The sequence below is a fragment of the Mustela nivalis genome (assembly GCF_964662115.1).
Source record: "Mustela nivalis genome assembly, chromosome: 1".
In the NCBI taxonomy this organism is placed as follows: domain Eukaryota; kingdom Metazoa; phylum Chordata; class Mammalia; order Carnivora; family Mustelidae; genus Mustela; species Mustela nivalis.
The window spans coordinates 203,747,521-203,887,244 of NC_139020.1; the positions used below are offsets into that span (position 1 = coordinate 203,747,521).

The 139,724-nt window shown below is 49.2% G+C and overlaps 8 protein-coding genes and 2 long non-coding RNA genes across 19 annotated transcripts in view; 5 read left to right on the forward strand and 5 right to left on the reverse strand.

Moving 5' to 3' along the window:
- The first annotated feature begins 1,488 nt into the window (after positions 1-1,488).
- On the forward strand, positions 1,489-7,227 carry CIB3 (calcium and integrin binding family member 3). Its single transcript, XM_082711202.1, has 6 exons — positions 1,489-1,669; positions 1,880-1,914; positions 3,590-3,701; positions 4,656-4,803; positions 5,687-5,882; positions 7,073-7,227. The coding sequence occupies exons 1-6, from the start codon at positions 1,619-1,621 to the stop codon at positions 7,092-7,094; spliced, it is 564 nt and encodes a 187-aa protein (XP_082567328.1). The 5' UTR covers positions 1,489-1,618; the 3' UTR covers positions 7,095-7,227.
- A 1,424-nt stretch (positions 7,228-8,651) lies between these two features.
- HSH2D (hematopoietic SH2 domain containing) lies at positions 8,652-18,352 on the reverse strand. Of its 4 annotated transcripts, none has more exons than XM_082710156.1 (7): positions 17,745-18,352; positions 16,001-16,074; positions 14,624-14,769; positions 13,409-13,460; positions 12,124-12,309; positions 11,512-11,649; positions 8,652-9,325 (listed from the first exon to the last, which is right to left on the reverse strand). In XM_082710156.1, the coding sequence occupies exons 3-7, from the start codon at positions 14,746-14,748 to the stop codon at positions 8,759-8,761; spliced, it is 1,068 nt and encodes a 355-aa protein (XP_082566282.1). In that variant the 5' UTR covers positions 14,749-14,769; positions 16,001-16,074; positions 17,745-18,352; the 3' UTR covers positions 8,652-8,758. The 4 variants fall into 4 exon arrangements, with proteins under 4 accessions (XP_082566282.1, XP_082566280.1, XP_082566283.1 ...); XM_082710154.1 differs by having other exon boundaries at positions 12,124-12,289; positions 13,371-13,460; XM_082710157.1 differs by lacking the exon at positions 16,001-16,074.
- A 3,060-nt stretch (positions 18,353-21,412) lies between these two features.
- On the reverse strand, positions 21,413-40,385 carry RAB8A (RAB8A, member RAS oncogene family). Of its 2 annotated transcripts, XM_082711032.1 has the most exons (9): positions 39,850-40,102; positions 37,616-37,685; positions 35,350-35,410; positions 33,435-33,495; positions 29,895-29,972; positions 28,288-28,377; positions 27,607-27,672; positions 26,275-26,325; positions 21,413-22,853 (listed from the first exon to the last, which is right to left on the reverse strand). In XM_082711032.1, exons 2-9 carry the CDS (start codon positions 37,623-37,625, stop codon positions 22,761-22,763), a joined length of 510 nt encoding a protein of 169 aa, XP_082567158.1. In that variant the 5' UTR covers positions 37,626-37,685; positions 39,850-40,102; the 3' UTR covers positions 21,413-22,760. The 2 variants fall into 2 exon arrangements, with proteins under 2 accessions (XP_082567158.1, XP_082567157.1); XM_082711031.1 differs by lacking the exon at positions 37,616-37,685 and having other exon boundaries at positions 39,850-40,385.
- LOC309853361 lies at positions 33,505-36,523 on the forward strand. The gene is made up of 2 exons (XR_014305623.1): positions 33,505-35,294; positions 36,101-36,523. It is a non-coding gene; the product is annotated as an uncharacterized lncRNA (long non-coding RNA).
- A 2,468-nt stretch (positions 40,386-42,853) lies between the features above and the next one.
- TPM4 (tropomyosin 4) lies at positions 42,854-64,984 on the reverse strand. 3 transcript variants are annotated; one of them, XM_082710790.1, is made up of 9 exons: positions 64,579-64,984; positions 58,751-58,876; positions 54,250-54,383; positions 52,148-52,265; positions 51,597-51,667; positions 50,526-50,601; positions 48,574-48,636; positions 48,419-48,488; positions 42,854-44,308 (listed from the first exon to the last, which is right to left on the reverse strand). In XM_082710790.1, the coding sequence occupies exons 1-9, from the start codon at positions 64,690-64,692 to the stop codon at positions 44,226-44,228; spliced, it is 855 nt and encodes a 284-aa protein (XP_082566916.1). In that variant the 5' UTR covers positions 64,693-64,984; the 3' UTR covers positions 42,854-44,225. The 3 variants fall into 3 exon arrangements, with proteins under 3 accessions (XP_082566916.1, XP_082566917.1, XP_082566918.1); XM_082710792.1 differs by lacking the exon at positions 42,854-44,308 and adding an exon at positions 44,403-47,382 and having other exon boundaries at positions 64,579-64,758; XM_082710791.1 differs by lacking the exons at positions 58,751-58,876; positions 64,579-64,984 and adding an exon at positions 58,213-58,492.
- Positions 64,985-76,941: 11,957 nt separating this feature from the next.
- Positions 76,942-77,889, reverse strand: LOC309852987 (olfactory receptor 1f45-like; the record flags this gene model as incomplete). Its single annotated transcript, XM_082710591.1, has 1 exon — positions 76,942-77,889. One exon carries the CDS (start codon positions 77,887-77,889, stop codon positions 76,942-76,944), a length of 948 nt encoding a protein of 315 aa, XP_082566717.1.
- Positions 77,890-88,817: 10,928 nt separating this feature from the next.
- Positions 88,818-97,158, forward strand: LOC309863573. The gene is made up of 2 exons (XR_014311113.1): positions 88,818-89,005; positions 96,825-97,158. It is a non-coding gene; the product is annotated as an uncharacterized lncRNA (long non-coding RNA).
- Positions 91,088-92,035, forward strand: LOC309863571 (olfactory receptor 1f45-like; the record flags this gene model as incomplete). The annotated part of the gene is made up of 1 exon (XM_082728524.1): positions 91,088-92,035. The coding sequence occupies one exon, from the start codon at positions 91,088-91,090 to the stop codon at positions 92,033-92,035; it is 948 nt and encodes a 315-aa protein (XP_082584650.1).
- A 12,497-nt stretch (positions 97,159-109,655) lies between the features above and the next one.
- On the reverse strand, positions 109,656-110,606 carry LOC309842398 (olfactory receptor 2Z1-like; the record flags this gene model as incomplete). Its single annotated transcript, XM_082686532.1, has 1 exon — positions 109,656-110,606. One exon carries the CDS (start codon positions 110,604-110,606, stop codon positions 109,656-109,658), a length of 951 nt encoding a protein of 316 aa, XP_082542658.1.
- Positions 110,607-123,511: 12,905 nt separating this feature from the next.
- Positions 123,512-139,724, forward strand: part of LOC309847552 (olfactory receptor 10H2-like) — a 19,988-nt gene continuing 3,775 nt past the window's right edge. The window contains exons 1-7 of one of the 4 annotated variants that reach the window (XM_082698071.1): positions 123,512-123,656; positions 123,994-124,101; positions 124,625-124,678; positions 124,775-124,864; positions 127,160-127,311; positions 128,179-128,282; positions 129,645-131,774. In XM_082698071.1, coding sequence (XP_082554197.1) covers positions 123,575-123,656; positions 123,994-124,101; positions 124,625-124,678; positions 124,775-124,864; positions 127,160-127,311; positions 128,179-128,282; positions 129,645-129,783 — 729 coding nt within the window. In that variant the 5' untranslated portion in view covers positions 123,512-123,574 and the 3' untranslated portion in view covers positions 129,784-131,774. The other 3 variants (XM_082698072.1, XM_082698070.1, XM_082698069.1) reach the window with 3 other exon arrangements.

A 139,724-nucleotide genomic window follows, 5' to 3' on the forward strand; every position in this document is an offset into this window, starting at 1 on the left:
TTATGGGCACATACATTTTCAATACTCTCCACCTCGGAGTGAACATTTTGGGGTCATATGTTAACTCTATGTTTAACTTCTTTAAGAACTGCCACACTGTTTTCCAAAGCAGCCGCACCATTTTGCATTCCCACCAGCAGTGTATGAGCATTCCAGTACCTCCACATCCTGGCCAACAACTTGCTATTTTATGTCTTTTTTGTTGTGATCCTGGGGTCCAGGGATTGAGCACCGCATTGGGCTCCCTGCTCAGTGGGGAGTCTGCGTCTCCCTCTCTCTGCCCTTCCTCCAACTCGTGCTCTCCCTCTCTCTCAAATAAGTAAGTAAAAAAATAAGATCTTCAGAGGGAGAAAGAATCTCAAGCAGACTCCGTGCTGAGCATGTAGCTGGACATGGGGCTCAATCTCATGACCCTGAGATCATGACCTGAGCTGAAACCAAGAGTCAGAGGCTTAACTAACTGTGCCACCCAGGCACCCCTATAGGAAAGTTCTAATCCATTTTCCAGAATGGCTGGACTTTTTGCAACACCACCAGCAATTAATAAGAGCTCCAGTTGCCTCACATCCTCTCCAATACTTGATATTGTCAGGGTTTTTTTTTTTCCCTTTCAAATCATCCCAAGGGGGTCTTTAAAGCCGAATCATAGTCACATTCTACAAGATGGCCTCACACACTGGGGTGGATGAGAATTGATGATGTGATCGTCCAGGCCAGAGAGACTGGGAATGAGGGAAGGGGAAGAAGATCCCAGAGCAGTTCAGGGAGGGTGAGGGGTGGCGGTGGAAAAGGCTGAGCAGGAGAAGAAAGTGGAGGGACAGGAGAGACCCAAAGGCAGAAGAGCGTGGAGCACCAGGTTGAGGACTTTTGACCCCCAGGTGTTCTGCCCAAAAGGATTCTGGGTCTTAATAAGGTTGGTAGCTGTTACCTTGTATGTACCCATTGAGGATTCATGGTGAACATTAGCATGCTAACGGCTCTGAAAAAGTCCTGCAATAAGGAATTCTGTTTAATATTATTTAACCGACTGTTCTCTAACTTACACCTTGGATCACTTTTCTTAAGCTATAACATCATCAATCATCATCATCACCTTCAGTGTACATCTGGGGACCTCTTTAGCTTGTTTACCCAGTGCCTAAAATTGACTTAAACCAAACGGTTAAAAAAAATTTTAATGGTCTCGTTAGATCTTCAATGAGTTAGGTACTAATATAACTTCCAGCTTACAAACGAGGCTTACAGGTGATGTGTCTAAGGCACAAAGCTGGTGGGTGGAGAGGTGGTATTTGAGCTGGGATCTGCTTGCTGTCTCCCCATCACCCTGCCTGTCTCTGGAAGGGGCCCCATACACCCAGCTCACCCAGTCATGGCAGATGTGGTCTGCTCTTCAGTCCATCTTGTCCTGATGGCCATGAACGTACTCGGGCTGTTGCCCAGAGAGCTCAGCTGTAACTTTATCTCACCAGGCTGGGGGTGATGGGGCGGGTGGGCAGGTGACGCCAGGGCAGGGAGATTTGCCCAGACACTGGTGTGCAGCTGCCTGGAAGCCTGTGTGGTCCTGAGGAGACTGGGGTCTTTGGGAGCTTGTCTCAGAGTCCTGGCAGTGGTCATCACCATGGGCAACAAGCAGACAGTCTTCACTCATGAGCAGCTGGAAGTGTATCAGGTAGGGGTGATGGGCTGGGCCCTCAGGAGGTTTGGCAGCCTTGGCTTCCTGGCCTGAGAAGTGGGGACAGCATCATTTGTCCTGGGTGTGCAGCCAACAAGCATTCCCAGCTCTGTGTGCAACAACAGGCAGAAATGGCCGCGCAGTGGGAGGGAGAGGAAGGTGGCCTCTGAAGCAGGCTCTGGGCCAAGCCAACATCTCTCTCTGCAGGATTGCACCTTCTTCACAAGAAAGGAAATCATGAGGTCAGTCTGGGGAGAAAGGGAGGAAGATCTGGAAACAACTTTCTCTCCTTCGCTGGAGGATGTTTGCAATTGACCAGGACTGAGTGCCCCATGGTGGTTAAAACAAAAAGGGAGGGATTGCGGGCATGGTCAGTGGATGGAGGCCGAGATGGGGATGCTGAGAAGCCACGTCTTGTCACATCGTCACTGTCTCTAGGTTGATTAGCTTGGGCTTTCTCCCAAGGGTTGTGGGGAGTCATGGAGAGTATGTGAGCAGGGGTGTGGGGGGGTGTGAATCAGCATGTTAGAAAGACCCCCCCCCCCGTGGCCAGTGTGAGGAGGCTGGCACTGAAGCCTGGGTACCTGGGGGCAGAGGCTAGAATCAGCTCTGGGTTGTGGGGGTAGCATCCAGGTAAGGGTGCGGGTAGGCAGTCTGTGGCCGCTGCAGGTTGCTGGCATGCACTAGAGAGGCATAGATGGGTATCCCACGTTACTGCTCAGTGCCCACGCAGCCATTGTCCAGAAGCCCCGACCCATGAACTCGGAGCTATGAAACCCAAGCCGGCCGGGGTTCAGATACAGAGTGATAGGGGCCAAGGCCCGAATTGTGTGGGCATGGAATATCCATTATTGATGGGCACACCTTTCACCAGTGAGCCCCATTGTCTGGGTGAGGACAGCTCATAGGGTCACCCTGGCCATCATGATCAGATTACTGATGGGGAAACTGAGGCTTGGACAAGGGAGGCTGACCCCAGCTTTGCAGATGGGCAGAGCTCCAAGGAGTTAGAGGGCTGACATTTCGTCCGCCCAAGCTTCTTGTTTATCAGCAGAATAACTCAAGCTCAGAGGGGAAGAGGAAAATGCTCATGGCCATGCAGAAGCCCAGACCCAGACTGTTCCCTGAGGGGGCCCAGACAGGGACCTGGGTGGTTAGGACTGAAATTCCAGATACCTCCTCCTCGAGTTCCTAGCCATCATATGACCCAGGGGTTTCCATCTCCCTTGGAATCAACCCTTAGCAGCTTGGGGACCTCTGACTCACCAAAGATAGTCTCACCAAGGCTGCTGCTTTTCATGCCCCCAGTGAAGACAGGGTGACAGCAGGGGAGCACACTGGAGTGGAGAGCTGGCCTCACCATCTAGCTGGTGTCAGTGGTATTTGGTATTTTGCAAAATGTCTTGCATGCATTAAAAAATCCCGAATATTGGCCTTTTGTCTCTGCTCTGGCCCAGTTAAGGAATGCTTGCATTATGGGGAGAGAGAAGGAAAATGTGAGAATGGGGGGGTCTCTAGAGCCAGCGGCCAACAATGTGATGATACTCAGAGATTCAGAGATTCACTCGGACTCTCTGAATTTTGATGTGAAACGATCTCACCTTAAGCACACTCCCTTTCGCCATCCCCACCTGCCTGGTCAGCTCCTACTCATTCTTCAAAGCCCAGTGTCAATGTCTCCACTGAGTTTCCCCTGGCTCTGGGGCCCTCTCTACTATGGTCCTGTCCCCAGGGGGTAGACGTGCCTGTGTTTGGCTCTGTGTGCTTAAGGATTGGGCCCAGAGCAGATGACTCTTGGAGACCCATGATCCTTCAATCCTCCTGTGTGGAGTGAGCAGTGGCAAGAATGAGAGAAAGGGGACAAGTCCTCCCCATGCCATCTCCCAGCCCTGCCCGGTGTTTCCCTCCCCGCACCAGGCTCTTCTATCGCTACCAGGACCTGGCTCCCCAGCTTGTTCCCCTCGACTATACCAGCAGCCCTGATGTGAAGGTGCCCTACGAGCTCATCGGCAGCATGCCCGAGCTGAAGGTATCTGCGGGCCATTGGGCAGGCAGAGAAAAAATAGTAAGGATACCTGCTGTGGCATTCCTATGAAGTGGATGCATTTTAGAGATGTAAGAAGTGAGGTTCAGAGAGGTTAAGAAACTTGGTCATGGTCACACAGCTAGGATGTGACAGAGACAGGATTCAGACTGGGGGGTCGTTGGAACGATGGGATGAGATAATGCTGGTGAAGGGCTTGGCATGGGGTCTATGGCATGGCAAGTAGTCAGGGAACCTGAGTTCTGCTTTTCATAGCAAGAGCCTCTAAAAAGGCAGGTCCTTCTCAGCTGGATGTTTGTCACATAGTTTGTGTTGCCAAAGGGGATTTGTGGGGTGAGGGACTGAGCAGAGATGATTTTATCACAAGGGACAGAGACCTCATTGGAGAGGGACAAAATGTATTGGAACACAGGAGGAGAAACCCCAGGCGGCAGAGCTATCACCGGGTCTGGCTGGAACCCGGGTTTCTGAGGGTGTGCTCAGGAGTCTCTCTCCATCTCTCAGCTTCCCCCAGGAAGGGGCTTTAGTCTCAGGCAGCCTGTCTGCCCCAGGTGGTGAAGGGAAGCCCCGGTGGTCCCAGATCCCTCCTGCCAGCTCTCCAACCACCGGAAACCAGGTCCCCCCAGCTGCATCTTCCAGGGAAGCCTCTGATTGGCCAGTTTGAGTCACGCTACCTACCCCAGAACCAATCATGGTTGCCAATGGTAGCGCTGTCTGATTGGCCTCAACCAGGTCACGTGGTTCCATCTGGAGCCACAAGTGAGGTCAAGGCCACCCAGACCACAGGTCCAGGGCAAGGAGTTGCCTGAAGGCCACGGGCAGGAGGAAGTTTGAAGGTGGGGGGTACTTGAAGGTTTCAGGAAGGCGGGTGCTGAGAGCGTTTCCATAGGGAGCCCGGGGTCCCGGGTCAGGGATGGCCTCTCTGCTTCCTGCCTCCAGGACAACCCGTTCCGCCAGAGGATTGCCCAGGTGTTCTCTGAGGACGGGGACGGGCACATGACCTTGGACAACTTCCTGGACATGTTTTCCGTGATGAGCGAAATGGCTCCCCGCGACCTCAAAGCCTATTATGCTTTTAAAATTTATGGTGCGTGCAGGGCATGGGGGTGGGGGAGCGTGGGAGTGGAGTGGGGAGTGGGAACGAGACCCTGCCTGGGACCAGGGGCTGCGCTGCCATCACTGATGTCTCCCCAGGGGTTTCGAGGCCCTGCGTGGCCCTGTCCTGCACACTTGGTACTTGCTCCCCTCACCCCCTTACTCCTTTCCAGCCACACTGGCCTTCCTCTTCCTCCAGCACTCCAAACTCTTCCTCCCTCCCGGCCTCTGCATCTGCTGTTCCCTCTGCCTGCCAACACCTTTTCCTGGACTCCTGCTCATCTTGAAGTCTAGGTCAAAAGCAGTTCCACCCTCAATCACTCTCCACCCCAGATCCTAGTTCCCTCCACGGAGCAGTGCTGCTTAATTTCTGTTCATAATCTGTTCATTTCTTATGGATTTCTCTCTGATGAGACCCAAGGGCAGCAACAGTGTCTGTTTTCTTCCCCATCGGTCTCTCATGCCTGGCAAAAAGTAGGTGCTCAATAAATACTTGTTGACTGACCGAATGAATGGACATTTATCACAGCGCCTAGGACATAGTAGGTGCTCACTAAAAACCTGTCGAATTAACGGAACTTTGTCACAGTGCTTAGAACATAATAGGCACTCTCTAAATCCTTATTGAGTGAGTAGATGAAAAACAGTCACATATGCCTGGCACATAGTAGGGGCTCAATAAATACTTGGAGAGTGAATGAATGACCTCCCACCAGGACTCTGATCAATTCCAAAGTAAGACCCAGCTATTATCGCAGGGTCTTGGTTTCTCTCCAGTGCCTCACTTTGCTCCTCTGTAACATGGGGTCAAGAGGCCCAACCTGCCTGTGCCCAGCTGTGCCCCCACTCCATATCCCCTCCATCCCACTGCACAGACTTTAACAATGATGGCTACATCTGTGCGTGGGACCTGGAGCAGACAGTGACCAAGCTGACGCGGGGGGAGCTGAGTGCTGAGGAGGTGAGCCTGGTGTGTGAGAAGGTGCTGGATGAGGCCGATGGTGACCACGATGGGCGGCTGTCCTTGGAAGACTTCCAGAACATGATCCTGCGGGCACCCGACTTTCTCAGGTGTGACACTCCTTGCCACTTTGCATGTCTGAGAGGGGCTCCTACAGAACTAGTTCACAGACTCCATTTGTGAAAGTTCCTCTGTTCATTCATTTGTGACCTTGGAGAACTTTCCCAGCCTTCCTGGCCTCAGTCCCTGCATCTTTAAAATGGGGATAATTGGGGACCCTGTGGGTAATGCCCTGTGGGTGGATGCAGCTCTTTGGGTGAATGCAACATGGCTGGTCTTCAGTGCTCACTTGCCTGAACATTTGGCAGTGAACAGAGTGTACAACTGTACTGGGCAGTCCTGGAGAGAATCAGAGCCCCCATCGTAGGGCAGATAGCCAGTTAATACAGGGGGTGGCCCAGCCACCTGTTTTTGTACCTCTCGTGAGCAGAGAATGATTTTTATGTTTCTTAAATGGCAGGGGAAAGATTAAAGACTAATAGTGCTCTGTGACTCGTGAAATGGTTATGAAATTCAAATTTCCGTGTCCAGCAGTGGTTTATTGGCACACGGCCAGGCCTGCCTGTACTTGGATTGGCCATGGTTGCTTTCGAGCTACAAGGCCCAGCTGACTCCTTGCACGAAGCTGGAAATACCAACCGATTGGCTCTTTATGGGACAAGTTGGTCGATCCCTGAGTTAGTACATGGAAAGACTTTATGGCAGGGTTGGCACACAGTAGATGCTCTATATCTGTGTGCTGGGATTGCAGTCGTGGCTATTACTATGTGTCCTGACATGCACAGAGGGCACCCCCACCACCTGGAGAAGCGCGGCTGGTCTCTTAGCAGACAGAGACAGGAATAATGACAACTGAATGAGCCCTACAGAAGACAGCATCTCTGTGTGGCAGTGCCTTGTGCATTTGCCCCCTTGGCCCTCATTATAGCCCCAAGCAGAGGGATGGCTATTATCCCCATTTTACAGAGAAGTAAACTGAAGCCCAGGGGTAGCCACTCACTCAGAGTCCCACAGCAAGTCTGCGGCGGAGTCAGGATGTCAACTCCCGTCCACAGAGGTGTGCTTTCCACCCCTGTGGGGGTCGAGGGGGGCCGCAGCCTGGGGTTCTTAAGGGGATCCATCTCCTGCTGTGGTTCCTGGCCTCAGGGAGTCCCTACGGGAGAGTTCGGGGATGGGAGGGGTGACAAAGGAGGGCCACCTTCTCTGCCTGATGACTCACTCTCCATCTTTTTGCACCCAGCACCTTCCACATCCGCATCTGAGCGCACCATGGAGGAGAAGCCGGGTCAGAGGAGGACGGGGTGACCCCTCAATCCATGGTGGAATCCGATCTCCCTGGGTTCCAGGAATAAACACACATCATTGAGTCACATCTGCTTGGAGGACACGTGTTTCACCTTAAACCTGCCGGATGGGAGAGAGGAAGCCTGGGCTCTCACCTCTGCCCTCACTGCGTGACCCTGGGTGTGGCTGTGCCCTCTGAACCCTGATCTCCCCATTTATACTAGGGAGTGGCTGACTTCTAGATCTCTGGCCACCGTGAGAGCTGGAGGTGCACTGGTGGCTGTGAGTTTTGGGGGGCAGAGACCAGATGTGGAGATCACGCCCATGGGATCTCACCCCCAGGCCTCCCAAGGCTGAACCCTGCCTCCAACCTCTTAAGTCTCCTCTTTCCTCCCAATCCTTGAGCTTCTCAAAGGGACCAAAGCTTTAACTCCATGCTCATTCATTAGAACAGCCAAAGGAGGTCTCTGGGGGAGGTGGCAGCAATGTCATTCACTGAGGCTGGCACTGTACTTTACAGTTTACAAAGCACGCGTCTCTCTGCCATTGCATTGGCTGCCTGTGGCATCCCGGCAGGGTTGACTAAGAAGCAATCACACTTCATTCAGAGCTAACGGACTCATTAGCCCAAGGCCACACCTCACATGTCATCTGCAAAGGCAGCCTTGAGCCCAGGCCCACCTCTTTCCAGATCCCAGAATATCTACACTTTGAGGATTTGAGAAGCCCCACACCCACTCCACCACATCTGGGGGCTCACTTAGAGCCCCAGTAATTCCAGGGAGGGATGGTCATTCCTGGAATCAAAACGAGCTGCCAGGCCCCTTCCCAGACCCTTCCACTGTGTGTCATTGCTCACTGCCCCCACAGCTTCCACTTACTAAGCACCTACTGTGAGCCAAAGCCTCAGTTTTTATGTGCATCCTTTTGGTTCATCCTGAGGTAGAGGGATTGATTCTCTCCCCATTTTCCAGATGAGAAAACAAGCCCAGAGAGGTGTAGAACTCACTAGAGGGCACACAGTCTTGTGACCTGGGATTTCCTCCAGAACCCACTGCTAACCATGACCCGGGGCTGGCTGTCTTCTTCTTTAAAGGGGCTCATATGCTTCTCCTAAAGCTGATTTTGATGTTGGAAGTGTGTACCGTGTGCCAAGCCCGCTCCAAATCTCACCTCCTTCATTTGCACGAGAACCCCAGGAGGAAGATGTGAAGAGCTCTGTTTATGGGTGAGGATGTACTTAGGGGTGAGCCAGGGGCAGAGGATGTAGGGAAAGGACTCCAACTGACTGGGTTTCAAATCCTGGCACTGACCTCCTATAACCGGGTGACCTTGGCTGTGCCTCTCCTCCTCTCTGACCCCTAGTTTTTCTTTAAAATATGAAGCATGATCCTACCTGCTGGGCCTGCTCAGAGGCAGGACAGAAATAATGAAGGTAGAGGCTTTGGCGTGAGGCCTGGCACGCAGTAGGTGCCCTAGACCCTTCCTGTAACTGGTTATTATTACTCAAATCACCACGTCACCCCACCGGCAGCTGCAGGACCAGACCCAAGCAATGTCTTTATTACATTTCTCGGTTCCTGAGGACTAATAACAAGGGGTCCAGTGTGAGCAACCCCCAGAGCCAGGACAAAGCTCTTCTTTAACAGTACCCAGGGGCAAAGGGTGGTGGTGGGTGGTACTCCTCAGGGAGCCAGTCCTTCTGGGATTCTGCCAAGTCCTTTGTCTCTGGTCTGGACACTTTGGAGGACAGAGCCCTCACTACCGCTTGGTGCCAACCCTTGACCCTCGGGGTCGCCTCGCTCCAGCTGGCCAATCTTGAGGCTTTCCTGGATGGGTCGACTCTGTCTCTCCGATCCTGGGGCCATGAGGGGCTTGCAGGGGACATGGCCACTGAGCTGTCTGTGTCGACGTTATCGTCCCAGTGTGTGTCCCCTGGCGTGGTCCTTGAGCTGTGTGTCGCTGTTGGTGGCCCAGCACTCCAGAGCGAAGACAAGTTCACAGATGGCAGGTGGAGTGTCAGCTGCTGCTGGACCCTCTTGCCTGTCTCAGGGAGTGTCTTGAGGTTCCTCCAGAGTTTCCGGCAGGCCTTCTCAAGAGGAGCGTTTGGGGGGCAGGAGGAAGTGGCTTCCTCCGTGGAGACTCTGTCCATCTGTGCTCGTGGCTCCCTTCCCTTTGGCCAGTGAAGCAGGACCGGGCTTGCTGAGGTCTGAAACCAAGAGCAGGTGAGACCTGGGACATCCCACCCACCAGAGCTCTGAATCTGCCCTGGAGGTTGGGGCATGGGTCCCACTCAGACATCTGGAGGGGTGAGAAGGACCCCAAGTGAACCCCCAAACCTGATCCCATGCCCCCTCCCCATCCGCATGAACACCTTCATTATCTCCCCCAGAGACTGGCAAACTCTTTCCATAAAGGGCCAGAGAGTAAACATTTTTAAGTTTGTTGGCCACACAGTCTCTGTTCTGAGGCAACTGAGATGGTTCGTCAACGAGTGAGTGTGCCTGCATTCCAGCAAAACTTGATGGATGTGCAAATTCCACTTTCATCTGATTTTCACAGCTCATGACATATTACTTTCATTTTTATGCTTTTCGACTGCTCAAAAACATGAAAGCCATGCTTAGCTCATGGGCCAGACAGAAACAGGCCAGATGGGGTCCTCAGGCCCTGATCTACTTGGTCATTCAGGTGACCTTGGTGGCAGATGCCGACAATGCCCCATCCATCTCCCTTTGCCCTGAGCACTCAGTGCCCCCAGCTCCACTCCCAAAGGCCAGCAGAGGGGACTCTGGCCGGGGTCCTTCTATGAACCCATGGCAGGCCAGAAGTGCAGAGAATTAAAATCTCCCAGGAGTGGCACTTGACCAAGGACTAATGGGAGATGGAGTATCAATACCCCAACTCCTTACCCCTAAGGTGGGATAACCGGAATGCATGTCCCCATGCAGAGTTCCAGCCTTCCCGGGGGGAGACTAAACCCTGGCTTCCCACAGGGGAACCTGCTCCCTAACATGCCCTTCCTGCGCCGCCCTCTTCTGTCCCACTTCCCCACTCCCCTCCTGGCACATCTTGGGATCACCTCCCAAATAATGGAGGCCCCAGGGACTCAAACCATGACAGCACCTCGCTTCCCCTCACCCCCCACCTCCAGATTCCCTTCTAAAATGCCTAAAATATCCTCTTCTTGCTCTACCCCCAGGGATCCTTTTCTGGTCCCTCCCAGTCTCTGCCTTGGACAGTCCCTGCCTCCTTCCTGCCACCTCCTTACTGCCACCAGGCAGCCCCTCCTGCAGCTGGCAGCCACAGGCTCTCTCATTGCAACTCCCCCTGCACAACTAGACTAGAATGCCAGCTCCTCACCCAGGCCCCAAGGCCCTGCATGACTGGCTCCTGCTGTTCCTGGCCCCTCACCTCCCAGGGACCTCCCTTTCATTCACCCCACTCCATACACATACTGGCTATTGTTGTTCTTTTGATCTGCAAATACACTGAGCCTCCGGACCTTTGCATGTGCTCTTTTCTCTACCTGAAACACCCTCCCTGCATCACTGTGTGTGACTGACTCCTCCTTATCCTATGCATCCCAGGTCTACACCGCCTCCCCCAGGAGGTCTTCCCTGATTGTTCCCTTCACCACTTAGCTCCACACCCACTGATGTTCATCCTACCAGCCTGTTTCATTGCCACTATTATCAGAACTTCCTTGCCATGTGGGGGCATGGAGGACACCACTCACTATCACAGTCTGATAGGGGATGCAGACAGGAAACATGAAAACCTACAAATAAACTTTAACCCAGGAAAAGACCAGTTAAATTATGAATACCTCCCAGAGTTCACAGTCTGATAGGGGAGGCAGGCAGGAAACATGAAAATGCACAAATTTTTAACCCACAAAAAGACTTTTTAAATTGTGAGGAGAGCTCTGCAGTGAATGAACAGAGTGAGGTGATGGAGAATGCAGAGGGGACTACTTCCAGTCTGGAGTCTGGAGAGGGAGACACTTGAAGAATTGAAGAAAGAAGCCAGGCATAGGAAATCTGGGAGCAGAGCACACACAGCATGTGCAAAGGCCCTGAGGTTGGTGGCACAAACATGTGCAAAGTTCCTGAGGTGGGACCAGCACATGCAAAGATCCTGAGGCTAGTTTGATGCATCAGAACAACAGAAAGGATAACAGAGAGGCTGGAGCTGGGCTGGTGCTGGACACAAGGAGTAGCTGAGGTCACTGTTTGGATTTTCATTGCAGTGTCTTGAAAAATCACCGGAAGGTTTTATATTTAGAGCTATAGGGTCTAATTTTTCACTCTAGAAAGTCTCCTCTGTCAGCTGTTGGCCACTTCTGCCCCTGCCCCACCCCTGTGTTGGAGATGCAAGCTTTCTGTCACATACCTTCTCAGGTGCAGCCCTGGGATAGGAGGAGGAAGGATTCTGATGCTCCCTGGGGACATGGGCGGGGCTGGTGACTTCCTCAGTCAGTGCATTGGAGTAAAGGAAGAGATCCTCATAATCCAAGTTCTCTGGATCCTTCTGTAGGGCAGAGGGCGTGTACTGCTCATCTCCCTCCCAAGGAGGGAGATGGGGGTGGTCCCAGGGTCCCAGACAAACCCTAGAAGGTGGTGTTCAGGAGCTGCCTTGCCCATGAACCTTGTATGGAAGCCTGCCCCTCCCACAGTAGCTTCGGAGGGTAAGAGCAACCCCCCCACCCCCTCACCCCCCCACCCCGCCATCCCCTTCCACTTTCATGAGCCTTCTAAGGAGATATATTATTCCTATAGATCAGCCAAGGTTATACCCCCACAAACGAACCCTTGTAACGAATTAGCCTGGGGGGCTGGGGTGAGGCAAGGAAGGGGGACCAGAAGGGGTGGGGCTGTGGGAGGGCAGGGACCACAAGCAAGACAGAATCACAAGAGGCTGAATGGGGAGCATGGGAACAAAATGAGTCTGGGGGCTTGGCCCCTGCGAGGGCGGCTACAGTCCCCCAGGGGTTCCAACCCTTACCTGCCCACAGGGCCGGGTCAGCAGGTCCCTGTGTGGCCGCACAGGCTGCTGCTGGTGGAATGTGACTAGGGCGTCCAGCGAGGCATGGGCCTTCTCTTCCCCAGGGATCATGAAGCTCCCATCATCCAGAAGCTTCACCATGAAGTGGCGGCAGCAGCTCTGGGCTCTGCGGTGACACTGCTGGGACTAGAAATCTTATTCCTCCTCCTTCCGACCCCATCTCCCACCACCCCCTCCCCCAGCTGTTGGCACTGAGGCTGCAGCTCTAATGTTTAGGTTCCTAGAAGCCTTCTGCATTTTGTTTAGGTTCCTAGAAGCCTTCTGCATTTTTTTAGCCATGTGACACTGGTACTAACTACACTGTGCCTCGGTTTCCCCATCTATAATGTGGGGCTACTAAGGCTGACCTCGGGATTTCTCATGAAAATGGAATAAGCTACCGCAGATAAAAGCTTAGCTCAGTGTCTAGCTGGAGTCAAAGGATCGGTAGAAGTGATGGTAGTGAAAACCAGAGTCAGGCCTCCACGCTAAGTCTATGCACTGAAACACAGCAGGTCCTCAATAAATGGTCTATTAATGGATGGATGCACTTATTAATGGCCCACTATGTGCTTAGTATATCTCATTTAATTTTCACAACAGTCTGAATGACTTTAGCATTCTTATATTAGAGATGAGGACTTTGGGGGAGGCACAGATAGGTTGAGTAACTTGTCCAAGGTCACACAGCATGTAAGTGGCAGAGTCAAGCCTTAGACTGTGTGACTCAGGACCTAAACTTTTCCCATGGTGGGTAACTCTCCAGTGAAGCCATTGGATTTTTTTTTTTTTTTTTTAATTCCTTTGGCCTGGAGTCCTTTTTGAAAAGTGGTTTGTGTTGTTGAATCCTGTGGGACGCCCGGTCAGGTTTTGAGGCCTTAAGGAGCTGGACTGCCCTAAGTTTCCTTAACATGTTCCTGTGGGTGGAGTCACAGAGCTGCCAAGCAGATGGCTGAATGGGGAGGGGTGGTTAGGGGAGGGCAGCAGCCACTCTTGGGCTCCCAGCAGCCCCTGTTCTCGGACACATAGGCTGTTACCACCAAGCCCCCATCTGCTGGTTATAGCCGGACCTGCAGCTGCAGCCAGATTTGGCTAGAACTTGACACCAGCTGCTCTCTGAGCAGTTGTGGCATGATACACCCCTTGCCTCCTCCCAGGAAACCCTGGAGCCTTCCCACCCCTTCCCTGGCCCCTAGCCCGGGCCTTACTTGTAGGACAGCGTGTAGCCAACGTGGCTGTGACTCACTCTAATGAGAAAGGATCCCAGTGGCTCTAACTCCAGCAAATTCTCGGCGTCCCTGGAAGGACAGACACAGGAGGGAGATGTGCACCCGTCATCCCAGGACTGAACAAACCTAAACCCCTTTGTTGTGGTTTCACACCTTGGGATTCTCAGGCACAGGGATGTTCCAATCAGGGGCAGAGGCCTCTGATGACTTTGACCCCAGGACAGAATTTCTTCTATATCCCACCACCCTTGCCTGCCTTCCTGATGCCTGAAATGCCCTCATACCCAGTAACTTCTCACCAAATTACTACTAGTATTCACCATCATCGTGACTATGATTATCCTGGGGTCACAGAGAGGAAGAAGGTGGCCTTCTATAGGACAAGATGGGGAGACTTGGGACCCAAGCTGTCTACTCCAAAAGCTGCTGACCATGTGTAGCTACTGCACACTCAAAATGTGGTTTTTAAGATGCGCTTTTGGTATAGGATACCAGAGGTTCAAGACTTACTATAGGATAAAGGAATGGATACTATCTCATGAGTGAGCCTTTAGTGCTCATGTTGAAATGGTAATATCCTGGATATACTGGGTTGAAGAAAAGATAAGATTAAAATTAATTCTGCCTGTTTCTTTTTCCTTCTTTTACTATAGCTACTAAAAGCTAAAATTGCAACACGTGGCTCACATTATATTCTTAGGGGTGTCCCCACCCCGAAACTCAGAGATGGTGGCCAATCTGCCCTCTTTGTGGCTTTTGTGACATTCTCTCAATGTCTCTAGGCTAACGCTGGCCATAGATGTTCTCTTCATTTGTTTGAGAACTGAGGGGGTGAACTCATGAGATGTATTTGTTCATGTCCTCAGAACTCAGACCAGTGTAGAAAGTGCATGTAGGTCATGTCCCTGATGGATGGAGAACAGCTGTTTGGGACACTGTGTTAAGGAGGATTCAGAGGCTGCACCCTGCCATGATTGATGGTGGATGCCTGGCTTCGGGGAATGGGTCCCTGGCAGTGCTGATCTGGTGGCCACTAGTATAGAGAAAGCTGAGGTTCAGGGATGGGAAGTAGCTGGCCCACGTCCCACACCGAGTCCCCACCTGCCCAGGACTTTAGAGCTCTTTTCACCAAGCCAAGCTGAGTCCAGAATTCTGTAGAAAATCTGCCCAGGGTGGGGGCAGACAAGGAAAGAGGGTGAAGGGCATGGTGGAAGGTGTGTGTGTGTCCTTACTCTCTCGAGATGGCACCGTGGAACCACGCAGGGATCCCTTCTTGGGAGAGCTGAACCACCTGCGTCTGCACAAACCAGTCCAGTCGAGGGGGCAGTGGTGGGGGAAGTTTTCCTGCCTCTGTCATGGCTTTCTGGGGAGCGGTTACCTGGCAGTAGGAGGGAGGAGAGAGAGTCAAGCCTGGTCCACCTCCTGTACTTTGCTCTGTTCTTACAGCTCATGGTGCCTCCTTCTGGGGTAAGTCCTCCAAGCGGGTGAGAGCAACAGGCTTGAAACTGGCTTGTGTTTCTTGAGCACCTACTATGCATTCCTTCATTGGCTTCTTCCAAAAATCCTCCCAGAATTTTTCCTTGTCCTTCTATTCTTATTACACTATTATGAGTTAGAAAGCTCCCTTTATAAATAGATGCATTTAAGCTTAAAAACTGACTTTATTGAGGGGCACCTGGGTGGCACAGTCGGGTAAGCACCCAGCTCTTGGTTTTGGCTCAGGGTGCAATTTCAGGGTCCTGAGATCAAGCTCTGCATTGGGCTCCACATTCAGCATGGGGTCTGCTAGAGATTCTCTCCCCCTCTCCCTCTGTCCCTCCTGCTAGTGCACACACTCTCTCTCTTTCTCTCTCAAATACTTTTTTAAAAGATGAACTGACTTTATTTAAATAAATATCAACATTCCAGGAGCTATGGGGACATGGCAAAATGGTAAGTGAAGGGGCACCTGGGTGGCTCAATGGGTTGAGCTTCTGCCTTCACTCAAGTCATGATCAGGTCATGATCTAGACCTGGGATCGAGCCCCGCATCGGGCTGTCTGCTCAGCAGGGAGCCTGCTTCCCCCTCTCTCTCTTCCTGCCTCTCTGCCCACTTGTGATCTCTGCCTGTCAAATAAATAAACAAAATCTTAAAAAGAAAATGGTAAGTGAAGAAACACTAGAGAGATGTGGCCCTGAGTAACTTCCTTTGCTCCCAACATCATCATGTCTGGTGGCACCAAAGCCACACCTGTAATGTGTCAGGGACAACAACATTAATTCACATGAGTTTCGACAGTTTTAAGCTCAAGGTAACACTGGAACTGTGAGCCAATGACAGGGAGCTGAAGAAAAAGAATAGTCCTGATTTTTTAAAAATTATTTTAAAAAGATTTTATTTATTGGACGCCTGGGTGGCTCAGTTGGTTAAGCAACTGCCTTCAGCTCAGGTCATGATCCTGGAGTCCCAGGATCGAGTCCCGCATCGGGATCCCAGCTCCATGGGGAATCTGCATCTCCCTCTGATCTTCTCCCGTCTCATGCTCTCTCTCACTCTCTCTCTTTCTCTCTCTCCAATAAATAAATAAAATTACTGGGCTGTTTCCAGAGGTGGGGACATATTGACTAACCTGGTCAATATTGACTTTCTTCTGCCAGAAGACAGATGCTGAGCACGCCCACCCGGGAGAGGCCCAAAGGCATTCTGGGAGGAGTAAAATTAAAGAGATCTATTAAGAAATATTTAATAAAGTAGGGTGACAAAGCAAAGAGCCTGGAATCAGAGCCAGATAGCCTGGATTCCAGCCCCAGCTCCCCCACTCAGCTGCTGTGTGACTTGAGTAAGTCACTTAATATCTCTGTGCCTTTAGTTTCATCTGTAGTTTGGGGATATGACGATATTTGCCTGGGAAAATACAGTTTATTGTATTCAGAACTATGCGCTCTGTGTATATGATAAATATTCATGAATCCAGTAGTGTCCAGGTTTGTTATTTTTTCTACCTGGGAGAACTCCTAGTTATCCTTCAAGACCCAGCAAAAATATCCCCTCCTCCAGGCAGCTTTCCTGTCTCTTCCCCTAGACAAAGCCTTGGCCTCCTTCTCTGTCTCCCATCTTCCCCTCTGCTCCTGCCCAAGTTTTGCCTAGCCTTGCCTCGTGGAGGTCAAGTGTCTGCCGTGCGTGTGAGTCCTGATGGCTGGTTTTTCTTTCTGTTAATTCAAGTGCCTGACTTAAGCTTTGACTGCCAAGTCATCTGCTTGAACTCACTGAAGTCTATCACGAATAAACACATTGAGAGCCGCACAACTAGATAAAGAGCCAGTATATTCCCCCGCCCCCTGGTTTTCTTCCCCCACCCCCACAGCCCCACCACGAGGTTCCTTTATTTTAGACATCCTAGTTGATTTCGATAACTGGCCATTTGGATCATTCCCCCCCCTTCTTTCTTTTCTTTTTTCCTTCTTCCCATGCTTCAAATTCCTGCTCTTGTTATACATTCACTAATAAGGAGCCCCCCAAACCCTAGCCACCCCCCCACCAAGCCCAATAAAAGCAGAACCCCAGGGCCATGTGCGCTGGCTTGGTCCCTCTCTACAACCTGGTTGTGTGCCCCCTGGACAGACCAGGGCTAGTAAGTAATAGATTTTTTTCTTCAAAGTTTCCAGGTGGTTATGGCTGAGGGTCAGCTTGCGATCCTAATAACCACAGGGGTCAGTCCTGTTGTCACACTGGTTTGGCAAGGGGAGACGTGAGTGGGAAGCTCAGGGGCCTGGGCGAGCGCCCGAGTCATTTACTATCAATCGACCGAGATGCACAAAGCACTGTGTCTGTTTCTGTCTCCCCCATATGAAGGGCGCCCAGAGACCTGGCCCAGGGCTAGGTCATTTTGGATTTTTCTGGGTCCCCAGTACTACCTGGTGCTGGGCAGGCACAGACGAGTGTGCAGGGCTGTCTGGTGATGAACATCCAGGGATGAATGAATCCGTACTAAGTTTTGACCTCCTGACCCAGATACTGGGGCTTCCCCATCTCCTTGTCCCCCACACTCCAGCCCTAAGGGACATCCTTGTTCTACCCCAAACTGACCAAGCTCTCTTACCCTCCACACCTTGGTCCATGCTGTTTCCCTGCCAGGTATGCCCTGCCCCCTGCCCCAGCTCCGGTTTTCAATGGTCAGCTCCCACTGGAAATTCCTTCTGCTTTCCTGGTCTCTACCACCTCGTCCCTCCTTCTGGCCCAGCCTGGCTCTCACGCTCTGTCTTCTAGAAATCTGGGATGACGCTGAGGCCCTCGGGGGCCAGGGCCTCACCCAGCATGGGGCAGGCCCAGAAGTGGGCGTGTGGCTGGCTAAGGGACTCCCACCCTGCACTTACCTGGGAGACCCCTGGTCGGCCAACGCCCTCACTCTTGCTGTGCTCAGAGCCTGCAGGAGCCTTGGTTTCGATTCAGGGTCTGCACGTCAGTGGGGTGGGGCTACTGCCCCCGGGCTGTTCCTGTTTCCTTAAGCAGGTGAGCCCTAGGGGCGGGACTGGGACTCTGCTGGTTGCCCTGGGTATGCTATGTGGCAGTCCAGCAAAGCCTCTGAGCTGTGTAGAGGGACACCCTAGCTTCACCCACGACAAGCCTTTATTGAGCACTGTTTATCTGTGTGCCAGATCCTTAGGGGACAGAGAGGGACCCCAAGAGGTGCAAGCCCCACCCCTCCTGGCATCTATAATCTAGCAAGCAATGAAGAAGAGTAAGAAATGATTAATGTTTTAAAGGAGACAGCTTCTCAGGAAGGAGGGTCTGGAGTTGCAAGAACCCCAGAGGGGGTTTAAACTGATCTGGAGGAAGCGGAGCTTTGGGAGTTAACTTGATTGTGAGGTGCAGAAAGAGAGGGGCTATAGGTGGAGGGAAGAGCACAGGCAAAGGCCTGAGGCAGGGTCAAACCTGGACAGGCTGGGGCCTCCTTATGCACATGGAGCCACATTATGACTTCCTCTGTAACAAAACACACCACTAAAACCACATTTAAAATGATATTTTATGGCATTGGCATCTAGTCCAAGCTGGATTATTATATATTCATTATTGTATTCATTTCTTTTCTTCTGATTTTAGAAAACTAAGATATGCTAGGGAGCCCTACTCGCCCCCCGCCTCCCCCCTGACCCCCCGTAGGCCGTGAGTGTAGGAGCTTGTGTCTAACGGACCAGGCAGGCCCGGATGTGAGCCAGCTGCACCTCCTTCCCCAGCACAGGGGCCAAACCACTTCCTTCTCCCCTTTCAGGCAGAAATAGTCCAGATCCTCTTGGCTGAGCTGGGGGCCTCCCCCGGGGGCTTATCACCCTGGGCCAGCCAGTCTAGATAGCTCCCGCTGCAGGCTCAAGGTCGGTAGGGGGTGGCCTTGTCTGGAGTCTATGGGTCCACAAGTCCCAAGCGGGAGACACATGGGATGTGGCCTCTTACTCACCCGACTGGGTAGACTTGGGTGACTTGCTCAACCTCCCTGGGGCTCGGTTGCCTCAACTGTGAAGTGGGCATGATTACGGCCCCCCTTAATCATGGGATGATGGCAGGAGTGACAGTCATCAAGCCTGCGGCGTGGGGCTCAGTTGAGGGTAAAATCAGGACTCTTCACTGTGATTTAATCTGATGCCTTTGGGCCTGGCTGGGGACACAGAAGCCCGGGCTTGGGACTGCACAGCCTGGCCACCTTGTGCCACTTGCGTCACCTCTGTGCCCTCCACAGCCCGGTGAGTTAGTTCCCAGCCCTGATGGTAAGGAGCAATGCTGTTGGGGAGGGGCTCGCACCAGCCCAAGAGAACCTTGCCTCTTCCAAATCCTGGTCTCATTCGCATATGGTGCAGTCTCCAGAAACATGAAGGGTCTCAGGCCACTTCTGGCCCTGCCCCCTGAGGCTCTACCACAGAGGGCTCCCCCCAGTAAGCTTGACCCACTTGGGGGACATGGTCTTACACAAACCGAAGTCCTCCCCTGAGAATGTCACAACAGAATAATCCCCAGCCCTTGGTGACCATAGTCCTCAAAACTGTGAGCAGACGGGTGGCCCCAGAGAAACTTCTGGAAGAGGACCAGCAGGGGGATATGGATCTGGGACTGCAAGGCCCCTCCCGCTCTGGTGTAGCTCTGGGCTTTTCACTGGAGGCCTCAACTAGCAAGTAGGACTTTCCTGGCCCCACGTGGGGTGGCTCCTGGGGCAGGGACCACAGTGCCCTCTCAACCCTGCAGACAGGCAGGGGTGGGGCAGTGAGTCTCTGCCATTGCTGATCTTGATGTGTTTTCAACCATCCCACCGTCCTATGAGGCTTTCATTCTATTCACGAATTCATTCACTCCACAAACATTGGCTGAGTCCCAACTGGAGGCACCATGCTAGATGCTGGCGACGGAGCAGATAGGACCAGCGCTGTCCCTGCCCAGCCGGAGCCTGCAGTCCACCGGGAGATGGTTACTGCACGAGCCCCCACGCGGGAAAGGCTTGCACAAGAGGGAACAGCCAGGGCAAAGGCTTGGGTTAGGAATACACCAGGCACGCTGGAGAAACAGGCAGCTCGGGGGCCCAAAAGGTGGAAATAAGCGAACGCCCACTGGTAGATGAACAGATTAAGAGAACATGGTCCGTGCACACGACGAACATCACTCAGCCATAAAAAGGAATGCAGCCCCGATATGCACCACAACAGGATGGATCTAGAGAACCACGTGGAGCAAAAGAGGCCTGATCCAAAAGGCCATACGGTGTTAAGATTTCATTTACACAGTGTCCAGAACAGACAAATACAGACAGAAAGACTAATGGCTGTGGGGGGCTGCAGGATGGGGAGTGACTCCCCATCTTGGGGATGAGGTGACGAAAACATTCCAAAATGGACTGTGGCGACAGTCGTGCAACTCTGGGAACACACTGAAGACTGCTTACTTGCACCTTGGTTTGTGGGCGGATGGTTCCGTGTGTGAATTACATCTCAATTAAGATGTTATGGAAAAAACTAAGAAGTCATGTCATCTCTGCTGGTTCAAGGGGACAAGACCCGAGGAGCCACTTCTCTGCGTGCCACCGCATCGAAGCCCTAGTGACTGCAGAAAAGCGCGGGTCTAACGCAGGTCTGAGTTCAAGGACACCAGGCCTGACCTGGTTGGGAGCAACGGGGACAAAACTGGGGCCTCATGGGGCAAATGCTTTGAGCTCAGAGCCAGAGCTATTTCTCTGACTTGTGCCCTGTAGAGAGACAAGATGTGAAGGGAGGTGGGAGTTTTCCTCCGGGGGTGCAAGACGGATAGTGAGGCTACAACGAGGACGATGAGGACGACGTGGCCAGCGGCTCTCCTCCCAGTGCTTACCGGGCACCCATCCCAGTCTGAGATGCACTAGCTTGCTGGCTCGTGCCTATTTGACTGGCAAGGGGACTGGGGCTCAGCCCGCCGCTGTGCTGCGGGGGGGGGGGGGGGGGGACAGGGGCTCAGAACCCAGCACTCGACGTGGCAAAATGGGTGCCAGCAAGGATCCAGACAAGAGGACGGACGGGGTGGGGGCACGGTGGGGTCCGAGGTTGACCAGGCTGGCTTAACAGGGGACATGGTGTCCCCTAGTGGTGCTGTGGGTGCGTACACCTCTCCGTTCCCCTTGCGGGGGGCGGGGGGGTGCAGTGATGAGGGCAGAGCCAGGGGTCGGGAAGCTTCTTCTCCCAAGTCAGGCTTTTGGTCACAGTTTCGTCTCCTCAGAGCTCAGGGTAACCGACCTCCTGCGCTTTGATCCTGTCTAAACCTGGGGTAAGAGCAAACCCGGCACACCTAGAGGAGCGGATGAGAGCCAAGACACGCGAGAGTGGAACAGGTGTGCAGGCCCTGCCAGCCGAGCCTGTGCTTTAAGTAAGAGGCCTCCCAGGGACCCCTGACCCAACACCTGGCCATACCCGTGTACCTCCAGGAACATGTGGACATAAAAATCCATGAACTTGAATCTGGTCCAATCTCTGATTTTACAGATGAAATTAAAACCAAGAAATAAGATAAGCTGTAAAAAAAAAAAACCCCGTTAACTTTAAAATGAGCTTTAATTTGTCTTCCGTAAGTGCATTTATCCTTGTAAACAGAGCATGTTAAGAGATTTCAGGGGAGAGCAGACTATTGCTGGTATGTTGGTTTTAATTCACAAAAGAAACTACAACGCCAATGGCTTGGACTGACAGCAGCTTGGGGGTGGGGGTAGCGAAGATGTGGGGGCAGAAAGAGAAAGAAAGGCTCCCGGGTGACGCCCCTCCGACCTGGTTACCTGGTCCCAGTTGCACAGTCTCCACAGGAGGGCAGAGCTGTCACAACAGAACCAGGTGACGGCAGTTAAAACCAACTCAACTGCTCTGCGCTCAGTCTGGCACCTGTGCTCCGGCCCAGGCCAAGCGCGGCTTCATGCTCCCAGCCCGCCCGGCCAGGGTCTGCCACTGGAAATCAAAGTCGGAATCACTTCATGACACTACAGATCTGGAAAAATAAAAATCTCAGCTAGAAAGGATGTCCGATTTGGAGACAAAGGGAGGGAAGAGGCGTGGGGGGGCGCTGGGGTGGGGGGCAAGAGGCAGATGCCCCAAGCACAGGTGGACCATGTGTGGTTGCGCGTTCGGGGTCACCTGTGGCCCATGTGGTGTCCCCTCGGTGCTCAGACAGGGAATGCCAAGAGGCCCAGTGACCACGCCCGAGGCCTCGCTGGACTACAGACCAGCACCTGGCTGTGAACAGGAAGGGCCGCCCCATGCTTCTTTCCTCAGGATTTCCGTAATTTGTGCTTCCCTTTGGTTTGGTTTGACAGTTGCGAAGAAGGCGGGGGGGAGAAAGGGAATGGTTTTTGTCACTTGTCCAAAACTGACAGAAGAGGAGAAAGTAGGCGTCCGATGTGCTAGGTGGACGCTTCGTGGGCCCGGCATGCGTCGCCTCGCTCAGGGTGTGGGGCCTGGAACTCCCGGAACCCTCGCTGGCCTCTGGGGGCCTGGCTTCTGTGGTGGGGCTGGGAACCGGCTTTCCGGGGGGGCTTTAGTTGTGCTGCCGTGAGATGAGGATCAAAGGCCTGGAGGTGGAGGCCCGCCGTGGTGGCTGACGCTCACGGTCGTACCTCAACTCCGTCTTCCTCTCTGATTACGCGACGAGAGGGCCCGTTCAGCAGACATCGAGGGAAAAATAGCAAATTCTTAACTTATTCTGTCTCCAAAGTTGAAAAAGATCAGACAGTTACTAAAATAAACAATTTCTCAATTGTGTCTGGTGGCCATGGGCCCAGGGGCCGCGGCACGGCAGGGAGTGTTGGAGGGGGAGGGCCCCGGCTGAGTGAGGGCCTCACTCAGGACAGGCACAGTCAGCTCGGCTGAGCGAGGCTCAGAGTAAGGCAGTGCTCCTCACAGAAGAACACATCGGAAAAAGCTGCTCCTCTTCTGCTGGTCTGGTGTGATTTTGACTCCCTGGTTGCTCCCTTGGGGACTGTTGCCTTCCTGAAATGGCAAAAGGTTTTCTGAGGTCATGGCTGAGCATCAGCTCTCCGGCTCTTAACCAGCCAGCCAACCAGCCAACCAGCCAACCAGCCACCCATCTGCCAGTCCATCCACCCCTCCGTCCCCTCCCATTTGTCAAACTCTGTCACTTTCCAACCAGCCAATCATCTAACTGTCCCTTCCCACTGACCACTGGCTTTTCTCAGAGCCACACATCTGCTACCTACCTCTCCTTTCCAAGCAACCGTTCTTCCAGTCCCTTACTGGCCTGCCCATCCCCTGCTCCCATTCATCCCTTCAACATATTTCCCATTTGCTCACTACCCCCCGCCCCAATGTCCTTCCTTTCAATCCATCTACCCACTATGCTGAGTCCCTCACAGTGAGGCAGCCCGGAGGTGGCAGAAAGACTGCCCTCTGGGATTGGGGGGCAGGGAGAGGGGAGATGAGTTCAAGGTCACTCCTGGCTGGTCTCCATGTCCCTGTGCCAAGGCTCTGACTTGTCCACCTTCTTGTCCCACAGCTGGTATCACAGGCCCTACGCTCTAATCTTGTCCACTCGATCCATACTGAAACCCACCCATACACCCCCATTCTCAGGGGGTGCTCACCCAGCATCTGCCTGTGATCCAGAAGAACGTATTTTCTCCCATTCCACCCTGTTTGCATGGCTTGGTCCCCTTTTCTTTGACTAATTCCTTCTCATCTTTCTGCTCTTAAGTAAAACCTGAATTTATTCAAGTAGCCATCGAGGCCTATGCTGTGCTAGATTCTTGTGTGGGCACCGGGCATGCAGCGGGGGGCAAATGGTCCAGGCTTGGGGAGCTCGCATTGTATAGGGCAGACAAATCTTAAGGGTCAACAAAAAAGCCATGATTTCCCACAGCAGTGAGTAATGAGCGATAGGACAGGTAGAGGGTGGAGAAGCGTTTTGATGGTGGTGTCTGAACAGAGGCCTCGTGAAGTGAGGCCAGGGACAGTCCAGGGGCACAATTGTGGTCAGCGGAGTAACTACCCCCAGTATGTCCATGCCCTCGTCCCTGGAACTTGTGCAGAAGGAAATCTGACAAGGCAGGAGGGATTCTGCACATGTGACTGAGCTGAGAGCACAGCCGGGATCCCCTGGAGGCAGGGGGCATCCAACCCTGAGAGCAGAGCAAATTCCCAGCTGCGGTGGACAGAATGGGGACGGAGGAAGCAGGGTCAGAGAGATGCTGAGTGGCTCGCTCGGAAGATGCAGGAAGGGCTCACAAGACAAGGAATGGCCTCCAGGAGTCGGACGAGGCGAGTTCTCCCCTGGGGCCTCCAGGGATGAGGGCACCCCTGCCGACACCTTGGTCTCAGTCTGAGATCTGTTTCCGACTTGTGACCTCCAGAACTTTTACACATGTGCGTTTTGGATGCTGCTGAGTGTTACGGGAATTTGCTACGGGGGTCCCAGGATGCTGGCGCAGGAGGGGAGCGCCCCAGGTGGAGGGCAAAGTCCAAAGGAACGTGAGGGGTTCAAGGAAACAGGAAAGGGCCTGTGTGGCTGCAGCAGACGACAGGGAAGCGGCAGGGTGAGAAGGCGGAGGGCGGCAGTGGCCTGGGCAGTGCGGAGTTTGCTCTCAGTGCAGCGAAGAGTGCTGGGCTGCGCAGAGCAGGAAAGGCCCAGAGGTCTGCCAGCAGGGTGGTTGGGGAAGAGCCTGGCTTTCTATGCTGCTCTCAAGAGAGAAGACAGGGATGGGCAGAGCTGGCTGCATCACTGATGTGACAAAAAGGAACTTGCAGCTTAGAGATAAACAGGTTCTGGAGAGCTAACGCACTGCACAGTGATTACAGTCAACAGTACTCTGTTGACTCTATTGCACCGTGTTATAAAGTTCAGAGTTGCTAAGAGACTCGATCTTAATTGTTCTCAACACAAAGAAGGAATGATAATTATGGGAACCCAAACTTGCCCGCTGTTAAATGTCAATTACATTTCAATTAAAAAGAAAAGGCAGAGCGGAAGTGGTCTGGGGCTGTGACTCTGAGTATAAACAAACGTGCTGGGAAATGAGTAGGAATTTAACCGTCTGTGATTTGCAATCCAGTTCAGAAAGAGGAAACGCAAGGACAACGGCTGCACACCATCTTCATACAGCACGTCCGGAGGCCACCTACAGGCCGCGGAAAGCAGAGCATCACCACACGCTTAGTGTAACTGCCAGGGCGGAAGCGTCAAGAGAGATCATCAAGAATCACAATTTTACGTCACACTGAAGAGGAAAGAAAGGATAGGAAAATGACAAGCTGTTGCTGGTCAGTGGATCTGTGCACACGGATGGCTTCTTATTTCGGCCAAGGGGCTGCTCCTCATCAATCCTGTTCTTTATGATTCCATTCATGGCTGCTGAGAATTACGGAGGCACATCTTAAATCAGATGTGAACTACCTGAGCGGTGTTTTGTGTCATGTGACCTCATCTGTGACCAGATGTGACTCAAGTGACAGACGGCTTTATGCTCTCGTATCCGACGATGAAAGGTGGGAAAGGGCCAGGGAAGAGGGGCCAAAGAGGAGCTGGAGACTCTGGGGCAACACTCTCAGCAGCCTTTAGGTGCTCAACACGCCCGAAGTACAGCCAACTGTGTAGACACGACCAAAGGCGGCACTAAAAATACTAGTGCCTGGGACTATGAAGCAAGAAAGCCAGAAAACAAACAAAAGCGTGGATGTGGAGGGATCCAGGCAGGACCCCTCCGAGGCCCCAGGGCCCTGGGACACATTGAAGCTCACAGAGCTGTCCCAAACTACAGCATTGGAGATGGACTCGAGATGGAGAGCCGGTGGCTGTCAGACACAGCCCTGCTGGCAGACTCATCCCGGGGAGGGCTGTGGTTTGGGCCTGCATGCGGCTTTTCGGCAGGAGGCTCTCTCCTTATGCATGCGATCTCCCAGGCAGCATGGAAGGGGCTGTGTATTTCCTGCCAGCTTGTGTGCTCAGCGGGCAGCACTGGGCATGGAGCAGCTCCGAGCCATATAGGAAGGATGGAACAAAGCAGTGCCTCTGGGTGCGAGAGCCCAAACCTCTCCCGCTACCCCTCGCCCCTTTTCCAAAGATGCCCTGCTGGGTCCGGCCGGGCCCCGACAAGCAGGATCTGCCCTGGGGATGCATCACAGCAGTGAAGCCAAGGATGGCTGGTTCCAACAGGGACCAGAGCAAAGATTCAAAAAAGGACATACACTTGGGGTGCCTGCATGGCTCAGTGGGTTATGCCTCTGCCTTCGGCTCAGGTCATGATCTCAGGGTCCTGGGATCGAGCCCCACATCAGGCTCTCTGCTCAGCAGGGAGCCTGCTTCTTCCTCTCTCTCTGCCTGCCTCTCTGCCCCCTTGTGATCTCTGTCAAATAAATAAATAAAATCTTCAAAAAAAAGAAAAAAAGAATATACACTCACCAATTTTTTGTCCATTTTTGCTTTGATGTCTCTGGCGAGAGTGAAAAACGCCTGTGGAATAAGCATGTCATTAGTGCCCCTGGAGCAGGGGACAGAGAGGGGCTTGTCGGTTCTGGGCCGTACCCCCACCCCCGTGTAGGAGAAGTGGTGGGACCGTGGGGTGGGCAGGGGGCAGCATTAGGGCAGCTCCCCGGGTGTAGGTGTCCCCTGCCCAGCCCTATCTCCTGCTGCTACTGGGCTACTCCTGCCAACCTGGACCACTACCTCCCCTGGGCCAATGACCCGGGATGGGGGACAGCATGACTGGGCAGAAAGGACACTCAGGTTCAAAGGGGTGAGTGACTTGTCTGAAGGCACACAGTGCCTAACTGACAGAGCTAGAAGGATCCATGAGGATGACCTAGCTTTCCATCCCCAACTCCTGTGTTCTGTCCGGTTTCGCCCCTGCTTCTGATGGTCAGGGGCAGAGAGAAAGACAAACCATTCTCAGCCCAATAAGCTTCATTTCCCTGCCAGCAGGGAGGCCTGGAAAGGCCGGTACTGGGTGAAAGGTTTCTCCCCCCATGCTTGACAAAGGCTCAACCCAGGCTCTCTTGGGGGCCACATGATGTGGGAAGTTCTATTATAGAGGGTGACCTGGGGTGCTGAGGAAAGGGGGAGGGGCCTATAGGCCCGAGGGACAAGAGGCTTCCCCGGGGAAGGCTCACTTGGGCAGGGCTCTGAGGGAGAAGGGGGTACAAAGAGGGTGCCACACAGGCGGCGTGGCAAGGAGGGTGCTGGGGCTGGTCAGGGAGGGCCTCTGTGCCAGGTGTATGGGGCTGAGCTCAGCAGTGACAGGGGAGACCCACTGTAGGAAGATCACTGGGGCGGTGGGACAGAGGTGGGCAGGTTAGCTTCGAGGCCTGCATGCCCATGGAGAAGAAAGGGTGGTGTGGGCCAAAGCTTAGCCAGGGCTCCCTGCTCCATCTGGGCTGTGACCAGGGCCTGTCTGAGGGTGGCATGGCCAAGAGCACAAACTTGGAGCCAGGCCTGGGCACCAGTCAGCTAGGTCTATCTGAGGCTCAGTTTCTCCATCTGCAAAACCATGCCTGCTGCCCAGGGCTGCCCAAGAGCCACTGAGGTAATGTCCTGGGTGGCCAGCTGGGGCCCACACCTGCTGATGTCCAACACAGCAGCGGTTCCCCCAAAGGTCCTGGCACATGGCACTGTCTGAAAAGTGCCTCCAGGCCAGCCGTCTGATAAAGCAGCCCAGAGCCTGAGGTCAGAGCCTCCCCAAAGGGTGCAGCCTGTTCCTCAGCCTGGAGGGGTTTGTGCCGTGGGCCTGGGACTCACATTCTCCACATTGATGTTGGCCTTCGCACTGGTCTCCATGAACTTGATTCCGTAGTCCAGGGCCAGCTGTGAGGAAGGGAGACACACATGTCCACCTCAGCCACCAGGCACCCCTGAACCCCACAAACCACCAAGTGGGGAGCAAGGAAGCTGCGGGGGGGGGGCTCTCAGGCCATGGACGTGACCTCCTGGGCTGCTCCCTCAAGCCCCCCGTGGACAGTAGGTGGTGAATGGGGGAATGTCTCTGGCAGGAAGATGGAGGGGCCCGGCTCAAACCACAGCTCTGTCCTCTGCTCCCTGTGGTCTCGGCAGGTTCCCACCAGATGCCTTCTGGGGGCACACAGTGCACACCCCAGGAGCCCTGGCCCTTGCAGTCTTTAGACAGAACCCCAGCCAGGGGAGTATGCTTTCCCCCCTCTCTTCCCAAGGAAAGCACCCCACCAGCACAACCAACGTGTCCCGCTTTGCCTGGCGAAGACCTGAGTCCTAGACACTGAGTCTTACACAAGCCAGGATGGCGGGTCAGTGTATGCTCAGAAAGACTGTGAAGGAGTCGCCCCCACTCCATCAGCGAGCAACTGGGGACCGTTTGGGCCAGAACAGGTCTCCATGCAGAGAACCCTAAAACCCCGAGGTCCCTCTGCCGGGAGGCACCAGGTCCAAGCTGGCTGCCGTGCTCACCTTTTCTCCCCGTTCCTTGGAAACTTGTCTCTTGTCGTTCACATCACACTTGTTCCCGAGTATCATCTTTTCGACATCTGCAGAAGCATGCTAGGGTGGAGGGGCAGACAGGGAGGGTGAGAGGTCAGAGGGGACCACAGGCCGACAAGCAGTCTGTCCTGAAATCAGGGTGGTGGGCCAAGACTACTAGCCACCTTTGTACCGGCAACAAGCTGAAGCTCAGAAAGCCTGAGTGGCCTGTCCCATGTCACACAGCCAATACAAGGGCAGAGTCCAGGTTCGACTAGTACTCTGACCAAGCACACGCCTACTGGCTCCTGAGGACAGCTTCTCTATGGACCATGTCGACATCCAGGTTCCGAGGCCACTCCTGGCAGGGCCCGGCCTACGGGAGGCCAGCGAGGCTGGCCATTTCCCTCTGCTTGCCTCCCTCCCTCCCTCTGGCTCCTCCGCCGGAGGCCCCAGCTGCTGTCCTGGGACCTTCTGCCCCACTCCAGCTCTCTCTGTTTAGGCTCTGAAGTGGGCAACACCTGTTTGGGGTGCCCCCCCCCCAACCTCAGCCAGCCGTGGGTGCTTCCCTATCCCCTGGTGCTCTGACAACTGCCCTCTCTACCCCCCATGCCGTGTCTGAACAGGACTCTTCCTCCAATTTTCCCGAGGCCCCAGTGGAGGAGTCAGTGCTTCCTGAGGGACTAGGGTATGGAAAAGGGCCTTCTTTGTGTAGTTCAGGTCTGGTCTTGGTGAGACATGCTGCCCCGCTCCCTGCCCAACTTCCTGTTAACTGCAAGCCCCCTCTTGGCTGGAACAGTGAATTTCCACAAAGACCAGTGGGAGCTGTTCCTTGTCCTCCGCCAGGGCCCAGCCTCCAGCCAGCCAGTGCGGGGCTGTCAAGAAGGCCACTGCTCCCGGACGCCAGTGGTGACGGGACCTTTGGTTGTGGCTTTATGGATGGGTGAAGTCCTCTGGCTGCACCTTTGACCCAAAGCCCCACCTGATGAGTCATCAAGAGCCATAAGTGCCATCGTCCAAGAAGGCTTGGCAGGTGACAGCCGGAAGGCGAGGACACCAGCTTTGGGACTGGGAGGTGGGGCTAGCTGCCTTCTTTTCCCTCCTTGGTTCCAGGTCTTCCCTCCAGGCCAGCTGTAGTCAAAGAACTGCTGGCCTGAACACAGGTAGCTCAGACCAGCTCACACCGTTCTCTGCTGGAACTCAGTACAAACTGAAATGCCTTCCGACCACCTCTACCCAACACAAGGGTCACGCCTATTCTAGAACCTTCCTTTTCTAATTAGCACCAAATGTTCACGGTGATCAAGAGCTTGGATATCTCTTCTCTCATGACTGAGACACTGCCCAGATCCAACAGTCCCGCTGGGGAAATGGGCTCTTGAGGCCTTCCCGTGATGAGGCCAGGCCCATGTGTGGTCTCCAGTGTCAGCTGCCTAGCTTCTAGTCTCCATCCCGGGTATTCTCCTAGCTACAGGGCTCTTGGCAAGTGACTTCTAGGGATCTCAGTGATCTAATCCATGACCAGGCAGCTCTGGGGTGGGGACTGAGAAGAGACATGTATGAAGCTCCTATGCCATGGGAGAGGTTATGAGCCTTACCTCCTCAATGTTCCGAATCCAGTTCCGGATGTTGTCAAAGGACTTCTCGTTGGTGATGTCATAGACCAGCATGATGCCCTGAGCGGAGGGAGACAGACACGCGAGCTGGATAAGCTGCGAGCTTCAGGGAAGGCCCCCAGCAACATGGGGGCGCTGGGACTGGCCCCAACAGGACACCCCTCCCACTAACTGCTTCTACTCCACCCCTGGGTCCCACACCCCCTTCTGCTGGACTGCAGCACCAGCTCCTCCCCAGTCTCCCAGGCTCTCGTCCTTTCTACTGAGCCACTGAGGGGGACCCTTCACCCTACAGACCAGCTCCCACCACCCCAGGGCCAGCAGGGTAAGTCTGGCCCACACCCGGCAGCCCGTGACGTGTTGCAGACCTCCCAGACTCACGTCCCACAGCGCCCTGCCCCACACGCTGTGCTCCATGGGCCCAGCGCCCACTGGGCTCCCCTTCACTCCACTCCTCTGCTATGCTCAGCCTCCCCCACCCTCTCCCTCACTGCCACCCTCCCTCCCGGCCGGAGTCACCTCTGGGCACTCCAGGATGACCTCTCGTCTGACACCTACTGCAGTAGGGTCTCCCTGAAGCCCCAGGTCCTGGTCACATGGGTGCCACCACTCCCAATATACAGACGAGGACCTTGAGGTGGGGGATGGCTAGGCCTATCTCCTGTCCCATTTGAGAGTAAAGGGCACAACTGAGGCCTGAACCCCTGGATGGCCTGATGCTGACACCCTTCTGCGTTCTGGTGACTCCACTTAAGTGGGGGGCCAGCTTGGAGCAAGGGGCTGGGCAGCACTGAGGCCCCTGAGGTTCCATAACCAATGCGTGAGCACCTATGGGACAGTCCAGGGGTCCCCATGATCTTGTTGCCATCACCGAGCAGGGCAAATATCCTTGTTTGATACAAGGGAAACTGAGGCACACAGAAGAGACCTTTAAGACTGAAGCCCAGGCAAGGCTAACTCTGAAGAAGCTGATCACACCAGCCCTTGTCAGGAACCTCCCTGGGCCCTCCTCGGGACCAAGCAATGCTGAGGGCCACGTCTGCGGCCCAATGGGGTCAGCTGTCCTGACCCAGCCTGGCTTACTCTATTCCCTCAGGCTACCCCACCAAGGGCACAGCCCTGCACCCGTGACCTCTGGCGCTGGCTATGAAGTCTCTGAAGCTGTTTGAGTCTGCAGAGTAAGAACACGGGCTGTCGGTGCTGGGCTGGGAAGTGGGGACCATGGGGAGGACATGTGACAAAACCTCAAAGGTGTGAGAGAGCCTCCGCAATCCTAAATCCCAGCCATGAACCTGAGAGGACGCACTGCAGACTTGTAGCCTGCCACAACCATGGCCATGGCCGAATCCCTCAAAAATGCCTCCTAGGGGCCCTTTCTCAGGGCTCTCTTGGAGAAACTGAACAGAAGCCACCTGTGGGATAACTCGGTGGAGGTTTCAGCAGCCGTGCTGTCCACCACACGCCAGCCGAGGCCAGTGTGAATAGAAGACGCTGGCGTGCAGACTCCATAAGTCAAGCATCACTTGCCCAGCAGCTGCCCTCTGGCCGTCAGGGGCAAGGAATGCCACGGGGTCCTGAGGCCTTTCCACTCTTTATCCAGGGACCGGCCCATCTGGTGGACCAGGACTCTGGCAGCCCCCAGCAATTGATACCACAGGCTCAAGATTCCAAGGTCCCAGATATTCACCAACTAAGGGGTATAAGCAGTGGGTAGAGCTCTATCAGGAAAGAGAAGTTCCTAGAAAACACAAAATCGCCCTATTCCAGGTCCTCCCAGAAACTCTCCTTGAAGCTCCAAATGACCATTTTCCCAGCCCTCGTTGGGCACAGCTCCCCATATCGGGTTGTAAGTTCATGATGGGACAACAGACATCCAATGCTGCCAAATTTGGGCCCCCACAGTTTAATACTATGCAGGGAGAAGCTGGCTTCCATGGTGGCTATGTCCTCCGACTGTCCCATGAGGTCACCCCTGGCCACACGTGACTCTGGAGTAGTTAAAATGCAGCTGGTATCCTGAGGGGCTGGATTTCTTACTTTAATCAATTTAAACTCAAAGAGCCAAAAGTGGTTGCTGGCTTCCATATGGGTTCACACAGATTTAGGACTGCAAACCACAAACCTTGGGGTTGGACAGGGCCACACAAATGGTTCAGCCCAGTGCCACCTGGGGCTGGCTGAGGATGTGGGCAGTGTTGACAGCCAATCAGTACTGGCCCAGCCATCTACCCTCCACGTGAACTTAAGCAGGGCATGAAGCCGTGCTGAGCCTCAGGTACCCTGTCTATAAAATGGGGATAACCATAGCACCCATGCTCAGGGGTTAATGGCCAAGACCTGGGCCCAGTAGCTGGCCCAGGAAGGGGCTCAGTGAATGGAGCAGTGGGGTGGAGGTGGCTTTTGCAGGCCAGACAGGGATGGGGCCCACCTGGGGCCACACAGCAGAAGCTCCCCCAGGGCCAGGCCCCAGATCCCCAAGACCCCTATCCCGCCACAGCACAGCAAGGTGAGAGGAAAATAAGTAAATACATTTTAATGAGGAATGCTAAGGTTGCAACCCACATGACTGAGTTTCTATTATGTTTCAGAAGCGGCGTATAAATACTTAATGCCACCACTCATTTCGGCAGTCCACCAGCACTTCCCAGGCACAGTCCCAGGCACAGGGCAAGCGGCAGTGACCAAGACGGGGCCCTGCCCTCACGGAGCTTATGGCGGAAACAGGCATTTATGCCGCTGTAGGATGGGGTATACACTGGGAAGGGTGGGGTGTGGTAGGAGCTGGAAAGGGGCAGCTGGCCATCCGTCCTCACAGCTGCCCGGAACACAGTTCTGTTCTCTGCTCCACTTTCCAAGTCAGGAGATGGAGCTCAGATGGTGACCTGGGGCTCTGAGCCAGGCTGCAGACCTCTGGCCCCCAAGCGCTCGGCTCTGTACATGCCTCACACATGCACAAGCTGCTCAAGGCCCCCGAGGGCAGGAACTCAGGCCATTCCAGGTCCTCCTCTATTTCTACCTCAGGCCTGGCCTCGAGAAGGTGCTCAACAGAAGTACTGGAGGGATGTGGAGCAAGTCTTCCTATCACAGCACCCGCCTCTGGCCCAGGTGACAAACCTAACGGCCAACAGCCCAGAGCAAGTCAGGTCCTGGATAATCTTCAAGTCTTTGGGCGCAGATTCCATAGAGACTACGTGGGCCACGTGAACACTCCTAAGTGTTGGGGCATGCCATCTCCAATTTCACTGACCTCACCTGGAAGAACCGGCTTCCTGGGTCTTCCCTCATCCCTGAAGAATTAGGTTTCCTTAAACCCTGCATTGTCTCTAAAGCAAAAGGGGATGTACGTGGGGGCAGGGCGCACTGTCTTCTCCTGAAACTAACCTGGGACCGAGGACCCCTAAGACGCCTGCGTGTGGGCTCCCCAGAAACGTCCAGGCTTTGGTATTCAAGATGGTGATGTTCATTTTGACCAAAAAAGAAAAAAAAAAAAAAAAAGAAAAGGAAGCAAAAACCAATCCATACCATTGCGCCCCTGTAGTAGGCTGTTGTGATCGTCCGAAACCGTTCCTGACCAGCTGTGTCCCTAAAGGAGAAGAAGGGATACGGGTGATGGCGAACACCAATAACCATTACAGTGGCAGCAGGGGACATTTTCCCAGGACGGACACCCCACTTTCTCACGAGTGAGTTCCTAATTCACCGACCTGCCATGGGGCAGCACCTCCACTCTCCCTATTCCTACAGAGAAGGAAACGGTGACCCAAGAGGTGTCCCGCTGGGTGTAAAGTCAGGTGCCATGCCCCCCGTGACTCCTCTGGTTTCTGGGGCTTCTCCCCAGAGCTTCTGGGTCACCAAAGAGGCAAATCAGATATTATCTGTGAAAGTCCAGGGCCACAAGGGTCTGGAAAGGCTTGGCTACACGGCAGGAGGGCTGGGCTGGGCAACCTCAGGGGGGCCCAGAAGCATTTCTGCACTTGCTGTTTTGGTGGAGGCCAGGGAGAAAGCCCTCCGTCATTGGGGCAGAGGTGACACCAGGCTGAGACATGCTACGCCCAGCCCCGCTCCTGGCATGGGAGGTATTCAGTGCTCGGGATAAAGGGGACTTTATGGATTGGTGGATTGGTAGCAGAGCCAGGGCAAGACCCAAGTCTTTTGTCTCTGGACCCATGGCTCCTTTCACGACCCCACACCCGCTTCCTCCCCTGCCGAGGGCTCTCTGTCTGGACCGCACAGAAGCGCCTCACTTGGGCCTCTGTTCACTTTCTGATGCCAACAGCAGGTGACATCCGTGGTTACGGACAGTCATTTTATTTCCAACCGTGGCCCTCGTCCAAAAAAGTTACGAAAGTCATTAACCCTAAGGAGACTGCTAAGAGCAGAAAATGGAAGAGAGGGGAAGAGGAAAGCGAAACTCTTGTCTCAGTGTCACTGTGGACTTCGGGCACGGACGCTGCTGGGAGCCACGTGTGGCAGGTGGAGGCACTTCTGGAGGCAGCCGGAAACTGCCTGATTCCCAACAGACAAGGGTTAGGACTCATCCAGATTAGGGACTCTGGAGTCTGATCGAGTCCGAGGCAAACGCCACAGAAGCCGAGGGGCCATACTTGGCAAGCAGGGCGATGCCCGCGCTCTGACGCCGGGTGAGGGAGACAGGCTGCAGGGAAGATAGCTCTGCGGCCCATCCCACCACAGGGGCTAGCTGGGGCCAGGAGACTGCACCACCCTCTCAAACAGGACTTCTCTCTAACTCTGCTCAGGGCATACACTTCCCTGTCAGTGACGTGGCTACGGGGAGGGAACTCCCCTCCACCTGACCGGCTAAGCTCAGCCTTCCTGGCGCCACGGGCTACACAGACCACAGTCAGCGTCAGTCACAGGGACTCGCTATGCTTCTAATTTAAAAATCGTGAGAAATCGGCCCCGGGTCAGTGGAATGGCCATGGGTCTCACCATTGGGCCTGGGCCTCAGTCTATTTTTGGTTCGGGGGTTTCGGGTCTGTGTGTTAGAGAAGTAAGGCCTGGGCTGCCCCAGGACAGAAAAGAGGAAATGATGTCTGGCCTCCTTCAGTGACCTGATAGGCTCAAAGAGGAAACGCTGGGCTGGGGAATTTCACTGCTCTGCAGCCTTCACCGCTGCCTGGGCACAGAGAGCACTCTCCAAGTTTAATGGAAGTAGGCCACCGAGAAGCCCAGAACCAGCTGTGCTCACATCCGAATGCTGAGCTAACCAGGACTGGCAGCTCTGTCTCCAGAAGGTGCTGACACAGACTCCAGGGCCCAGTAACCAGCAGAGCACAGTCCCCGAGGTTTCTGAAGAAAAGCCTGATTTGTACGGCAGGGCACAAAGAGATGGAGGCCATGGTCACGGAGAAAGGGAAAGAGGTACCAGGGTTTCTGGCTCAAAGCCCTCATGGGCGAAGGTGGCAACAACGCTTACCATATCTGTAGCTTAATTCTCTTGCCATCGAGTTCTATGGTCCTAATTTTAAAGTCAATTCCTAAAAGAAAAGAAAAAAAAGGCACATCACCGTCAGCCCATTTCCCAAGCTGCCTCCGAGGCGGGCACTGCCAGCCTGGGTGGGGAACGGCATCCACGGCTTCGGCAGCACCTGTCGGGCACCGGGCACGTGGGATCTCGGAATCTCCCACAACAGATCGGGAGGCACCTGGAGAACTTTCTCCTCTCATGGATGGGGAGGCTGCGGTTCAGAGCTGGCAGGCAAACCCAGATACTTCAGGTGCCAAAGCCTTGTTCTATCCCCTCTCTCCACCGGGCCACCTCTGGGGGTGAGCCTCTATAGGACGCTTTGCTGGCCAGAGCCCCATGCTTCCGGCCACCCAGCACCAGACCCTTTAGGCACACAGGGCACGGAGCCCCATGACACCCCAAGATATTGCTCCCATGGCCTCCAGGCCTCTACCCTTCCCACCTGCTGTTCCTTCTCTGTCGGCGGTCCCCACCCCACCCACCTCTCAGCCCACCAAACTCTCTCTCTTAGGCCATGCTGGAAGGTCACCTTCCAAGAAGCTTTTCTGCCCCTGCCCCTCTTGTCCCCTTTCCCCAAGACGAGGGTGACCCGTCAGCCTCTTTGGCATTCTCCAGGCTCCTACCCCCTCGGTCACCTCCCAGGGTTTCCAAACCACATTCAACCATGTCACAAAGCTAACCTCTGTTCCAAACCTTCTAGGGTGTCTGCCAATTGATGAACAAAATGGGGTCCATCCATACTACTACTGAGTCATGAAAAGGAACAAAGCCCCAACACACGCTGCAACATGGATGAACCTTGAGAACATCACGCTGAGAGCAAGAAGCCAGACAGGAAAGGTCACAGAGCGTAGGACCCCATTCGTATGAACTCTCCAGAACAGGCAAATCCAGACAAACACGAGATCAGCGGTTGCCAGAGGTTGCAGAGGGAATGGGAGATTCAGGGGGTTGACTTCTTTTTTGGGGCTTTTTGTCCTAACAAAAATGTTCTAGAATTGGATGCGGTGATGGCTCTACAACTCTGTGACTATACTAAAAGCCCCTGACTTGTATGTTTTAAATGGATGAACTCTACAGTTCACGAATTCTATCTCAATAAAACTGTTTAAAAAAGCCAAAACAGTTTCTACTGGCTTCCCACCACCCCCGGGGCCCCAGAAAAAAGTGAGAAGGGCGGCATGGGAACTGGTTCTGCCCAGCCTGGTCACCTCTCGGCACCTGTGGCTCATGTGACGGTTTCCTAAATATCCCAAGATCCGGCCTGGGGGCTCTCTGTTTGCTTTCTGTTCTTGTAAGGTTGTTTCCTTCCAGTTATCTGCCTCATCTCCTCACCGCTCCCCACCCCCCAGCCATTCACTCAGGTCTCTGTTCAAGTCACCCCCTCTGGGAAGCCTTTCTGACCAGCCTCGCTCTCTCCTCCCAATCTTTTTCCTTCTTCATGCACTTATCCCTGACAGTGTTTATTTGCTCCATGAACCTGGGAATAAACCTGCCCATGTGAATGGCCTGCACGGAGGGCAAATAGCCCAGATCTCTGCTCGTGAAGCCATGAAGCTGAAGCCTGGCTTGACCCCTCAGAACTGATGACGGGGATGCTAATTCCATCCCTGCCCACCTCAGGAAGTGTCCAGGGGGCCCAGGGAATGTCAGCCTGCACATGAAGTTTGCCCACAAGAACATAAGCTCCAGGAGGGTAGGGGCTCAGATGTCTCACTCATGGCAGTGTCTCCAGTAACTCAGCATGGCAGAGGCCAACTACGTATTTGCTAGATGCTGATCACCCAGTCCTGCACACACACCTTGACTACAGGCCTTGCTGCATTTCTGTTTCCCTCTGATTCATCCAAGTCATCTCTGCGGCCCTGGCGGCCCTGATGGCACTAGCAGGTGTTGGGGAAAGTCGGCAGGGCAACAGAACTAAGAGCAACAGGGTCTGTGTGGTGCTGCATGGTTTATGATGCACTCTGACGCGACACCATCTGTCTCCCTAAAGGAATGAGTGAATGGGGCCCTGAGGAGGCGGTGGAAGTTGAGCCAGGCAGCAAAGAACCAATTCCAGGAGCCACGGGGCCAAGTTCACACCACAAATGATCGATGAAGCTGATGAAAATAGGCTTTGGCAAAATGAAACATGAGCAGGAAACAAACAGCCACTTAATCCCTGATCTATAAAGAAAACCCAGACGTACACTTAGTGCCAACAGAGAATCACCTTTATGCATTCAGTTGTAGTTCAGGACTAAGAGGCCAGTGATGCTCCTTCCTAAAACACCCTCCACCTCCTGTCACAGATGCACAGGGACATAGAAAATAAACACTGTTTCATTGGCAAAGTCCAACAGCATTACTCTGTCCTCTCCTCTTCCTGGGTTTCATTATCACACCAAATTTAATTAGGAAGTGTAAACTTTACAAGGCTAAGAATTATGAGGCCATTACTTCAAGGTCAGAATGAATGAAATTTTCTTAGAAGACAGAGGCCTGCAGGAAAACTACAAATGTAATGAGAATACCATGGTGGGAGGGAGAGATTCTGGGTTCAAGGGCCACCTCTACCTTCCCAGGGGACCTCGCCCAAGTCATGTCTTTGTCTGGAAGTGAAGGCCAGTCTCCTCAGAGCCCTTAAGTGCTAGACTGGGTTTTCTGGCCAAGAATTAGGAACCAAACAAAAAAGTCTAATCCCTGAACTAATATCACTAGTGCTTGTGCTGAATGGGAAGTTTCTGATGCTGGGAAACAGATCTGGGTTGAGAGCGAGCCACAACCTGCCAGGAGTTAACATCACTTCCTGATTGGTGAAGACGCAAGGGTTATCCCAAAGTTTGACCTTTAGGGTGGCAAAGGGGGAGGAATCAGAAATATCTGTGTCCAAGGATGGGATGCTGCCACTGCAGGGAGCCACCTTGCTTCCTCCAGGTAGCCTCTGGCCATGATGACAACCCCGTATCCACTGTACATTTCGGATCTTCGACCAACCAGGGCACTGGTCAAGGCAGCCAGTGTTATTCCTAACCTGAAGAAACAGGGTTCAGAGAGACTAAGTGCTTATTCAAGGGCAAACAGCAGCTGGAAAGCAGGCATGGCCATTTTCAGTCCAATTCTCTCTACTCTGCATCTGGCGTACAACTGTAAAGTGCAGCCCCTAGAGGAGGGCAAGGTTGGACAAAGCAGATCATGGGGTTCAGGGAGATAGATGAGTGGGTTCAAGTTACACAGGGGTAAAGCAAAATCTGGTCCCTAGGTCTTCCCCATTCAGAATCAACTCCTGGGCTGGAACAAGACTGCAGAGCTCACAGGCCACTCTGCTTGATCGGTGCTATTTTCAGGTCAAACGTTTTCACGCGGGCAATGGCCGTTTTTGTGGCACGGGGAGAAGTGAGCTCCACTTTTGTGGGTATCAGCACTGAGAAGCAACAAGCCAATTCTGTTCAACCACAATGTGGGCTGGCTCTGTGGGAAAGGCTGTTCTGCAGTGACAACCGGTGTCCTGGGCCTCAAGATAGGGAAGTCAGGGCTGTCTGTGGCAGCGGCTGATTTTGGTTTCTCACTGAAGTTTTTATCTGGCATCTCCTTGGGGATGACAGGTCCTTGGGCAGGCAGCTGTCACTCTCAAGTGATGGAAAGTCCAGCAGAGAAAGCCTCCAGACTCCTCACCATTCCTTCTAGAGCCATTCCTTCTAGAGGAAAATCACCCGTGAAGGAAACAGGTTCAGGGAGAGGGGCTTAACCCCTCAACATGCCAGAGGAAAAGAGCAGGAGAGGTCTGGTTTAAAACAAGTTCTGGTTCGTAGATGGACCAGCGATGCTTGCCCTGGGGGCAAGCGCTCACATCTCTCTGGGATGGTCCAGCCTTGAGTTTTGGAGTTAGACCCACATGGATTCAAATTCTATCTTTGCCACCTGCAGTCTGTGACCTTGGGTGAGTCTCATCCCTCGCTGGACCTCAAATTCCTCATCTGTGAAACGGACTCATAAGAGCACTTAACACTGAAGACTGGAGAGTGTGATAATGCACATAAAGCGGCTAGCACACAGTAAATGCTTAATAAGGTCAGATGTCACAGGCCTCTTCCTATGGCCTACTCCCCAGGCCTGTTTCACTTCTGTAAGGTGGGAACTCCAAAAGAACAGCTTCGAGGGTTGCTGCGTGGACAGAACGAGATGACCGGCGCCCGAACCCCAGCCCAAGGCACATACTACCTGAGGAGCAAGCTGAAGGCTGGAGCCTCAGTCTCCCTATCTGCAAAATGGGCACTTGGTTCTCCCCCCCCCCCAGAGCCCGGGAACCCCCGAAAGGCGGTGGAGGCGGCTGTTCTCCCCTCCGGTCCCCTCGACCCTCTCAGATCCCTGGATCCGTCCGGCCCAGCCGCTCCCTCAGCCCCAGCCCTTCAGGGGCGCGCCCGGCCCGGGCCTCCGGCGTCCCCGGCCGCTCCCCGGCCCCGCTACCTATGGTGGAGATGAAAGTTGAGTTGAAGGCGTCCTCGGAGAAGCGGAACAGGACACAGGTCTTCCCAACCCCCGAGTCCCCGATCAGCAGCAGCTTGAACAGGTAATCGTAGGTCTTCGCCATATTACACTCTCTCCCCGACGGGAAGTGCGGCCAGCGCCTCGCCACTGGCCGCTAGCCCCGTCCATCAGCGCCGAGCCCGCCCTCTATTGGCTCCCGGCCCGCCGCGCGTCACCGCGGCCCTCGCCCGCTCCCGCGCCCCGCCCGTCGCGGGGAGACCTGGGGAAGGGGCGAGCAAGGAACGGTGCCGGAAGCGGCCCGAGCGCGCCGCTCATTGGTCGGCGCTCGGGACAGGGCGGACTCCAATTGGCCCGCAGTGAAGAGTCGAGGGGCTTCAAAAGAAGACCAGCAGGAGGCGTGGCATCCCGGGTCCCCGCCTTCTTCCCCCGACACAGAGGCGGCCCCGCCCCCCGGTGGGAGGGGGAGAGCGGGGAGCGTCGCCAACGGCTCCGCGTGCCCGCAGTTTGGGGGCGGGGCCTGGGGCGCGTGCGTACGCGGGAGAGAGAGAGAGAGAGAGAGAGAAGAGAGAGAGAGAGAGAGAGACCGTTAGGCGCCAGTAGAGGGCGCACGCGCGGCGGGCTCTCCGGCTCCCGCCCTCACGGCCTGCGCAGCCTCCGTAGGCGCCGGGGAGAACGCGGGAACGGGCTGCGAAGGTGGCCCTGGTGTGTGGAGGCGGCTGCGTCAGGCCCGGGGCAACGGAAGAGGAAAGGGGAGAGGGGGCGCCCGCCGTAGTCGAAGCAAGGCCCCCTCAAGACGTCCTCCGGAGTCTCAGCGCTGGCCAGGGGACTACTTAGGGTTACCCAGGCCTCCGCCACCTGAGCGGCTTCACCGCCACTCGCTGGGCTGAGGCCCGCGGGGACTCCTTGCGCTGCGCCCTCGGACCTAATTAGAGATTGCCCAGACCACTGTCTGCCTGCAGCTTTCCCCGGGACCCTCGGCTGCCCCAACCCAGTCGGCCGCCCAGGGAGCTAGGGTCCTGAGGATCCTAGGTGATGGTTCCGATCATTGTTCTTCGTCTGCTGGCGTTGTCCGCTCTTACAAAAATACAGAAAGTAGTCAGTCCCTACCCTGACCTACTGGGGTCGGTATTGCGTTTCCTGCCTTTTTATGGCGAGCAACCCGAGGCCAGAGCTTCAGTGATTTTCCCAGACTCCAGGATGGAAAGTTGGGTCTGAGGTCGGACGCGCAGGCTTCGGAGGCCGGAGATCACCAGCGTGTCCTGCGGGTCCGAGGTGGGCCACGCCGCCGGCAGGGCGTCGGAGAAGCGTCTAGACTGGTAGCCCTGGCCACCCCTCCTCCATCTCTCCGCAGACCACTGCGCGCATCTGGCTCGGGTGGAGAGAGCTTAAGGCGGAGACGCGCCCGCGTCGTCTTCGGTGCCACTGGCCCCCTTTCTGCGACACTCCACATTCTACTGTTTCTTCTGTCGCCTACGCCTCCACGGCCTGCTTCTCAGATTGCATTGCAGACTTTCGGGGTCTCCGCGTGTCTTTTAGGAGTTCCCCGTGGTCCCAGGTCTGCTCACCCTCTGGGGGAGCTAATTCACTCCTGTGGCTGCTAGTGTATCCGCGCACAGGTAATTCCTTAAGGAAACCCATAGCCCGGCCACCCTTGTGTCCAGCCCATTTCTGCGTCTGGCAGATGTACTTCGACCTGTCCGCAACTGAACGCGGCAACTTCGACTCAAACTAGCCTGGCCCGAGTTATCTTATGAGCGAAACCGAAGCCATCCTTGAGATTGCTCTTTCATCCCTGCGTATCTTGGTGGTTGAACTGTGTCCTCTCCACTGGTCTTCCTGACTATTCTGTTCTCTCATCTAGATTTTACCCTGCAGTGTGCTCATTCTAAAACCCCCAGTACCCATCCAGGGCCTGTCAGGATCAGGCCTTCACAATCTGGCCCTAAGCTCACCCTGTGTTGCACATCATGGGACTGGGAACTCCCGGAGATCTGAGATCAGTTTACCCAACATCGAACACTTGTTAGGTGCTGAGACATGGGATGGACTGTAACAGTATCCTGAGATTGGATTACAGCCCAAGGTGGTGGGCCAGAGGGACAGAACGAGCTTCAGTCCGGGGAGGCCCTTAGAGAAGGAATTGCAACCATTGATAGTCCCTGCATCCACCATCTAAACAAGCTCACAGCATCAGCTAATTGTTGAATTAATATGAAGAAAATGTTTTTAATTGTACTTGGTGACAAAAATTGTTTGCATACGACATTAATGTTTTAAGACTTTCCTTTCTCTTTTTGATTCCCTACCCCACTTCCCCAAGATCAGATCTTGAGGCAGGTATCAGAGCAATTCAGGTAGTGAAACTGCAGTCATCTTTCTTCTTTAAGTTACCTGCCAGCTGGTCAGCTGTTTTAAGGTTACTTCCTCCTGATCACTTCTTTTCATTCCATGGCAAGCACTCCCTGGGATTAATGGAAACATCCTCTTAACTGGCCTTACTGCCTCTAGTCTACTCCCACTCTAGTCCCTCCTGAAAATGACTAAGTGGATCTTCCTAATGTGTTTCTTTGATTAGTCTTCAGTGGCTCTCCACTCCTGACCAAATTAAGTTCAGGCTCTCATTGCTATGGACCCAGCTTACCTTTCAATTTTCCTACTTCCTTCCTTTATATATCCAGGCCTTGGGCTTTCCTGACTCAAGCAGCAGCGACCATTTTCCCTCTCATCTATTAAAATCCTAGTTACGCTTCACAGCCTGAGTCAGGTAGGACTGGGTAAAACAAAGGACAGGAGTTTTTGAATTACTGAGGCCAAGTGCTCCCACCTGAATACAGAGATCATAATCCTCATATGAAGTCATGGTATAAAGCAAGTAACATTTGCTAATGATCTTGGCAGTTATCTTTCCCTCCCGTCTAATCAGCATTCATTGAACAAGAGTACCTTCAGTGTCCCCCCAAACAGATTCTGAAGTTCACACAAATTATAGTTTATGTAAAAATTTATTTGACCAAAATGTAGAAAAAGTGATACTATTACATATGATACAGTTGCAAGAATCTAAATGGAAAGTGTGGGTTTTATTCAATTGCACAATTTGCTAGTGTACCTTCTGGGTAGTGTGATGCTTAATAAATAGGAGTGAGGGGTAGAGGACTTGGATAAGCTAGAAGCAGGGTGATTTTATCAGAATTGTAAACTTGAGTTGGCCCCCACACTGCCGGGGAATGTGGAATGTTTCAGCTCTGAGATGTTAACCAAGAAAGCAGAAATATAACGAAGCCAAAATGTGCAGCCCTGCCTACAAAATACTCCATATCCAGTTTAATCAGGAGTTTCTTGGTCTTTTATTAACTTGGTCCTGAAGAAGGACTTAAAGTCCTACATAAGTAAATCTTCAGTTTGCCATTCCCTGAAGTATAAAGGAGATGAAGCTAGGCCGATTACTTTATCTCTACTTTGCTGTCAGAGAGGCCCCTTCCGCCCAGTATTTGTTAACAAATGCTCAGTTATTGAAGGCTAGTGGTCTTCTTGATAGGACTTCTCTGAATAAGACTGAATTCTACCACATTCATTCCTGCTGAGGAGATGGTCTCAGATCACAGCAGACAAGCACAGGTCATTACTGGAATAAGCTATCTGCTCCTCAGAGAACAACTTTAGAATGAAAGGAACATGAAGAAGAGCCTAACATCAAGGATCTATCCAGAAAATATTGGGGTAATATGATTATGTCCTGAGCATTCTCATGCTGACTGCTCAGAAGATGTTTGTTCTGCATGGTAGAGTGTGGGAAAGAGCCAAGATGATTAGGTTAATCTGTCTATGGTTTAAGACTTCCACAAAGCCAGCCCCCTCCCCGTGGCCTTTTTTTTTTTTTTTTCCCTCTGGATGGAAAATCCCTACCCATATTTTAATGTGATGGTCCCTGGTTACCTGTCATGTGACCAACAGTGGCCCAGAAAGTTATACATTCTTTAGCCTTCTAAGCTGACCCATGACTAGATACTGGAGTTGTTTTTGAAAAGTATAGGGTTGTCTATTTTCCCAGGAACCAAATGCCCTCAGTCTTAAGAGAGTATGCTCAATATAAAATACCCTGCCTACCTTATGAATAAATGCAACTTAAGGATAAAAATAGAGCTGAAAAAGCTGGTGCCTTTTGAAAAAAGGAAGGAATTAGATTTAACTGGTGCACAAAGCTTCTCTGATACAAAATATTTGGTCATATATTCATAATTTGCTTGACATTTCCAGCAAAGCGAAGATTTCAATGGCAAAAGAAACTTCTTACAAGAGAAGAGAAAGACACGGAGCTCTGGAGTTTCTGTTGGAACAAGACTCTTCTGTTTTGGTTATATACAGTTAAGTTCGTTTAGTGTCTGATCCAGTGTCTGATGTAAGCCCACATTCTCTTCTTTGGCCTGGGCAAGTTTTTCTGGTGAGGATTAAGAGTAGGGGAAAAAGAAATTAATAAGCATCTTTGTTAAGGAGGAAAAGGTTTCTAAACTCCACAAACTGTCACAGTGAAGTCATAACAGAGAAAGTACTTAACATTTTAATTATTGCAGAATACCACGGAATAACAGATTAAGTATCAAATATGGGAGTCAGGGTTGTAAGATAAAACTACAGAGTCTTCAATTAAATTTGAATTTCAAGTAAGCAACAAATACTTTTTTAGGACAAGTATATCCCAAATGTTGCATGAGATACACTTATGCCAAAAAATTACTCATTGCCTATCTGAAATTCAAATTTAACTGGGTGTCCTATGTTTTAATTTGTTAAATCTGGCAATCTAGAGTTGGAACACCTGGACTTAGACCCCAGTAGTACCACTGAAATATACCGTTTAACCTTGCTAAGTCTCGGTTTCCCCATCTGTCAAGGATATGAACCGCAATATGGGGCATGCAGATTACCATAAGGAACAAATGAGAGGTGCTTCAGAACTCAGGAAGTGCTCCGCACATAAAACATAGTCGTAGATACAGGAAACAGTACATCCCCCACCTAGGATCAGTTAATTAGCCTATAGTAGGAAATTATAATCCCGAAATCCATTTTTTCTTCGGAGGTTTTGGGAACGGCCATTGAAATTCCAAACATAATCATCTTATTGTGTCTGTGCATTCATAGCCATGGAGTCAAACCTCAGATAAATGCAGCGTGACTGAAAATCTAAGTCAGACTACAGGTGAGTTATTAAGTGACCAGGCTGATAAAATAAATTTTCAAAAACCGAAAAAGTGAGATGCCATTTAGGGCTAGGCACAACAGCAATCAAGACAGAACTGGTTTGCCGTGAGTGATGGCCGATAAGAGGCGAGGCCAAAAATCATTAAAACACTGGAGGAAAGCAAAATGCCTCATAAACTGTGATAGGATCAGCTTGGAAATTTTCAGAAAGAAAAAAAAATGACTGCAGAGATGGCAATCTTTCAACTAGAACGGCTCAACCTTTCATCTCACGAGGCACTGAAATATACCAGGTCTCCCTATAATCGGGCAGATTCTGTGAAAGAAAAGCACAGCGAACAACGTGGGCCTGACTAATGTGGATGGACAGTATCCACTCCGTGGTCTCCCCTACGCCTCACGGACGGAGCCACCACTTGTGTTTTGCAGAAAAGCTAAGCTGCTTGTGCAAGGTCCCAGAGGGCTGAGATTCAAACCCAGGTCTCCCCACTACAAATCCTGACCACATGTCACCTTGCCACTTGGATTCCCTGGCATCAATTTTGTATTAGATCTAAGAGAAAACAAAACAAAACAAAAAACGCCTTTCCCTTAAGGTATCAATTGTCCTCGAGAAGTGTGACAGGCCCCTAGACCGTCAACAGGTGGTCGGAGGTCACGTTAGCCCAAATCTCTGTAAATGAAGTTCCACTTAGGGGCTTAGTTAAGTGGAATGACTGGATAAGTAGGGCTGCAGTTATTTCAAAGGGTGGAGGCCACCTACATCTGGAAAAATCCCAGGAACAAATATAGTGAGCAAACAAAAAAACACCCACCCCTTCATAGCCCAACGTTTCCACAGTCCTGAGTATGGCCATGTCGGCGGGGGGGGGGGGGGGGGGGGGAGTGGTTTATGCAAGAGTTCACGGTGGATGGGAGTTAGGAAACCGGGGAGAGGCTGAGGTTGGAAGGCTGTGAATAGTTGGAGGGAGATGGATTTGGGAGGCATGAATATAGAGAACTGGGACAGAGGTTCCCACCTGAATAAAATTACAGGATGAGGAAAAATAAAGCTACAGTGACCAAAAATTGTTGCTCTAATTGGAGATCTCCATGCTGCTCTCAGGTTCACGGAGGGGGAGGGGTGGGCAGTCTAGAAGACACGCGTGGACATCAAAATGGCAGTGCTTCTGGGATAATTTATGGTGGTGGTGGTGGTGGTGGTAGTGGGGTGCAGGGGACAGTAGATAAAATATTTAAAATTTGGCTTCTTGTGGAAAAATCTACGAGCTTTCGGTCAGTATATACATTATCTCTTAATACCTACAGGCTAACTTTAAGAACTCTCACCAAACCAAAGCAAGGTTCTTGATTCGAGTTAAATTTAAGTATGAGGAGATAGCTGTTACCATCTCAGGCAACTCTGGAACTCGGGAATGAATCATCTCTTTCTGACTTTCCAGCAGCTTCCACCCCCTTTCCCTGCTAATGGGATGCGTTTTCATCCCTTGTGTAGTTGTTTTCTAAGGGCAGAGGATAGAGGTGAGGCTCACTGGTGAACTTCCTCCCAAGACCCAGGGCTAGATAGATATTCCACGCACAGTGAAGACACCGGGAACCCCGGACACCACTCTCAGAGGGTAACACAGAAAACAAATGCGAAAAGGAAGAAAAAGGAGACCAGAATGCCACTGCCGCTTTTTGGAAACCGTAAGTCAAACTCCATTCAAGACGAGCCTCTCTTTAGACAGAGGCCTGCCAGTTTTTTGCAAGTTCTGCTGACTCTATCAAGCTCCTTAAGGGGCTGGATGAGTCCCCATTCAAAAACAATTTCTATTTAAGGAAAAACTGCTATTGGCGTGCAGATATAGTTAGCTAGCACATTTTTGAGAGCTCATGCCAAATTGGCTTTTGTTTTCATACAGGCACAAAGCATCACGTGGGCATCATTTTCCTTTTGAAATGAGCTCCCCATCTGAACCACCCACTTTCTGTTGTAGCCACCGTCAAGGGCATCACAACTACGGCTCAAAAGCGGCAAGTGAAGGAAATGAAAATGAGGGTCTGGGCACAAGGAGCGCCTGTCTTTATTTCAGTCACACAGTCACAGACACAGCAGAGGAAGGCTTGAAAGACCAAACCAGGAGGCAGGAAATGAGCTTCTAGAAGCCCACGGGAAGTGTAGGCACCACAGTGAGAAGGCCAACTTCGGTACTGCTAAGACATAGGATGGCACCCCAGCTCCCTCTTAGAGAGACGTCATGTCGTTGAGAGCATGATCCAGTTCCTCGCTGATAGCTTTGTACTTGAGCTTCTGAGCATATAGCTCGTCTAGAGGGCGGAGGTCCCCAGGGAGAGAGTTCAGAGAAGAGATACAGGGAACAGAACGAGAGGGTCGGAATGGAGTGCCACAGATGAACAATGAGAGGGAGAAAAAAAAAAGTGAGAAAACAAAGTATGAACCAGAAGAAAGTTGTGTCTTACGTAAAACAGATGAGGAAGCAAAAGACTGACAGAGTGGTTGCTAAGTGGTTTGAGGCTCTGCGGGGAATCAGCCATAAGAAACCTTTAAAAGAAGGGGGACTAGAAATGGACACAGCTTCTACCCCCAACCCTCTGCCCCAGGTTATTTCTGACTTGCAGTGATGTCACCCAGTCCAAAGGTTATACTTTGGGTATTTTCCCTTATACGGAAACCTCGCCTCCCAAACCAAATACTGGGACACATGGTCTGAGGAATAAGGCTGGCACCCTTTCTGAGTGAGACAGACGGTTTTAGGAGATTTTTTGTTTGAATCCAAAGATACTAGAATTTCCTGCTTATTTTATAAAGAACACGGGACAGAATTCCTTTTTTTTTTTCTTTTTTTCTTTTTACAGTTGGAACTCTTCAAGAGATTCTGGGCTATGTGGGCACCAGACTTGCAGACAGGAGTCTTTATTCAGTCTCTACATTCTCTGTATTCAGTTTTCTCCTACTGTGATAAGCTCTGAGCTCTCTGGGAGAGAGCTTCTGTAAAAATGGAAGGCATTTTAAAAATGCAAGGCATCTCTCAGGAATGAGCACATTGAAGGAAATTCTAAAGGCTTTTTCAAACAAAATCAGCCATATTTGGGTCTCTGTATTCATACGTGGAGCCAATTAAGCTGAGAGCTTTTACTTCCTGAAAAACAGCCACCCTGGTCTGCATCGGACTTGCACTGTCCTGTTCCAGTGCTCCAGACCTCCAGATGGGCCCTCACTCTGTACTGCACTTTCCTAGGGTGAACAAAGCCCAGCTCAGCCCTCCATAGACTCCTCCCCCCCGGCAGCGGACTGTCACAAAGCTGGAGGCAGAGCAAGCGTAAGCAGATGGCAGTTTCATACCTTCCAGGTCATCAATTGTCTTTTCTAGTTTTGCAACCGTTCTTTCTGCAAATTCAGCCCGGGTCTCAGCCTAGAAGGAAAGAGAGGCCTCACTATGAGGGCTTCGAGACCAGCCTCGAGAGAAAATGGAACTAGCAAGGCATGATCGCACTCACCTCTTTCAGTTTGTCGGACAAAAGTTTGATTTCTTCTTCATATTTATCCTCCTTTTCAGAATACTGTGGGAGAAACCAAAACCGTACTTTAAAAAAAAAAAAAAAAAAAAAAAGAGGACAAAAAAAAACAAAACAAAACACACAGAAGAAGGTAAGTTCTCTGTTCCTTAGAGAAAAGCAGGTGCTTGAAGCACTATGAACGTGGCCAAGAAGCAAAGTGGAGGTGGCACCTTTCCAGGTAGAAGCAATGGGCCCAACACTCCAGAGGATCTGCACAGGAGGCCTCTGGGGTGGCACCGAGCTGAAGGTCGGGGCTGCATAACTTGAGATGACACTGTGATGAGGACGGAGCAGAGAGCTGAATGGAAACACGTGCCACGTGGGGTCCTCCGCAGCCAGCCTGATGTTTCCAAGCCCGCTCCCCACCACCTTTCCCAAACACGTTCCATGCACTCTCTAGTCTCCCAGCCTTAGGCCCCCTGCCAAGCACAGGATGTTCCATCCCCCGCTGACTACCTATCAGAAATGATTTTTGTCTTGCAGGGTTCAACTCAGATTAGTATATATATATATATAGTATATATGTACTATATATAGCGATTTTACGGCCGCTCCCTAGCTGGCTAGATATCCTCAATCCCATTTTACAGATGAGGAGGAGAGTCACAGACAGGTTAAGTCATTGGTCGGGGGTCCCATGGCTATGAAGTGACCACACCATGACTGACTGGAACCGGACTCTGGAATCTGAGCTCCAGGCCTTCTTCCTGCTTTACAGCCCTGTAAATGCCACCTCCTCGTGACACATTCCCCAGCTTTCCAAGGTCCCTCTGTTGAAGTCTCCAAGCACGTTATCACTGGATCAGCGTCTTCTACTCAACTACATTCTGAGCCTTGCAGAGCAGAAGCCATATTATCACTGTAAGGTCTACCCCCACGGCCTACGACCGCATTTGGCATGCCCACGTGAGCTAATGAGGCATGCACGTGAGAGCCACGTCACATATCCTCGTATCCCTGTGAATACTAATGACATAGCTCTAAACAAGACAGATACAGTCTCCGTTCCTAAACTTGCCATCTAGCAAGGAAGGCATGTCCTTAATTAACTAGGACAAATGTGATCAGCCATCATGATAGGAAAAGAAGTAGTGGGGCTATAAGTCGGGAAACCCCTAACCTGGGTGTTCAATGCACCTGGCCCGCAACAGGAGGTGGGGGGAGGGAGGAAGCGGGGACAGCGAATCCACGGGGCGGGCCACGGGGCAGGCCACAGAAGAAGGCATACATTGCTCCTCACGTGCTTCTCTCTGGTAATGACTGCTTTGGGGACTATTTCAATCCCAAAAGCCCAAATCTGCGTCTCCTATCTGCTGCCCGGCCTTTTAGAGTGTATTTCTGGAGGATTCTAGGGATTCATCTGAGAGTGAGGCTCTGTACACAGTTAGGCTCAGGTCTCCCTAAGAGGAGGCTGACCAGGTAGGAATCTCACATTCCCTGTACACCCTCCTTGACGGTGGAGATAAAAGACGGTGCATGGGGTACCTGGGTGGCTCAGTGGGTTAAAGCCTCTGCCTTCGGCTCAGGTCATGATCCCGGGGTCCTTGGATCGGGCCCCGCATCCGGCTCCCTGCTCAGCAGAGAGCCTGCTTCCCACCCCCCAACCCCGCCTGCCTCTCTGCCTACTTGTGATCTCTGCCTGTCAAAAAAATAAATGAAATCTTTAAAAAAAAAAAAAAAAAAAAAAGACGGTACAAAGACTACACAGAAGAAGGAACTGTAGCCACTGGACGTCCCTTTTTGTTGGGGGCGGAAAACCCTGCTGCTGGGCACCAAAGCCACCGTTATCAAACAGAAGTCAGCTCCCTGACGCCCCGGCTCGAACTCCCGTGCACCATGAGGGGAAGGAAAAGAAAGCCCAGCAAATCGCCAGCACCAAACCGACCACCAACCTTTTCAGATGCGGCCTCGAGTGACTTCAGATTGTTGGTGACATTCTTGAGCTCTTCTTCTAGGTCACCACATTTCCTGCGCAGACACAAAAGAAATTTATGTCCTATCCCCCCGCTTAGAGCAGACAATTCCCCTGAAAGCTTTCAAGCAGAGGAATCCACGCTGCCTAGGGCCCCCGGAAGGAATGTGGGGAAAAATGTTAATGGCTTCTTGCTGAGCTGTAGTGCTGTGTCCTTATCCAGACCCCACGGTGCCTGGCAAATAGGCCGAGGAGTGTTTGGAAGATTTGTGTAAAGTGCTCCTGGGCTCTCGCCAAGGGTGAGGCAACGGGGACTTGTGAAATCTGTGACTCAGGAGGCTACCTGCGGAAGGTGTAAGGAACAAATGGAACGCAGGAGGCCGGGAGACAGCAATTGGTTTGCAGCCGATGCTCCAGGATGCAAGCTCTGAATGGATCTGCGAGACTGTACACAGTACAGTTTCTTGTCTTGCAGGGTTCAACTCAGATTAGTATATATATATATAGCATATATATACTAATGGAAACTCTCTCGGCATCTTGGGATGCTCCATGGAGCTGGATCCCTCATCCAAGGCCGAGGGGGGAGAGGCTTTTTGTGTGTTTGGAGCTTGCGGGACTGTGGGCTGGCTTTTCACTTCCCGCCTGCCACGCCCACCCAGGAAGGCGTCCCAGGCGAACGATGACATCAAGACAAGGCAGAAACCACTGACAGGGAAGCCCGCTTTCTGCAGGGAAGTGTTCCTTTAAGAAGGCACAGCCTCCTGAGAGATACCCTCTCTGGGAGAATGGGACTTCCGGGCTTCTCTGCTAGGGCCTGTCTCCGGGCTATTTCCCAATACCTCTGTGGGACGGGCGAGCACGTAGGCAGTGCTTCCCAGGGCAGTGAGAACAAAAGGACACTCTCTTGTCAGCCACGGCGGCAAAGGGGGAGGGCTCAGCTGGGAGTCCCAGGTGCCCATTCACTTGAGCAGAGGCCTTGAAGAGTCAGTCAATTCCCGACATGACAGCTCCAAGCCGGGTCCCCTCTCCATCCTGCGCTGGCACTCACAGTTCAGACACCTCGGCACGCTCCTCCGCCCGCTCCAGCTCGCCCTCCAGGATGACCAATTTACGAGCCACCTGCAGACGGAAAGGATCGACTGAGACCCAACAACCGCATGTAGGAGGATGCCGCCCCCTGACCCTTAAAGACGGCAAAGCCGCGCCCAGATCATCTGCAAGCACCTGGGCCTCAGGAATGAGGCAGGCGGCAGGGGAAGCAGGGGAAGCCGACCACGGAGGCCAGCAGAAAAGCCACTGAGCTTTCATGGTCTGAAGACCCACGATTCCCAATTTCAGCCGAAACACCCAGCTGTGGGACAAAAAGTGATCCGATCCATCGGTTTCTCCACTAAGTTAGACAAGTGTCGCAGAATTCCCCAGGCCCTGCTGGCGTTGTGGAAGATACGGCTTCCAGCAGCTGTGTCTGGAAGAACAGATGTGGACGCAGAAGGACAGCTGAACTAACCCAAAGCTTCCTTTAGGCGGCCCCGGGCTCTCCCTATCACAGCTCCGTTTCCTCCCCACTTCCTGCGGCCGCCCTCTGCCAGCCCCACTCACCTCCTCGTATTTGCGGTCGGCCTCCTCAGCGATGTGCTTGGCCTCTTTGAGCTGCATCTCCTGTATCTCCATCTTCTCCTCGTCTTTCATGGCCCGGTTTTCTATCACCTTCATTCCCCTGCAAGGAGCAACCTCGTCATTACCTCCGCACACGGGTGACCGCTCGTCACACACCTCCACGCGGCGGCTCGTCCAAACTCCTCTCCAAGAGCCATGCTCCGAAGAGGAAGCCGTAGAGCGGCGCTTTCACTTCCCCTTCCCCTTCGACTTCACAGCTGCCCTATGAGGCACACCGTCCCCACTTGACAGAGGAAGAAACGGAAGCACAGAGAGGCCAAGTAACTTGCTCAGGGTTGCGAAGCTCATACGTGGCAGAGCTGGGATTCAGACCCTGGTGATCTGGCTCCAGGGTCCGTGCTCCCGTCCTATACGGCCTCTCGCTAACTAGTACTGACAAGTACTTGTACCGTGACAGTTACCGCGTGGGCCAGCCTGGCTGTGGGAATGATGGATTCTACTGCACTGGGGGAGAAGGTGTGTACGGATCACGGCAGGCTTTCCAGAAGGGTACACAGGGAACCACAGGAGGGTTTTAGAAGCAGGAGGGAATGGAAACCAGAAAGATGAAGGGACTGCCGTGGGGAGACCAGGTAAGAGGCAGGTACCCACAAGGTGAGGGGTAAGGAGGAGCTGAACCGAAGTGGACAGGTCAAGTCTGGAGAGGACAGTGTCTGGGGATGGCTGGATATCTACAGGGCAGCTGGCTTTGGCCTGCACTGCTTGGAATGCACGAGTAAGACCAGATACCTCCCAAGAGGCCAACCCAGGATAACGTACTGATGTATGTCATGCTTGCCCAGACTGGAGGACCATACACGTCTTGTTGCTTAATAAATACGTCACTAGCATCCCCCGCTCACAGTCAAGACACCTTCACACCTGTACAAAGCCTTAACCTCAGCACAGGAGCAAGCTTGGGAAACCTTTGCAACAACTGGAAAGACCCAGGTGAGTTGCCCAACCCAACGTGAGGGGCAGTGGAAGGACTCGAATCCAGACCTCCAGTTCCCAAGCAGAGAATTCTTTCTACCAAAACTAGCTGTCTCCTAACAAGGGCATCACCAAAGGGCTCTTGTGGTACGACACAGAGACGTGAGGGGCCTTCCCAGGCTTTCTGGGTTCGGTGAGGTCCTAGAGGTGAGATGTCTGGCCAGCCCGGTCTGCCCATGAATACGGGCAGCAACTAATCCAGGCCCCAGGCACAGCCAAGAGCAACTTGTGATGACCAGGAAGCATCTGCTGGGCTGATGCCCACCCCAGTACAGACTGTTCCACGCTGCACAGGAAGAAATGTCCCGCATGGGCAACTGGCAAAGTCAGCCTCCAAGATTCCCGGGTTGGTTTTTCATCTCACCAGAGCATAATCAGAAATTAATCCTTCAGAGGAGCTTACACCAGGAACCGGTGGCGAAATGAGAGTCCTGGTGTGATTGCCGGCTACATACACAATGACCACTGGCCGGGCCCACACTGTCCCCACACAAGGAGCCCATTTACCACCACCACACAGAGACGGCTGATTCTGTGAATGACACAATCTGCCCTCAGTCCTCCAGAGCCTGTGCCAAGGCATGAATTATCCTGCGCCCGAGGACGCAGCATCCCGCCGGAGGCCCGAAGGCAGAGTGCATGCCCCTGAGGTGAGGAGTGCTATCAATTCCCAGTTGACTAATGGTGCTGCTCTGCGAGTGTCCCTGACATACAGTTGTCACTGTCCAGCTGCCTTAACGATCGATCATCCATTCAGATGCCCCATTCAAAGTTTCCATCTCCCGACCCCCTCTCCCTTCACCTGGAACTTGATACTCTGAGAACACCAGCGAGACGCACAGCAGCTCTCAGAGAATCCGCGAAGCAGCCGTCTGCAAATGGGTGGCCAGGGACAATTGTCCTTGCAGGCTTACATTGACCCATTTGTCAATTTTCTCTACCTGTTGGGAGTTCTCCTACAGTCCATCCTGGCTCCGGGAGGTCAGCCACCTGGCGCCACGCCCACTTCTGAGAAGCACCCGCCGATGCCTCCAAGCCTGAAGCATCCTTACCTCTCGCTCTCATCCGCGGCCTTTTCGGCCTCCTCCAGCTTCTGCAGGGCCGTGGCCAGTCGCTCCTGGGCCCTGTCCAGCTCCTCCTCAACAAGCTGGATGCGTCGATTGAGAGCTGCCACATCCCCTTCGGCCTGGGGAGGTCAGAGGCGCAGATAGGTTAAGAAGTGAAAGGCTACCCCAGCATCCCGAAGTCGCATGGCATCCTTCCCTCTATTGACATGCTTCCCGCATCTCCCTCTGCCCGAGAAAGTCCACCCAAGAATGCAGGCAGAAAGGAATTCATGCTCTCATCTGGAGAACATGAATTTTCCATATGATCTTCCTCCGAAAATGTCTGGGAACTTCCACCATTCAACGACAAAGGTGTATATCCCAGTAGAAGACAGGCAGTCAAGTCAACATGAAGAGTGCCTGGGAGAAGACAGTGCTGGCCTCTCTGGGATTCCTAGAGAACTGGGCCACCAAGCGCCCTGACTTACTATGGCATATAAAAATCTCTGCTCCCAGTCACCTCAACAGTAAGATAAATTTAAGAGTATGGAACCCTCAGTTAAATGTTGGCCACACAACGTGTGGGCAAGGGGGACAGCACCCTCAGAACACCACCCTGAACTAAGCCTGGCCCAGAGAGGATGGGACAAAAAGATTTAAGTAAGCAGAGAAAAGAAAACTTGGTTATGGAAGGGAAGCAATGTCTGAATGGTGATACTGGCTTTTTAAGGTATCTGCACCTACAAGGAAGGTAATAAGGCGGCGGACATAAAAGCAGGATCTCCGGGCTCAAAAAGCGCTTGGTCAGAAACCCCGTTTTGCCGATTTGTAGCCGAGTCGCATTGGGCAGGCTGCTTCACTGCTCTGAGTGCCCCCAACCCAGCCCCAGCACGGGGGAGACAGTAACTGAGGGTGTGGCATTGCACCTGCCAGGTAGGAAGTCCCATGATTTCACCCATTTAATCCTCCAGTATTTTACAACGGGAAGCGGAGAGGTCCAGCTAGGGGCAGTCGTTCCATTTAGTGTCACAGAACTGGTGAGAAAACAGCTTCAGGAACCCCAGCCCACAGCTCTTCCCCGGCTGAGTCTATCCTGCGGAGTCCTGTGGGGGCTCTGAGGTCAGCCACCCTCAACAAGAAATAGTGAGGAGTTGGTGAAATTTGACTCAACCGAGGGAAGATGTGTAAAGCTACACTGGCTTCTTCCCATCGAGACAATCTCTGAGTTGGGGGAGGCCATAAAAATTAGTAGGAAACCACTTCCTCCCCCGCCCCCTGAATTTATACAGAAAAAAAAAAAAAAAAAACAAAACAAAAACCAAAAAACACACAACAACAAAAAAAAAACAGGAGTTAAAGAATGAGACCAGAGATGCTGAAAAACTCAGTGACTCAGTGTGCTCAGCTCCAGGGTCTTAAGCAGCAGATGGAGGGAAAACTCTCACAGGTGTTTCTGATCGCCACTTCCTCTGAAACACCAATCTGGAGACTACATGAAAACCACCGATGAACTATTTTAAGAAATTCACCCACTCCTGCCAACGAGTGGGTGCCTTTTATTCTTTTTAATAACACAAATTTTAACTCCTTCAGCAACAGGGGCAGGAATTGATTTCCCCTCTCCCCCAATAGTACATTTAGCAAAACTGCCTAACCAACACCACTACCTAATTCTGGAACATTTCCATCACCCCACTGCCCCCAAGAAACCCCATCCCCATTAGCAGTCAAGGTATTGATTTTTAAGATCATACAAAAAGGTGCTTTATTCATGAGTTGTCTTTAAAAAAATGAAAGTGGGTCTATCCTTCTGTGGGGAATTCTGAATCCTGATAACCACGCTCTGGCACATTCTCAACTGTCTGGAATTGAAAGAATGCTGATACACATGACTATATCCGTGCATACATATATATATGTATTTTTGAAAAACTGCTAGTCACTGCTAGTCATTTTGGGCTCCGCCCCTTCCTGCAATCAAAGCTTCTACACTCTACAAAGGATTTCCCTTATAAGGTAAAAGAGGCTTGCTAGATACATGTGGCAAAGGAACAGGAAGATGTCGGTTAATCACACAAAAATCTAAACGAAACCAGCTGTCGGGAGGCAGACCCAGAAGTCTGCCACACGCCGGCTCTTGGCTTTCTCCACAAGAGACTAAGAAAGGGTTTTTTTTTCCTCCCTCTCTGGGCTCAGTTCCTTTGCCTGAGTACTTTCTTCAGACTTCCCCATTCTGACCAAGAGGAGCATGCTTTGAAAAGCAAACTTTTTAAGAAGTCCACAACTTTCCAAAAACATCCTTCCTCCCCACTGGACTGTCCTACTCCTAAGTCTTGGCTTGAGGCTGAGGGTCATTTTTAAGCAGAAGTAATTGTCCTCCAGCGAGATGACTTGGGATGAGATCAGAGGGAGTGCTCTGCCGGTTCCTTGTGTGAAAGAGGCCAAACCAGCTACTGTTTGAGGCTTGCACAGGTTTCTGGGGCCTCCTCACGCCAGAGCGGCCCTGACAGACCAAATGCTTCCACTCAGGCCAAGACAGGGGCGGTGTTGGGGCTCTTCTCCAGACTTGTCAACACCCAGGGCATCTTTTCCACTTCTGGGATCCCCACCCTCAGCCTCAACACTCCAGCCTTCCAGGGCCCTGGGGCTTCACGGTCTCCCCCAACTTTCTTGCACACCCAGGGCCCTTCTCCCAGCAAATCCTTATTCTATAATAATAAATGCTCGACTTCCATTTTGAAGCCTACCCCAAGAGGGAAGGGGGGCTGCTCCCCTCTCCTGCTCCCACAACAGAACACTGAACCCCTCTGCAATGCTATCCAGCCTTATTTGTACCCCTCACGCCCGTTAGACTGTGAGCTCGTCTAAGGTGACTGGGAGGAGGAAAAACAGCCATGAATTGAGCACCTACTATGCCCCATTACTCCCCAGACCCTCCCAGCTATCATAGGGGGTCGGCACTATTGTCACGGCTGCTTTACAAATGGGGAGACACGGCGCTAGGGGTTAAGTACCAAGTGGTAGGAGACGGCGTTAGAATGCGGGTCTCTCCCCAGCCCCAGGAGTTGCCACCCTGTGTCCTGCCCCAAGGGGCAGTCCGAGGACGGAGGGAGGGCGAAGAGAGCCCTCCTCCATCGGCCCCATTATCTGTCTCAGGCCGCGCAGCATGGAGCTGAGGCACACCAGACCGTGTTGGGTCGAGGACCCGAGCTAACATTCCCAAGTTCTTATGGAGAAAGGCGGGGTCCCGCGGCCGTCGCTCGGCGGTCGTTCCCGCGGGGACCAGCTGGGGAGGGAAAGGCCGGCCGCTCCGGGCTGAACTTCCGCCCCCCCGCCAGGAGCAGACACGTCGCCGCCGCGCCCCTGGGAACAGCTGGGAAAGTTCAGCTGGAGCCGGGAAGCCGCGTAAGAGGGGAGAAAGTGCGACGCCCCCCCTCCCCGAGTCCGCGTCGGCTAGTCCAACCCCAGACAATGGAAGCTCAATGTTTCCACTCTCACTTCCCGCTCCAAGGTCCAGTCGCCCCCCACCCCCCCCCCCACCCCTCCCGCCCAGGACCCCGGCGCCAGCCCGGAGTCAGAGGGCAGTGCGGCGCCCCACACAACCCCCTCCCCACTCCAGGATCCTGCGTCCTCCTCGGCCCCATCCCCCCATTACCCGCTGGGCCGGCCACGCCCGATCCGGATGCGGCGCCCCCTCCCCCGTCCCAAGCTGGGGAAAGAGGATGACCGCGGAGAAAGGGGGTCTCAGCCCGCCCGCGGGAGGGGGCTGCGGGTCCGCGATCGGGGAGCCGCCAGGCCAAAGCGCACGAAGGCGGGCTAATGGGGAACCCGGGGAAACCCGGTAGCGGCCGCCCAGAGCGGGCGGGGAGCGCGGGAAGCGGGCGGCGCGGGGAGAAGGGGAGAAAGGAGCGCGCGCTGGGCCGGGGGATGCCGGGGCGCGGGACCCGGGACCCGGGCGCGGGCTCTCACTTTCTCGCGCCTCTCGCGCTCGCCGTCCAGCTCCCGCTGCAGGCCCTGCGCGCGGTCCTCCGCCTCGTCCGCCTGCTGCTGCAAGGCCTGGATCTTGCGTTTCACCGCCTCCAGGGAGTTGAGGCCGGCCATGGCGCGGGGGCGCGGAGGCGCACGCAGCGGGCGGCGGGCAGCGGCGGGCGCTCGGCTCGGCTCGGCTCGGCTCCGGCGAAAGCTGCACCAGCCGCGCCCCGGCCCCCGAGCCTTTGCCTGCGCCGGGGCCGCCCCCGCCTCTCCCCGCCCCCGGCCGGGCCGCCGTCGGGGCGATGAGGTCACCCGGCCCGGCCGCCGACGTCAGCACCGCTGGGGGAGGGCCTGACGTCGGCACCGCTGGCCACAGCTGCTGGAAAGTGCCCCTTTTCGGGACTTATTTGGAGAAAGCGCCGGGAGGCACCGCCTTCTCCTCTTCCTCCTCCTCTTCCTCCGGCGCTGCCCGCCCGCCCGGCCCCGGGGCTCCCGCCTGGCCCAGCCGCGGGCGCCCCCATTACTGCGCACGTACGTCGGAGGCTTTCTTTTCCGTGAGCTCCAGCTTCTCCTGGGCGTCTTTCAGGTCCTCGGAGTATTTGTCCAGCTCATCCTCCGTGCCCTTCAGCTTCTTCTGGAGGTGCGTCAGCTCCTCTTCCACCTGGGGACAGATGGGGGGACGTGTCAGCCTGGGGCCCACGTACCCGTGGCGCTGGGGCGTCTCCTACATTGACAAGAGCCCTCTGTCTCTCTGGGCCTCAGTTGCCTCATCTGCAAAACAGGGATAACCATACTGTGCACCCCTCAAATGCCCCCGGTTTATATGATTTTCACCTTCTTCCCATCTCTTGGGATCAGCTGTGTATGGTTATCTTTGTGGGGCGGGGGGGGGGGGTGTCCCGGATACTCTTCCAGAATCGATTGCGGCTTTTGGGAAACAAGTCCCTACACGCTTCCCAGAAACACATTTCAGTTTTGCATCCCAGTTTCAGGGGTGCGGGCTCCTGGGGATCCTGAGCTAAGCAGAAATAGGAGTCTTATACTCTGGGCCCAGACCTTCCCCCAAACCCCAGCCTGTCCCTCTCTAGTCCTGCCTCCTACACTGGCAGCCAGAGAAACTTTCTAAATGTATGCTTGCCCTGCTCCTGCCTTGAACTGCCATGGCTCCCCATTACCCAAGAGAGTGGTTCCCTGACTTTCCCACAAAATACTCTGAAAGTTTGGGGCACCCGGTGGGGGTGAGGGTGGGGGGCGCTCAGTAGGTTAAGCCTCAGATTCTTCATTTTGGCTCAGGTCATGATCTCAGGGTCATGAACTCAGGGTAGTGAGATGGAGCCCCTAGTCCGGCTGGCGCTGTGTGGAGCCTACTTAAGATTCTCTCTCTCTCTCTCTCTCTCCCTATACCTCTGCCCCTTGCCCCCACCCCTGTCCCATGCTCGGTCTCAAACAAAATAAAACAAAACAAAAACTCTGAAAGGCTGAAGGGCTCAGGCCTGTCCCTCTCCTGTACTTGGGGGGCCTGGTTAGAAGAGAGCTAACCCTCAAAGACCACTTTCTTTGAAGGCTAAGGTTAAATCTTTAAAATTACCGCACATCTGGCTTATATTCATTTTAATAAAAATGTCCCCCACATTCTCTAGGTTTTCAGTTATGTTTATCCTGGGAGCCTTGCCCCTCTCTTGGCCTTCCTAGCTTGAAGAGCTCAGATCTATAGGATACAATCCACAGACCCCCTCACCTCTCCAACACCCTCCTCTGTACTGGTCAAGAGTCAGTTCAGGAAGCCTTCTCTGTCACCTCCAGGCTCCCTCCCCTGGCCTGAATTCTGGTCCAAGCTGGGTCAGTCCAGCTCATGTTTTTATCTGACTTGTGTCTCTGGTAGTTTGACCCCCTGGTTCAGTCCATGCTCCCAGCGTGAGCAAGCAGCCCTCCCTGGAGCCCTGCTTCATCCTCCTGCTTCCCTTTCCCAGCAGGAAGCCCAGAGAGGTCAACTGACTTTCTCCAAGATCCCCCCACCGCCGCACAGGTCGGAACCCACTTCTGAACACACCCTTGTGCCAGTCTTGCTTTCCTTCGTCCCCTTCTGACTTCCCTCTTTTCTCTAACTTCCTGAAGAAGGTATGTTCTAGAAGCTGATGTGGCTTCTAGGTCAAGTTCTGAATCTGATCTGGGTTACACACTCACCCTAGATGAAGTGCAAAATGTGCCAGATGCTCTGTGTGTGTGTGTGTGTGTGTGTGCGTGTGTGTTTGTCCCTGTGCTAAATCTTTGTTTTGTTTTGTTTTAAGATTTATTTATTTGAGAGAGAGAGAGCGCGCGCATAGGTGGGAGGGGCACAGGGAGAAGGAGAGAGAATTCTAAGCAGATTCCACCTTGAGTGCAGAGCCCAACATGGGGATCGATCACAGAACCCTGAGAACACAACCTGAGCCAAAACCAAGAGTCTGATGCTTAACCAAGTGCACCACCCAGGTGTCTCCCCATGCAAATTCTTAAAAGGCCTCCTGTCCTGTCTTCAAGGCCACTGAGTGTCCTACTGCTAAGCTAGGGGGTGGGGAGGGGAGTGGGGATTCAGAGGAGAAGGAGGGTGACAACAGCTCAAGCCTATGTCAGGCTCCCCAAGGCCTGATCTTGACCTTACTAGGCAGTAAGTCTAGATACCTGGCTCCAAATCCCAGCTGTATGACCCCTTTTCTGGCCTCAGTCTAATCATCTGTAAAATGGGAACCTTGTCGTGGTGATTTCTGAGTTCTCCAGCAGCTGCCGTGAAACTTCTGCCTTAACCAAGAAAATGAGCCAGTTTCCTTAAAGGCAGGTCAGCGTGACCCAGTGTTCACCTGACATCCTTCTGGAAGGATCTGTGGGGTACAGCATTTACTAGGTGCCAACTCTGTGCCCAGCACAGTGCTGTCTTAACATGACAGAGTGAGAGCAAGTTCTGCGGCTTTGGGCTCATCCAGGTGTAAAGATGGGTGGGTTTTTCATGACATTTTCCGGCAAGGTTTGGCCAACAAGGGGTGGGGACTGGGATCACGTGGTGCAGGGGCCATGAAGCATTTAGAAAGTGCCAGGCACATGACACATACCATCTCACTGAAGCTGCATGTCACAGAATGGTAAACTGAGTCCTAACATGAGAAAGGGACTTGCCCCTGGCCATACAGACAGGGGATTTGAATCCTCATCAGACTGATTCCAAAGCTGGTTCGCCTGACTTCTAGGTTACACATGCCCGCTGCTCACTGACTTCCCACTGACCTTCCACACCCAGCAACAATGCCCACTCCCCCCGGGGAAGCCCGCCCTGCTGCCCTGGGCAGAGCCTCACCATGGCCTTGGACCTCCGCCCTGCCCCCCCACCCCAATCCCTGTCCCTCCCTTTGGCCCAGCCCTGTCTGCTGAGGCAGGGAGCGTCCCTCCATGTTTGGCTCTCTCTCTCCCAGCCTGCACTTCTCCAGAGTTGGGCCAGGCTGAGGTCACCCTGAGCCAAGCCCCAGCATCACCCAGTATGGGGCTAGGCTCAGTCCTCACCAAAGAAGTCCAGGGAAAGTTTGCACAATGAATTAGTGACACACCCCACAGCCTTCAGTGGTTGAAGCCAGGTACGAAAAATTGATAAGACTGACACATATCGGGTTCCTTGCCCCGGCTCTGGACCTGGCTCTGGTCTCTGACAAGTCACTTCCTTCTCTGGGCCTCAGTTTTCCTGCCTGTAAAATGGCTGGGAAGGTCATGGACTGCACACCTTAGTCCCGGTAAATGGGGCCTGAGGACAGGGCTGAGGCAGGATGTGGGGTCAAAGGCCAGTTGTGGCGGATGTCACTGCCCTGGGAGGGGCGCGGGCAGGAAGTGGGAGGGCTGGGCCTCCTGGTCCTGTTTCCACACTGGACAAACAGGGCCTAGAATGGAGACTTTGCTGTGGGGTCCCCAAGGGGCAGGCTGGCTCCAGGACCCACACTCTGGCCTCCTGAAGTGTGAGGCACTCATGGCATCCTGCCTCCGTTCCTAGGCGGGACAGGCCATTGGCCCCTTTGGAATGTGGCCTCTGCTTTGGGCCTCTGGAATCTTGGGTTCCATGCCTGGCCATCAGAAGGTAGCCCATGCCCCCATGTCACAGATAAGGAGACTGAGGGTTCAGAGAGAAGCAGCAATATGTCCTGAGTCAAAGTTAGAAGATCCAGCCTGGATTCAAGCACAAGTCCACCCCAGGGGGTGACTTCATGGGAAAACAAGAACAGAATGAAACCCCAGCTGGAGGCCAGAAAATCTGTCCCTGCCTTTTTGGCCTTACTAGGGGGGCTGAAGGCTTTGAGAAGCCTTCCCTTTTGAATGTGTGTCTGCCTTGGGAGACTGTATCAGTCACTCACAACTTAGTGAAAATTAGAGCCATAAACTTGCTTTTCTCTGAATCCCTAGCTGAGCCTCTCGTGGCCGGGGTCGAAGAGTGAATGGAAGTGGGCAGCTCGGGCGGCACAAGATGGGTGTCTGCGTCTGCCAGGGAGGAAGGAGGAAGGGAGTGTGGCAGGGAGTGCTGGGGTGGGGCTGGCCTCCGAGAATGTGTCACGGGCTCTCAGGGAAGCCCTGGGATGCTGGGGGATGGGGAGGCCCACTGGGGAAGTAGGGCGGAGGGCGGGGAGGAAATAATCCTGCTTTTATTGAGTGCTTACTCTGCGCTGGGCCCAGGACAAGGGCTCCACCTGCAGTCACCTCTAATCCTTCCATGGCCGTGAGGGAAGCCCTGCTGTCACTTTCCTATCTCAAACATGGGGCCACTGAGGCCCAGACCCGTGAAGACCTTTGCTCCATGGGGCTCAGTGCCCCAGCTGTGAACACAGCCAGTCTGAGCTCAGAGCCTGATCTTTTTACCATCCAAGCTGGCCTGGCATATGGGCTGGGCTGGGCTAAGGCACAGAATGTCGCTGTCCTGGGCGGTTCCCACGGTTTATCCGAGACCCTGACGTTCCTGAGGGTTGGGTGGTTAACCCTAAGGGGTGCCAATGAGTCCTGTGGGGGGCAGGGTGCTACAGAGAGAGCAGAACCCCCTTCCTTCCTCCCACTGGCTGATCTAGCCACCCAGACAGCTGACTTCTGCTCTGCTCCAGACCATGGCCTTGGGACTGCCTAGCCCAGGCCTCTGCCCACCAGTTGCATTAGCCTCCGGTGTACCCAGTTTCCGGAGCCTTCTTCAAACTTGTCTCCAGAGCTCTAGGTCCAAGGCCTCCGCCTGCCACTAGCACATCTGGGCTCCTGGCAGGGTTGGCAGGGGCACCAGAGATATGCAGGGATGCACTGAGATCCTCAGGTTCACCCCCAAATCTCCAACTGCCCCAGTCCTGACTCTCACGCAGTTGCCCCAGCAGCCGGACACAGCTGGCCCCACACTCGGCCACCCTTCCGGCACAGTCCCACCTGGGTCTGTCCTGACACGGGGACAGGGTACCCACACTCACACACAGCTCGGCACTGCCACCCTCACCACTACACACACGCGCACATGTGTACATGTGTGCACAGGTACCTGGGCACTGCCACACTCACCTGGACACTAAGGTACACACACACACACACACACACACACACACACACTCTGCAAGAACAATCACCTGACAAGCACACACATGCCAGTACAAGTACACTCACTTCGACACACACTTGCTCACCCTGACACACACATTCCATTGCTGCCATGTCAGCTTTGGCATCAGCACACACACACACACACCACTAGCCTCTCCTCGCTACACACAGGCCCACAGTGATACCAGCACCGACGCCCTCGCAAACGCCCGAACACATCCAGACTCCGCATCCCCACTTTCCAACAAGCACGCACTCGTGCCTCGGTCTGCACACACTCATTGTCACAGACACCTTTACCCTTCTGCGCTCTGTCCAGCCCAAACACGCACACACATGCGCACCACCTGTGCACACACAGAATGTCCAAGCACACAAATATACTCTCAGACACGGCATCAACCAAACACCCCATCTAGTACACACACCCCACGCTCATCCGCTCATCCCAACACCCCTACATGCACTCCAGCTTGCACACACATCCAGGCGCTCACAAACACCTCTCCTTTGCCCGAACGTGCTCACTTACTCTCTCTCGCTCTCTCTCACTTTGCTCATCCTGGCGCTGTGGGGTGATGGTTGCCTCTCTCTCCCAGCTCAGGGACGCTGGAAAAACAATGGTCCCCTCACTCTCAGCCAGAGTGTCACCTGGTCCCTGCCCTGACTCCAGGCACCAAGGTTTCTGGAACTCCCACCTTGGATCCCAGAGCCTGGCGTCTGGGGCAGGGGTAGCCCGGAGAGGGCACTGGGCAGCCAGACCTGGCCTGGCGGACGGCCCCTCACCTGCTTGCACTTCTCCTCGGCGGCTTTCTTGTCGGACTCGGCCTGCTCTGCCCGGTCGATGGCGTTCTCCTTGTCCAGCTTCAGCATCTGCATCTTCTTCTTGATGGCCTCCATGGCTGGGCGGTGGGGCGCGGGCACAGAGGGCTCTGCGGAGGGGACTGCTTGACGGGCCGGGCCGAGTGAGCAGCCAGGTGGGGGTGAGGCCCTTATAGGCTCCCGGGCGCACCGCCCCGCTGCCAGGCGAGACCTGGAGGAGGCCCAAGCCCAGGCCGCCGCCGGGCCAGCCGCCACTCGCTTGCTCAGGAGGACTTGGCCAGCTCACCGGCCGCCCGCAGCCTTCGCCTTATTTGGGCCTAGGATTTTCTCAAAGGGAAAAAAAAAAAAAAAAAAAAAGAAAAGAAAAAGAAAAAGCCCAACCCGTTTCCATTTTTAACCTGGTGACAGAGGTCCCTGGTGGGCATGTGGACATAGCTCTGGCTCAGGAGGAGGATCCTGGTGGCCTTTCAGCCGGCCTCAATTTCCCCATCTGTGCTGGGGAGCACAGAAGAGGGCTTGGGTGTGGGTGTAGCGTAGGGGTGAGGTGGGGTGAGGAGGCACCCGTCCTCCCCTCTCCTCCCCTCTGGTCTTGCCTCCATTTTCCGCTCTGTCCCAGGGGCTCCCTGGGTTACCCCCCTCTTTCTGGTGAGTCTCTGACTCATCATCTTCTCCCTCCATCTCTTTTCTGATGAGTGTCCCTCTGTCCCTCTCTGTTTCTGTCTGTCTCTCTCCATCTCTCTGTACCTGTCTCTGTGTCTCTCCACCTTTCCATGTGTTAATTTCCCCGTCTCCCCGTCTCTTTTGGTCTTGTTCTCTTGGACTCTCTCTGTATCTCTTTGTCTGTCTGTCTGTCTCTCTGTCTAACCTTTCAGGTTCCCCCTGTCCTTCTTTCTATCTGTCTCCTCCTGTCTGTCTCTCTGTCCTCTTCCCTGCCCCTGCAGGCAGGCACCACCAGGGTGAGATTGACCTGGATCACCTCTTGGAAATCCTTGGAGCCCAAGACAGACCCAGACCAGGCCCTGATGCCATCCTGAGATGGCACGCCCTCCCGTCCCCGCTCAGTGCCTCTCTGTGGCTCCCCAACACCACTAGAACAGGAGGTAGCCTTAGCTCAGCTTGTCGCTCAGACTCCTGTCCGTTGCTCCCTCCTCAACTCTCCCCAGCGGTGTTTCCCAGGCTGGGCTGTGCTTTCCCCACCTCCAGGCCTTTGCAGGTAGGGTACCCCCAGCTGCCCCATTACGCTGCCCCTCTGTCCTCCAGCAATCTGCCTTCAGAAAAGTGTAGTCGCTCATTCTTTTGTGTGATGAATACAGAGAGCTTTCCCGTGCTGAGCCCCCGCGGCCCATGCTCAGAACATGGCATGTCCTACCATTACTGTTATTTGGTTATCGGGTTAGAGCTATGAGCTGCTTTGGGGCAGGCCTGTGCATCAGTCATGTCTGTGGCCCCTGAGTACCTGGCCTCCAGAAGATCAGAGAACCCTTGTTAGTTAAAGTGAACAATTGCCCCTATACATTCACACGCTCTCTCGCACACATTCACACACCCCCCCCCAACGCCCCTCGCTCTTCTCCAGCTAGGAAACTAGTCATATTTTAAAGTTCAGATCAGAAGGCTCCTCCTCCAGAAAGCCCTCCTGGACTCCTAGACAGCTGGACCCTTAGCCCCAACATCAAAGCTTCTATGTGGGATGAAGTAGGAGTAAGGCTTCCATGTTTCCTGCCCAAGACCACAGAAGGACTGGGATAAAGAGGGATGGGTCGGTGGCCAGCACCACTGGGGAGCATGGGTGTCTGGCCCAGATAAAGAGTCCCTGCTTCCTTCTGCCCCCCAAACCAGCTTCCTTTTCTTTGTCACATTGAGAATTCCTGTCCCCTCCCCCATCAGCATGGGGGCCCAAACAGTAGCAAGGAGAACATTCTGGAACTTTTCTCATTCTCCAGCAACATTGGCTTCTCCCCACATTCAGGAATCCAGGGGGCTTGGCCCAGATCCCTCCCCAACTCTGTCTCCATCTCTCTCCCTTATCCCACCCCTCCCCACGTCCTGTCTGTGCAGATCCGGTTTCCTCCTAGGATACAAGCAGACCATCATGCTTGCATCTTGAAGAATGTCCGTGATGACTGAAAGACTGGGGACAGATAATGAAGTGCTGTGCCCAGTGCCATCCTGAGCACTCCACTCAGAGCATCTCATTTCAGCCTCCCTGAACCTTAAGACCTAGAAGAACGGGTTTATTCCCATTTATAGAGGAGGAAGCTGAGGCCCAGAGTCACTCACCCGGGTCACCCAGCTTGTGAATGGCAGAACTGGAACCTGACCCAGCTGCCCCTAGACAGAGCTGGAGAGACGTCCTAAGACACCCTGCCATGTCTTTCTGCCCTTCTTCTCCCATCCTCTGACTGTCTCAGACGGGGTCATCAGAGGTCATCTCCCTCCCCACATCCTCCCCTCCCCCTGCCTCCTGGGAGTCCCTCGAACCAGCCTTACCGCAGGTGTTGTGGCTAATTCCAGGCCCGACACCACCAGGTCAGGAAAAGGATCCCTCCCTCAGGAGCTGTCAGCTAGCTCGGTGGCCTTGTAGGGTAGACCCTTGTCGCTGGAATGTCCTCTTGCTCAAGGAGCTCCCAGAGGTGGAATCTGATGCTGGGAAGGGGAGAAAGAGGCTAGAAATGGTGTTAGAGACCAGCTGTGCTCCCTGCCCTGTAGCCTCGGGAGCCAAATTATCCTTACAAACGATGCCCACTCTGTGTGTCTGCCCCCAGAGACACCCAAGGAGGGCTGGCCAGGGCTAAAAGGGTCATCCAGGGCTCCTGGAGTCCCTGGCCCAGCTGTCCAGGCTGTGGGGCATGAGGGGGGTGGAAGCTGCCATTTATAGCTCAGAAGGAGTGAACTCCCCTCCCGACAGTGGGATCAGAGGATGGTGGTGAGCGTAGTGACCGCTGCCATTGTGGCCACCTCACACCCATGAGACTTGGGGTCATTTATTGAGCATCTACTACATGCCAGGCACCATATGGGCTTAGGAAGACATGATGATGGACCTGACTCAGCCCAGGGAGTAAAATGACCAATAGCTGCGAACAGTTACGGCATTCGTTATAATAATAGGGCGGACTGCTGTCTTAGGTTGGGCTCCCCCAGAAGGAGATGCTGAGGCAAGAATTCAAAGGCAAGTAATTTAATTGGGAGGCAACCCAAGGAGACATGGGTAGAGGGTGGGAAAGTGAGACAGAGAAGGAAAAGAGGTCAGTAAAGGAAGGCTGCCACACTGAAGCCGGTCACCTCTTTGCACAACTGGGGCATAGTCCCGCCCAGCACCTCTGGGGGTGCAGCGGAGGACACACTCCTCATAGTTGTAGGGACTGAGGGGCAGGGAAGCTGGGGTATTTATCTACCAGTCCCCGTCCTCCTTGGTTGAAGGCTGATTGTGTCGGGGAGTGGGTGCCCTTGCTAGGGGCACCCTTCCCACCCCACCCCCATGTAGGTTTAAGAAGAAGGAAGCCCTTCATGCCAGAGGAGCAGTGGGAGCCAAGGGCCCCTGGGTAGGCAGTGAGCATTTCCGATAAAATGTTAATGGAGTATACAATACAGGGATTTCCTGATTGGAAAGTGGAAGTCAGGAAAGCCTTCCCGGAGGAGGTGGCAATTGAAGTGAGGTCCGAAGGAGGACTGAGAGGTGAGGGAGTAGAAACAGGTGTTGCATATATAAAGTCCACAGGTGAGAGGGCCTGAGAGGGGGGTGAATGTGCCTTGATGGTGAGGAGACAGGTGAGGAGCGTGGTAGGTGGGAGATGAGCCAGCAAGGGTCAGGTGACAGAGGAGAGTATCAGGGGGCCCCTGATTTGTCTTCTGGAGGTTGAGGCATGCGGAGAGACTGCAGGGGCCAGAATGAACCTAGTATTGGTTGAAAAGAGCAAAGATCTCATCTTGCACTCTATGGAGTCTTGCTTGTTGAATAATAACATGACAACTGTGATAATCAAAGTGGCACTGGCTAAGGATGACCCAGAGTGTATGCTGGGTGGGTCACATGCAGTGTGTGTGTGTGTGTGTGTGTGTGTAGTATTTGTGTGAGGAGAGAGTCATTGATCCTTTACCCAGATCCTTGTATAGTGACCTTGGAGACCCCCCACAAGGAAGCTGCTCACCACGGTCACACAGTGGGCACATGGCACAGCCAGGATTTGAACCCAAGTCTGTCTGATTCCCTGAGTCCTGAAACCACTACCACTCCAGCCCTGCTGCCCTGTTTACTAAGTCAGTAGGGGGAGGAGGGACCAAAGAGCCCTGTGTCCTCCCAGAAATCTCTGAGACAGGCTCCAAGGGAACTGTGTGGGTTAGAGAGCTTGCCCACAAATGTCGAAAAACAGGCATGACCACAAGCTCTGTGGCATTGTCATGCTAATTAGTAATAATTATAGTTAACACTGACATGGCTCTCAATCTGCTCACACTCTTCTAAGTGCCTTGCATATATAAGCTCATATATTAATTTTCACATAACCCTATGAGATAGGGGCTATTACCATTTCCATTAAATAGAGGAGAAATTGGAGGTCAAATACTTGCTCAAGGTCACCCAGCTAAAAAGTAACAGAACCCAGAACTGTCTGGCTTTAGAGTGTATTCATTGAACCACTGCACTGTATCCTGAGCAGCCTTCCGTGCTTGACCTCCAACCCAAATTATCCTTACAAACGATGGCCACCCCCTATTGGGTCTCAATGCTACTGCTATTCAGAGACAACTTTCTGCGACTTTGGCATTTCTATACAACTCACAAGCAGTGGCGTGGGGAGTGTTTTATTCTGGCTATCTTTTCAAGGATGTTTGTATAGCAAACAGCTGTGGGAGACAGAGCTTCTTCCTGCAGAGCAGAGGGCAGGCTTATTTGCTGTCCATATAATAAAGATAATGCCTCCCTCTGAGATAAGGGTAGAACAGGTTTGTTCGTAATCTACTTCTCAGCTTGGAATTCCTCGGCTGTAGTACAAACACGGTTTGCCTCCATTGCCTATCTGCGTCCACCTGTATGGTCTCTGTGGGACTTAGGAGGAACTGGCACAAACAGGAAGTTTATGCTGCTGGGACCACAAGTAATAAAGTCTTTTGTCTCTGGCCCTGGAGTCTCGTGTCTTCTGCCGGCATCCATAGTGATGGTAGGTTAAATTGTCAGCTAGTAAGTAGGGTGAAATCTCAGACCCTTCATAGTTCTTGATACCTCTTTGCTCTCTCTGATGCCGCTTGTCGCCAAGGTGTCTCTTATGGAATGCTGGAATACCCTGTTGAGGTCTCACCTCTGCTGCTGCCTTTCTGAGCTGGTGCAGAGTGAGGTGAGAATGAGTTAAAAAGCATGCCGTCTTTTTAAGGCTTATTTCTCATCCTCGGCCTTGTTGACATCTGGGGCCAGATCATTCTTCATGCCACAAGACTGTCTGTACAGTAGATGTAAAATCACATCCCTGGCCTCTACCTATTTGATGTCATTAGCACCCCAGCCCCAGTCATGACAATTCAAAAGTGTTCCCATACATTGCCAAATGTCCCCTGGGGGGGCAGTCTAAATTGTCCTCCTTGTTGAGAACCGCTCCTTCTAGGAAGGACCAACATCTTGGGCATCCAACAAAGCTGCCTTCTTTGACTTAGGAAGTCTGGGGTTTTTGGGTTGTTTTGTTTTGTTTTGTTTTGTTTTGTTTTTGGAGGAATCCTTCTATACTCCCACATTATATGGAAATGATTCCTGAAATAACCTTAGTTTGGACATTGGCTTATCAGAATTCCTGAGACTTTGAACAAATGGATTAATGATAAAAAGTAACAATAGCTTTGTGGACCCATGTTCATAGCAACACCGTTCGCAATAACCAACAGCTGGAAGCAACCTGAGTATCCATTGACAGTTGAATGGATAAACAAGCATGGCATAGCTATACAATAGCTTATTCAATCTTCAAAAGGAAGAGAATTCGCACACTACAACATGGATGAATCTTGAAAACGTCATGCAGAGTGAAAGAAGCCAGTCACGAAAGCATAAATACTGTTTGACCCCACTTATAGGAGGTCTCCCTAGAAGAGCTGGATTCATACAGACAGGAAGTAGGATGGCGGGCGTCAGCAGCCGGGGGAGGGAGTGGGGGGGGGGTCAGCATTTATCAGGGACAGAGTCTCAGTTTTGCAAAATGAACAAGTTCTGGTGATGGCTGGTGGTGATGTAAATGTAAACCATGTAAATGTGCTTAATGTCACTGAACTGAACACTAAAACATGGTGAAGATGGTAAATGTCATGTTTTGTACATTTTACTACAATTTGAAAGTAACAACAACAACAACAACATCTCTTCAGTTCTTACTTTGTGCCAGACACCGAGTGTTTTAGATGCACTATCTCAGGGTTTACAAACTTCAGTCATTCCTACATCACCTCTACCATTTTTGTGCATGTTTTACTTTTGAATTCCCCAAAAGTAGACCCCCCAAATAAGGATTTGTGGGAGATGGTCCTAGAAGTCTGGTGAGAGAATGAGGAAAGGAGACAAGGAGGGAAAGTTCATTCGTGAGTAGGCTGCTGCTACAGGCAACTGGGTGTTGGTTCCTCTTGGGGTCTTCTCAGCAACTTCTGACTTCCCACTCCACAGACGGTTTAGAGTCATCTAGGGGAAGGTCAAGAAGCGAGGGGCAATTGCCTACCAACTGCTGACCATCACTGGTTGATGGTTCCCCTCTAGGCATTAATGTCCTGATGCTTCTAGTCTGTCCCATGCGGGCCATGAACATTCCATGTTGGAAACTGTAGGCATGTAATGGGAACCATCTGCAGGTGAACTACTGGTGGGTTGAATACAGGGAAGGAGCCATTACCAGTCTGCTAAGGCCATGTCTGTGTACCATAGATACTACCATTTGCTTCAATTTTTAAAGTAAGTCTATCATTTAAAGAGTTTCAGGTAGGTTAGTGTGGTCCATGTGAGCCAAAAAATGCAGAAGGTGATAGTGCAGCCCATCATTTTCAGGTATTTGTGAAAGAGATCTTAGATTCAGGAATGCCTTTATAAGCCAATGAATATGCAGAGGGGCTGTGTCATCAGTTTTGATGGGTATAGGGACCTCGTATTAGACGGTACAAAGAGATTCTTTCTAAAGCAAAGTCAACAGTGCCTGGGTGGCTCGGTGGGTTGGGCCGCTGCCTTCGGCTCAGGTCATGATCTCAGGGTCCTGGGATTGAGTCCCGCATCGGGCTCTCTGCTCAGCGGGGAGCCTGCTTCCTCCTCTCTCTCTCTGCCTGCTTCTCTGCCTACTTGTAATCTCTCTCTGTCAAATAAATAAATAAAAAAAATCTTAAAAAAAAATAAAGCAAAGTCAAGAGGACAACTGGATCGGATCATGCTAAAAGGAGATGGCATGGTTCTCTCCAAAAGAAATGATCAGAGGCACCTGGCTGGCTCAGTCAAAAGAGCATGTGATTCTCGATCTTGGGGTCATGAGTTTGAGCCCCACATTGGGTGTAGAGATGACAAATAAGTAAAACCTTAAAAAAAAAAAAAGGAATAACCAATGAAGTGAGGAATTGTTGAGAAGACAATACAGTTTTTTTTTTTTAAGATGTCCTCTGTTGGGAATACAATCCAAGACATTTCTCCATATTGTTTTGATTACTCTTATGTTGTTAGCTATAGGATTGTTTTTATTAAAAAACAAAACAAAGCCTCAGGGACTCCTGGCTGGTCAATCATTAAACGTCTGCCTTTCCACTCTAGGTCATGATCCCAGGGTCCTGGGACCCAGCCCCTTAACATGCCCCTACTCAGCGGAAAGCCTGCTTCTTCCTCTCCCACTCCCCTGGGGTCATGTTCCTTCTCTCACTATTTCTCTCTTTCATAAATAAGTAAAATCTTAAAAACACACACACACACACACACACACACACACACACACACACACACACACACACATACACATCTCGATAACTTCTTTGGCCTCATCTTAGTGCAAACTTGAAGTATACTAATTTGTTGAAGAAGTAGGGAGCTACCGTGACAGTAGAGGGCGTTATCTCAGTGGCTGAGATGGTGAGTATTTCAGGCTAGAAAGCTGGGTATCCTCTTTAGGTCAAAGCCAAGGTGAAACTTAACTGTTGAGAACTTGGAAGATGGTTCAAGTGGTTAAGAAGCCCACATCCCTCGATAAAGTGATTAGAAGGAGCAAAAAAATCATTGTGAGTTGGTGGCTCCTTGCCAATTGGTGCAAAGTTTACAAGAAAATGTGGACTCAGGGGGAACAGTGTCGCCCTACAGAGATAGAAAGGTCCACAGCTGAGGGTCCCCAAGGGGCCGGGGAAGAGGTAAGGAGGGCATTGTCTTTTGTAGGGAAAGTGGCTGACCCTAAGCTTTTAACCACTGAAGCATCCATTTCGAAAGATGTCCATTTCTTTAAAAAAATGTATTTCAATCCAACTTTATTTACTAAAACAGGTGGTGGGCCAGATTTGGCCTGTAGACTGACAGAAGCTTGCTGATGCTTGTCCTAACTCAGATTGTCGTGTTTGCTTGCTTGCTTGCTTTTAGTTTTGGGGGTACCGTATAATGATTCAACATCTGTATATGTTGTGAAAGACCACAGTGAGCCTAGTTAATATCTATCTATCTAGTTAATACCTACCAGCACAGAGAGGTATACTCTCCTTTTGCTAGTGAAGAGAATTTTTAAGATCTAGTCTCTCAGTAGCGTTCAAATATACAATACAGTTAAGTGTGGCCACCAAGCTGGACACTACACCCAATGATTTACTTATTTTTTAGCCGGAAGTTTGTACCTTCTGACCCCCTTCACCCACGTTCCTTATCACTCATCCTGAGCCCTTGGCAACCATCCACCAGTCCTCTGAATCTAGGAATTTTTTTCCTTTTTTACCTGTTTTGTTTTAGATTCCCCTTACAAGTGGGATCAAACAGCGTTTGTATTTCTCTGCCTGACTTATTTCGCTTAGCATAATGCCTACTGGCTTTCCATGTTGTCGCAAATGACAGGATTTCCTTCTTTTTCATGGCCAAGGAATTCATCCATCTTGACTAAACGTATTGCCATCGCATGACGGGGCTCCTAGCAGAACAACCAGATAAGGAATTAGTCTGCCCTTGCCATGAAGTTCCCCTTTTCAAAAGCTCAGATAATCTAGGCAACAGACCTCTTGACTGACCCCATGTTTCCCTTCCTACTCCCGAATTCCTGCTCTGATGCTTCATTTAAAAAAAATTTTTTAAGTTTGCTTTTTTTGGTAATCTCTGCATCCAGCAGGGGTCTCGAACTCACAACCCCAAGATCAAGAGTTGCATGCTTTCAAGGAGCCAATACAGAGTGATCCCCTGAAACCCTGCATACCTCACCCATGGACCCTCATAGCTGCAGAGCCTGAGGTCTGTGCTCTGTCTCCCTCCAGCCACAGACTTGGGCTGTGAACCTTCTAGGAATATCAGCAATAAATCTTATTTTTTTTTCAAAGTTCCCTGATGGTTGTTGCCGAGGTGCGTCCTGCAGTCCTAAGAAGCACCAGGATGTCTGGTCCCATCACAATACTGACTTGGTCAGGAAATATCTGGGGGGACTCCCACAAATAGGTGAGGGCCTCAGGCCTGGCCAGCCAGAGCAGCGCTGTCGGTAGGCTGAGACGAGCACACCATTCCACCCAAGACCTCTGTTTCAGATGACCTCAAGTATCAGCCGTTAATATGCTCAAGAGACCTGAGTAAATCAAGGAATGCAAAAATTCTCCCTGGGAAAGAACTTGGGCTGTGGCTCCTGACTCAAAGCAAATAGCCTCCCAAATGTTCTGCAGAATTCCTTTGAAATCGAGAGCCCAGTCTATGTCTGTCTGAGCCTCAAAAAAGTAGCCATTTGCACTAATTTGCAACAGAGGAACCAATCTATGACAACTGCAGAGTGCCTAAGAAGGGCGTCTCCTTCTATGTTCACTTTACATGTGGCCACAGAGGGTGCATGGACAAGGCGGCAGGTGGCAAAACCAGAGACCACAGGGAACAACAGACAACGGGATCTCCCCCAGCGAGCCAAGGAGTTTGCACTTCACAAGCAGGGCATTCTTACATAAATCCTACCCCAGGAGGTTGGATCGTTAATCTGCAGTTGGTCTTCCTTTGCACAGTGGGCAAGGGAGGAGCCAGGTAAATGCACCTTTACTTTGCAAATTCTTGGGTCACGGGGAAACATCCCACCATGATGAAGGTGGCCGTATATCAGCCAGAGACTCTGAACGGAGCTGACTGCGTCAAGGAGCTGGGACTTCTGGCTGTCTTCAGGCAGGGGTGTTAGGTGGAATCTCTGGCAGAAGCATGCTTTCATGGAATTGGCGGCCAGAGGGACTGAAGGTGGACTGCTAGCTCTCCGCAAAAGTCTACCCTCTCCCTCTTCTGTAGTAAGAGACACAGCTACTATGCCTGGCAGCACAGTGAGCCAGCTGCACCACGTTTCCTGGCCTCTCTTGCAGCTAGCTGTAGCCTGTGACAGGATGGGAGATCTACCTGGTACTTTGAGAGCAGGTGCTTGCCTCCCTGTGCTCTCTGAGTGTTTGTTTTTTTTTTTTTTGTAGTAATATAGTAATAACAATTTCTGGGAAATGGGCCAGAAATAAGACATGGGGAACTTGGGTCTCTGAATGATTTAAAGCAGAGTCACCCACTGACCTAGAACGCTGACTGTCACATGTGAGAAAAATGAACTTTTACCTTATTCAAGCCATATTCCTTTTGAGTCCTTTTTCTTTTTTAAGCAAATGTTTTGGGTTGAATTATATTCCCTCCCCAAATTCCTATCTTAAGTCCTAATCCCTAGTATTTCTGAATTTGAGCTTATTTGGAAATGGGATTGTTGCAGATGTAACAGTTATGATGATGTCATACTGGAATTGGGTGGGCTCCTTCTAAAAAGGGGACATTTTGTTGAATCGCTATATTTTACACCTGAAACTAATATAATACTATGTTAATTATAATTCTTTTTAAAAAATGAATGAAAAATAGAAAGGAGACATTTGCACAAGGAGGAGGCCACATAGAGATGAAGCATGATCTGCAAGTTAAGGGACCCCAAAGATGGCCAGAAGAGCACCAGCTCCCACCAGCTAGGACAGAGGTTCAGACGGATTCTTCCTCACACACAGCCTCAGAAGGAACCCACCTGCCAATACCTTGGTTTTCCACTTCTGATCTCCAGAACCATGAGACAACAAATTCCTGTGTAAGTCACCTCCTTTATGGTATTATTTTTTTTTAACAGAATCCCCAGGAATCTAATATAATACATAAGCTAGTCATCAGACTTAAACAGAAAATGGAGCAGAAGTGAGATGCTGACATCACAAAATTGAAAACTTAGTTGTATGAGCTGAGTGGTCTGGTGGTAAAGACACAAATGTCACAGGCTGGAAAGCTGGAGACCCTCATTATGGCAAAGACCAACATCTGACAATACCGTGACTGGTGATAACCTGGAAGGTGGATTGTTCGTTCACTGAGCCTGTGTGTCTAGAACTGAATGGAAAGAGCTATGACATCACTGTGAGTTGGCTGCTTCTCGCTACTTTGCAGCAAGGAATCACAAGAAAGAGATGATCCCAGACCAGAACTGGCCACTTTTCAAAGTCAGAAACATCAGAAGGTTAGAAGAGCTTCCTGTCCTTCAAAAGAGTATAAATAAGGATCTTGCCTCCTACACAAGGCTATTGTTTCAGATGACCATTAACTGAGAGTGACCAAAATGTAGGTGGTTCAAGGAAGCAAATATTGCAAAATCAATAAACACAAGAACTCTGGCTAGAATCGCACATTGGATCTGGTGCCTCTCAATGGAACGTACTAGAAACAAGTAGACCAGATGTCTACTGTAAGGTTTCTGAAGGAACTGTGTTGTTACAGAAACAAAGAGTTCAGCTTGCAAAATCTTAGGAGTTCTGAGCCTCTGTATTTGCGACTTTGTATTAGAGCAGATAAACCTGAATGTTAACCAAGGTGGGGTTTGTATCCCCGTCTCTCTAGTTTCCCAAGCACTTCCTTTAACCGCGATGTGGTCTCCAGGCTGCAGTGGGAGCGCTACAAGGGCAGGGATTTTGTTTGTTCCCTCTTGGACCTTCAGCCCCTAAAACAGTGTCTACAGATAACAAATGTTCAAGAAGTTGTTGTTGGAAGAATGAAGTAATACACAGAGAACCACGGAGAATGATATGAAGGAAACATCCAACCTTGGGACCATGCAAGAAAATTTCGTAGAGATGGGCACTGGATTTGGGTCGTCAAATATCCCAGTGCTATGGTCACTGAAGAAAAACTGGCTTCCTATTGATGAGGGCCCCCAAGGCCCCCTTCATGTCACTGTTGCGTAGACTGTAGATGAAGGGGTTCAGCATGGGAGTGACCACAGTGTACATCACCGCAGCGGCTGTGTCCTTCTGGGCCGTGTGGGAGGACGTGGGGCTGAAATAAACCCCAATGAGTGTCCCGTAGAACAGGGACACCACAGACAGATGAGAGCCACAGGTGGAGAAAGCCTTCTGCTTGCCTCTCGTGGAGGGGATCCTCAACACCGTGGCAAAGATGCGTGTGTAGGAGACCAAGATGCCCACAAAAGGAGTGATAATGGGTAAGGCACCCACGGTGTACACCATCACATTATTGAGAAAGGTGTCAGAGCAGGCCAGCTTCAGCAGAGGACTGAGGTCACAGAAGAAATGGGGCACCCTGTTGTGGGTGCAGAATGAGAGGCGAGTCAGTAACACTGTGTGGGTCAGAGCATTGCCGAAGGCTGCAGTCCAGGATGCAGCCACCAGGAGGCCACAGAGCTGTGGGGTTACAGACCTGGCATAGTGGAGAGGGTGACAGATGGCCACATAGCGGTCATAGGCCATGGCGGTCAGCAGGAAGCTATCGATGCCAGCAAACCAGATGAAGAAGAACATCTGGGTCAGGCAGCCTGCATAAGGGATCCCTTTGTGCCCTGACACGTGGTTGGCCAGCATCTTGGGGATGGTGGTGGAGGTGAAGCAGATGTCCACAAAGGCCAAGTTAGCCAGGAAGAAGTACATGGGGGTGTGGAGTCGGGGGTCAGTGGCGATAGCCAGGATGATGAGCAGGTTCCCCAGTCCCGTGACCAGGTACATAGTCAGGAAGAGTATGAACAGCAGCTGCTGTTGCTCGGGGTTCTCTGAGAGCCCCAGGAGCAGGAACTCAGAGACAGGGGTGACATTTGCCCCTTGCATGGCCATCCTGGATCAATCAGAAAGGAAACCTGAGAGTTGTCCAGGGTCCTGATCACGGCCAACCCTTCCACTGCACCCTGATCTCATCCCCTCTCCTTAGTTCAGACGTTCGTGGATTCTTCCCACTCTTTCCTGTAACAGGACCCCATCCACCCACCTGTTTGCTGCAGCCTTTCAATCAGTGACACACCATTCATTCCCCACAACCCACCGGCAGGATCGGTGGACAGCAGCCAAGCATGCAGACCATTTCTCACCTGCAACCCCTACACCTCGATGCCCCAGGTGGTCAACTTGTTACAGTATTGAGCTCAGCTGGCACATGGGGTAAGATGGAAATGTGGGCATTAACACCCCCAGGAGTGAGTTACAGCTGGCAGAGGACCTGTCCTTGTTGGGTGGCTCCCCTTGCCTTCATCAATTCTGAGAGAGGCAGTTCTAAGGTTTGTTCTCTTGGGGAGCCCTAGAAGGATGCCCCCCTCACGTGCCCCAAGTGCACATCTGTTCTCCCATGCCTCTTTTCTCCAAATGCTCATTAGATCTCCCGGGATTACTTCTTAAACATACAATTTGCCCTTGAGTGAGAACCTGCTTGGGGGAGAATCCAAAGTAAGACTCAAGGATTCTGGAATTTCTTCCACCTTTGAGAGAATCCCTTCTTTGTCCCCAATAGCCCTCCAGCTTCTTCCCCCTTTCTCTGCTTCCCTGAAATGAGCGCTCCTCAAAAATATTGCCTGTTCTTGCATGTATAGAACAGCCATGACCTCCTGCTGCCACTCCAAGGCTAGTATGCAGCCGGTATGTGCCAGAACATTTGTCCGTTGCTACAATCTGGAAATATTTGGCTAGAAGATACCCTCATGGTAATTCCAAAGAAGAGTAAAATTAATTAACACAAATTATAAGGTAAACTCAAGATTTCGATTTCCCTGTTGTTGGAGGTTGCAATGAGCTTTGATGTACCGGCAACATCTGAGAAGTGTTTGCCAAACTTTTTGTCAATTTGGCTTTTGTCACGGTGAACGGTGTGGTCACGTGTTTATGATCTGCACTATGGAAGAGGGACTAGTCTCTCAGTATCCTCAAATCTGAGGTTGACTCTGGATTTAGATAGTTAAGATTTACTTTGCTATTTACTGTTTGTGCATTCTAATTTTTGCATAAGTGTGCAGTGTTTGAATAATGATCAATTCAAGTTTATAATAAGACATTAAGGGAAAGTATCCAGAACGAAGAGGCAACAGAGCTTGGTTAAACTTTCCAGGGTTCCTATTAAATATCATGAAGAGTACTCTGCTGGATTTGTGGGAGAATAGAGGAGGAATGTTATTCACAGTGATCTGTTTCCCAGCTACATCCGATGCTAGCAGAAGTCAGAACAACCTGAATGGTTGTGCTTCTGCATAAGACACACTGTAAAATAGGACAACTCATATTTTTTTGCACACTACTATTTAACACTGGAAGTATGGGTGGTTTGTAGTAACAGGTGAAGGAAATATTGGATCCAAATACTGCTCAAAAGCTGTTCACTGAGATTGGAAATGCTGACACCTGATTTCATTTGAATGCCATCATATTTAGTTCATTTGGGGCTCAAACAAAGAAAATTTGTAATACTCAAGGACAAAAGATGAAATTAATGTCATTATTAAGTGTCACACTAAAAATCAATGGAATGATTAAAAAGTTCTTGGAAAAAATTGTTTTATTTCCAAATATGTTGGTAAAGCAGACAGAAAGCATTTAGAAAGCAATATGTCTTTTAAAATACTCTGATGTATTGTTAAAAGTCATAGAGACTTTTCAGATCTGATATAATTAATAAAACATCAAAACCATTATATCGATATTGGCATGACAATTGCCATTCAGACTGATGGATTTGCTTGTGGCAAAACCCATTCCCTAAAAAGAGAAAATAGTTTGGTGTAGAATTACTCAAATAAGGAAAACCTCAACCATGATCCATGTCACTAAAGTTGTTTCCGTAATTAATTTTAGAAGCGTAACTTTCCGTAATTAATTTTAGAAGCGTAACTCACAGACATAATGTAAGTCCAGAGTTTTGTGCAAATCGTGCAGACTTTTTTGGATGTTAATTTGGTATCATTGAAGCCTCTTTCTTCAGCTTTTGATGGATGATTCAAAAAAGATAACAACAAAAATGGAGGACTTTAAATATGCTTCTTAAAACGTTACATATGCTGCCATGCATCCAGTAAACACAGAGAGAATAATTCAATGTGTGTGAAGAGCTGGGGATTGAAAAAGAGAGAATTGGAAGTGTATTTGAATGCAAATGGAAAAAACTGAGGAGCTAAGACTGCAAAGAACAGCCCGGAAATCTTGTCAGGTCCTGTAAATTCTTCTCAGTAATAATTGTGGGAAAGGAGTCAGCACTTAAAAACTAAAGGTGTGTATTTTTTGGTTGTCTTTAGATTTTAAGAGTTGGCATTAATAAATACAATTCTAGGGGCATGTGGGTGGCTCAGTCAGTTGAGCGTCTGACCTTGGCTCAGGTCATGATCTTGGGTCCTTGGATCAAACCCCTGTTGGGCTCCCTGCTCAGTGGGGAGCCTGTTTCTCCCTCTCTCTCTGCACTTCTCCCCCTACGCATGCTCAATCTCTCTCTCTCAAATAAATAAATTAAATTAATGCAATTCTAATAGGGACATCAACACCCTATCTAGTTTTACGAGAAAGGAATAGTTGGGTTATTAAAGTTGATGATAATTTGATATATAAAAAGAACTGAACACACGAAAATAAGTGAAAAAAACTCCCACTGAGACAGAAGTGTGAGATATTACAGGAATGAAGAAACATGGGATGCTACCTGAAATCCAACAAAATAAGTATCAATCCCCAGGTGCGGGGGCCGGGAGATTATTTGGGGGTCCAGGACTAAATCTCATGAAAATGAAACCGTTATTTGATGACAAGAGTAAAAATACATCCATTTATCAAATCCTAAAAATTGATCAGAGTCTATCTGTGAAGCTCTGTGGGACAAATATTAATAAAATCAAGCTCTTCAAATAAATAGGACAATTAAGTCATTGCTAGAGCTTCAATGGGTGGAGAGATGTCAAATATATAATATTCTCAGATGGGACTAGGAGAACTAGGACTTTGCATTCAGTAAAATTGTTTGTTTAAAAAAACCAGTTTGCTCAGTAGAAGGCAAGAGAGGACTTTAGCACCTCAAACAACAGTATTGATGTTAAGAGAAAATCTTGATTTTTTTGAAGTTGCATGTGACCTAAGGGCCATCACCTTGAGCTAACGCTCTCTCCATCTTTTCCTCCTCATCTCTGATCTCACCTCCTACTCTCCATTGCATTCATTCTGGTGTCATTGACAGTCCCTGAACATGCCAGGCATGCTCCTGCCTCGGGGCCTTTGCACTGTGTTCCCTCCGCTTAGAACATTCTTCATTCTTCTCCCCAGATAGCCACACGGCTCCGTTTTCCACTTCCAGCCCCTAAAATAACATCTTCATGAAGCAGACAAGAGGAAATGTTTATAGAAGTCAACTAGATCCTGTCCTTCACAGAGCACCCTTCTCTCCATTATATGTAGAGGACAACTCCAAATCCTGGTGCCGCCACTATGGAAAACAATATGGAGAGTTCTCAAAAAATGAAAAAGGAAATGAAAGCAGAATGTCTGAGAGCTATCTGCAACCCCACATTCCTCGCTGCATTATTCACGGCAGCTGAGTTCTGGAAACAACCCAAGTATCTGTCAGTGGATGAAGGATCAAGAAAATGTGGCATATACATGATTGGAATATCGTTCCGCCATGGAGAAGAAGGAAATCCTGCCATGGGAGGTAACACAGAAGGGTCTTGAGGGTCTTGTGCTAAGTAAGGTAAGCCAGATGGAAAAAGACAAACACAGCTTGGTAATCACTTACGTGCGGAATCTCAAACCAAGCAAAACACAAATCTTACAAAGTCTAGCCCCTGCTGACCTCCCCAGTTTCTACTCTTGTCATGGTTCCCCAGCCACAAGGATGGGTCCAAGCTTGGCCCTTCCTCAAGGACGTCCTCTTTTCTCTGCCTCGAGCTTCAGGAGCCCTTTTCAGATTCAAGACCCACCACAGATCCTTCCTCCTCCTCCGAAGCTCAACCCACGGTGGCTGCTGTTTCCTCAGGACTGTGTTCTCTGAAACTGAGGAAGATCTTCCTCCCTGGGACCCTTCGTCTGCTGCTTCGTCTCTCTCCTCCCCTGCCCAGGAAGTCAACGTTGTGCCCTGTTGCACGTGGTAGTAGAATCATGCACCACTGACGGAGCATCTTAAGTCTGCATTCCCCAAGCTGTGGATGAGAATTCTGAGATGATGGCAAACACAGGGACCCCTCCTAACCCTGCAATTCCACCACAGAGGAATTCTCTAGAAGGTGCATAGTGAGACTTGTTCAGGGAGGTTTGGAACGAGTAGTGCTCATCCACAGTAGAGGTGCATACATCCTTTGGGACACTTTTAACCGGTGGACATTTATATAGTCAGAGGAATGAAGGAATCGTGGAACTGCTCTCACTAGTCTGGAGAAATCTCGAAGCAGGGACAGAAGAAAACCACAGAAGGATGTGGGTAGAATTACGTTGCTCATGTGAAATTTAGAGCCAGGTCACACGATTCTGTGGATTGCTTGTGGATACATCTCGGAGAGGAAAGTTGCAAATGTGCATGGGATTGACCCACATTAGTTGTAGGATGTCCTTATCTCAGGACCAGGGGGAGGGAGGGGGGAGGGAGGGGTGTGACACAGGCATATGGGAGTAGAGGAACGGAGGGGGAATGTACAGAGATGTTTTACTTCTTAATCTGAAGGATGAATACAAGCCAGACTCCAGCGTGAAGTATGATCTATGCTTTTTTTTAAAAAAAAAGCACATTTATTTATTTGAGAGAGTGTGCAAAGGGAGAGAGATCCTGATGCGGGAGGGGCAGAAGCAAATCTGCACTGAACAAGGAGCCTAACACAGGGCTCAATTCCAGGACCTGAGATCAAGACCTGAGCTGAAGCAAATGCTTAACCAACTGAGCCACCCAGATAACCCAATATATGTTCTTTGAAACACCTGCAATATCACACACACGCACACACGCACACACGCACAGACATCCCCGCATATCCTTAAGGAACTCAGAGGAGGCCGAGGCCTGGGTGGGTGGGTAAGTGAATGGTGGATTCCACCTCATTCTCTACCAAGGTCACTGTGTCCCCTGGGGTCCCACCCCGAGGTTCCAGGCACCCCACCTTTGCTGAACTTACCCTGGGTCCCACAGAACCCGTGTCAAGCCGAGCTCAGAGTCTACCCCAATCCCATTCTTCCTCTGTGCCCAGGCTGAGTGCTGGCCCCACTGACCACCCGGGAACCTGGGCCAGAGATGCGGCCGGCAGCCTGGTCTCCTTCCGCCCCCTCAGGAATCCTGATGCTTCTACATGACCTTCCTCTTCTTCCTCTCCTCCCAGTGCCCCACTGAGTTCTTGTCTTGTCACACTTCACCATCAACACTGCCTATTCTCTGGGCTCTTTGGGGACGGGCTTCTCCTTCTGGCTGAACCTCCATAATGGCCACCACCATGCTGAAATGACCTCTCCCTTGCTGAGAAGCCTGCGCTGGCTCCACATGGCCCCGCTGCTAACAGTGAACATTTCTTCCACGCCTCCCGTGCACCTGACACCACCGCAAGGAGTTTGACTTTGTCTTACTTAACCTGACCTAACTGAAGCCTCACTTATCAAGGCTTTGTCTTACTTAACCCTCTAAGAGGGCACTCGGACCTCCCTTTCTAGGATGAAGCAGCTTGGGGAGGTCAACCAGCTACCCACCTCCCAGTCTCCCTTGTTCCAAAGCTTCTCAGTCTCTCCACTGAGGACCCAGAGCTCGACCCTCTGAGCAGGACTCACACTCGCTGGACACTTCCCGTTTTGTCCTGTTTTCGTTGTACAGACAGGTGACTTGAGCCCAGAGAGGCAGAGTCACTTCCCGGAGGTCACCCAGCAAGCCTGGCTGGAGACTCCACAGCCCCCGCCTGCCGCTGACTTGCCCTGTCTGCCTCCGTCTCCCCCACTCACCTGTGGAACGTGTCCCGTCCGCTGCCAGGACGCCTGGTCAAAGGCGAGCCAGCTTCTGCTGAGAGAGCGCTGTGGGCCGCCTGTGATGTAGAGGCAAGTCTTGGGCCTCACAGGAGGGAGCTGGAGGGCCTGATGGAGCCAAATGTAGCCCTCCATCCCACTCCTCAGGCCCAGTCCCTCGTGTCTTGTTAAGCACCTGCTAATTGCTCGTCCCTCACCCTGTCCCTGCTGGCCTGCCTCTTTGGGGAGGAGGGAGACCTCAGCATGCCCTGGGTTCTTCCCTCCACTGCTGAGCTGGTGGGGGAGGGCACGGGCTCTGGGCCTCTGGGGGGAACCTTTGCTGGGGGAGGGGGTGGTGGCTCATGCCCAGCACATTCCCACAGCTCTGCTGGAGCTGCCTCACTGCTGGGCCAGGTCCCTGGCTTCCCACCGCTGGAGCCGTGGCCTACTGACCTTTATTTCTTCATGAAGGTGAAATTCACGCGACCCAGGATTAACTATCTGCAAGTGAACGCTCCTGTGGCATGCAGCACAGTGGTGATTTTGTGCAACAGCCACCTCTGTCTAGTTCCAGGACATTTGAATCCCCCCATCCAGACGGACTTCGTGTCCCCCTGAGCAGTCACTCCCAGCCCCCTCCACGGCCCCTCCTGGAGTCTCCAGCCAGGCTTGCTGGGTGACCTCCGGGAAGTGACTCTGCCTCTCTGGGCTCAAGTCACCTGTCTGACAAAACGGGAAGTGTTCAGCGAGTATGAGTTCTGCTCAGATGGTCGACCTCTGGGGCAACCGCCAGGCTGCTTTCTGGCTCTGTGGGTTACTCATTCTGGACATCTCACAGACCCGGGATCCTACACTGTGGGGCCTTTTGTGCCGGGCTTCTCCCTTAGCGCGGTATTTTCACTGCACACCCTCGGTAGAGCCTGAGTGAGAGCTTCCTTCCTTCCTATGGCCCAGTAGTGCTCCGCCAACAGACAGTCCTCGAATGTTAAGGGAGTGCCATTCCATTGCAAGAACGAACCACGCTTTGTGTATCCAGTCACCACGGACGTTCGGGGGCTTGCGACCTCTGGGCTGTTGGCCAGAGTGCTGCCGTGAACGTCTGTGCGCTGGCATCTCCTCGCTCCCTGTTGTTACTCGGTGGGGAATGTCCCGACGTGCAGATCGGCTGAGCCATCCAGTAGGTCTAGGTTTAACCTTCTGAGGAACCGCCAAACCGTTTTCCACAGAGGCTCCCCCATTTTGTGCCTGGCAGGGCACAAGGTCTCGATCTCGCCACATCTCACCAAGCCTCGTCCGTCCTTCTTAGGAGCGGCGTGAAGCCTTACCTCCTCATGGTCTGACTTGCATCTCCTCTCATGAGGAATCAAGTTGAACATCTGTTCATGCTCTGAATACCTTTGAGCTTCCACATCTACTGGTAAAACATATTCGGGCACACACTCCCGCTATAGGAGCATTTCTTTAAAAACTAAGTATTGCACCACCATGGAATGCTATGAGCATTGTGAAACACTCCTCCCAAACTGAAGATAAAAAGGGAAGCTCTTGGGATGAAATAAACTCTTCAAATAACCCTGACGGGGAACCCTGACGATAGCTCATACTTAAGGTACCCTGGGCCAAGTTCATGGCTAAGGGTATGGAAAGAAACTCTTATTAGGAGGTATCCAGGTGGTTGAGCCTGTTGAGCGCCAGACGCTTGGTTTTTTCTGAGGTCCTGATCTCAGGGTCTTCGGCGGCAGGTCTGCACTGGGGTCCGTGGCTCAGTGGGGGGTCTGCTTCCAGAGTCTCTCCCTCTGCCCCTCCCCTAACTAGTGTCAGCTCTGTGTGTGTGTGTGTGTGTGTGTGTGTCTCCCTCTCTCCAAAATAAATAAATAAATCTTTTAGAAAAGAAAAAAAAAACACCCTTATCACGTGGGCTTTTTTTGACAATTGAAAAATGTTTGACTATTTCCAATCACAACTGATTTCTTTGTCATTGCCTTTCCCCTCACAATGGCGCTGACACAGAGTTCATTTTAGGGGTGGAAGTGACGCCAGCAGCATTCTCTGGTTGGCAGTGGGGTCTTCGTGCTGTCTTTCATGCCACAGTCTCATTTTTGATGATTGGTGGTGGATATAAAATGGCTAAACGACCTGTAAATCTACTCCTTCTGATCCACGAAGTTGCATTAATGCACGTCAAAATAGGGTGAGAGCTTAGGAGTCCATCTGGTGAAATAGAAAATATGAACAAAGTACACTTCCCTTTTAATTTTTAAACCGTTTTTATTTCTAAATAATCTTAGACTCACATAAAAGTCGCACATAGGTCTTGTACAGCCTTCAGTCAGCTTCCTCCAACGAAACCATTTTATAATGATATAATTATATATTAAAATATATTTAAAATAATTATATATTACATTAAAAATATATATATAATTATAGATTTGTATATATTTAATACCATATAATTATGGAACATTTATAAAAACCAGGACATTGACAGTGCTACAATTCTATTAACTAAATACCTTTTTTGGGGGGGAATTCATCAGTTTTTTATATGCACTCAATAGCCTTGAAACATTTTATGAAATTGTGTAGATTCATGTAATTACTACCACAGTCAGGACACAGAACTGTTCTATCCGCCCAAAGAAACCGCTGTGCCTCACTTTTATAGTCAATGCTCCCTCCCTAACCCTTGGCAACATACTCTGGTCAATATAACTCCCCAAATTCTGACATTTCAAGACAGTCACGCATAGAAATACAGTACGCGACCTTCTGATATTGGCTTCTTTCATTTAGCATAATTCCCTTGAGAACCATCCTGTATCAGTAGTCTATTCCTGGGGTGCCTGGGGGGCTCAGTCCATTAAGTGTCGGCCTTTGGCTTGGGTCACGATCCCAGGATCCCAAGATCCAGTCCGGCCTGGGGCTCCCAGCTCAATGGGGAGCCTGCTTCTCCCTCTGCCTGCTGCTCCCCCTGCTTGTGCACGTGTGCTCTCAACTCTCTCAAATAAATTAATAAATATAATCTTTCTTAAAAATGAGACTGTGGCATGAAAGACAGCACGAAGACCCCACTGCCAACCAGAGAATGCTGCTGGCGTCACTTCCGCCCCTAAAATGAACTCTGTGTCAGCCCCATTGTGAGGGGAAAGGCAATGACAAAGAAATCAGTTGTGATTGGAAATAGTCAAACATTTTTCAATTGTCAAAAAAAGCCCACGTGATAAGGGTGTTTTTTTTTTCTTTTCTAAAAGATTTATTTATTTATTTTGGAGAGAGGGAGACACACACACACACACACACACATACACACAGAGCCGGCACTAGTTAGGGGAGGGGCAGAGGGAGAGACCCTGGAAGCAGACCCCCCACTGAGCCACGGACCCCAGTGCAGACCTGCCTCCGAAGACCCTGAGATCAGGACCTCAGAAAAAACCGAGCGTCTGGAGCTCAACAGGCTCAACCACCTGGATACCTCCTAATAAGAGTTTCTTTCCATACCCTTAGCCATGAACTTGGCCCAGGGTACCTTAAGTATGAGCTATCGTCAGGGTTCCCCGTCAGGGTTATTTGAAGTAACCAAGAGTTTATTTCATCCCAAGAGCTTCCCTTTTTATCTTCAGTTTGGGAGGAGTGTTTCACAATGCTCATAGCATTCCATGGTGGTGCAATACTTAGTTTTTAAAGAAATGCTCCTATAGCGGGAGTGTGTGCCCGAATATGTTTTACCAGTAGATGTGGAAGCTCAAAGGTATTCAGAGCATGAACAGATGTTCAACTTGATTCCTCATGAGAGGAGATGCAAGTCAGACCATGAGGAGGTAAGGCTTCACGCCGCTCCTAAGAAGGACGGACGAGGCTTGGTGAGATGTGGCGAGATCGAGACCTTGTGCCCTGCCAGGCACAAAATGGGGGAGCCTCTGTGGAAAACGGTTTGGCGGTTCCTCAGAAGGTTAAACCTAGACCTACTGGATGGCTCAGCCGATCTGCACGTCGGGACATTCCCCACCGAGTAACAACAGGGAGCGAGGAGATGCCAGCGCACAGACGTTCACGGCAGCACTCTGGCCAACAGCCCAGAGGTCGCAAGCCCCCGAACGTCCGTGGTGACTGGATACACAAAGCGTGGTTCGTTCTTGCAATGGAATGGCACTCCCTTAAATTCGAGGACTGTCTGTTGGCAGAGCACTACTGGGCCATAGGAAGGAAGGAAGCTCTCACTCAGGCTCTACCGAGGGTGTGCAGTGAAAATACCGCGCTAAGGGAGAAGCCCGGCACAAAAGGCCCCACAGTGTAGGATCCCGGGTCTGTGAGATGTCCAGAATGAGTAACCCACAGAGCCAGAAAGCAGCCTGGTGGTTGCCCGGGGCTGCGGAGGGGACTGGGGAGTGACTGCTCAGGGGGACGCGGTGTCCTTCTGAATAGGGGGATGCAAATGTGCTGGAACTAGACAGAGGTGGCGGCTGCACAAAATGCACATGCATTTGAACGCTCCTGTGCTCCATGCCACAGGAGCGTTCACTTCCAGATAGTTAATCCTGGGTCACGTGAATTTCACCTTCATGAAGAAATAAAGGTCAGTAGGCCATGGCTCCAGCGATGGGAAGCCACAGACCTGGCCCAGCAGTGAGGCAGCTCCAGCAGAGCTGTGGGAATGTGCTGGGCATAAGCCACCCCCCCCCCCCGCAAAGGTTCCCCCCAGAGGCCCAGAGCCCGTGCCCTCCCCCACCAGCTCAGCAGTGGAGGGAAGAACCCAGGGCATGCTGAGGTCTCCCTCTTCCCCAAAGAGGCAGGCCAGCAGGGACAGAGTGAGGGACGAGCAATTAGCAGGTGCTTAACAAGACACAAGGGACTGGGCCTGAGGAGTGGGATGGAGGGCTACATTTGGCTCCATCAGGCCCTCCAGCTCCCTCCTGTGAGGCCCAAGACTTGCCTCTACATCACAGGCGGCCCACAGCGCTCTCTCAGCAGAAGCTGGCTCGCCTTTGACCAGGCGTCCTGGCAGCGGACGGGACACGTTCCACAGGTGAGTGGGGGAGACGGAGGCAGATAGGGCAAGTCAGCGGCAGGCGGGGGCTGTGGAGTCTCCAGCCAGGCTTGCTGGGTGACCTCCGGGAAGTGACTCTGCCTCTCTGGGCTCAAGTCACCTGTCTGTACAACGAAAACAGGACAAAACGGGAAGTGTCCAGCGAGTGTGAGTCCTGCTCAGAGGGTCGAGCTCTGGGTCCTCAGTGGAGAGACTGAGAAGCTTTGGAACAAGGGAGACTGGGAGGTGGGTAGCTGGTTGACCTCCCCAAGCTGCTTCATCCTAGAAAGGGAGGTGCGAGTGCCCTCTTAGAGGGTTAAGTAAGACAAAGCCTTGATAAGTGAGGCTTCAGTTAGGTCAGGTTAAGTAAGACAAAGTCAAACTCCTTGCAGTGGTGTCAGGTGCACCGGAGGAAAGAAATGTTCACTGTTAGCAGCGGAGCCATGTGGAGCCAGCGCAGGCTTCTCAGCAAGGGAGAGGTCATTTCAGCATGGTGGTGGCCATTATGGAGGTTCAGCCAGAAGGAGAAGCCCGTCCCCAAAGAGCCCAGAGAAGAGGCAGTGTTGATGGTGAAGTGTGACAAGACGAGAACTCAGTGGGGCACTGGGAGGAGAGGAAGAAGAGGAAGGTCATGTAGAAGCATCAGGATTCCTGAGGAGGCGGAAGGAGACCAGGCTGCCGCCAGCATCTCTGGCCCAGGTTCCCGGGTGGTCAGTGGGGCCAGCACTCAGCCTGGGCACAGAGGAAGAATGGGATTGGGGTAGACTCTGAGCTGGGCTTGACACGGGTTCTGTGGGACCCAGGGTAAGTTCAGCAAAGGTGGGGTGCCTGGAACCTCGGGGTGGGACCCCAGGGGACACAGTGACCTTGGTAGAGAATGAGGTGGAATCCACCATTCACTTACCCACCCACCCGGGCCTCGGTCTCCTCTGAGTTCCTTAAGGATATGCAGGAATGTGTGTGTGTGTGTGCGTGTGTGTGGTATTGCAGGTGTTTCAAAGAACATAGGTCAGGGGCACCTGAGTGGCTCAACGGTTAAGTATCTGCTTCAGATCAGGTCATGATCTTGGGTCCTGCGACTGAGTCCCGTATTGGGTTCATTGCTCTGTGCAGATCTGCTTCTGCCCCTCCCACACTTAGGATCTCTCTCCCTTTGCACACTCTCTCAAATAAGTAAATATTATCTTTAAAAAAAGCATAGATCATACTTCACGCTGGAGTCTGGCTTGTATTCATCGTTCAGATTCGGAAGTAAACATCTCTGTACATTCCCCCTCCGTTCCTCTACTCCCATATGCCTGTGTCACACCCCTTCCTCTCCGCTCCCTTCCCCTGGTCCTGAGATAAGGACATCCTACAACTAATGTGGGTTACTCCCATGCACATTTGCAACTTTATTCTCTGGGATGTATCCACGAGCGATCCACAGAATCGTGTGGCCTGTCTTTAAATTCACGTGAGCAACATGATTCTACCCACAACTTTCTTTGGTTTTCTTCTGTCCCTGCTTCGAAATGTTTCCGGACTAGTGAGAGCAGTTCCACAATTCCTCCATTCCTCTGACTATACAAATGTCCATCGAGTAAGAATGTCCCCATGGATGTATGCACCCATACTATGGATGAGCACTACTCGTTCCAAACCTCCCTGAACAAGCCTCACCACGCACCTTCTAGAATTCCTCTGTGGTGGAATTGCAGGGTTAGGAGGGGTCCCTGTGTTTGCCACCATCTCAGAATTCTCGTCCGCAGCTTGGGGAATGCCAGACTGAAGATGCTCTGTCAGAGGTCCACGACTCCACTAGGAAGTGCAACAGGTATAGGGGTCAAGGGTGAGAAATGGTCTGCATTCCTGGCTGCTGTGCACCGATCCTGCCGGTGGGTTGTGGAGAATGAATGATGTGCCACTGATTGAAAGGCTGCAGCAAACAGGTGGGTGGATGGGGTCCTGTTACAGGAAAGAGTGGGAAGAATCCACGAACGTCTGAACTAAGGAGAGGGGATGAGATCAGGGTGCAGTGGAAGGGTTGGCCGTGATCAGGACCCTGGACAACTCTCAGGTTTCCTTTCTGATTGATCCAGGATGGCCATGCAAGGGGCAAATGTCACCCCTGTCTCTGAGTTCCTGCTCCTGGGGCTCTCAGAGAACCCCGAGCAACAGCAGCTGCTGTTCATACTCTTCCTGACTATGTACCTGGTCACGGGACTGGGGAACCTGCTCATCATCCTGGCTATCGCCACTGACCCCCGACTCCACACCCCCATGTACTTCTTCCTGGCTAACTTGGCCTTTGTGGACATCTGCTTCACCTCCACCACCATCCCCAAGATGCTGGCCAACCACGTGTCAGGGCACAAAGGGATCCCTTATGCAGGCTGCCTGACCCAGATGTTCTTCTTCATCTGGTTTGCTGGCATCGATAGCTTCCTGCTGACCGCCATGGCCTATGACCGCTATGTGGCCATCTGTCACCCTCTCCACTATGCCAGGTCTGTAACCCCACAGCTCTGTGGCCTCCTGGTGGCTGCATCTTGGACTGCAGCCTTCGGCAATGCTCTGACCCACACAGTGTTACTGACTCGCCTCTCATTCTGCACCCACAACAGGGTGCCCCATTTCTTCTGTGACCTCAGTCCTCTGCTGAAGCTGGCCTGCTCTGACACCTTTCTCAATAATGTGATGGTGTACACCATGGGTGCCCTACCCACTATCACTCCTTTTGTGGGCATCTTGGTCTCCTATACATGCATCTTTGCCACGGTGGTGAGGATCCCCTCCACGAGAGGCAAGCAGAAGGCTTTCTCCACCTGTGGCTCTCATCTGTCCGTGGTGTCCCTGTTCTACGGGACACTCATTGGGGTTTATTTCAGCCCCACATCCTCCCACACGGCCCAGAAGGACACAGCCGCTGCGGTGATGTACACTGTGGTCACTCCCATGCTGAACCCCTTCATCTACAGTCTACGCAACAGTGACATGAAGGGGGCCTTGGGGGCCCTCATCAATAGGAAGCCAGTTTTTCTTCAGTGACCATAGCACTGGGATGTTTGACGACCCCAATCCAGTGCCCATCTCTACGAAATTTTCTTGCATGGTCCCAAGGTTGGATGTTTCCTTCATATCATTCTCCGTGGTTCTCTGTGTATTACTTCATTCTTCCAACAACAACTTCTTGAACATTTGTTATCTGTAGACACTGTTTTAGGGGTTGAAGGTCCAAGAGGGAACAAACAAAATCCCTGCCCTTGTAGCGCTCCCACTGCAGCCTGGAGACCACATCGCGGTTAAAGGAAGTGCTTGGGAAACTAGAGAGACCGGGATACAAGCCCCACCTTGGTTAACATTTAGGTTTATCTGCTCTAATACAAAGTTGCAAATACAGAGGCTCAGAACTCCTAAGATTTTGCAAGCTGAACTCTTTGTTTCTGTAACAACACGGTTTTTTCAAAAACTTAAGGTAGACATATGGTCTACTTGTTTCTAGTATGTTCCATTGTGAGGCACCAGATCTAATGTGCATTTCTAGCCAGAGTTCTTGTGTTTATTGATTTTGCAATATTTGCTTCCTTGAACCACCTACATTTTGGTCACTCTCAGTTAATGGTCATCTGAAACAATAGCCTTGTGTAGGAGGCAAGATCCTTATTTATACTCTTTTGAAGGACAGGAAGCTGTTGGCTCTTCTAACCTTGTGATGTTTCTTTTTTTTTTTTTTCTCTAAAGGTTTTATTGATTTATTTGACAGAGAGAGATCACAAATAGGCAGAGAGGCAGGCAGAGAGGGAGGAGGAAGCAGGCTCCCTGCTGAACAGAGAGCCTGATGTGGGGCTCGAACCGAGGACCCTGGGATCATGATCTGAGACGAAGGCAGAGGCTTTAACCCACTGAGCCACCCAGGTGTCCCACCTTATGATGTTTCTGACTTTGAAAAGTGGCCAATTCTACCCTGGGATCATCTCATGCTTGTGATTCCTTGCTGCAAAGCAGCAAGAAGCAAGCAGCCAACTCACAGTGACATCATAGCTCTTTCCCATCACTTCTAGACACACAGGCTCAGTGAACGAACAATCTACCTTCCAGGTTATCACCAGTCACGGTATTGTCAGATGTTGGTCTTTGGTGTAACAAGGGTCTCCAGCTTTCCAGCCTGTGACATTTGTGTCTTTACCACCGGACCACTCAGCTCATACAACTACGTTTTCAATTTTGTGATGTCAGCATCTCACTTCTGCTCCATTTTCTGTTTTAGTCTGATGACTAGCTTATGTATTATATTAGATTCCGGGAGATTTTGATTTTAGAAAAGGACCACAAAGGAGGTGACTTACACAGGAGTTTGTTGTCTCATGGTTCCGGAGACCAGAAATGGAAAACCAAGGTGTTGGCAGGTGGGTTCCTTCTGAGGCTGTGTGTGAGGGAGAATCCGTCTGAACCTCTGTCCTAGCTGGTGGGAGCTGGTGCTCTTCTGGCCATCCTTGGGGTTCCTTAACTTGCAGATCATGCTTCATCTCTATGTGGCCTCCTCCTTGTGCATGTCTACCTTGCAAATGTCCCCTTTCTATTTTTTATTCATTTTTTTAAAAAAGAATTATAATTAACATAGTATTATATTAGTTTCAGGTGCACAATATAACGATTCAACCAATTGTCCCCTTTTTAGAAGGACACCAATTCTCTTGGATTAGGAGTCCACCCAATTCCAGTATGACATCATTGTAACTGTTACATCTAGCAACAATCCTATTTCCAAATAAGCTCAGATTTAGAAATAGTGGGCTTTGGACTTAAAATAGGCATTTGGGGAGGGAATATAATTTAACCCATAAGATTTGCTAAAAAAAGAAGAAAGAAAGAAAAAAGGATTCAAAAGGAATATGGCTTGAGTAAGGTAAACGTTCATTTTCTCTCACGTGACAGTCGACGTTCTAGGTCAGTGGGTGACTCTGCTTTAAATCATTCACAGACCCAAGTTCCCCGTGTCTTATTTCTGGCCCATTTCCCAGAAATTGTTATTACTATATTACTACAAAAACACAAACACTCAGAGAGCAAGGAGGCAAGCACCTGTTCTCAAAGCTCCATGTAGGTCTCCCATCCTGTCCCCTAGCTGCAGGAGAGACCAGGAAACGTGGTGCTGCTGGCCCACTGTGCTGCCAGACTCTGATCCTCTTACTACAGAAGAGGGAGAGAGTAGACTTTTGCGGAGAGCTAGCAGTCCACCTTCTGTCCCTCTGGCTGCTAATTCCATGAAAGCATGCTTCTGCCAGAGATTCCACCTAACACCCCTGCCTGAAGACAGCCAGAAGTCCCAGCTGTCTGTGAGTCTGCTGTGCATTCTCTAATTACGATTAATTTTAAAAGTTCTTAGGAGATAAAAAATTAATATCCATGAAAGTTCTGTTTCCTCCCTGCATGCAGGGACGCTCTTGAGCAGAACTCCTCTGTGTGGAGCATGTGTGTGAGCACCGTTCTCATTATTGTCTGTGTGACTGGTGCCCCCTGAGGTTAGCACAGTGCATGCAACCTGTTCCACTCTTCCCAGCAGCCTAGCCTGCTTCTCACTGGAGCACCTTGTCTGCCCGATGTTGACAATAGCTGATGCTGATCTATTATGACGGGGTGGAGTCCCTCACTTGCTGGGTAACAGGATCCCTTACAGTGGACCTTGCCAGTCTCCTCTACACAGTTCCTGTCTCCACTCTAACCTAAACTCATGCTTTCTTGAGTCTTTGGGCGTTGGCCTATGTGGTCCCTCAGCAAGGAAAGCCACCATGGACTAACGATTCTTTATCCTCTGCTCTCCATGCCAAGTTCAAGCCTCTTTTCTAGAACATTTTCCTTCATTGTTCATCAACTCTCGGGATCCTCTCTGTGACCCATCTCTAAACATTTAGGCTGGATGTGTCTGTGTCCATCTCTGTGGACTAGACCAGCCTAGAACTTCTCAAGGGCCGAGTCTGGGACTGAACTTTCTCTGCTATCTCAACACTGCCCTTGTGCTGCCCAGCACAAGGCTGGGCAGAGAGAGCCGTCAGGAGAAGAGAGGACTCTTGTCGAAAAAATAAGCGTGAGTTTAAGGAGAGTTTTGACAACTAATATTCAGAGTTTTGCAATGGAATCATAGGAATTTTGATTTGGATTAGAAGACTGGACAAGAACAGGTTTATCATTCTCATGCACCTGTTTGGTCTTTCCTTTCTTCCCTCAATCATTCCTTCATTCGATGATTATTGAGCACCTACTATGTGCCAAGGCCTGGGCCAGGGTAGGAAAGACAGCATCTTTGCCCCCCATCCAGTTCACATTTGAATGGAGAAGACAGACAGAAACCCAATACTTGCACACACAATAAATGTATGGTTACAGCCTGACATGGCTCTGAAGCATCTGATGTTCAGAGCGAGGGAAATAGGAGCCTGAGTTGGGGTCAGAGAAATTCTCCCTGAGGAGGTGGCCTTCAGCTGAAACAGGAAGGAAAAAGGGAATGGAATTGGCCAATGTAGTGAGGGAAGAGTGATTCAGGTCAAAGGAACAGCAGGTGTGAAGGCAAAAGGCTGGACAGGACATCCAGGGCACCTGTACTCCCAGAGGTCCCGTCCAGCCTCATAGCAAGCATTTTAACAAGCCACTCACAGTAAATGTATTTCTTCTTCTGTTAAGAAGAAGAAGAAGAAGAAGAAGAAGAAGAAGAAGAAGAAGAAGAAGAAAAGATCGTTATGCTTCTGAAATTATTTAGGTGCTGTGAAAATTATTGCACCATTTGCTTATTGGGCACCCATGGGTATTCTTGCAAATAGAGAACGTCAAATGTAATGACATTTTGGGGGAATGCTAAGGTTAACAATGAACGAGGTCGACATCCTGCTATTTAAGAAAACATTTCCTCCAAGCGTTTATTGATTTTGATTTCTGTAGCCTTGCTTTTATGTTCTCAAACATCAGAGTGTGGGGTTTCCAATGTTTTCTTCCAGGTTTTGAATATTCTCAGACTTCTAAAAAACCTTCTGGCGCGGCGATGTACTTGCGCCCCCCAGCGTCCATACTGGGAAACGCACCCTGCGAGGATGCAGGGCCACGCCCATCCTGGGGCTGCAGGAAAGTCAACCCGCAAAACCATGGACGGCCTCTGGGCTCCCCAACCTTTCTCTCATAGTTGTCCCCGCCCCATGAAACCCAAACTGCAACTAGAAGGAAGTGTCCTTCTCCTCGACACAAGATTCCTGTCATGCCTCTCTGCCTTTGCAAAATGAAGTTCCCTCTCCATTCTTTTACTTACTTATTTCTACACTAGCTTGATCGAGGTATCATTATTATAGGACAAACGGAACATATTTAGAGCCTACGATCTAGTAAGTTCTGGCGTGTGTGTACACGTATACTTTAAAAATAATAATTATTTATAATAATAATTTTAAGTATATATAACATACCAATAATATAAAATTAAAATAATAATTTCAAACTTAGGGAAGAGTCACAAGAATTTAACAAAGAGTTTTTTCGTGTCCTCCTACTTTGAGATTGTTCACCCTTCTTTTTCACATTTGCTTTATAGCCCCATGCCTGTATAAAAACGTTTTTTTTTTTTTTTTCCTGAACCACCTGAGTGTCACTTGAAGACATAGTGCCCCTTTACCCCTAAATACTTTCTGTGCATTTCCTAAGAAATGGTCATTCTCTTAGGCAACCACAGCAAATTTATAAAATTCAAGAAATTCATTATGGACACATCTTATTACATAAGAGCTAGTCTGGATTCCCATGCCTCCAGTTGTCCTTGAATGGCTACGATTTATAGCGATTTTCTTCTCTGTTCCAGGCTCCAGAAGATAGAGGCGGGATCAGGTGTGCCTCGATCGAGTCCAAGACCAAGCACCCATTTCTTCTTATCATGTTTCTTTTGTCTCTTTTCATAAAGGCCAGCTTCTCAACTTTTCTTGCTCTTTCATGATACTTAAAAATAGAATAGCATGTGAGACTGTGGACTCTGAGAAACAAACTGAGGGTTTTGGGGGGAGGGTGTGGGGAATGGTTGAACTTGGTGGTGGGTATTAAGGAGGGCACGTATTGCATGGAGCACTGGGTGTGGTGCTTAAACAATGAATCTTGGAACACTGAGAAAAATAAAATAAAATTTAAAAAATACATAAAAATATATTTAATTTTTTATTATACATTTTCCTAATGGGTATAAACATCAATAGAGCTTTACAACAAGCTCTGATATGCCAGGAACCCAGGTTCAATGGTTCCCATATTTATGACATTGACACGTTTAAAGAATCCAGGTGGATTTTCATGTAGTGTGTCTCTCGATGTGGGTTTATCAGATGTTTCCTCATGATTAGGCTCAAGCCATATAATTTGGCAGGAACTACAGACCAGGTGTTGGGTCCTCGAATTATTTAGGGAAGTACTCAGTGCTATTTTTTTCTCCCTCTCTGGGGACCTGGAATTCTCAACTTCAGATGTTTCTGGGGAGACCAAGGGATAGGGTGTCCTGAGGAAGAGCCAGCAAGGGCTGCTTGGGCAGATGGTTTTGCAGGTGGAGGGTGTGTGGGCTGTGATGTGCTGGGCCAGAAAGGCTATGGTGCTTCCCAGGATGTGAGAGGGACGTAGTACTGTTCACTTCTCACATTCCACTCTCTGCTTCTCTGGGTTGGTGCCTTCCCACTTTCTAGCTGGCTTCCAATGAGTTTCTGCCACTCTGAGTGCCTCAGGAAGGCTCAGAAGATGAGAGGGAGGTAGAATCAGAGATAGGTGGCTGTCATAATCCCAGAAGCTCTCTTGGTAGCATTAACAGGTGGCTGGGCTTCCGGCAGCAGTGGTGGCAGAACTTTGGTTGATATTGTCCAGGCTTGGAAGGAACCCTCTTGACCCCATTAGCTCCTCTGCTTGCTCCGGGTCTCTCTTTACTTCCCAGTGAGTCTATATGCATAGCCTCCACTTCCTCATTCACTGAGCACCTCACTTTGGGGGTACTCCTAGACTGTGACCAGATGATCAGCGTAAGCACCCCGCCTTACCTGCAGCAGAGACATGAAGAAACAATATCACAGACCAGGGAACTCAGATGGGACGTGAAAAAATACAAGATGTTCAGCCTCACCAACAATGAGGAGCTGGAGGCCCCCACAAGATCTCATTTAACTCATCACCCAACGTGGAGGAGTAAGTCTGGCAACAAGAATTTTGGAGAATGTAGAACAAAGACACCCTTATCCGTGGCTGGGGGCGCGGGAATGCAAATTGGCAAGATCACTTTGGAGAATAACTGTCAATATCTGGAAAGGCTGAAAAAGTACATATTCTAAAATTTAGTCATTCTTAGCTTTGCACTGGCAGAGATAAAGGGCATAAAGATGTGCCCAATGGGAAGCATAGCATATATGCTTTCATGTGAGCCCATGAGGAGGTGTGATCAAGAATGTATGTGGTAGATAAGCAAAATATGGTGCATCCATACAATGGAATATTACACAACCCTACAAAGGAATGACAGTCTGACTCAGGCTACAACATGGATGGAACTTGAGGACATTATGTTAAATGCAAGAAGCCAGACACAAAAGGACAAATACTGTATGGTTTCACTTATGTGAGGTCTTTAGAGGAGTCAGATGCATAGAGATAGGAAGTAGATGGTGGGAGTCAGAGGCTGGGGGAGGGGATGGGGAGTCAGTGTTTAGTGATCACAAGATGAAAAGAGTTCTAAAGATGGTTGGTGCTGAGTGTTGCACAACAATGTGAATGTATTTAATGCCACTGAACTGGACACTTGGACATGGTGGAGATGGTAAATTTTATGTCATGTGTACTTGACCACCATAAAAAATTTGGAAAACAAATCATGAACAACTCTCCTCATAATAGTGGAAAATTGGAAAATACTTAGATTTCCATCACCAGCAAAGTGGAAAAATGCACGAGGGTGTATTTCCACAAGAGAATATTCTATCACTCTGGAAGCAAATGAGCTAGAGACTTGTGTATTGATCTGAATCTTAAAATATGACTATTTTTATGAATCTTAAAAATATAATTCTAAGCAAAATCCAGGAAGCTGCAGAGGCATGCGTAGAGTGACCCTATTTACATAAAAAATTGTAAAAACCATAGGGTCATGACAAAGGCTGTATTTAGAAATAGTGGTCACCTTGGAGGAGGAAAATAATGGGACAGGGGAAGGTATACATGGGATTTTCAATTGTATCTTTGATGCTTTATTTCTTGAGGTGGGTGATATTTGTTATATTATAAAGAATGCTTTTACATTTCTTTCTTTTGACCTGTATGACTATGTTTTTGAGGTATACCTTATGTAATAAACGGCATATATGTGAACACAGAAATTGTTGAGTCCTGATTATGTATGGCCTGTGAAATTATTACCATAAGCAAGATACTGAACATTTCGGAAGGCCTGAAATCCAAACGCTTCTCTTCCTGTTTCTGACTCTCACTCTCTCTGTGTGTCTCCCTCGGTATCTTGGTCTTGGTCTCTCTATGTCTCTGTGTCCGTGTCTTTCTGTCTCTGTTTCTCTCCCTGTGTCTGTCTCTCTCTGTGCCTCTGTCTCAGTGTCTGTACTGCTCTTTGTCTCTGTTCGTCTCACATACATTCTTGATGAAGTTCCTGGTTCTTGTCCTCTGTTCTCAAGAATGTGGGAACAAGTAGAAGGATCCACCGGCCTGTATCTGGGTTCTGTCTGCAATTCTCAGGTTGATGTCACCCCCTGGGCATCCCCTGGGGGTACCCTCCAGGACTTCTAGCCTCCTGATGTCCTCCCACCCCCGAAGCAGAGCCGGGGTGTTGTTCAGCCCTCCCCCCCACCCCCTCACTTCTATGGCTAATAGATCACCACTTCCTGCTGTTCTTTCCTCCTAAAACGTCCCTCCTTCCTGTCCCCTCCTATCCTCTCCAGCCCCCTGCCTCTCCTCTGTCTCCTGGACACCCAGTCTGTGCCCTCACTGGTCACTCTCATGTCTCCTCTTTCTCCCCTCTTCCCTGGGACAATCCCCAAAGTAACCTTGTAACCAAGTCCAAGCTCCCTACAGGACAAGCCAGTAAGTGGAGAGGTAAGTTGTTGGGGTAGGAAAGTGAATTTATTCATCAAATCAGGAACCCGAGGATGGTGTACTACTGTCTCAAAGAGCCATCTCCCTGAATATGAAATTCGAGCTGCTTTTATGTTAGCAAAAGGGAGAAACAGGGGCTCGTGGGTGGCTCAGTGGGTTAAGCCTCTGCCTTCAGTTCAGGTCATGATCTCAGGGTTCTGGGATCGAGTCCCGCATCGGGCTCTCTGCTTAGCAGGGAGCCTGCTTCCTCCTCTCTCTCTTTGCCTGTCTTTCTGCCTACTTGTGATCTCTGTCAAATAAATAAATAAAATCTTAAAAAAAAAGAAAACCCCCTATTAAAAAGAAAGGGGGAAGAAACAGGAGGGCGTTGCAGTCAGATAACTGACATCCCAGGAAGGTCATGAAACTTCTTTATCTTGGTCAGTTGATCCTTGGGTGTAGGAATCTGGTCATATCTTTTCTGAAAATCTCAAACCTTGTAAGTCATTTCTGTTCGTTCTTTCTTTTCTCCTCAAGTGAGGTAGGTTTCTGGTAAAAAAAAGCAGTTTTTGCAAATATGAGCTGCAAACAAAATTCCTTCGATGGTTACCAAGCCTACAGGGCTCATCAGAAGTTTCTCAGCTGTGGGTCTCAGCAGCAAGGGAAATAGAAGCAATATAGAGTCAGACATTCTAAGTTTCTCCCAGTTACAACCTCACTTGCCTCCCTGTGGGCAATCCTACAATAGCTCTTCCTGCTGACAGCTCACCTGTGCTGAGGGCTCACTGTGTGTGACTCTATGCATATGACTGTGTCTGATTCTCCAAGGTAGCTACTGTTAATCCTATTCTCTAGAGGAAGACTTTCAGGTGCAAGGAGGCCAAATGGCTTGGGTTTATTTGCTTCCAAAACCCATTCCTATAATACAGCATAACATAGGTTTTAGCATGGCTTACACACATAAAGACTTTCTGGTCCCATTCATACACTGTGGGGACTAACTAGTCAAGACTCAGAGAGGCAAAGTTACTAGTCCAAGGTCACACAGGGGACTAGCTACCTTCAGAACTCCTGCTTTTTCTTTCTGCACTCACCTGGCAGAGGAGCTATGACGCCAGGCTCTAAGCCCAGGGTGGTCCATGCACCTCTGGCTTCTGGATCTGAAGTTGAGTGGTGAGCTGGGTTGCATGGGGAATGGGGCCCAATGTTTTGAGTGATGGGGAGGGGGGTCTTTGGTCCCTCAGGAAGAAGCTTTAGAGCTCATGCCCTGATCTCATTGTTCTGGGCTGAGCCCCTGAGTGCTTTGTTAGAGATCCAGATGCCAAATTATTGTCTGCCTTAAAAGGAACCCGTGCTAGATGTGGTCTCTTGGGGAAAGTGAGCAACACTCATCATTTCTGTCTTTTTCTTTTCCTTCCACTTCTGTGGAGGCCTTGATCGCTGAAGCATTTTTCTTGGGGGGAACTTCCTTTAATGGCCCTAGAAGTGGCAGAATTCCCTTGGAAGCTTTGCACCCTTGTGACAAATCCATGGTGCTATTCTACTCAAAATCTTACCATGGCTCCCACTGCCAGGCAGCACCTCCACAAGTTTTTTCCTACATAACATTTTATTTAAAAAAAAAAAAAAGCATTTAAGCCATATATTTATTTATAAATTAGGCATACCTACTATAGAGAGAAGATACAATAATTCATAAACCACATCCTGTAAATTAATTTACAGAAAGCAAGAATAAAATAAATCCTATTTAAATGGATTTATAATTATGGGAACTCCATAGTATTCTTAGCTTGCACTTCAAGGCGCATATCATGGTTAACATTAGTGTTTATGTATCTGTATATATGATAGTCTTCTTGATGACTATTGATAATCTTCTTGATTTTTTTGTGGGGAGGCTGACTTCTATCCTGGCTGTTACAGTTATCAATCCCTTTGTAACAAATAACCCCAAAGTAAGAGGATTAAAACAGCAACAATAACAGCATTTATTTTGCTTACGAATATCTTTTTTCTAGATTAAATTTCCCTCCCACCTTTACTGAATTATACTTGAGTTATATATTTAGGGCATGCAATGGATGATTTGTCATGTATATTTGTTATAAAATGGTTACGCCAATCAAGTTAATACATCCATTACCGCTCAAGGTTACCAAAGTGCTGTGTGTGATGAGAGCACTTAAGACTTGCTGTCTCGGAGTGCCTGGGTGGCTCAGTTGGTTAAGCAACTAGCTCTTGACCTCAGCTCAGGTCTTGGTCTCTAGGTTGTGAGTTCAACTCCCAGGTTGGATTTCACATTGAGTATGGAATCTACTTAAGAAACAAAAAAAGACCTACTATCTCAGCAAATTTCAAGTGTATGATCAGAAGTATTAACTATAGTCTCCTCATTGTACATTAGGTGCATTGTACATTGCACATTAGTACATTAATGGACATTAGTACATTAGTACAATGTACGTTGTACATTAGGTCCTCGGAACTTATTCACCTTATAAATGAAAGTTTGTACCTTTTTTAAAAAGTAGGTACCATACCAAGTGCAGAGCCCAATGTGAGGCTTAAACTCACGACCCTGAGATCAAAACCTGAGCTGAGATCAAGGGTCAGTTGCTTAACTGACTGAGTCACCCAGAGGCCCCGAGAAAGTTTGTACCTTTTGACCACATCTCCCCATTCTTCTTTCTTCCAATCTTGGCATCCACCATTCTGCTCAGTTTCTGTAAGTTTGACTTTTCCTCCTTCCGTCCCCAGATCCTTCATATAAGTGAGATTATACAGTACTTTTCTTTCTCTGCCTGGCTTATTCCACTTAATATAAGGCCCTCAAGGTTCATCCATATTGTCACAAGAAGTATTATTTCCCTCTTATCTGTATCTATAGATCTATATCTGTATATCCACATTTCTTTATCCGTTCTTCTGTTGATGGACACTTACATTGTTTCCATATCTTAACTATTGTGAATAATGCTGCAATGCAGGCACCTGGGTGACTCAGTGGGTTAAGCCTCTGTCTTCGGTTGAGGTCATGATCCCAGGGTTCTGGGATCAAGCCCTGCATTGGACTCTCTGCTTAGCAGGGAGCCTGCTCCCCGCCCCCCCCCGCCTTCCCGCCTGCCTCTCTGCCTACTTGTGATCTCTCTTTGTCAAATAAATAAAATCTTAAAAAAATAATGCTGCAATGAAGATGGAAATGGAGCTATATCTTTGAAACACAATGCAAGATCCCTGATGAACATGGATGCCAAAATCCTCAAAAAAATATTAGCAAACTAAATTCACTAGCACATTGATCAAGTGGGATTGACCTCTGGGATGCAAGGAAAGCTTAATGTTTGACAATAAATAAATACGAAAGAATGCTAACAGAACGAAGGGTAAAGATCATATGATCGTATTATTAGGTACAGAAGAAGCATCTGAAAAAACTCATCTTTTCATGATTAAAAACTTCCAACAAGTTGAGTATGGAAGGAATGTAGCTCAACATAATAAAGGCCATATATGACAAGCCTACAGCTAACATCATGGCCAATAGTGAAAGGTGGAAAGCTTTTCCTCTAAGATCAAGAACAGGACAGAGATGTCCATTCTCACCTTTCCTATTCAACATGGTCCTGGAAGTCCTACCCAGAGCAATTAGGCAAGAAAGAGAAATAAAGGGCATCCAAAGTAGAAAGGAAGTAGTAATTGTCTTTGTTTGATTATGAATTTTAACTTAAGTGGTGCTTGGCAAGGCCAGCTCATCTCTTCCATTTGAAGGCTGAGGGTTGGAATCATTGGAGACAGTGTATTCTGGTTGTTGGCTGCACTTCAGCTGGGACTGGGCTGTAGCACCTATAGATGGTGTCTCCATGTGGCAGCTTGGCTTCCTTTTAACATGTGGCTTGGTTCCAAGAGCGAGCATCTCAACAGGACCAGGTGGAAACTGTATGACTTTTATTTTTTTTATTTTTTATTTTTTAAAATTTATTTATTTTCAGCATAACAGTATTCATTATTTTTTCACCACACCCAGTGCTCCATACAATCCATGCCCTCTATAATACCCACCACCTGGTACCTCAACCTCCTACCCACCCCCCCGCCACTTCAAACCCCTCAGATTGTTTTTCAGAGTCCGTAGTCTCTCATGGTTCACCTTTAATGATACAGCTTTGGCAGTCACATGGGGCCACTCTGCCCTTGTCACAGTGCCCCGCCCAGATTTAAGGGGAGGGAATTTATGCCTCACTTTTTGATGGAAAAGTATCAACATCACATTGCAAGGACAATATGTGGGATGACAGACATCGGTATCGTCATCCTTGGAAAATGCAATCTGCCAACATCTCTGATTACGATCTTTTCCCCTCACACTTTACCCAGTGAAGGATCCTAGCCTTAGTCATTTTCTTAGGCATGGTATTTGCATTGTTAAAATTAATTTTGTCCTGTGGATTCTTTTCAAGAAATTTTCTTTAAGCCACTTATCCATTTCGTGAATGTTGGTTTAGTGAAATCTGGATAACTCAAGCCATTCATATACTTTACCAAGCATGTAGACTCCTATAACACAAATTAAGACTAATGTATATACTACATATATTATGTATAAAGTATACATATATAATATATATATTTACTATATATGTATATATACACATACATATATAGTGTATATATTTTTAAAATATATTTTATATGTAAATATATCTGTATTTTCCTCTTTAAAAAAGAGGAAGTGATTTCTTGAGGAAAAAGTGGACGTTTCTCTCTTGAAATTATTTTGTAACCATGAGTATATTGCTTATTTAACCTTTAGTTGGATACTTTGAACATTAATAGACTTTCCCATTAAGTAAAAAAGCAAAAACATAAATGACTTCCACTGGAAAATTTTTTAACCCAAGAATGAGTCTTTATTACCAAAGTGAATTGTTTTTTCAACTGATTTTGATATAGTTACAGATGCACAAGGAGTTTGAAAAATAGTATGTGAATTCTGCATACCTTCCACTGAGTTTCATCCAGTAGTTACATCATATATAAGTATAGTATAATATCAAAATCAGGCAATTCATATTAGTACAATGTATCTATATAGTTGTATGCAATTTTATCACAGGTGTGGATAAATTTGTCATTTTGAGGGTGTCATAGACATATACAGTATATAACCTCTTGTGATTGTTTTTTTTTTCTTTCTTTCTTTCTTTTTTTTGCATTCAGCATAATGCCCTGAAGATCTGCTTAAGTTGTTCTGTGTATCATGGCATTTTGTTCCTTTTTCACTACTGGATATGTCATGGGCTGAATTGTGCTCCTCACTCCAAATTCATATGTTGGTGTTCTAACCTCTAGTAACCCAGACTATGACCTTATTTGAAGATAGGGTCTTTACAGAGATAAGCAAGTTTAAAATGAGTTCATTAGGCTGAGCCTTAATCCCACATGACTGATGTTCTTATAAGAAGAGGACATTCTCCCATGGAGATAAACACAGAGAAAAAATGATATGAAGACACAAGGAGAAGACATCTACAAACCTAGGAGGGAGGCTAGGGACAGACCTTCCTCTCGTGGCCATTGGAGGGAGCCAACCCTGCCAACACTTTGATCTCAGGCTTCTGGCATCCAGAGCTGCAAGAAAATAAATTTCTGTTGTTTAAATGACCCAGTCTATGGTACTTTATTCAGTTAGCCTTAGCAAACTAATACAGGATAGAATATCATTGTATGGGTGTACTGACACTTGTTCAATCATTCACGTATTGAACAACATTTGGGTCATTTCCAGTTTTTGGCTATTCCAAATAAAGCTGCTCTGAATATTTGTGTGCAGGTTCTTTTGTGGGCTGTATTGTCATTTTTATAAACATTAAAACCAACAATTAGTGAAATTGATGTAACATTTCATTTGGTAGTTATTTCTTTAAATATTTAATGATTTCAATTTTGTGGTTTTACTTTTGTGCTTTGGAGCAAAACTCTGCTTTGCTCTTTTTTAATTTTGTTTTCATTCCTAGATCTCAATTATTTCCAGAAGCTTCTGGGATGCTGCAGAGTGTTAGTGGGCAGTGTCCACCTTTGAAGCTGGGGAAAAGAAATAAGGGGCTGGTTAGACCCTCTGGTTAAACATGCCACTGGAGAATCTTGGGAATGATTCCCTTGACTTTGAAACACTAACATCCCCTAGAGCTTGGTTTGGATTACACGTAATGAAAGAGGGTGCCCTTGTGAATGGGGTTGAGGAATGAATTCCTCTACATTTATATTTATTATCTTCTTGATGAATCGATCCTTTTATCTTTATGAAATGTCCTTCTTTATCTCTGATAATTCTCCTTGCTTTCAAGTCTGTTTTTCCTGATATTGATGGAGACAGGCCAACTTTCTTATGATTCTATTATCATCATTTAGTTTCCACACTTTTGTAAGAAATCCATAGCCACGGAAACTTGAATCATCAATAAACTTATAAAAAGATGTTCACCCTCACTAGAAATCAGGGATATTGAGAGTGAAATAATCAAGAAATATAATTTCCCACCAGGAAATTGGCTAATTTTGAAGTTTTACCATTCAAAATGGTGGTGACATAGTTGGAAAAATGACCACTATCCTTCATTAGGTGACAATCTTTTCAGGGTACTTTGGCAAAAATCTATTCAAGCAAAAATGTGTGTACTTTATGGTGGAGCAATTTATCTTTTATTTTATTTTATCTTATTTTTTTGAGAGAAAGAGAGCATGCATGTGAGTGGCACAGAGGAAGAGGGAAAGAGAGAATCTTTTTTTTTTTTTTAAAGATTTTAATTATTTATTTGTCAGAGAGAGAGAGAGCACAAGCAGAGGGAGCTATAGGTAGAGGGAGAAGCAGACTCTCTGCTGAGCAAGGAGCCCAACATGGAACTCAAACTCAGGACTCTGGGATCATGACCTGAGCTGAAGGCAGATGCTTAATTGGCTGAGCCACCCAGGCATCCCAAAGAGAGAGAATCTTAATTAAGCAGGCTCCACACTCAGTGTGGAGACTGATGTGGGGCTGGATCACATGACCCTGATATCACAACGTGAGCCAAAATCAAGAGTCAGAGGCTTAACCGACTGAGCCACCCATGTGCCCCACAACTCATTTTTTGGAGATTACAGATGGGTGTGAGACAGAGGAAGAGAGGGGGAGGAAGTGAGAGACCCAGTCCTTCTGACAGGGTCAGCGGCATAGGTGAAGACGTAGGAAGAGCTGGAAACAGGTCTAGCGTCATTTTCCCCACTGAACTTGCTTAAAGCCTCTCATACCTATATTCATGAAATGTCTAAGAAATAAAACTAATCAGCCCTTGCAATTGATAAATTTTTTAAAAATATTATTTATTTATTTCAGAGAGAGAGTGAACAATAGAGAGTATGGGAGGGCAGAGGGAGTGGGAGAAGCAGCTCCCCACTGAGCAGAGTCCCTGATGCAGAACTCATTCCCAGGATGCTAAGGTCATGACCTGAGTTGAAGGCAGATGCTTACCTGACTGAGCCACCCAAGCACATGCAACTGATGAGTTACTGAACACTACATCTGAAACTAGTGATATACTATATGTTGGCTAATTGAATTTAAATAAAAAATTTTTAAAAAACGTACCCAGAGGTGCCTGGGTGGCTCAGTGGGTCAAAGCCTCTTCCTTCAGCTCAAGTTGTGATCCCAGGGTCCTAGGATTGAGCCCCGCATTGGGCTCTCTGCTTAGCAGGACTTCTTCCTCTACTTTTTACTCTCCCTCTCTCTGCCTGCCTCTCTGCCTACTTGTGATCTCTGTCTGTCAAATAAATAAAATTTTTAAAATAAAATAAAATAAGATAAAAAACGTAATCCGCCCCACAGAAACTTACTCTTTTCTATGTTCCCGTCACTCTACCCACCACAGTGGAATATTTCTTTAAAAGTATCTCAAGTTTGGGAAGAAATATGCTCACATCCAGTCCATTTTTTTTTTGTAAGTTCAGGGAAGCCTTACTGGATCTGGGAGGAGCAAGGGTAGAAATGAGAAGAGAAGGGCAATAGAGAAGATTCGGGTCCTTCTGGTTTGTTCTTACTAGTTTGTAAAACTGCATTAAAACCTGCCCTCCTCACCCCACTCACCTGCCTAGCCCTAAGAACAGCAAGACCATGATAACCATCATGAGACCATCATCTCACCTATGACCTCAGAGTGATCTACCAAATGATGACAGTGGCCAGGAAGAGACAAGAGAAGTCTCGCCACCATGCTATAGTTCCTTAACTCGATTTTTACAATTTCTTTTCTAGTCTTCAGGAGCATTTGCCAGTTGGAAGCATTGTGATATGTTGAACATGGACTCAGATAGCTTGGGTTAGAATCCAAGCTTCCCTACTTCCTAGCTGGGGGACCTTGGATATGTTGCCTAAACTCCCTGTGCTTCAGTTTCCCCATATATAAATAAGACAATAATAGTATGTACTCACAGGGTTGTTGAGGGCGTATGCTGTGATAATAGAAACCCTGCTGGTTTTATAGATAAAAGTTTATTTATTGCCCATATTAATCCCAGTGTAAGTCATCTCTGATCCATACTATACTACCCTGATACTCTTCTGTAGTCAAGTTATGATACTTTTATTGTAGTGTTGTGTAGTACAAGTAGTACAGTACATCCCTGATACCTATATTGACTGGCCCAGACAGCTCTGAAAACAGAGCCTAGACTGAGATGTGGGCTTGGTGACATAGTTTAAATACTTAAAAGCCCCCATTCAATTAATTCCCTTTTTTGACACACACATAGATTGGCACCCTTTGTTCAAAATTCTTAGGGTGAACTTGTCAACTCAGCCTTCATATGCACAGGAACAGCTCTGATACCTATATATTTTGTAAATATCTCTGTAAAGATAAATTTCAAGTACGTATCTTTCCTCTGGAAATCTTTAATTGAGTACATTTAACTCTTGTACCTAATGGTGATGACAACAAAAGTTTAAAAATGGCAGCATTCAATATTAGATGGCCTTGATATTCAGATAAGAGTGGGCTTCACCATCTTACATCCCTGCTTCATAGTAATTGAAACAGTAAAAGTAACACATGCTTGGGCTGCCCAACCGGGGTCATCTAGAATGACAGTCTTCCACTTCTGTGAAACCTTAAAGTGGGACTCAAACAAAGATACTGCAGAGAACCAACATGGGAAAGGACTTATAGAACACCACTGCCAGAGCACTAGCCTTATATCTCCTTTCTTACTTGGATTCCAGAGATTGGATCCCAGACCCACCTCTTGTTGTGCAGAAATTTATAAGAATGGGGTGTAAGCCAGGACACTAATGCATGACTGAAATATCCACAAGCTGTTGGGTTAGTATTATTTTGGTAAATATTTTCTTCTGTTTAAGAATGAAAAAAAAAAAAAAACCCAACCCAAGCAAATAGACCCTCCACTTGTTTCAGTGATTGGGTTCACTATTTTTGTTTTTTTTTTTTTATAAACCTTCAAGGAAAAAAAGCAGGTCTGGGAGGAGAAAAGGAGTTGGTTATAGTACACCTTGCACCACATGAACTACAAATGAGACAGGCCTCAACTGTAAGGGAGGGTCCTAGGAACATCTCTTTGACCTAAAGCCAGTTCTGCCAAGGACCTTGACCAAAGCCATTCGAACCTCTCGGTTTCTCAGGCTATAGATGAGGGGGTTGAGTGTAGGGGTGACAAGGCTGTAGAAGAGGGAGACCACATTGTCTTGCTGTGGGCTGTGGTAGGTACCTGGAACCATGTACATGAACACGGCTGCCCCATAAAAGAGCCCCACCACAGTGATGTGCGAGGAACAGGTGGTAAAAGCCTTGTGTTGGGCCTCAGCAGAGTGCATGCGGAGAACAGCCCTCAACACATGGCTGTAGGAGGTGGTGATGAGTGACAGGGGCAGCAGCAAGATCAGCACCCCCGAGATGGACAGCGACAGCTCATAAGCAGAGGTGTCTGCACAAGACAGCTTCAGCAGGGCAGGCAGCTCACAGAAAAAGTGATCCACTGTGTGTGAGGCACAGTAGGGGAAGTGCAAGGTGATGGAGGTCTGGATAGAGGCCACAAGCATACCCGACAACCAGGAGGTGCCCACCATGAGTAGGCAGACCTGACGTCTCATGAGCACAGGGTAATGCAGGGGGTGGCACACGGCAACATAGTGGTCATAAGACATGAGGGCTAGCAGGACACCCTCAGAGACACCCATCAGCATCAGGAAGAACATCTGAGCTGCACAACCCCCAAAGGAGATGGAGCCCTCTCCCTGCAGGAAGTCAGCTGCCATCTTGGGGATGGTGACCAGTGGAAAGCCAACATCTAATAGGGAAAGATGACTGAGCAGGAAATACATGGGTGTGTGGAGCCTGGAGTCTATGCGTATCAGGAAGAGCAGGATGGCATTGCCCAGAAGGCCCAGAGTGAATATGATAGCCACAAGGGAGAACAGGACCAGATGTGGCCTTGAGTGGTTGAAGAGCCCCGTGAGAGTGAAGTCTGAGATCACTGACTGATTTGATTCTCTCATCCTCCAGGAAGCATCACACATGTGTAGGAAGAACAGGATATTTGGAAGGAGTCTCTGTGGGTGATAGTCTTGTCTTACATGCCAAATAAAATTGTTTGGTAGTAGTTGCTTAAAGTCTCAAGAAGGATGAGGAGCATTTTCAGTCTCAGTAGGAAAAAAAGCACTGATTTGTTATGTCTGCTTCGGTCAGGAGATGGGAATAGCAAAGTCTTGTCTTTGCCTTCCAAGCAAATACAATCCACCAATATTTTCAGTTGAACTTTGTCCATGAGCTAGGGAGTGCAAGTTAGTCCCAGTGGAGTATTGGAATATACCCCATCCAAGATGCCCTTCAGCCAAAGCAGGGGAGGTATTCCAAAGAGATTATATATCAAGCAGGGAGAATTTGCCAAAGATAATAAGGGATGATGAGCCTGGAGAAGGAATATGGAGTGTGTGGATTGTTTGGTATATGGTTAAGGGAACTTGGATAGAGCAAGATTTAAATACCAACTCAGCTGTGTCTTAGTTTTGTGACTCTGGACATGTTATTTAACCTTTCTGGGAGTCAGTTTCCCCATCTGTCTACAGGGATAAATAACACCTTCCTTGTAGGAGTAGCTGGGAGTATTAAATGGGATAATGAATTAAACAACTTAGCTCAATGACAACCATACGGGGATTTCTTTTTTTAAGTTCACAGCTATTAGTCATATTGTAGAGGAAATGTATACATTAAAAAAGTCATCTGGGTAGGATGATTCTCCTATGATAGGATAATGTATGTCTGGTACTTAGCTCAGTGTCTGGCATACAGTAAGACTGTTCAACATGTATTAGCCCTTTTTGTTGATGTTATTCAACATTATAACTCTTGTTCAGTTACATGACAAAAATTTATCAAGTCTATTCTCAGTCATGCTCTCCTGAAATGACAATTTCCCTGTTCTTATCCTAAATTGGTGGTTCTCAACCAGAGGTGATTTTGCCCTCTTTCCTAGGACATTAGCAATATCTGGAGATATTTTCAGTTGTCATGGCTGGGGTTGCTAATGGATGTAGTGGGTAGAGATCAGGGATGCTACTAAATATCATATAATGCACAGGATGATCTCCACCTCAAAGAACTGTCTGGTCCCAAATTTCAATAGTGCCAAGGTTGAGAAACCCTTCAACTGACATCCATCAACTCTTCTCTGACCTGGAGCAGAGCCTCTGGGAGATCTCGTAGGTCCATTATCTTGGTCTTCTCCAGAGATAAGCTTCATGCCCAATGCATGCCTGGAGATTAATCTGTGAAGTTGAATTTCCAGGTACATTTTAAAGAAATTATTAATAAGACTAGTCCCAACTTAAATCTCTGGAGAATTGCATTGTTTCCGTGACTCTGTATAGAGAAGGGTTTTCTCTTTAATCATTATCCTTTGGGGGTAAACTCATAACCAGTCAGTCTCTCTGGAGCTAGTCAAAGGATTTTCAAGTGGACAGTGTACTTATTTCTTCTCTTTTCACCCACATCTCCACCTCAAGTGCCCCACCAAAGGGGAAAAAGGGAAGTGATTCCTATTAAGCATTTGCTATGTACCAGACACCATGTTAAGATCAGAGAAAGGCTGATGGGTTTCATTTGAGTGTTTCTCGATATTGACACTATTGACATTTAGGGCTGGATAATTTTAAGTACTATAGGCATTTAAGATTTACCATTTAAGTGTTACAGGCATTTTTTTTTTCACTTGATCTTACTGGTACATGTTATCATCTGCTGTGTATAGGTGAAGGAGCATAGATTCAAAGAAGCGCAGTAGTCAACTGTACTGGGTTGAATAACATTGCCCCCAAATTCACGTCCACCTGGAATCTCAGAATGTGCCCCTATATGGAAATAGGGTCTTTGCAACTATATTAAGGATCTTGAGATAAAATCATCCTGGATTTGGGGTGTTCTCTAAATCAAGTGACTAGTGTTATTGTAAGACAAGGAGAGGACACACAGAGACAGAAAGAAGGTGACCATGTGAAGATAGAGGCAGAGATGGACGACCCAGTTATATGCCAAGGAACACCAAGGATTGCCAGAACTGCCACAATCTAGGAGAGAGGCGTGGGACAGATTCTCCCTCAGACCCTCTAAAAGGATTCAATTCTGGCAACACCTTGACTTTGAAAATCTGGCCTCCAGAACTGTGAGAGAACAGATGTCTGTTGTTTTAGGCCACACAGTGGCCCCAGGACATTCATACAGGAGTCCAAGATCACCCAGCAAAGAAGTGGTAGAATTAGTTTTTAAACAACAGCTGGTATGATTCTAGAGTTCCTGTGTTTTTTCTTCACGCCTTACTTTCCAACAAAAAATAATGGATCGTTCAGATTCTGCTTTCCTAAGTAAATCTTTGGCATTCCTGCTCCAGTCATGTTAAGTTTTTCTCTTCTGTTTGACAGTTATTCTATTGCCTGTCCTGGGACAGGAGCCACTTTACTAGCTGTGGGTTCATGGTCTTGAATTCCCTTGCTGTGATGCTCCCCCGCTCACTCACCTGACTTTGGCACGGTGGTCCTTACAGTGGATTGGTCAACAGCTCTCCAATCTCCACCTTAAGAAACCATGAAGATCAACCATGGTTTACATCCAAGAAGTGTCATTTGGTCTAGAGCATGATGTGAACTCAGTACTACTTGTCTTGGTACCTTGGATCCTCTACCTCTGAAGACTATATGATGTCTCCCCAATGTCTTACCTATAAAAGGCTTTCCTTCCCTCATACGCAACCCTATTTCCCTAACCTCACTTTCCTTCCAGAATTGCCAGGGGGTTCCTTTGCTAATGACACAGCCACAGAACAGCACCTTCCCCTATTGCTGGCTTTTGGAATATCCTTTAAGCAGCTTCTCCAACAGAACTGTCATCCTCTCTGTCATGTTTTGCCTGGGAATTTGCACACTTTCTTCCTTCAGGATGGGATGCTTCCCTCCACTAAACCCACCTTCCCAAGGGAGGCAGCAGGAAGCCCTAGACAGAAACCGGTCTTGGCTTTGGGTGTATTGTCTCCTTGTTCTAAGTCAGTTACCTCACACCTTACGATGAAAAGCCCTTCCAACTCCAACCATTTTATTAAAGTAAGCTCTACACTCAACATGGGGCTTGCACTCATGACCCTGAGATCAAGAGTTGTATGTTCTACCAACTGGGCCAGCCAGGTGCCCCTCCAACTGTTTTTGGAGTTGACTTTTAAACCACTTCTATGTTCCCCTCTTTACTGTCTGCTTTTTAAGATCTGATGTCCTTTGCTTAAATGAAAGATGAGAGAAGAGGCACTGGAGTTAGCAGACTCTCTGTTGCCAACAAAACCTTCACAGCATCTCTCACCTATGAGGAAGCACGGCTGAGCTCTTCCTCCATCAGATGACACAGGTGGGTACATTAAAATGTATTTATTTATTTTAAAATCAGAAGAGAAAAGATGACTGCATCCAACCAGAACTAGAAGTGTCTTTATACCAATAACAAGCTATAAATTATAATTGTTTAATATTGTTATTTTTGGAGGAAGGGGTCCACAGAAGCAAAAGTGTCTATGGCCCATTCAAGTTACACTGCATTCCTGCCTTTCCCCTCCTTTGCTAATTTAGTAATCAAATAATGAATACTTGGGAGCTCAGCTCACAGATTGTTTTCTGTTTGACCCTCACTCCTGACCACACAGCACAAGGAACATAGAAGTGCTCCTTGTGCATTTGCTGGATGACAAAATTTTCAGGGGAAATACTTAGTGTAATGACATGTCTACGGTGGCACAGGGATTGACCGGCAGTCCTGGCACCTGAACCCATTCTGAGGGGCCCCAATCATGTGTTCTTTCTACTCTGCCAGCTGAACAGAGGTTTGCCTCTTTCTGTCCTGGCTCTCCAAGCTGATCTGATCTGATCTCTGAAAACTGTTTTGGGATGTCAGTGTTTTAGACTTTCTGGAAGGGGAGCTGAAGGATGTCTCTGGGCCGTGGCAGTGAGCATGTCTTACGTCCAATATTTGGGCAATGATCAAGGACACCAGGTCCTCCCAGCTCACCAGCTTCTATGGAAGTTCATGTGTGGACATTAAAATAATCAACTCCCTGCTCCCGCCTGCTGCACAAAGCACGAGGCTTGAGGCTTGAGGCAGTGTTGATGGGCTGAAGTAAAGCAAATGGTAAGATGCTCACTGGTGAGCCGAGCAAGATTAAGAGGTGTATACAGTCTTTTCTGTCCCTCCAGATGCCTGCATATACTCAAAGTCGGCATGATTATAAAAATGTATATAAAACTATCAACTTCAGGGGCTTCTTCTTGCCATCAATATCTCCTCTCTAAACATGCTTACTCTCCAGAAAGCATCACAAACAGTGGGGCTCCAGACTCTCACCTCTACTTGCCAGGGTCTAAGAGACACCCTCTTGGCTCCCATACATACCTCAATTCTCCTTATCCTGGGTATCCTTTTTGATAAAACCTCCCTGGGACTGAGCACCTTTGGTTAATGAATCTTGCCTTGGTCTATGGAGTGAATGACAAAATTGTCTGAGGATAGAGGCTCTAAGGGACTATGTTGCATCAGAAAGCTTCTTTTTATCTTCCCTTTTTTATCAGAGACAGAAAATTAATCACCATGGGAGCTAGAGCCCTTGAGACTGAAATTATTCCAGGAGATACATTCTCCAACCTTCAGTTCCAGGTAGGTGGGAATCCCTGGGTAGATAATTGAACTTTTCAAAGAATCCAAAGCCAAACAATAATGTCAGATAATTCAGAAGTCTTTATTTGTCCTCTTGTGGGAGAAGGGATTGTGAGAATCTTTATTTATTTATTTAAAAAGTATTTCTAACATGGATGTAAATGAACATGAACACACAAAAATAACATTTCTAATTGTAGAGAATCTTTTCTGAGTGAAATAAGGAAGCCGTGATTTGGAAGAATAACCAGGAAATAGCCCCACTTATTCTACCTGTTTTAGAGTAATTCCCTTCTCCAATTCATAGTCTCTGAGGGTGCTCACGAACTCACAGAAACAAGAGAACTCAGTGAAGATCGAAGCTATTGATAACTGTAAGCCCCTTGGCAAGATAACTGAAGAAATGAGAAAGGTCTTAGTATGGGTGTAATAATACCCTGATTAAAATCAGGTGATGAATCAGGGAGTGGAGAAGAATAATGAACTGAGATGCAACCGGCTGGACACAGAGCTGTAAGGTTACAGGTTATAAAAGCATGCAAGATACAAAGTAGGCAATTGGCTACAAACAAATCATGGTCAAGGAGACAATCGTTCATCCCAGCTAAAACCATCCAGGTGAGGCAGTCTGCCAAAGTGATTACTTTGTACCCTTCTGGATGTCTTCTGGTGTGTCAGGGACCCTGATGGGGGTGAAAAGATGCCAAGGAAAGGCGCAGCTGGAGAAGATAAATCCCAAGGGGTAGTGGAGGTGGGAGTCAGAGGTGACAGTAAGCAAGGACTCAGTCGTGAAGATCAAATTCAGCCCAAAGAGAAGTTACTGATCCTCTGGCTTCTTCGAGAATCCCATGAGTAATTCCTTAGTAATGATCTGGGGTTTTGTTTCCATGAACCTGCTTTGTACTTCATGGGCAAAAGCACCGAGTCAAGGAAAGATACAGAGGATCATATATCCACCACCAAAGCCATCTTTCAAAAATGAAAGTGAAAGGCATTCCAAGATTAAAAACTACAAGAAGACTGGGGAAGGTGTGTTTAGCGGAGAGAAGCATCCTGTCCTGAAGGAAGAGTGAGTGCAAAGCCCCAAGCAAACCATGACAGAGGGGGGAGGGGGACCACAGTCCTATTGGAGAAGCTGCTTAGAGGAGATACCAAAAGGCAGCAATGGGGGAATGTGCTGCTCTATGGTTGTGTCATTAGCAAAGGGACCACCTGGCAATTCTGGAATAAACAAATGTTTCTTCATTTGCCGTATGCTCCCAGGGCCATTTCCAAAGATTTTAAATGGATGTCCATGAATGATTTCACAAGGTTCACCAGCAAACAGATACATGGGAGGTCTATTATGTGTGTAGGGTCTCCCTCTGTGTGGTATTTTTCAATAGCAGGTTTCTTTATTGCTAATTAAAATAAATAGGAAATCCAAAAAGATGGAAAATTGAAAGGAAGTTAATTAAAATATAAGTTGTAAAAAACCACAAATAACCAGAAAGTAAGTAGATCTAAGTTATTTTCTAATGAAACAAAATTTAAGACCCATGGTGTGTAGCAATAGGATTCCTGACATCTCCACGCATCTGGAAGACTGGGGAGAGAAGTAGCCTCCAGATTATAAAAGCTCCTGGAAACATCTCCAAAAAGTAGATTCTTAGGGATCTTGGGCTCAATAGGTCCAAACTAAACTCTTAACTTTCACCAACCCAGACCTGCCTTTCCACTGGTTTCAAAAATGGTTTCATCGGATCGCCTGGGTGGCTCAGTTGGTTAAGCAGCTGCCTTCGGCTCAGGTCATGATCCCAGCATCCTGGGATCGAGTCCCACATCGGGCTCCTTGCTCCGCAGGGAGCCTGCTTCTCCCTCTGCCTCTAGCCTGCCACTCTGTCTGCCTGTGCTTGCGCTCTGTCTCTCTCTCTCTCTCTCTAACAAATAAATAAAAATCTTTAAAAAAAATGGTTTCATCGATCCAATCTCTAGTTGTGTGCATTTTGAAGTTCGCTGTTATTTTTATTTTTTATCTTTTAATTTTATTTGATTTCAACTTAATTAGCATTTACTATATTATTAGTTTTAGAGGTAGAAGATGGTGAGCCATCCGTTGCATATAACACTCACTGCTCATTCCATCATGTGCTTTCCTTAATGCCCATCCCTGCCCCAGCATTCCTCCTTTGTTTCCTAGAGTTAAGAGTCTCCTACAGTTTGCCTCCCTCTCTGTTTTTAACTTATTTTAGTTTGCTGTTACTTTTAAAGATTACTTATTTATTTATTTGACAGACAGAGATCACAGTTAGAGAAGCAGGCAGAGAGAGAGAGAGAGAGAGAGAGAGGAAGGGAAGCAGGCTCCCCGCTGAGCAGAGAGCCCAATGCGGGTCTCGATCCTGGGACCCCGCGATCATGATCTGAGCCGACCGCAGAGGCTTTAACCCACTGAGGCACATAGGCGACCCGCTTTGCTGTTACTTTTAAAGGTTGCTGCTCCACGCGCCTAAGAGTACGCGTGCTCTTACCAGATGATGGATCACAGCCTGGAACTCAGAAAAGGAACAGGCGGCCCTGGTGCTGCCCCAGCCAATGGCAACCCCGCTTTCCCGGAATCCCCAGGGGGGGCTGGAAAAATTGAGAGCGCAGCCGCTGGCTGGGCTCGCCAACACTGTTGCCTGAATAAACTCGGATAAACTCTTCGCACGAGAAGCCAGTAACTCAAGAGAGAAGGGTTGGAAAGAAAAAGAGAGAGAGATTTGTTTCGTGTATGGGCAGCCCGGGCAGGTGCAGGCTCAAACTTTAGCTACGGACCTCTCGTGCCCACAAGAGGGACACCTAGAGTTTTATAAGGAGAGTTTGTGGGGAAAGCGGCGTTGCTGCAAGAGCGCAGGCAGAAAGCGCGCGATCAGGGGCGGTCCTCTGGGCAGCGAATGGGGCGCGTGGAGTGTGGTCTTCTGGGCGGTCCATTGTTAGTGGGACTTTTCTGGTCTGACCGTTGAAACGTTGGGGTCATTGCAAAACACCTTTATCAGTGCCTCCTAAAATGCAAAAGAAATAAGCACAATGGGATTTAGTGTAAGAGTTAAGCGGTCTTGGGGTGCCTAGGTGGCTCAGTTGGTTAAGGGGCTACCTTCCGCTCAGGTGGTGATCCCAGGGTACTGTGAGTTACCAGAGCACCCCCATCGGGCTCCCTGCTCAGCAGGGAGGCTGCTTCTCCCTCAGCAACTTCTCCACTCCCGCTCCCTCTCTTTCTCTTGCTCACTTTCTCTCTCAAGCAAATAATTTTATAAAGAAAAAAATGAGTTAAGTGGTCTTGTCTGTTTTGGGTTTAAACTCTTGGGGTCTGTGGTTAAGCCAGAGGGTTCACTAGCAGTAGAAAGGTATGGGTAGTTTGGAATCTCTTGAGTGTTTCTTGGGCCACATATACAGTGACTTTTTATAAATATTTGATGAATATTAGATATAATTAAAGGCATATCAAATTTAAAATATGCTTATACTTTATAAATATAAAATAGATATATGAATATTTATAAATAATTACATAAAATTTATATGAGTTATACGATTTGTATCTAGACAAAGGAGGTAGTTGGGGGTATGGGCTTTGGATGCGCTGACATGCATATGAATGAGGTACTCTTAAGTGAGTTGTTGGCTCTCTCTAGAAATTGGCTAGTCTCTCCAGAGTCAGCAAGGCCCTAGGTGTCAACACATCAGGAAATTAAAAGGCATGGCTAATACCAAAAAAACCATGTGAATTCAGTAAGTGCCAACAGTTTACCATAAGGTGATGTGTATCAACTGCAGTTTTTTTTTTTTCCAACTGCAGTTTTAATTTCATATAAATAGAATTGAAAACTTACATCTTGGTAGTCAATTACAGCCTACACGCAGGTATTCTGGGCCTTTTCTCTATTGAATGATAAACTTAGCTCATTCTGTATGCATGAATTAGCATGTTCTTTGGGTTTAAATAACTTCTCTCTAGGATGGTGGAAACAAAATTTATGGGAATCATCTAGAGGGCAATATCACCCAATATCAGACATAAAAATGAATTGGTGGTTACATAGGAGCCAATCGTGTTGTATAAAAGTAAGATGACATTATCATGACGTTGTCTTCTAAAATAGATCTGCAGAAAATGCCAATTGATAGATGAGTGTCAAGTAGGTCATGCAAATTGGAAAATCCATCTTTTTTTTTTTTTTTACATTTGATCCCAAAAAGCAAGGAAACTATAAAGTCCCCTATTCCGTTAACAGTTACATGGCATTTTATTTTATTTTTTAAAAAATAAACATGTATTATTGGTTTCAGAGTTATATGGCATTTTAACTGTGCAAAGTATTTTCGTATCCCTTTTTCACAACACTTTTATCCTTATTGTGAAATATAATGTATATACGCAAAATGTATTAACAAACATATACAATCAATGAATAGTTATGTAATCAGTGTTCATACATTTACAACCCAAGTGCAGTAAAAGATGCTTGTCAGGTCCAGAAGCGCCACATACACGTCTCTCATCACACAGGTTAATTCTCCAGACTTATCCAGTATCCTGAATTTCTGCCAATCATTTACCAATTTTCTTTACAATTTTTTACCCATGTGTATCTATCTATAAACCCCTAAACAATATAGTTTAGTTTTGCTATTAGACAAAATCAACTCTATTCATATATAATTCACATAAAATGACCTCATTTGAAGTTATATATATTTGATGAATTTGACATGGAAACTCAACCACAATCAAGATATAGAACATTTCCACGACTCCCTCAGAGTTCCCAGTCAATCCCCCATCCCCAATTCTAGACAAGTATATTCTGATTTCTGTCACTCTAATTAGCTCTGCGTAGGGGAGACCCTGTAGTTAGTTAGTCCTTTTGGTCTGGCTTCACTCACTTAACATGCCTTTGGGAACCACCCATGCTGCTGCACGAATCAAGAACCCATTTCTTTTTCATCTCTCAGTTGTAGTCCGTTGCATAGATGTTACTATTTGTTTATCCATTCACAAATTGATGGACGTTTCAGTTATTTGAGATTTGAGGCTATTACATACAAAAACGCTATGAACATTAGCATTTCACATTTTTGAACTTTTTCTCCACAACTTTTAAATTGAAAAAATTTAGATCTACAGAAAGGTTGCAGGAATAGTCCAATGGACTTGTGTGCCCTTCATCTAGATTCACCATTTATTAACTCTGTGCTAGAATTGCTTTAATGAACTATTATCTATCATCTATCTATCATCTATCTGCCTATCTGCTTATCTCTCACACACTCTTCATTGTTCATCCATTTGGGAGTAGGTAGGACAAATTGTTCTTTTTTTTTAACATTTTATTTATTTATTTGATAGAGAGAGACAGCAAAAGAGGGAACACAAGCAGGGGGAGCAGGAGAGGGAGAAGCAGGCTTCCTGCTGAGCAGGGAGTCCCATGCGAGGCTCCATCCCAGGACCCGGGGATCATGACCTGAACCGAAGGCAGATGCTTAACGACTGAACCACCCAGGCGCCCCCACAAATTGTTTTTGGATACTTGATTTTGCTTATGGAGAGATAGTTTTGTAGTCTTGTGTGTATGTGTATGTGTGTGTGTGTATGCGTGCATGTGTATATGTTTCCTCACAAGAATAAAATATGAAAGACTCATCCAAGCTGTTGTACACAGCTCTTGTTGGCTCATCTTCATGGATGTATGTTTTCTGTTTTTCTGTCATAACGATATACCGCAGCTGTATTCTTCTAACCTACTCAGATGGGCATTTGATTATTTTCAGTTTGGGCAATTACAAAAAAATGTGATGGATTAAACATGCAAACAAGCATGCGATTGGGTTGCATATACACTTACAAGTGCAACCCCAAGGGTGTTTGTGTTCTCAGCTTTGTTATTTGTGCTGAACTGTTTTCCAGAATTTCTGCAACAAGGTACACTCACACCAGCCGTGTATGAATGTTCCAGTTTCTCCATATTTTCACCAACGCTTAGTGACAGATTTAAAAATATGCCCCAATCGGGTATGCACAGAGTAATATCTCCTTATTCATTTAGAGTGCATCTTCCTGATCCCTAATAAGCGTGAGGACTTTTTCCTGTTTAAAAAATTATCAAGATTTTCAATCGGAGAAAAACTATCATATGATCTCCCTGATATGAGGAAGTGGAGATGCAATGTGGGGGGTTTGGGAGGTAGGAGAAGAATAAATGAAACAAGATGGGATCGGGAGGGAGACAAACCATAAGAGACTCTTAATCTCACAAAACAAACTGAGGGTCGCCAGGGAGACGGGGGTAGGGGGAGGGTGGTGGGGCTATGGACATTGGGGAAGGTATGTGCTATGGTGAGTGCTGTGAAGTGTGTAAACCTGGCGATTCACAGACCTGTACCCCTGGGGCTAATAATACATGTTTATATGTTTATAAAAAATAAAAAACTGTAATGAATAAAAAAAGGAATTAAAAAAATTATCAGGATTTCAAGATGCATGTGGAAACACTGTGATATAGACTGCTATGGTCATAACTGCATAAAATGGGTTTGCCTGTGGCTAAGGATTGCAATGCAATACACAAAATAGGTGATGTATTAATTTCCTGGGGCTTTTATAACAAAGTATGGTACATTGAGTGCTTTAAACCACAGACATTTGTTGCCTCACAGTTTGGGAGGACAGAAGTCCCAGATCAAGGTGTCAGCAGATAAGTTTTTTCTGGTGGGCGTGAGAAAGCAGTCTGCGGCCAACCTCCCTCCTGGCTTCTGTGGTATTTTGGCAATCTTTGGTGTTCCTTGACTTGTAGAAGCTTCATCTCAACATCTACTTTTATCTTCACATGATATTTTCCTTGTGTGTAATTCCCATTTTTTTGGTAAGGACACTACTCATATTGGATGAGGGGCCCACTCTACTCCAGTGTGACTTGATCTTAACTGATTACATCTGCAATGACCCTATTATCAAACACCCTCACATTCTGAGGTCCTGGGGGTAAGGGCTTTCACACATGAATTTGGGGAGGACGAGGGTTACAACTCAACTCTAGCGGATGGCTAGGTGATGTTTCTTTTTCTCTCAAGTGCATAGTATTGATGTTGGCAACACAGCAGAGAATAATGGGGAAGACTGCTTGGTGTAAAAAAGGATTGATTTAGGGATGTCTGGGTGGCTCAGTTGGTTAAGCAGCTGCCTTCGGCTCAGGTCATGATCCCAGCGTCCTGGGATGGAGTCCCACATTGGGCTCCTTGCTCAGCAGGGAGCCTGCTTCTGCTTCTGCCTCTGCCTGCCATTCTGTCTGCCTGTGCTCACTCTCTCCCCCTCTCTCCCTCTGATAAATAAATAAAATCTTTAAAAAAAAAAAGGATTGATTTACATCCTAGCTGTGCTTTTTATTAGCCTTGTGTTTTCACCATGCCAAGCTTTTCATTTATTGAACAGTCACTATTTTGGACATTTTTTTGTGTGTGTGAAGATGAAATGAGATGGAGTATGTAAAGGGCATTTCATCATGTTTGACAAACGGAGGGCAGTCAATAAATGCTAGCTCCTTCTTCCTTACATTCAACATTTTAAACCTTTAAAATAATAAATAGGTAATTAGCTAGCTAGAGTAATACATGAATGAATGAATGAATGAATGGGAAGTGGGACTGGCCTCAGCAGCCAAGAAAAGAATCATGCAAATTATTTCCTGGGGTGCCTGGGTGACTCAGTGGGTTAAAGCCTCTGCCTTCAGCTCAGGTCATGATCCCAGGGTCCTGGGATCGAGCCCTGGCATCGGGCTCTCTGCTTGGCCGGGAGCCTGCTTCCCTTCCTCTCTCTCTCTGCCTTTCTCTCTGCCTGCTTGTGATCTCTGTCTGTCAAATAAATAAGCAAAATCTTTAAAATAATTATTTTCTAAGGCCACATGTCCACAACTGGGCAAACCTAAGATGACTGTTCGCAGAAAGCTGTTAGAAGCCAAGATCGGCAATGGTTTGAGTACCGGAATTTGGATACGGTTCTGTGTTGTCTTGTGTTTTAACCTCCTTGGGCAGAGATCAAGTTTTCAGGAGAAGTTTGGTGACCACTGCCTTTGCTCTAGGTGCCCAGGTCCCTTCCCCTATCAGATTACTTGATTGTCGGCCATCTAGAGAACTTGGGGACCCGCACTGAGCCAGGAAGGAAGACAAGTGTGGGAGGGTGGGGAGGAGGGTGCTTCCTTCTAAGAGCTGGGTAGATCACTCAGAAAACCCTGCAGGGCAGGGGAATCTCAGAGCTGAGTAAACTGCAGCCATGGCCGAAGCCAGGCAGTCCCCAAACCCCAAGGAGATTACAGCATTGAGAACAAAACTCCCCCTACAGCAGGGGAACACTGGTGAGTCAAGGAGCTGGGATCAGGGGCCCTTTACTTCAACAAAAGATGGGTGCTGGGTTGCTCTGATTTCCTCATAGATTAGAGGAAGGGAATACCTGAGATGTGAGTCTTCCTGAAGCCCTTCCTCATCCCACTGGCCGTCACCCCCATGACTTCTTATCCTAGAAGGATGGGCTTTTTCCCAGCCTTTTCTGAGCCCTCCCTATCAGGTGGGTCCAGCAGTGAACCCGGAATACCCCAGGGGATATGGCAGTTTCCTGAAGACTGTCTGAGGCATCTCAGGGAGCAAGAGAGTGTATATCCTTGGGGAAAGGGAGGCTGACCTGGTTTCCCCCAGGGAAAGGGGGACAGACATCCCAGGACAAGACCTGGAAGTATCTCTGCCTCTTCGTGTCCCTGATCCTGCTTCTCGTGGTCATTATCTCCAGTGTGGTCCTGTCTGAAGGTAAGGCATGTGGGCCAGTGGGAACAGGGTGACCACAGGGAAGCAAGTACACTAGCTCCCAACCTGCAAAGGCAGGTCTACAAGGCCAGTGCGGGGGTGGCTGGTCTGTGTCCCTAGGGGGATCATAGTGATAACAGAGTGGAGCTCACCTGCCCATCAGTCTCAGAGGCATTTGGGAGCTCTATGGACTGAAGTCAGTCTGAATCATTGGTGAGTGTCTCCCCAAAGCTCATCCCTGATCTGGACTAAAACTCCAGGCTCCCTGCTAACAACCATAGAGAGCTAGTTCAACAGAACCTCCTAAATAGAAGTCCCGCCTCACTGCTCACTAATTGGTGCCTTAGACAAGGGCCTCTACCTCTCTCTCTGGGCCTCAATTTCTCCATCTGAAAAATGGGGGGGGGCATTTCAGAGCCTCAGAAGGCCTTGCCCTGGGAATGCAAGAAAGCCTTGGCTTTAAGGAACAGGGAGAGACCCCAGGGAAGTTCTGGGGTCCAGGATAGCTGGTTGCACCTCTCCCCAGTACTGAAGAGGACAAAACAAATGCAGAAGGAAGTCTTCCAACTCAAAGAAAAAGGTGAGTGGGGATCAGTATGTTTGGCCTCCTGCCCCTCAATTGTATCTCTTCTCTCTGCCAAGACCTTCACCAGCCGTTTCTCTTTGGGCCTCCCAGTAACTCAAGGACTAGGAGATGCTGGGCACGACCGGGACTTCATCCGGGGAGAAGTGTTCCGACAAATGAAGGCTGTACTGGCAGGCAACGGTAAGGAGAGTAGGTGGTGAGGGAAGAGGCTGTGTTCCTTTCAGCACCTGTTAACACTGGGGCTGCCCACAGCAGTGGCTCTCAGAGGGGCACCCCAAAGCCAATGGCTTTTCAGATCTTCTTAGGAAGTTCAGGTGACATGAGCAGATCATATTTGTATTGGAGGGCTCCCAGGAGAGCAAGACCTTTGAGACAGCAAGACCTCTCTGGGCTTGTGGTTGCATATGACCTTGGGCAACCCATTTAAACCATTCGGAGCCTCAGTCTCTTTCAGCTATGAAATGGGGATAATCAACAGTATTTTCTCCAAGACAGGCAGTCAGGATCCAGAGCTGCCACTTTTAATAACACACTGATGTGTTACAAAATGTGGTCGGTTCATAGCAGCATGTTACAAGTCCTGGAAAATTCTCCACAGTGCACATTTCTTGTTCCCAAACAACCATTGGGATCAGATGCTTCTGAGGGGGGTGTTCTCGGCGTCACACCTTTTTTTATATAACTTTTGTACGAGTGGATGTCATTCACAAAATATACAAGAAAGCCTCATTATTCATGTAGCTATGTTTTATAAAGTCCCTGCAAATGATAAACTGGTGCATATTGAATCATTGCTCATAGAGGGGAAATAACAGTGTTAGGTTTATTTAAGCCTCTGGCCATAATGTTTTTTCAACCAATCAAGACATAGCCCCGTTTTTGTGTGTTTCTGTTTAAATAGCTACTGTTTCATTAGCATTCAACTCATGGCCAGAGGTACTATAACTCATGTCTGAAAGAAACTTACCTAATGCACATACATTTTCTCGATAAGGCATATTGCAACCTTCGTGCTCATTTAGGAACACTGGCAGCACTTCTGCCCTATACTTGAGGGTTGAGGGTCTTTTTAATTTTATCTTGTTTTTTATGATTTTACTTATTTATTTGAGAAAGAGGGAGAGAGAGAGAGAGAGAGAGAGCGCATGAGTGGGAGGAGGGGCAGAACAACAAGCATTTACCCCACTAAGCACAGAGTCCAATGCAGGGCTCGACCCCAGGACCCTGAGACCATGACTTGAGCCAAAGTCAGACTCTAACTGACTGAGCCACCCAGGCACCCCAAGAGCCTTTTTAAACAGCAAAATCACTGACAGAATGCATAAAAATGTGAAAATCGTAGCACAAAATAGCCCATGGAAAGAACACTTGTGTACGGTCTGAGAGGTAGAACAAGAAGGCAGAGCTTTGCGTTATTTTACCTCAGACTCAAGCTTTTTGTGGCCGTATGCATCTCTGTGAGTGACAAGGAAAGCTTCATAAGTATTGATTTTGGGGTTACCAATATATTTGAGTCAGTAGGAGAATTTGCAAATATGGAATCTGCAAATAAGAAGGATTAATTTGGGGCGCCTGGGTGGCTCAGTGGGTTAAAGCCTCTGCCTTCAGCTCAGGTCATGATCCCAGGGTCCTGGGATCGAGCCCTGCATCGGGCTCTCTGCTTGGCGGGGACCCTGCTTGCCTCTCTCTCTGCCTGCCTCTCTGCCTGCTTGTGATCTCTGTCTGTCAAATAAATAAATAAATAAATAAATCTTAAAAAAAAAAAAAAAGGATTAATGTGTGTGTGTGTGTGTGTGTGTGTGTCTGTTCACTAATTGGATATAAATGAATGAGACGAGAATCCCCTCTATCACTCCTGAACCCTCGCTACCAAGTTCCTACCTAACTCTCAGGAACCACTGTAATTATATTATGTGGTTATATGTGTTTTCCCTTAGAGCACAGTTTCTTAAACTAAGCACTATTGACCTTCGGGGCTGCATCATTCTTTGCAGTGGGGGACAGTGGGGGATTGTCCTGTGGATTGTAGGATGTTTGGCATCATCTCTGTTGTTGACCCACCACATGTGAGAACCCTACCTGAGGTAAGAAAACTGAAAGAGGTCTCAGTTGTTGCTCAATGTCCCTTGGGGGCAGAACTGTCCCTGGTTGAGAATCACCACTCTGGAGTTTCTTCAAGCAAATGAGGATGTCAAACACATGTCCCTCTATTTTATACAAAAGTAAGATATTAACTCCACAGTGTTCTTTGGATCTCTTTTCCCCACCTCACAGGATATCCATAGCATTTTACTATTTCCTTCTGATACTACTCAATGATGGGAAGCACCAACTTACCAGGTAGTGAATTTCCAGATGCTGGGTGTGCTCAAAGGGAGGCCATTGGGAATGTGACCAGGGAGTGATGGGTAACACAGCTCTTCACTGGATGGAAAACTGGACATGCCAATTTTGCTAATGGCTCCATTCCCACAGAAACCTCTTGTGAGCCTTGCCCCCTGGGCTGGAAGGTCTTTCAGGGCTCCTGTTACTTCTTCTCCCTGGACAAGCTCACCTGGACCCAGGCTAATGATTCTTGTGTCCAGAAGCAAGCTCACCTGGTTGTCATCAACAGTCGAACAGAGCAGGTGGAAAAAGGGAAAACCAGAATCTTAGCAGGGTGGGGGAGGTATTATAAAAGAATTTGGGGGTTCATATTTCTGTCTCTTTTGGGATCTAGCACAACACTTCTAGTATGCTCTTCAAGACCTGCCTCCTCTTGCCTCTACCCAACCTCACTGCTATGACATGCAGGGAAGGGACTCTCTGCTCTGTGGTCCTGCCTCCAAGCTCTGATCCATTAGGTCCCTCTGCTTGGAGCACTCTTACTCTTGCTATCTGTGTGGACAGCTTTTACTCACCTGTCAAAACCCCAATGCAAACATCCCTTCTCCATATTCTCTCATGACATTATCAGAGGTTTTATCATAGAACTTCACACTGCATCAGGTTTGCCTGCTTATAAGCCTGGGGCTGGATCTAAACCATCTCAGGAACAAGGCTTGGCTCGAAGTAGGGCATCAAGAATGTCCTTGGAGTTGGGTTTCCAGCCAGAGATATTTCTATGGCCTACAGATGAAACCCCTTGTTCTGTCATGAATTGACCTTAAGAAACATTCACAGCCAGTATTTGTCCAGTACTTCTTTCTACATACATATACCTCACACAATTGATTCTTCTGATCTGGAGGATATACTAGGAGGTGGAGAATCTTCTTTGCTTTGTACAGATGGGGACACCAAGGGGTGGGTTACTTGTTTGAAGACATACAATATGCTCATAGTGGGTCTGGAGTTTACATCAGGATATAAAGTACTGTGCATGGCTGTCTCTGTCTGCTGCCCACCTGAGAGCTCCTCTGTACCTTAGTCCTCTTGAAAACCCCAGACACTCCAACCTCTGTCCTTTCAGCTTTGATGGAATTTTACGTCACAATATGCCTTTTTCCTTCTAGGACTTCCTGACAACAACTGGGCAGGTGACATCCTGGATAGGCCTTTTCAAAGAGGGCCAGAAAGGCAACCACAAGTGGATGGATGGCTCAACTCCCACCTACACGTGAGTCTCCCTGTCTGCAAGGCAGGTGCCCCTAATCATCCACGACAGTCCCCTACCCCCAAGAGACTGGCAGGGCTTTTGATGAGTGAGTTGATGACCACTCACTATTTACCTGCAGCACCTCCCAAACAACATGCCACACTTTCTACCAGACCAGCTATTGTTATTTTGTTACTTGGGGAGAGTATTCCAATTTACATGATTGAGAAATGATAGATTCAATGTTGCAGGACTTCTCAGAACCTTGAAGGTGCTAATATGCAGGTTGGGCCTCCTCAGGAGTATAACAATGCAGCAGTTGTCAACTGGATGAGTTTATAATGGACTCTGTAAGAAAGAGCCACAAACTGTGTGGCTTAACACAACAGAAACTTATTCTTTCACAGTTCTGGAGGCCAGAAGTCCCAAACCGACATGTCAGCAGGGCTGCATGTCCTTCAAAGACTGTAGGAAGGGATCTTCACCTGCCTCCTCCAGCTTCTGGCCACTCAGAGGCCCATCATTCCAATCTTGGTCTCTGGGGCCACACACTGTTCCCTTCCCCTTGTCTTCTCTTTTCTGTCCCTTATAAGGACACTTGTCATTGGATTTAGGGTTCACTCCGTTAATACAAGATGATCTCATTTCAATATCCTTCACTTAATTTCATTTGCAAAGATCTTTTTCCAAAATAAGGTCACATTCACAGATTCCTGGGGTTAGGATGTGGGCATATCTTTTTGGTGGAGACAATATTGAACCCAGATTTCTGCCTGGAGGTTACCCGCCCCACCCCACACTCTTTGTTTTTCTTTGGATGTTTCCATCTGCTAGCATCACCTTTCCCTGTCTGGCAAACTGCCCTTGATGGCTCCAGGCTAAGGGCAGAATTCATCTCCTTTGTAAACTCATCTGCTGTCTGAGCACATACAGTATATCTTACAATGCACTGGTCATCACATCCTCAGAATGTGCTCCCATTTTGCAAAAGAAGAAAACAGTGACTCAGAAATTAAGTAAGTAGCTTAGGGCAGAGCTAGATCTTGGACTGGGTAAAATCTGACTTCAGAGTAAATGCTCTTCAGAGAGGGGGAGAGGGTCCATGGGATGATGCAATCAAGAGAGTGGTCCCAGAACTTGGAGATCCTCAGCTTCTCTGAAGACTGTTGCCTACCTCCACTCTCATTTGAGATCCATTTCTCCACTCAGAAAAAAAGAAATGGGAATGGGTTGGCCAGAGGCCTACTGGAAGATGGGCTCGAGAAATGACTCTTTGGAGGCCTCAAGACCCTCAGGGCAAGGCCCTCATTCATAGAAAACAGGGCTGGGATTGCTCAGGCACTGGCCCATCTACTCAGGGATTTTGTGGGCATCTCTTTACAGCAACTGGAACTCCAAGGAACCACATGATAATATAACTGCCCCAGCCTGCATGCTGATGCAAAGCTATGGACAATGGAGTGACATCTCTTGTGAATTAGGGAGATTTGCTTTCATTTGTGAGAGGCGCCAGAACTGCTGACCCAAGCCCTTATATCCACACCCTGGGATAATGTAGATCCCATGCTACACAGCCTTTTCTTTTCTGGGTTCTGAGTTCACAACGGCAACAATAAAAGACCTTTCTCCAAAGCCTAGTATCCCTCTCTTGGCATTGTGCTTGCTCACCCTTTCTTTCCTTTCCTGATTTCTGCTGAATGGAGGAAGTACCCCAGAAGCAGGGCTCATCCCTGCAGGAGGATTATAATTCTTAATTCCCATTAAGGCCAGACTCAGCCATGATTATGCTTGGGCCAACGAAGTGTGTTGGGAATTGACATGTGCCACAAATAAGCAGGAATCTTAAGAGCTTTATGTGGTTCTTCCATCTTTATTTTGCTCTTGCCACAAGACCAGCTCTTCCCAGAGAGGGCAACTTCTTCAAATTTGCAATGAAGAAGATCCCCTCAGGCGGAGCTTCTGCTGGCCTGCAATGACCATAAACATGACAAAGACATGGAGCTCTGTGGTTATCAGACACCATGATTTTGAGGCCATGATACTTAACCTAAACTGACCAATACAGAAGACCAAGTTTCATTTCTATTCCTTCATTGGGCCCAAATCACCTGGTACCATGTATATGGTGTACTCAGAGTCTGACTCTTGTTTTCCTCTTAGAGACCTTCATTAAATTTTATGGTCTATATTGTACAGATGCAGTGGATCTCTATCCCATTTAAAAAAATCCTTCAATCCCTTAAGTGTGTCTGACCCCCTTCTGTTAATTCCAAAACCTATGTGAGTTTCCTCCACATTTGCAAGCCTGGATTCCTGAGACCGAGATCATTGAGAAGATCATTGAGAAGGCATCAGCCATTAGGAGTAGTTATGGCCATTCCCTGGACCTGGCCCAGGCTCACTTACTTATACATCTTTCACTCATGGTTACATAGACATGTCACAACAAAGCTTGGGTCTGTCGGAACAATTGTTCTCCAACAAATGCTATTTTGAATTAGGTAAAACACCAATTTGGTCCCTGCTATCTCTTTCCTTAAATCTGAAACTTTATGGGAATGAGATGCACATCTGTATCCTTGATGCAGAGAAGAGAAACACAAAATGCAATTCTCTTCTAGGACCATGGAGATGAGCTGTCAGAAACTAAGAATGGGTCTTGCTCTTTGCTCAGAAAGTTTCGCTGAAGTTCAGCTATTGTAAAAATGCAGGTAGACCAGATGTCTCATGATGATTTGGTGAAATAGGTCAAACCATGTGCTTTTTCAGGATGCATTTTGCAATTGCTGTAGTGAGTAAAAACTCATAAGTACATATAACATGGCAAACAGAGTGATTAAGAACTGGGATAGACACACCTGTTACCAGGATGCCTTCCTGGGGCTTTGTAGTTTGTGGCAGAGGGGGAGCTGATAGAACAGGTGAACAGAGCAAGATGGAGCCACTCATGTCAAGAAGTAACTTATGCCAAGCATTGACATAAGCAGCTAAGGGTGCTGCTGCTTAGACCAGATATCGCTGAAACCACACAAGCGGATGGCTTCCAGATCTGGTAACCAGCTGAACCGAGGCCCAAGACTGATTAAACTCCTTTTAAAAAGGAGCATTTTTGCAACAAACTGTCAGAAAATCCAAACGCTGCACTTTCACATCTGACCACACCAAAAAAGGCAATTGCCTGCAAAAAGTCTGCATGACTGATCTCTGAACGCAACAGAGGTCCTCCATTGTTTGAACATAATAAGCAGGAGGGCAGAGAGCTGACCCACTACAGACCAAAGACTCCTCCTGAGTGCATGCTCACAGGCTGACTTTGCATTTGGTTTCCTGACTTCTTACCCCTGTTGTTTCTGGGTTGTGGTACCACTTTGTCTTGTGCTTTGCTTTGTGTGACGTGTGTGAAGCCAAGTTAAATATGTAGTAAAATACCAGTGAATTCGGGATCCTGAAAATGTTTTACAATTATGTTAACCTTGCTTTATGACGGAATAAAGCTGACATAATGGAAAGACACAACATATGTATGTGCTTCCATAGCATGCTCATGACGGTAGGTTTGAACAAACAACTGTGGGACCTGATCCTCACTGGGGACGAGTTCAAATCCAGGAAAATAGTTTTGTCACAGTTCACCCTGACTCTGATATAATATCAATTTATTTCTCCACTCTATGCTATATCTGGCCCAAGAACTGCAAACACAAATCCATTTTCTGGAAATTAGCATTTATTTCTATGAATCATTAACTCGTATTTTCATAAAACTAGAAGAAACCTCAACTTGGTTGCTGTGTATTTAAAATTCCAGAGCCTGGAATATAGAAATCACTCAATAATGTTTGATGGACGAATGGATGGAAAAGTTCCAAAGGCATAGGGTAAGGTAGGTAGACAGTGAACTGATTCTATTCACTGGACCCAAGCTGCTACAGGGCTCTCCTCAGTGATGAAATAACAGTACTAAAAAAAAAGAAAGAAAGAAAGAAAGAACAGTACCGAGCATTTCCTGAACATTTGCTAAGTACCAGACAGCTTATACATTAGGCAGGTGCTATTACTATTGGTGTCCCCATTTTCAGACAGAGAATCAGAGAGATCCAGTCATTGCACCAAGGTCCCACAACCAGAAGTGGCTCGCCAGGATTTCCACTTGAGTCTGTCTGATGTGAGTCAGTACCCTGAGGCATAGAGCCACCCAAGCTACTACCTGCAAGTCTCTCTTTGCCTAACAATCTGTGCTAAAGAACCTCAGGAGAGCTGAACAGTTCACACTGGTGTCTAGTTAGTCTTTGTTTAAAGAAGCAAACAAAAAGCCCCCAGAGAATTCAGTGGAGGTGATGTCTTGGGGTAGCAGGAGATTAGGAGAATTGTCTGAATCCACCACTTCCAGCCCTGCTCCCATGCCTCAGAGCCCGTCTGCCAGGGCCCCTGGGCTCCCTTCCTGGAGGACACAGAGAGGTGAACTGAGTTAGGCTCATCAGGAGTCAGTCAAAGGCATGAAAGAGCACAATGGGACCCCTTCTGTGCACAGCCTGCCAATCCCAGCTGGCATACCAATCCCTAGAAGCCAAGACCATGGTCATTACTGAACAAGTCTCAAGATTTTAAGTGACAGCTGGGAACTCATTAAAAGTTGGCACACAATTCAACACCTCCACTTCCTTCGTGGAATTTAAAGAGTCCCTAAGGATTGGCCACAGACCTGCAGGCAGATGAGTTTCAATACACACCTCAAGGCTAGGTAAGTTCGGCTCACTCCAGAGGAATGGTCCCCAGAGTGTTTTACCACTTAATTTCAAGCTCAGACTTGGTGTTGCATTAGCACCAAGAGAAGTTGGTGGGAAATGGAGGTGATCATTTCTTGACCCATGCAACAGATTCTTGGAGTTCAAAGTGGCTGAGGTCTACAACACGCACCATGGCAGAACCATTGCCCACAAACCACATGGTGCCAAGTGGCTATTGTGAACACTGCATGCTGCTGGGCACAAATAGGGACAAACGTCTCCAGAGCTTTGGGAGCAGCTGAGGCTTCTAATTCCACAGTAATGGTCACTTCATTGCATTATAGTATTACCTGATAACACCTTTGATCCTTCCCCACAGACTAACAGCCCTGAGAGGGTAGGACCAGTCTGAATTAGCTTAATATTGTATGCTCATAGCTGGGCACCTAATAGGTGGTCAATAAAACTGCTGAGAAAACAAACTCACCTCTCATTACAACACTAGAGAAATTAGATGAGCTGCAAAATCCTCCTGAAATAGGAATGGCTCACCCCTAATTTATCTGAAATCGACTTTTCAGGAGTGACTATGTGACAGACGTCACAGGAACCCATCTACCCTCTTGTGTGTATCATAGCCAGTATCTCCTGTAGATGAGTTCCATCCTGTGGCAGTAGGGTTATGGAGTAGGGTCCTTTTGCTTGGATCCCTGTTTGGCTTTAAACCATCTTGAGCCACTCACTCCTCCTCTCCTGTCCAAGCCCTCTGCCACTTTGGCTTTCTTCCATTCCTGAAAGGGACAATCAAATTCCCACCTCGCATCCCCAGAACGTGCTGTTCCTTCTACCTGACACATCCTTTCCTCACACTCTACTCATAGAGGAGAAAGTCTCAACTGAAATACTCCCTTCTGCATAAAACTCTTGCAATCTTCCCTGCTTTCACAGCCCACCACCTTCCCTTCCTCACTCATCCCATATTCTTGTCTAAATTCAGCTATCTCTCTTCCACCATCTCCCCTCTACTGTCATATGCACAGAGGCAGGCATGTCAGTCCTGATCACTGTGGGCTCCCCAGGGAAGCACTCAGGCATTGTATACACAACTATTGGATACATGCTAGCTAGGGCTGGATGTCTTCTCAGCCAGAGATAAGAGTTATCTGGCCCACAGTGTTGAGGCCAGTCATGCTTATCAAACTAACCAGCTAGTGTGGTCTGTTTGACTTTACCCAGTTATCAAGGAGCAGATCAAGCATGAGGCTTCCTCCCTCCATGTACCAACAAACTGCCACCTAGCAAAATGAGCGAGGACTTCTTAAGCAAGATGATGACCAAAGATTTGGAGAGTTTTTCAGTTGACTTAACTGTCCAGTCTGTAGTTGAATATTGTGCTGTACACATTCATGGTGTTCTAGTTTGTGCTAGAGATGGAGAGTGACTGGACCTAAGTGCTAACACTTAAGGCTACCAGGCAAGGAGGGAGAGACAGGCAAATGCTGAAATCATTCATATCCTTGGAGATAAATGTCATGAAGGTGCAGTAGACTCTCAGGACGCTACAGGCCCAGTGACTTCCCTGAAACCCATGGAGGTAAAAAGATCCTAAAAGGAAATCCCCTGACATTTAATGAGTCCTGCCATGTCCATGAGCCTGGGGTCAGATGGCTTTCAACCAGTCTCCAAGTTAATGCTGGCCCCCAGATGCAGGGCACTCTCGTATTAGGGGTATTACTTTCCAATCAATCGCCTCTGGTGACTCCCTCCCCCTTTTGTTTATCTTCCAATATCAGTCTGACGTTCCCACTCTGCTTTACCTGCCCACTGGCGTCTTCTGCCCCTGTAGAGATCCAGACGTGTATAATTCTGATCTCAGGCTGATTTCATGGGTGATCGGAGTTCTTTGGTAAGTAATCAACTCACTTTAGGGTACAGGTTGAAACGGCACCTCCTCCTACTTCCCCACCATCTTGTCTCCCCCAGAGCCTGGGGTTAGATGGAAGACTCACAGGAAACTGCCTCCACATTCCTGGGGTCAGGAGTGCAGTGTCGTGTAGAGAAGTAGGTGCAAGACATTACTCTTGGTGATTGGCTGGGTCTGACCCATCTCTCCATCTGCAGCTGTGAGTAAAGATTCCAGAACGCAGCAGGGGTTGATGAATGTCTAGGGTAGGAAACAACTAGGACAATATATCTTGGTCACCCCTACATCAGACCCAGTGCAGAGAACCAGAAATGCCTGAATCCTGCCTGACAGAACAGCTGAGCAAAGCTACAAGGCACCTGTATGTATACAAAAAAAAAAAAAAAAAAAAAAGCTACAAGGCTGTGCTTCAAAGGGACTTTGGTTATTGGTCATTTTATCTCCAGTGACCACACACTGCTTGGCACACAGTAGGTGCACAAGAAATACCTGTGAGAAAAATGAAAGCACGGTGCCCACAGTTCAAGAAAAGGTGGATATGGGTGCTGAGGGTGGTAGACCACACACCTACTGTGTGCCAGGCTCTTTATACAGGTTGTGTCTCTTCCTATCATTCCACCCCATTTCATAGAAAATGAGGCCCAGAGAGGCCAAGCTCCTTATCCAGGGTCACAGCGCCCCCTCCAGGCAGGGATGGAAGAAGCGGCTGAACTGAGACTTTGCTGTGTTCTAGGTCAAATGTGTTCACACCATGCAGGGGGACTGGACACGGGGAGTGGGAGGTGAGTGGACACTGAGTTGCACTGTTCCTCAAGCGCAAGGCAAGTCTGGCTGTGGGTAACTGTGATGGCTTGGCACCGCCTCCTTCCTCTCTAAGACCTCAGCCTGGGCAGTTGGGTCCAGAGCAGGGCCATGTCTTAGAGATCCCATCTCTGGCCCAACACTTCTGCTTCTGTGGAGGCCAGACAGCAGCTCTTCTGGACCAGTCCCAGGGCCTGGGTCCCACGGTTTCCTCACTAAAGCTCTGAGAACCTGCACTTTCCTGTCTGAGAGAGCCCAGGTTACCTGTTTGTGGGGTGTGGATGGAGCCTGAGCATTGGGAATGGAGTGTGCCCAGGCCAGCACGCATGAGAATAAAGGACTATGCTCAGAGAGTAGGGGAGGGTCGCCAGCCTCCTGCTGGATTTCTTCCTCTGTCTTGTCACCTCCATCTCCAGACTTAACCATCCTCTGCACAGCCCAGCTGGGAGGCCTCAGGGAAAGTTTGGCGGCTGCAGGTACAGTGGGTCTCAGGGAAGCCTCTGGAAGTCCCCCGAGTCCCTCCCCGCCCAACTCTGAGGCCTGAGGTTGGCCCCGCCCACAAGCTGAGTCAGCAGCGCACCTCCTCCTGGGAAGCCTTTGGAATGCCACTTTGGAATACAGCTAGATAAAGTGCAGGTGCAGCCTCCCGCCCTGCCCACCCCACTTCTGAGCTCTTGGTGTTGAGTGCCAGTGAGGGGACCCCGGGCTTCCCCTGCGACGCCCCCAGACTGCTCTCGGCTGCCAACAACAGAGGCGAGTGTGTGCCCCTGGGTGTCTTTGAGGAGGAGGTGATGCAAGCGCGGGATGCAGAGAAAGACTGTGGGTAATAAGAATATTGGGGTGGATCTTGGGACCCGGAACTGGGCCCAACGAAGTCTGAAGCAAATAGTGCCTGGGCGGAGACCTCTAATCCGGAATCGCGCATCCAGGCTGGGCTGTGTGCGCGCGGGAGTCCATGAGAGTCCTGTGCACTTTCTGGCTGTCTCTGCAGATCTCAGCGGGAAGGTTGTGTGTCAGAGACACCAGCGTTAGTCACCATCTTCCTGCTTGTGCTGTGTCCTACTGTGAGAGTGTAGGTCTGTGTGCACCTGCAGCTATGCCTGTGTCCAAGACTCTGCTGTTGTGTGGGTCCATCCGCGCAGCGAGGTCTCTGCATCTGTGTGAGTGTGCAGGGCTGATGGCAGGGCTCAGGTGCCTGTGGGCCTGCTGGGTGCCTATCTGGTGTGAGAGCTTAAGGCAGCTGCACCTGTGGGGATGGGTGGCAAGGAGAATGCAGGTATGTGGAGGTGTGGGACCGCCCACAAGGAGGTGTTTGTGAGACACAGGGGGCACCCAGATCCCAGTCTGTGAGACAGGAGGCCACCCACCCCTGAGAAGAGCTGTTGTGAGGTGCTTCTCCTTCTGTTCTTACACACACTTGGGCAGAGGCTCAGTGTCTGCCCTGGAAGGCACAGGTAGGCTTAAGGGCAGGTGATGGGTTCTTCCTCTGCCCTCTGGCCCTAGACACTCACTCTCTGTCTTTCTGGGGATGGGCTGGGCTGTGAATCAAGGGAGAGACAACTCAGAAGTAAAGGAGCGCCGAGGAAGCCTCGTTTGCTTTCTAAAAGAAAAAAAATGGGCCCAATTCACATAATAAAGAATTAACCTTTTTGAATTGTTCAAATCATAGGCATTTGGCACATTGACAGATGTTGTGCAATTACCACTCCTTTCTAGCTGTCAAATATTTTCATCACCCAAAAGGAAACACTGCCTTCATTAGTAGTCACTTCTCCATCCCCCCCTGCCCAGGCTCCAGCTTCCCCCAACCCCTAATCTACTTTTTGTGTCTATGAATTTGCCTATCCTTGGTATTTCATATTAACGGAAGCAGACAATCCTTTCTTCAGACAACCTTTCTTGCCTGGCTTTATTTCACATAGCAGAATGTTTTCAAGGTTCATTTATGACGCAGCATGTGTTCCTTCTTTGTTGTGTAAAAAACACACAACAGAAAATTTATGACCCCAACCATTTAAAAAAAATTTTTTTTTATTTTTTATAAACATATATTTTTATCCCCAGGGGTACAGGTCTGTGAATCACCAGGTTGACCCCAACCATTTTAAGTATGCAGTTCAGTGGTGTTAAGTGTATTCACGTTGTTGTAATTGATCTGCAGAACTCAGGTCACCCTGCAAATCAGAAACTCTATACCCATTAGACAAAACTCTCCATTTCCCACTCCTTGTAGCCCTTGGCAACCTCCATTCTACTTTGTTTCTATGGATTTGACTGATTTAGGGACTTCAGATAGGTGGGATCATACAGGATTTCTCCTTTCTCGGGACTGGCTGATTCCACATAGTATAAAGCTTCATTGGTGTAATAACCTGAGGCAGGATTCCCTCCCTTTCAAGGCTGAATGATATTCCATTGTACGGATATCTCACAACTTGTTTATCCATCCATCCACCAATGAACAATGAGTTTTTTTCCCACCTCAGGCCTTTGTGGCTAGTACTGTTCTGAGCAGGAGACAAATATGTCTCTCAGACTCTGCTTATGCCACTTTTGCATATCCATCCAGAAGTGGGATGCCTGAGGCATAGGTAGTTCTATTTCTAATTTTTAGTTTATGAATGGAAAACTATTCTTACGGTTTTCCATACTGTTGCATGACTGTGCTGTCCCACCAACAATGCACAGAGTTCCAATTTCTCCACTTCTAGCACAACTGAGTGCCATTTAGGACATTCCCAGTGTTGGGCCACCAGCATCTCTGTTTAGGTCCAAGACATTTCGCCACCCCTGAAGGAAATCTACAACCCATTAAAATTCAATCCCATTCCATCCTCCTCCTGGTCCCTGGCAACCGCTAATCTGCTTTCTGTCTCGATGCGTTTACCTATTCTGCATATTTCAAATAAATGAACTCATACAATATGTGCTCTTTGCGGCTGGCTTCTTTCACTCAGCATATTGTCTCAGCATGTTGTAATGTGTGTCAGTACTTCATGCTTTTGTATGCCTCAAAGATACTCCATCATACGGATATACCACTTTTTGTTTATCCATTCATCGGTTGATCCATCCTGCATTGTTAAAAAGGTGTTGCATTTTTGCATCACGTCTGTTGGTGGCATAGAGAGGAAGACAGAGAGCCAGAAAGACAGAGAAGTAACCCAGGATGGAGCAGATGCTTGGAAGGAGAGTTGTCCTCACAGGGAGCTGGGGCAGATGTGAGTCTGTTGCCTCTTAGAGAAGGGTATGAGAGATCCCACAGCTGTGAGCCTTGGTTGCTCCACGAAGCAGGCAGTTGGGGACGGGAGAGTGGGTACGGCTTGAGGAGATTCAGTGAATTGCACTGGTACCTGACCAGAGATAGAGTGCCCAGCAGGGGTTGGAGAATGTGATCTGATGATGCTGGTCAGTGCCACATCCCTGTGGGGGACTCAAACAAGTAGGACCACACAGCAACATTAGTACCTAAGAGCTGAATATGCACACCTCACCTTAGTGCCTCTACAGCCCTGTGGAATAAGGAATATTATTCCATGTTCCCAGAATGCCAGTAGGGACAATGCTGACAATTAAACAGAGCCTACATCCTCTCCATGCCACACAGGAGAGGTGCCCTCCAGCTGACGATAGCAATTAGGGAGTAGTTTGCACTTAAAATTGGGAAGGATTTGGAATCACAGAGTTGGAGAAAAGCATGAAGTGGCCAGCATGCTCAAAGGCAGGAAAGACAGGTGGTGTGCATGGAGTCAATAATAGTAATAACAGTAGTTGTAATTATTATTATCAGCATTATTTTTTACTGCATTCTTACTATGCTCCAGGGCCTGCCTTACACACCTGAGGCTCATGATCTTCTGTGAATCCCCCTCAGTTCCCAGGTGCTCTGACAGTCATCATGAACGTCGGGTGGCGGAGGGACTGCTCATGTTTTGCAGGGTGAGGGCTCCTTGCCCCCACCCCCAGAAGTCCTCCTGGGCCAGGCTCAGTTTGGACCCGGAGCTCCTGCCC

What these genes read in the sequence shown, in the direction of transcription:
- HSH2D (XM_082710155.1), bottom strand. Translation starts at nt 14,748, where the DNA reads ATGACAGAGGCAGGAAAACTTCCCCCACCACTGCCCCCTCGACTGGAC. An exon ending in CACGGTGCCATCTCGAGAGA is followed by an intron (nt 13,461 to 14,623) that starts GTAAGGACACAC and finishes CTGTCCTTCCAG; the next exon opens with GGACGCCGAGAATTTGCTGG. An exon ending in CCAGGGCTGCACCTGAGAAG is followed by an intron (nt 9,326 to 11,511) that starts GTATGTGACAGA and finishes TCTTGGTTTCAG; the next exon opens with ACCTCAGCAAGCCCGGTCCT.
- TPM4 (XM_082710790.1), bottom strand. Translation starts at nt 64,692, where the DNA reads ATGGAGGCCATCAAGAAGAAGATGCAGATGCTGAAGCTGGACAAGGAG. An exon ending in CCGAGGAGAAGTGCAAGCAG is followed by an intron (nt 58,877 to 64,578) that starts GTGAGGGGCCGT and finishes ATCTGTCCCCAG; the next exon opens with GTGGAAGAGGAGCTGACGCA. An exon ending in TCGAGGCCGCATCTGAAAAG is followed by an intron (nt 48,637 to 50,525) that starts GTTGGTGGTCGG and finishes TTTCTCCCACAG; the next exon opens with TATTCTGAAAAGGAGGATAA.
- RAB8A (XM_082711031.1), bottom strand. Translation starts at nt 39,973, where the DNA reads ATGGCGAAGACCTACGATTACCTGTTCAAGCTGCTGCTGATCGGGGAC. An exon ending in AACTTTCATCTCCACCATAG is followed by an intron (nt 35,411 to 39,849) that starts GTAGCGGGGCCG and finishes CTTTTCTTTTAG; the next exon opens with GAATTGACTTTAAAATTAGG. An exon ending in CCAAGGAACGGGGAGAAAAG is followed by an intron (nt 27,673 to 28,287) that starts GTGAGCACGGCA and finishes CCTTCCTCACAG; the next exon opens with CTGGCCCTGGACTACGGAAT.
- CIB3 (XM_082711202.1), top strand. Translation starts at nt 1,619, where the DNA reads ATGGGCAACAAGCAGACAGTCTTCACTCATGAGCAGCTGGAAGTGTAT. An exon ending in TTATGCTTTTAAAATTTATG is followed by an intron (nt 4,804 to 5,686) that starts GTGCGTGCAGGG and finishes CCCACTGCACAG; the next exon opens with ACTTTAACAATGATGGCTAC. An exon ending in CGGGCACCCGACTTTCTCAG is followed by an intron (nt 5,883 to 7,072) that starts GTGTGACACTCC and finishes TTTTGCACCCAG; the next exon opens with CACCTTCCACATCCGCATCT.